The sequence below is a fragment of the Juglans microcarpa x Juglans regia genome, chromosome 3D, assembly GCF_004785595.1.
Source record: "Juglans microcarpa x Juglans regia isolate MS1-56 chromosome 3D, Jm3101_v1.0, whole genome shotgun sequence".
Lineage (NCBI taxonomy): Eukaryota > Viridiplantae > Streptophyta > Magnoliopsida > Fagales > Juglandaceae > Juglans > Juglans microcarpa x Juglans regia.
In genome coordinates, this window is record NC_054598.1 from 34,186,373 (window position 1) to 34,288,605 (window position 102,233).

The window sequence follows — 102,233 nt, forward strand, 5'->3', positions numbered from 1 at the left end:
ATTATTCTAACATTATGTATTATTCAAACGAAGTTAGGTTAAGAAGTTGGGTGAAAACTCTTAGTATGCATTTAATCAAGGCCGTTGTGGAAGTCTACACTTTGAATTAGATTGCACACTAGTGTAAAATAATCGATATAATGTGCGCGAGCGTGTATGTCTAGGGGAAATTATTATTAGGCTTGTAATTCCATTGTTGAGGTTTATATTTTAGGCTTGAACTGGATCCTGAGATATAAAAAGATCAATACTAGGTACGTGTGTGTATGCCAAGAGGATTAGGAGGTATTTAATGCACCGGACCAACAAATATTGGAAAGTTAGGATTTTGGAATATTAGATTTAATATAATAATCGAGGATTAAAATAAGCAAAGACTATGAGGGATAAGTATTTTAGATTTTGCTTTAGGTGTAACAAATTTCGAGAACAAAACTTTTTAAGTGAGGAAGGATGCAACATCCGGGTCTAGCACCAAACTCACATCTAAACTTTTTTTTAGATTAATATGTATGAAAAATCCGGTTGCAATTTAGAGAATAATTTTAGAGTGGGGTACGGGCCAAAACCTTTCTAAAATGAATCTACCCGATTACCCCCAAGACCCATACTCGTTTCCCTCTAAACTTGGGGACGCAGAGTCCAGATTTATTTTTTAAAAGAACTCCCCACCATGCACGTCTCCACCCCACTAGGGTTCACGGCAGTGCGTATATATATTCACTCACATAATTTTGGACGTTCATGCAATCCTTATTTTCCCAATGTAGGGTTGCCGCTCTGCACCTCTACCAAACTACCTATTAGTTTCCTTTGCTACAAGTCACAACAGTTTCTCCTTAAGCCGTCAGCCATGTAGCAAGTCCACTAGTTTTCAGTTTTTCTTTTCCTCCCACCACAGTGAAAAGTCACGTTAACCCCCCAAGTCTCACAAACCACCATGACCGAGGCCCTGATTCCGCAAGTCGAGACACAGCAAACGCACGCACGTTGCACCATCGTGGAGACAGCTGCCAACCATTGTTCGTCGCCGTCCCTGCACCACCCAACCAGTGTATGTCCACCCACTGCCACCCTACACCACTAGTCAACCACGCAGGAGAACCACCCGTCGCTACTGGGAATCCCGCCGTGAGCCTCTGTTTCACCGCATGAAAAACAGAGCACGGCGGCCCACTCCCACGTACGCCGTCCGTGATTCTTCCATCGCCACGCCGGTGGGAGCTAGCTTCAAACCGGATGCTTCACCATCCCCGTCCGCTAGCACCTCCAAAAATCCAACCACCGAGAGCCACTACCTTACACAGCCACCTGCACCAAGAACTCAACAAGGCTCTGCTTTAAGCAACCTTAACAGAGAAAGCGGAACACCACAGACCAGAACCTGCCACCATATCTAGTGTTACACCACACCCACATGACCGTAACCCACCAAAATTAACCCCCACGTCTCACGGCTTCACACCAACTCTCACGGCAGCCACCACTGTCGAGACTACACGGTAAGCCTCTCGCTCTTCACGTTAACTTTCTCTCTAAGTATCGGTTTTGCCCTCAGAGCACTCTCTCTCTCTCTCTCTCTCTCTCTCTCTCTCTCTCTCTCATTTTCATATCCTGCTGCTTTGGACAGCCGTCGTCGCTCACCCACGCCGGAAGTTGATGGGAAAACCCACGACCAAGTCGCATGATTCCTCTGCCGTAAGCTCCTCTCCTCCACTTCACTGGTTAAAACACATCTTTTGTCAAATCCTTTAGAAATTTAAATTTACATATATGCCCCTGGTCAGTGATCTAGTATTTATTAGTTATATGATTGTGATAAAAACTAAGAGAAATCATATGTTTGCAAGTTGGAGATATTTTTCGAGTTTAATCACATGACCATTTGGAGAAATTTTTATGATAATCAAAGCATTTTGGGGAGTTATGATATTTTAAGATTACGAAGATTAGAGATGTTTTTAGGAGAAATAGGATATTTTTATATTTCAGGCTTAAATATTAAAATACATGTTTAAGTGGATATTTAAGCAAGTCACACATTTATTTTATAGGTTACGATTGATATTCATTCAGCACTGTTGTGAAAAAATTGAAAAAAATTAAAAAGTTCAGGTAAGCGGGGTTCTTATACTAGTTTTTGCATCAAAGAAAATAACTGAGATTGATTTGAAAATATATGCATGTTTGTTTTAAAAGAAACCTGAAGACAACCTTAGATAAGTGTTTTGTATACGCATGAAATCTGTATAAGAATGAAGTATTTTTTGTCATAACTGATGTAGACATGAATTTATTTCTAGCATTTTGTTTTCTGAACTACGCAAAAAGAGTGAATATGAAATTTATGAAAATATGTGCATGTGATGCAATGATGTTCTGAATTGGTTTTTGAATATGTGAAAGTATCTAAATCTATTCAGTACTTTGTTTTGATATGTTGTAGCATCTAAAAACCTAGGCATGAATTTTAATTCTGTATTTGATTATAATTTGGTTTCGATGTTGCCTTTGTTCTATCTTTTTTAAGGCCTTGTCACCGATATAATAGTGATATACGGCCCCGCCACAGGTATAATAGTAGTTTTTAACCCTACCACGGGATTAAACATAGTATACAATCCTGCCATGAGTATAATGGTGGTTCATAACCCTATTACGGGGGTCAAACATGGTATTTGTCCCGATGTGATACTCTGATGTGATATGATATGAAGGCCCAAACCAAATGGTCTATATTTCAAAATGATTAGTACTGATACAATTAGAGTCCCATTGGAACCTTATAAAAAGCAAAAACTTCCCCTTCCCAAGTAATGTGGGATCTCATACACCACCTACCCTTATCGTTATCATGTGGGGTATTACTTTCACTGTGCTATGTCAGTATAAAATGAAGTTGAACCCGGAATAGTGCGCTTAGGAAAATTCCTAGGCTTCATAGTGTTTGAAAAGGGGATAGAGTCTAACGTAGAAAAGATTAGGGCAATCGTGGAGATGAGGCACCCTCGAAACATCAACGAAACCCAGAGATTGATAAGCAGAGTGGTAGGATTAAACAGATACGTGTCTAGGTCCACCAACAAATGTTTGCCATTTTTTAGGGTCATGCACACAGTACATCCATGGGATGAAGATTGTGACAAGGCATTCCAAGCGCTGAAGGAATGCCTATCCAACTAGTCATTGCTAAGCCAGCCTGGAAAAGGAGACACGCTCTACGTATACTTGGTAGTCTCTCCCCATGTTGTGTCAACGACACTCGTCAAAGAAGAAGGGTGGGTTCAAAACCTAGTGTACTACACAAACCGTGCCCTAAGGAGAGCAAAGTCAAGGTACCCGCAAATGGAGATGCCATTCGCACTAGTAATGGCAGAAAGGCAGTTGCGACCCTATTTCCAAGCTCACCCCATTAAGGTCTTAACGAAAGCCCCCCTAAAAAAGATACTACAAAAACCTGATGCCTCGGGACGCCTAGTGAGCTAGTTGATTGAGTTAAGCAAATTCGACATCGATTACCTCCCGAGACAAGCAATAAAGGGGCAAGCCTTGGTAAAGGGGCAAGCCTTCATCTCCCATCCTAACCAACCAAAATTACCATTGGTATAGGAAGAAAAGAAATCTCCGCATGAGGTAATACGAGAAGAAACTGTTGTATCAATTACCCAAGTAAAATCCTGACAAACAACATTAGCATGAACACCATCACAAACAATGAACACATCACCATTAGATGCAACTACTACATTTTCTTTTTCTTCTTTCTGTTGACCTTTTTCTTTTAGTTGTTCCTTTTTAAACTTTCTACATTCTTTCTTCACATGCCAAAGCTTACCACAATGAAAACATTTTACCCTTTTCTTGAAGTGGACTTTCCTCTTTAACTTTTCATGATTGTTATCACCATTAGGTTCTTTGCTTTTACTCCTCCCTCACTTTTTTGTAACAAGTGCCTCTGAATGAAAAGAAATTTCATGCTCTTCTTTCTTTACTCTTAATTGAACATGTTGTCTTTGATCATACCCATAGTCATCACACCATTAGGAGCTGAATTACAGAGATACACAACCAAAGTTTCCTAATTGTCTGGCAAGGAACACAACAAAAGTAAAGCTTGAACATCATCATTTAAAACAAATTTTGTGCTAGACAACTCATTCAACAATTCTTGAAAATTATTTAGAAGCTTTGTAACACTTTATTCATCACAATACTTTAAATTGACAAGTCTTCTTATCATAAAGGCTTTGTTTTATTCAGTCTTTCGCTCACAAAGACTTTCTAATTTCATATAGAGACTGTAAGCATATACTTCTTTGACTACATGATGGAAGAGACTTTGATCAACCCATTGCCTAATATGATTATGATTCAGGTTTCCTATTCAATTTCTTACATTCGTTATTGGTATTCTTTTCTGGTTTAACAATAACCAAATCAATAGGCTCAAACAACTCTTTGTAATATGTAACATCCTCCATCATTATCTTCCAAATTGAGTAATTGGAAGAAACACTACAAGAAAATCGGTTTTTCCCAACATTTAATTTCGCCGCAATAGGTGCCTAAAATTGCCACAAATAACTATTCGCAGTGATTTATATATCGCTGCACATATGTTGCATTTGTTTGTTCACTTTTGTTTTAACCCAGCGAATACCAAAAATCGCCGCAAATAATTACTTTTTCCAGCATTTTTTTTTCATCGCAAATACCAAATAAAACGTTGGAAATGGCCATTCAATTTACCTCTTAAATCATTGGAAAAACCTATTTGCCGTGAATTATAGGTGCCACAAATATTGGATAAATCGCCGCTAATAAGGAGATCTATTCCAACGGTGAAATGAATTCACTGGGAAAACTTACACCCAACGAGTAATTGTCGCCGAAATAGAGTTTTTGCAGCAATTAAGTATAATGGAGGAAAAAAAATATTTCCGACATTCTCGGCGAATTTTACTCTCCGAAAAAGGTTTTTCACAAAATAAAAAAATGCTAAAATACATAACACATAAATTACTTGAGAATATCTATAACAAACTGAATAAGAAATTTACCATTACTATATACTACTAGTACTTACCCAACACCCTGCATGGACATATATTAACTTAGAAACTAGAAACATAAAGAAAAAAGATGGAACTTGGATTATCTACTCTGGTGAACAACTAATATTCCCATCAACAAATCTATGGGGCACCATTTTCTACATAAGTCAATGAATTAAGGGCATTCATTCATCCAACCTCAGTTGGGAATACACATTGATATAGTTATATATACACTAGGGTGGTGCATTAATGGACATGGACCTGATACTTTCTGTGACCACATTCCCATTGCATATTTATTAGTACTACTATTCCATGTGTGGGATTCCCATTGCAAACTGGTAACATATATATAGGAATTTGATGACTTATCTATTTTGATGAACATGCATCTAGGATCCACATCAACAAAACTATGTGCAATCATCTTTTTTTTTTTCAACTTAATAAAGGACATTCATTCATCCAAATGTTGAAGATTCACATAATATGTAGTTATATATACACTTTTGCATTAATGGAGAGCAAGTACAGACTATGGTATATCAAGTTTTTTTGCAACAGAATATCCCAACAGATTTTTGCACTCCTCATAGAGTCAAATAACAATACCGCTATTGGAGTAGACAGATGCTAGGCAGTTATAATTCGAACACAAGCTGGCAGGGGTGGGTGGTCAACCATGTCCTTATATACAAGTGGGATATTTTCAAGAAGTCATTGGCATGCAAACATCAATCTGCCAATAGTAGATAAAGTGCATCAGCATACAAAATATGTTATAGATAAATCGCATTATCCTACCATTCAAACCCATAATAACAAATATCACTTAATTGTAAGTGATGTTCACTTATTAAGGAGAATATAATGCATATATTCTCCTTATCCATTGAATATAAATAAACTAATATATGGTAATTGACACATGCAGTTTCAAATTGATGCAACAAGTTTACATGACTACAGCAGAGCTATTATTCCAGTTTATACATTAATAATTTTGGGGAGGTTCCATGCTATTTAACATCTGTATTTATTTACTTCTCTATTGGGGTTACTTGAATTGTTTCTAAATCCGACCTTTTGGTTATGATCATTATTTCCTATATGCTTGTCTGAAGGGAGCACAAAAACCCAACCAGGTTACTCTGGGCCTTCATTAACTTTGATTTTGTAATTTGATCTATATATATATATATGTATGTATATATATTGTTGCCCAACTTTTTAATACTTACCTATGAGTGGCCATTACGGCCAAGCACCAAAATTAAAGCAGTCACCCAATTCAACTCCACATTGTTATAATATAAAGGCTGCATGGTTTTGGTTTTTGACTACTTTAGAGAGGCTGAAAAGACCCACTTGGAGATTCATGCCATCAAACAACCATATATATTTTCAGATATACTATATATCTTTCTAGAAGTAAGTATCTAAATGTGGTGAAGCTATGCATTACTTTTGGCAAATGAGGGTGTGCTTGCGATCATAATGACAGTGAGCTATATTACTATGTATGTATATATGTAAGTATATAAAATATAAAATATAAAATATATTTGTGCATGCTCAAACAGTCATCTTGTTGAAAATATCTGAGTAATGAGAAAATTGTTGTCCACTATCCCCAATGTCTATCATCCTAAACTAACATATGATCTTTCCATACCTGACAGAATCCAATGGAGCATAATTGCTTTTCCTTCTGCTCTATCCTGCCAAATTGATTGGTCCAGTCCACTTCACAAAAAAGACTCACTATAATCACAATAATGACCATTTACATGGCTTGAGAAAACGGAAAATCAAAAGAAGAGGACATCAGTCTGTCGATTTTTAATACTCTTGTATCCTTTTTACTCTATGACATTCATGGAGGAATTTTGCAGTACAATTTATGTTCCCTTGAAAAACACAAAAAAAAAAAATGGAAATACATTATAAATGAACTGGTTCGTATGCATAGAATGTACATTCTTTATATATATATATATATATATAATCTTTGCACCCGACAATTCATTCCAAGACTTCATTAGTACTGATCATAGAATGGACATGACTACTAACAAATGTTCTCTACTATATTTATGAATTCAATATGTCTAGTGGAATACAATTGTTAACTTTCCACCCTTAGATACATATATCATCTTCCAACCAGCCAATTGACATTCAATCTGCTCAATCATCCCATGCATCCAAAATAGAACAAGAGGAATCAAAAAATCATCTCACCTCTTCAAGTAGTAGATTGCATGAATTATGCATGTTTCTACCTTCCCTCCACTTGGTTACACACCCAACTAAACAAGTATTATGGGAAACAAGTAAGGACAGATGAAGTTGGAAGACACCATGACAAAATCTGTTGTAGAAAATTTCAGAACTTGGAAGTGTGTTGCAGCTATCTTTTTAGGTGTTAAACATGCTAAGAGAGGGAAAAATGATGGAGTTTTAAACTAAACTGAACTTAGTCTTCTTACAAGTGAAATTTAAGCCAAAGTTCCAGCCTTGTAAAGTGAAGATATAAGTAAAAAATGAAGGGGAAACTGCTGCAGCACAAATAGAAAACATCACAAATTTCCTGATGTACTTTGAGCTCTAATAGGTGGGTTTAATCCTATTTACAGATCCTATTTTCCTTCCTTAGATTATCCACTCAAATACACAAGATATAGAAGAAAGATGTGAGAAAAGGAAGGTGAAACTCACAACATAAATTCTGGACAGCAGCAGATATTCAAAGAAAAGCTAAACATGGTTACTGTTTGTGTGTATTGTGCAAGCTGCTGCTCTTGCTTATTACTTGAATTTTCACAAAACAGAATACATAAATTACTTGAACTTCCCAACTTACACCCTAAAAGCTAATCGCTCACAATTTCTAACTCTACCATACCACTAACTCAAGCTTTTGAATTAGTGCTGTATAAAAATGTTTGTCAAGCCCCACAAATAAAGCCCCACAAATAAAGCCCACAAGTGTTAGCATACGTTCTTACCCAAATGTCCCAATAATTTCAAATTTATGGTAGCCACATTGCATTTCATGACTTCCAGACCAACAAATTTGCTACTTTTATTGACCACAAATGAGGGATGAAATGGATAGCAGACAGACATGACAACACAGTAATATAAAGTTAGAAATCAACATCATAATCTGCATTCACTCACAACCACAGAACAAATCAATGAGAGCATAGGAAAAAGATATATAGGCACTCTTATTCACAATGAACATGAATGGAAGAAATATTTTCAGAAAAAAAATATTTACCTCAGACTATAGCAGATGAGATTAATAAATTTTCTGTAGGTCTCCAATGCACCAAATGGAACAGAATAGAAGAGGCACTCCTACTAGTTGATAAATAGATCAGAAGCTACAAGATACATCACTCAAACTCAACACATCCAAGCTTGCATCATATCCAAGTACTAAAGGATGAAACAGCTAAAACTTAAGTAGTTTACATGCCTTTTAAAGGCAGTTAAAAGGATCAGGTCTATATTATTGGAACAAGAAATTAAAAACTACATGTCTCAAGAAATTGAAAGCTACATGTTATTGTGACACAACCTACACTGAACAATTATTAAGGCTTTTAGTAGTTTAAAAGTAAAGTGGTCTTCAATGGCCATCAAACATAGTTTTGTTTGGTTACATGAAAGAGGACCAAACATGAGAGATTGGCCTTTAATGCCAAGCATACACTTCCAATGAAGCTCCTTTCACATGATTCCAAGTGTAAATCCCCAAATATTGTTGCATTCCAAGCTTATATTATCAAAGCCTAGCTGATGCTGCCTGTTGTTCTACCCAACTCGATCTAGCTCATGGCCAACTAAAAAGTAGAACATTTTGACATTGCAACAATATTCTCATCTGCTACATTATACTATAGCCAAAACATTTCCCTAGTTTAGCTTATAAAGTTCTTGATCATTTATAGCATATGTACCTCGCTCCTAAATCGATTGATAGATATATTCATAGAATCCCATGCCATGTCCCCCATCGCATTAAACAAGACATGTTGATATATATATATATATATATATATAAAACAGTATATCGGTTACTTAATGTTGACAAGACCTGCATGCACCTCTTTCACTTTGAATCATGCATAAAAAGAAACAAATACATAGATAATAAATTATAAATAACTAAATAGAAAGTTGTTCTTGGTGCAGCAATGGAGAGACATCTCAACAATCATACAATATTCCTTTGTTATAAGCTTTTTGGATTTGTAACAGAGAAAAGTGAGTAAAAAATATAATATATATCTTTTTTTGATAGGGAATATAATATATATCTGAAAACCTAGCTAGGCTCTTTTTTCATGCATCTGGTTTGAAGAGGTCATAATGAGTACTTAATTGAAGTGCTATTCATAAAGGAAAAATGGATTGGATGTGTAACATGGGGATGGGGTTGCCCGGCTGGGTTTGGATAGTGAGAATACCTGAGAAATGTTGAGAATGTTTGTAAATAATAGTGAAAAAGTAATGAAAAACTAATAATAAAATATTGAATAATAGTAAAAAGTATGTGAAGAGTAATGAATAGTAGAAAAGTAGGTGAAAATTAATAATAAAGTAAAGAATAGTAGTGAGAGTACTTGAGATACTCTCACTTGCCAAACAACTTTGCTTTACCTCTTGTACATATTTTTTTTAAAGGGAATATTGACTGCTTAAGAAAGATGATTAGCCATTCTTTACCTGCTAATTAAAGAACAAATTTTGGATGACTGCCTTATTGATCACTTGGTGTGTAAGGAACCTAATTTCTTTGTGATTAGCACAATGAAAAGATAAGCTGTGGTCCATAGATATTATTGAAAACAAGTTGGAACAATAAAAACCAATTTTTATTTATTTTTTCTTGTGATGATCAGAGATAGAGACAAGCTGACAGATAATACAAAACAATTCAGTACTTAGCACATTAAAAAAGATGCACAGGTAATTAATTGACCACCTTATGGCAATCACTATCAATATTAGGAAGATCAGCTTTAATAAAAGACCAGTCATGAGATGGAGAAATGAACATTCTATAATTAATTGAAACAACTTATATTGTATTCTTTTTCTTTTGCTCCATATTCAACACAAACTTTTTATAAACAGGTTGATCAGTACCATCACCTCTCTTTTTTTTCACCAGCCTGCACTATATAATATGATCTCTATAGTCAATTAAAACATCACTACTGACTCTGAAACGAAAATGCATATTTCGACCCATGATCAAAAGCTAGAGTTGATCAGAAGCTACAAAATATACAAAAATCAAAGTATATATAGGACAATATTTTCATAAGTCTTGTGGCCATAACTTACATAGATGAGAGAAACAGAGAGATGAGGGAGAGATCAAGGGGTATCGGGGTTGGAAGAGGGAGAAACTCAAAGGGTGGACGTGAGAGATCTTCTCGCGTGGCTGAGAGGAAATCAACGCCGATGGCTGGGCTTGCGACGGCGCACGACGACAAGGAGGGAGAGAAAACATAGAAATAAAGAGGGAGTAGAGTAAGGGTTGGGGCGCAACGGTGGACCGAGAGAAAGGAGGGGGAGAGGGAGGAGGGGTTCGACAGCGGTGATGGCATTGTGGTGTTGTCAACGGCGGCAGCGCGGGCTGGCTGGGAGGCTTACTGGGGGGTCACAGGAGGTGATGACACAGGTTGGGGGGTGGTTTTGGCGCCCAAGTAAAAATTGACAAGTTTTGACTTTTTAATTGTGGTGAATTTTTTCCTTCGCCAAAAAGTTAAAAAAATCAATGCAAAAGGCTAGTTTGGCAATTCCATCGAATTTATTTCCGTCGTAACAAGTTTTTTAATATTGCATCGAATTTTTTCATTGCAAGAAGTGAAAAAATCGCTATAAAAGACCAGTTTCAAAACTTGATGTAAAAAAGTATTGGCGACGTAAAACTCATTACAATTAAAGGCTTTTTACGGTGATTTTATTTCCAACAAACACAAAATCACCGCAAAAGGCCTTATTTTTGTGTAGTGTAGTGAGTTTAATCATGGTACAAGATCAATCCTCCATTTAATCCACATAGATAATTAGAAAAAAATAATCAATAAGCTCTAGTGCCGCTTTTCTACCATTCTTTGTGTAAATTAAATTGGTAATCTAGTAAAAAATAAATTCATAAACAAGATAAAGAAAACTAAGCAACCCACAAGCAAATCACCAAAATTTTTAAGGGGAAACTCCTTCAATGCAGAAGGAAAAAATCATGGGATCTAATCTAGTTAAAACTTCTACTATCAATAATAATGGGTTTACAAATTGACTTATCTATAACAATTTCTAGAGACTACCAACACATCAAGAGTATCTAAATTCTTGGTTCAACACATAATCAATACCATACAAGTGTATATCAAGGGCGACAAGAAATATCTCACTAATTGGGTATTTGCAATAACAATAGGAGATGAATTTCAATGATTAGCACAAGTCAAAACAAAGCTCTCACAATCAGTAATAACATACAGAAATTTTGTCAAAATCGAACCATAGATGATCCCTCAAAACTCTAATGGAAATGTGATAAAAAGATAAATTCCCACTCTTTTGTACGTGCACTCCCTGTCTTTCTTTTTTTTCTTTTCTCTTACCCACCAACACACACCACACACTTTTATAAGAAAAAAACTACCTATTTAAAAATTACCAAATTGTCACTACATGGCTAATATGGATTTCCCTCACATGGAGGGCCACCCAACAACTTCGATTGTTGTTTTTGATCTAATGTTAGCAATCTTCGAGCCATTTTACATTAAAGAGAATGCATTATTTCATCCAAACTTCTTAAGCCCAAGCCACTCTCAGTTCCTAACTATGGCTAGGCACTTATCCCTAGAAGAAACAAGAAAGAAATTGATGCAATTTAACGACAATGGCCTTTGAAAAATTTGTGCAAGAGAAGAAGATCAATTCATTAGTATTTGTATTTGAGAACTTGAGCAAATGATTAGATGATCCTTTTTTTTTTCTTTTTAAGAAGAGGACAATACTTCAAGTTTATTAATTGCCCTCACTTGTGGCGGAAGAAAATCATGGTTACAAAAACTCGACACCTGAGAGTTACAAATAATAAAAAAACTCAAACCCATGCATCAAAAGAACTAATAACCATAAAATCACAATACAATATATTCCAAAATGACCGCTACAAAGCAACACAAAATATAAATAACTTGCAAAACAAAGTTAGTTCACACAAAATAATAAAACGAAAATCAAAAGACCAATAAAATAAACGAAGCTAAAATCAAAAATGTAGTAAACCCAGTTTATCAATCCAAACAATACCCTTCAATAGACATGGCAAATCCTGATCATCCTCATAACAAACATCTTGCCCATTCTCTCCCTAACAGGCCATAAAATCTGCAACTTCATTTCCTTCACGAAATTGATGTAAAACCAAAACATTAAGCCCCTCAAGCTCCTTTTGCAGCTCCACTCAAAAATCTCATAAATACCAAATAGTACACTTACCACCTCTGAGCCAATCCACCACCAAGTTGGAATCACTCTCAATAATAATGTTTACACAATTAAGCTTTTTGCAAAGAGCAGTATCTTCCCTAACAGCCCTCAATTCAGCTTCATTATTAGTAGTAATCCCAAAATAAGTCGAAAAAGCCCCCTTAACTCTCCCCAACTCATCCCGGATCACACCACCTCTACCACTACTCCCCGAATTACCACGACAACTATCATCACAATTTAATTTAAACCACTCCGCAAGTGGTTTCCACCAAGCCACCAGTCTATGACGCGTAACAAAAACCTGCTCCACCTGAATGTCTAGAGATGAAAGAAATTGCTCCTCAACGAGGGACAACTTCCCTGCCTTTTTAATGCCACCCGTCAATCTCCAAAGCCAGAATTTAATGGCAAACTAAATACTCTAAGCATTTTGAAATTTTCCCTCAATTCTAGCCTTACACCCACCATGCCAAAGTTTCCAAGTAATCAGACATGGCACCATACCCACTAAAATCCCTTTAAGAGATGACTTTTTAGCACAAGCAAATCAAGACGAAACACGTGCCCACCAAGTGGAAGTCTGCATCCATGAAACACCAAAAGCTATACTAGCAAGTTCCCAAACTTGTATAGCCAGATCCCCTGAACAGAGCACATGATCTAAAGTTTCACACTATTTCCTCTTGCAACAGTCGCAACTAGATGCTAGAGAAATCCCTCTATGTTGCACTTGATCATCAACGACAAGGCATTTAAATCTAGCTTTCCAAGTACAAATAGAAATCTTTTTAGGGATATTGTAATTCCATATCCAATCCATCCAATGAGCCGACTCACCCTTAACACGAATGATCTCCCAAGCACTAGAAGAAGAGAAAATACCATCAGTATTGGGCTTCGAAATAAAAGTATCCTCCCCCTCCTTACCAGTCGCAACATTGGAAGCAATATAAGCTGTCGTATCCTCCCCAACCATATCTACCAATATGTCAAAATCGCAATTGTTATTCAGCCAACAATCCCGAATTTTAAGAGCATAATTATGGACAGTATCCACCATATCTGAAAGAGGCCTTGAAGCTAAGCAGCGATCATACTAGAAAGAAGAATTCCCACCTCGAACCAACACTTTAGCATTATCACAAACCTTTGGTAAAACAGAAATCATAGACCTCCAGAAATTTGAGCCCACCAGAATTGTAGTAGACACATTTATCCTCTTTAAATATTTAGCACGAAAAAAAGAAGTCCATAAATTATTACCGAAAGGAGTCGCCAAGCCATTTTCATATGAAGAGCACGTTGGACCTCTTTTAAATCTCTTATGCCCAAACCTCCCTCACTAGTGGGTTTACAAATCTTACTCCAAGCTCTCCATTTAGTTCTAGGCGAATCATCAACGTTTTCTCAAAAGAAATTCAACAATATGGATTAATTTTCTGAATAATAACCATAGGGACATTCATCACAGCAAGAGTGTGGATCGCCATAGAAGATAACACATGCCGCAATAAAATAAGACGCCCCTTGCGAGAGTAAATTGAACTTCCAACCAGCCACCTTTTTCCGAACTTTTTCCACAAGTGGTTCAAGAATTCTAGCCGTCATTCTACCTAAAACTAAAGGCACCCCCAAATAAGTAAAAGGAAACTGGCCAACCTTAAAACCCGTAATTCTCACTAGCCAACGCACTCTAGATACATTAATCAGCTTTGTGAAGGAAAGAAAGTTGATTTTTCCTTACTCATTAATTGACCAGACACATTCTCATAAATCCCTAGCGTCTCCATAAGCCTTTTCACCGAGCTCATACTACCATTGACAAAAATAAAAAAATCATCAACATATAATAAGTGAGAAATAAGAAGAGCTCCCACAGGACGATAAAACCCTTTAATATGCCCCTCATCAAAATTTTTTCACAAAAGCCTAGTCAAAACCTCATCCATGAAAATAAAGAAATAAGGAGACAAAAGATCTCCCTGACGCAACCCACGAGAAGGTTTAAAAAAACCTTTGCAAGTCCCATGCATCATCACTAAAAACCAAGGAGATTGAATACATTCCCTCACCAACCTACAAAATGTTCTGAGAAACCAAAACCATCCAGAACCCTAAAAAGAAAGCCCCAATCCACCCGATCATATGCCTTAGCCATATCAATTTTCACCATAATGTTCCCCCCACTAGTTTTCCTGTGAAGAGAGTGAACAATTCTTAAGCTAGGGTAATATTTTCAAAAATATTCCTCCTAGGCACAAAAGCTCATTGTTCCATAGATATCAAATTAGGTAGAATCCTTATTAATTATTTAACAATGATCTTAGAGAATCTTATAAGCCACCGAACAAAGACTAATAGGACGAGATTTCTCAAAACTGGTAGGGTCCTACACCTTAGGAATTAAAACTATAGAGAAGAAGAAAAATACTTGGGCAAAAGAGCACCATGAAAGAAGTTTGTCTCCGCCTTAACAACGTCAGCTTTAACAAAATCCCAACATTCAATGAAAAAAGCAAAGCTGAAACCATTCGGACTAGGACTGATGTGCCGAGGAATAGAGATGAGAGCTTTTTGACCTCATCCTCAGATGGATCCTTACAAAGAGCAATATTCTCTTCACTCGAAACACTACATCTCAGCAATGGTGTAAGATCCGCCTGCTCCAAGACTTGACTATCAGTACGAAACTCCCTTAAATACTCAGCAGCATCCAGGTGAACCTCTTCTAGACTCTCAATATACGTCCATCAGGTAGCTTCATCTGAGAAATCACACTTTTAGATCTTTTTTGATTAACAATTGCATGGAAGAACTTGCTATTTTGGTCACCCTCAAGCAACTATTTTTTCTTTGCATTTTAGGCCAATCGAGTTTCCTCTCTATCCTCCCAGACTTCAAGTTCAATTTTGGACACAAGATAATCAGCTTCCACCTCTTGAGAGTAACCCACTTGAAGTTGATGTTCCAGAGTTTCCACACGCTTTTCCAATTCCCGAATATGTGTATCCACCCGATCGAAAACAGACTTATTCCAAGTCCTCAAAGCCAATTTAGTATTCTTTAATTTTTCAGCAAGCTTCCAAAGACCACTCGAACGAACTGGAGACATCCTAACCTCCTTGACGAAGGACAAAAAATTTTCATGAGAACACCACATATTCTAAAACCTAAATGGACAAGGACCATACAGTTCCTCTATTCTTGCAAAATGAATCACCATGGGACAATGGTCCGATGTTTTCCTCACCAAATACTTAAAATAAGCTGAAGGAAACTGGGAAGAAAACTCAATGTTTATCAAAGCCCTATCCAACCTCGCCCAGCTACGAGACTGACCCTCCTGCCCATTGCACCAAGACATTCTTTGTCTGCTACTAGAAAGCTTGACAATGCCACACTGATCTAAGCACTTATTAAAATCTTCCATAGAGGCCAAGGGTTTGGGGTTCCCACCAATCTATTCCTCATCCATACGAATAGCATTAAAATCCCCCACAACTAGCTAAGGAAAATCCACTACCTGCGTATCCTCCAAATCTCTCCAAAGGTCCCGACGTTCAAGTTGCGTACATTTAGCATAAACGAAAGATAAAAATATTTTTCTATTATCCATCACTACATAACCAGATAACATTTGAGATGAGCTACATACCTCCTCAAAGGCAACTGATTCCCTCCAAAATAACCAAAGTTTACCACCATTAGCCTCATTACAACAAAACTTTAGAAAACCCAAGTAACTCCCCAGACTATGGATTTTGTCTGCCGGCGCAAAAAGCTTAGAGATGGCAACCATAGTAGCCTTATGTTTCCTAACCAGATTCTTAAGCCGTCTCTTAGAACTCCCTAACCCTTTTATGGTCCACACTAGAATGGTGTCTATCATAGATTAATGTTTTAAGGACGGGTGGACACCTGCAAAGACTTTCTCATAGAAACATTTGGATTATTACCCAACGTACCTTGGACCTCCCTATCAGACTCATAAGCATTTTCTTTAGCCAACTCCGATATCCTTTCACGTTCATCTTTGTCCGAGAAATAGCCCGTTGGAACAGCATGCTTGTCATTTGCCAAAACCGAACTCACAGAACTGACATGCATACTGTGTCGAGCCAAACCACTCTTTTGAGTCACGGATTTCATTTACAATTGCACACGGTCCCAAAGCTTCAATTTCAACATACTGCTACAGTTGTTTAAATTGAAAGTGAAAATTTTCTAAAACAAAAAAATATTAGTTTAGCATCTTTAAACGTCTTTTTCTAATTTGATTTTGGTTAGGTAAAATTATTTTCTAAAAGAAAAGATTATAATCCTCAAATGATACCACATTGTTACAATTAAAGACAAAATTAACCAAGTTTATGAAACTCTAAAAGATTATAATTCATTATAACTTATTTAAATAGTGAGATGAGATAAGTTGGTTTGTAAATACTGGTGTGTTTAGATGTAGAGATGAGATGAGATGGTTTTAACTTTTTTTGAGATTTGATAAAATGGTGGCTCCAACAATTTATTGGAAAGTGTTTGTAATGATTGAGTATTATTTAGAAATAAATTTCCTATTAAGTATTAACTAATATCTATTAATATATTAAATACCCATAAACATTATTAAATCACTAAGTTAATACAGTTATTTTTTTTAAGGAATTTAGATGATTCAATAATTCCCAAAAATCTCATTTTTTATTATAATATTACATCATTCTAATTGTCAATTAGAGATTACAAAATTCCGCACGTTATTTTTTCCCGGCTTTATTTCATTCAAATATTATAAATTTTGATTGGGGTCCAACCAATAATTCAAGCATTCTCTTTGTATTACAACAACGAAAAGTTATCAATTACTTTTTTCCTTTGTCGTTGTTTATATTGGAAAAATTACATACATGTCCAAGCTCAGTAATATAAAATATTACAATTCTGATTGGGAATATTAGATGTTAAAATTCTCAACTATAGTTTATTCCAAATTTATTTCCTTCGAATTACGCAAAATCTACGAATTACCAATATTCAAAGCACCACTCCAATTTGAAATTAAATATTGGAAAATATTTATATATTTCAACAAAAATATCAGTATTACAGCTATAAAAAAAATTAGATAGATACCTAGTTAGAAAAGATAACAGAGGTAGGTAGATGGGAAGAAAAAAAGACACGATTGAATTCTGGTTGGGGTGTTTTTCCCCTTCTATGAGAGAAAGGGTCTGAGAGATGTCAAATTCATGTGATATGTTCACATGTGAGATTGGTTGAATTAATAACATGGAAACAATTTACTGCCCGTTTGGATACGCAAATACTCACTCTGTACGAGACTATGTGAGATGCTTTTAATCTCATCTCCAAAACCAAATTAGGCCCAATTCTCAAAATTGTCTTCTTTACAAGCTCAACATTTGTTTAACATTTGCTTGAGTTGATGTCTTTTAGAAACATCATTTTAATTGTGCTTGACTATGCTTCATTTGCTTGAGTTGATGTCTTTCAAGAACATCATTTTGTGCTGCACTCATCTCAAGCTCGCAAGAGTTTGTGAAAAAATAAAAAATACACTAGATGCGTGTACAATTCTTGCTCAAGCGAGATTGTAGTTACCATTCTAATCCATGTATGTCATCAAAACCCTAATCTATATAAAATAACTTGGGATTTTTATAAGAGAGAGGTCATGGAATAAATCCTAATTGCTTTTCTTTGAGAGAAAATATCAGCTATATGCGTGTAAGTTATTCGGTCTGGACAAAAAAACCTGACTAGATCGAATGGTTTGATCCGGTCCGGTCTGGTGCATATATACCTTAGAATTTCAATTTTTGATCCGGTGTAGGAGTGTATTTTTTTTGGATCGGACCGAACTGGAATGACCAAAGTATATATATAGTTTTTTAAAATATTATATATATTATTTTAAATAATAATTATATAAGTTAATTACATAATTTTCATCTAACTTACCCCAATTGATTGTATATATTTGGAGTTTGGATAATATTGCATTTTTTAATTTTATTTTCTCTATTTTTTATTTTTAACTTTTATTATGATGGTTGCTAATTCTCATGGATGGATATGGATAATTTTGATAATTTTTCTAACTTTTTAAGGCTATTTTTAAGTACAAAATATGCAAATAAAGATAAATAGTTGATATTTAAAAGGGTAAACATTGTGGGCTTTTTTTTGTATTGATGGGCCGAAAATAGTCAAAATACACATTAGAATTGATTTTGAGCTTTTTGTATGCTTGACCCATTTTATACTAGTTCAGACCGAATAGATCGATTTGATCGATAGCTAACGATTCGGTTTATAGGGGTAATCAATCTGATCTTGGTCTGGAAAAAAGGTGAATCGAAATTTTTGGTCCATAACCCCTTGAACTGGACCGGACTGATTACACCCCTAATTATCTACATAGATTGAGCCTTACAATCTTAATCTCTCTTTTTCTATTGTTAAACCGCCCCAATCACAAGTTATTGATCTTCTTATGGTTGAAGATTGTTAATGAGTTCATATGCTGGTAGAATTCCATTGAAATAGAGGAGCTCATTCATGTATATATGTTGTTGAAGGAATCCAGAGAACTTGATTTTTTTTGTGTAGTAATTGAGCGAGTCATTTGCAAGGCTTAATGACTAGTTTGGACACTGAGGTATTCTTAAGTATTTTCGGATATTTTCTTTCCAAATATCATTCAAATACAAAACATTTTTCAATTTCAAATATTTAGCTCTTAATCTAATCATTATTCAAATACAAAACTTAATACAATTTTTCCAAACTTCCAAGCAAAATACAAAAAACAATACAACTTTTTTTAATTTTAAAGCAAAAATAATATTAAAAATAATATTCAAACAAGTTTTTAACTTTATAATATTTTTTGCGGCAAAACAAGAACTTTATCACGAAATGAGATGGCTTCGGAAATAGCGGAAATAGTCTCCTCTCAATTCTCTCTACGTGTTCTTTGAGGTGGAAGTTTGTACCTTCACTTTCGGGTGGAAGGATTGTTGTGGATTGTTAGTTGAACCTTTCTGTTTTCTGTTTGTATTGATTGGAGTATGAAATGACAGATGAAATCAACAAGATGTGGAAGGATCTATGTCTTACTGATGCGGAGAAGGGTGGTGTGATAGGGGTTGAAGATGATGTTGAGCCTACACTATCTAAAGGAAAATTCTATCTCGTGGGGAAGATTATGGTGGATAAAAGGATTAATAAAGAGGTTTTCAAAGTGACTATGCTTAAAGTCTGGAAATTTGCACAAGACATTAATATCTTTGAAGTGGGGGCAAATTTATTCCTCTTTGAATTCAGTTTTGAACATGATTTGCAATGTGTATGGGGGGGGGGGGGTGGTCAACCTTGGCTCTTTGATCAACAATTAATCTGCCTACAATACTTTGATGGTTTTACTACTCCTACTAATATGGTATTCAGTCATGCATTTTTATGGGTGCAATTCACTTGATTGTATGAACTATGTTGTTGGTGCTTAGGTTGGCAAGACAATAGGCACTGTGATTGATGTGGATGTGGATGATAGTGGACATGGCTAGGGAAGTATTTACAGATTCTTGTGTAGAGTAATTTATGTAAACCACTAGCACGTGGGACTATGGTTTTCTTGAAGGGGCATCAAGTTTTTGTGTCCTTCCAATATGAGATATTACCACGGTTCTGTTTCACATGTGGAATCATCATGCATGGAGCTTCTGGGTGTATGGCACCATCTATTTCTTCTTCATCTTCTTCCACTACTAATAAGCAATATGGATCATGGCTAAAGGCCACTACTTCTCGTGGTGGAGTGGGAAAATTCATTCCTAGAAGGCCAGGACAGTCTCCTAGTGGGCAACATGAACAACAATTATCTTCTTCCAAATTTTCAGGGAACTATAATGACAGTTATGTGGCAGTTGACGAGGAAAAAGTGATGTGGTAGCAGTTTATTTCTCAACCAGTGACTGGGATTGGCTGTTCATTAGAAACCATAACTGCTCTAACTGCAAAGAAAGTTACTACCATGCCCTCCAAATCCATCTATTCTAGCAGATGGTCCTCCAATTGGTTCTGATCCCATTACTGATGATGGCAGGTGGCTTGTTGAAGACCTCAGTGGATAAATGCAAACATGTTGGATCTTCTTCCCTGAAGAAATTGAAGAATAAGGTCAGAGTGTCTGTTAAACTTAATGAGAAACACCCTTCTGATTTTAATACTGCCACATGAAAATGGAAGTTCTTGCTTATGGGTAAACCCAACTAGTAATCACAAGATGAAGTTGACTAGGCAACATAAATCTTTGATTTTATCTGCGGAGGCTAGAAAATAGCCCCGCCGGGAAAAATGAGGTTTTTAAGTTGGAACTGTTAAGGGCTTGGCAACCCTCGAATAGTTCATGATCTTAACCTTATGGTGTGCATAGTATTTTATTTCTTATGGAAACTAGAATTCATAAAACAAAGTTGGGAAAGTTGAAGTATGATTTGGATTTTCAAAATTTATTTACCATGGATGGCTTTGGATGTGGGGGTGGTCTTGCTATTTTATGGAAAGATGGCATAGAGTTAGAAGTTCATAGCTTCTCACATAGACACATCAACTGCTGGATTGCTAATAATCCCAACCCTCCTTGGATGCTCACTTGTTTTTATGGTCATCCTGTTACTAAAAAAAGAATGGAAGGTTATAGTATCATAAGGCATCTTCATTCCTTAAATCCTGGAAAGTGGCTTTGCATTGGTGATTTTAATGAAATATTATTTCATAGTGAAAATGAGGGTGGTGCTCGAAGGAATGACAGGCAGATTAATTTGTTCAGTGATGTTTTAAATGACTGTGGACTTCATGACTTGGGTTTCTCTTATGGGAACTTTACTTGGTTTAATAATAGGACAGATGATTGTTTTACTAGAGTAAGGCTAGACAGAGCAGTAGCCTCTACCAACTGGTGTGGTGAGTTTGGAGAGGGTGATATAAGGGTATTGCCTGTTGTTGCTTCTGATCACTGTCCTATTTTACTATCTGTGGTACAACAACATAGTCACTCAGCCCTTACCAAGAAGTTGTGCAGATTTGAAGCTAGTTGGTCTTCTTATGAGGATTGTGGTGAGATTATTGAAAATTCCTGGAGGCAAGCAAATGACTCTTATGATTGTTTTAACTCCCTTTCACAGAAGCTTGGCTCCTGCATGAGAACCTTAAAAAGATGGGCATGAGGCAAAGGTCCAATTTCAAATAAAGCATTGCAAGAGAAGACTCAAAGATTACAGGTTCTGCAGAATAATTTGACAGCATCATCTGTTGAGGAGGTACAACAACTACAAAAGGACATAAGCAAGATTCAGGAGAGCCTTCATCTGAAGTGGAAACAGAGGGCTAAAGTCCATTGGTTACAACATGGAGATAGAAACACAAAATTTTTTGGTCTATGTGCAAGTCAAAGAAAAAAGAGAAACAAGATTTTGCAAGTGGAAGATGAACATGGACTATTGCATAATACCTCAGCTAAGATAGGCAATGTCTTTACACAGTTCTTTAAGTCCCTTTTTCAGTCTATACAACCTAATCAGATTGGTGTTTGTTTACAAGATTTGAGTCCAAGGGTGACTCCAGAAATGAATGCAGCCTTGTTATAACAATTTATTGAGGAGGAAGTCAGAGTTGTTGTTTTCCAGATGGGACCTTACAAAGCACCTAGTCCAAATGGATATGGAGCATGTTTTTATCAAGATCACTGGTCAGTAGTTGGTAGTGAGGTTTGTCATGCTGTTTTATCCTTTTTAAATTCCAATGCTAATATTGAATATATCAATTTCACTTATCTGGTTCTGATTCCAAAGTCCAATAACCCAAAACGTGTTTAAGAATATAGACCAATTAGTCTTTGTAATATTTTATACAAAATCATTACAAAGATGATCACTAACATATTCAAACCCATCTTGTCTACACTAATTTCATAAAATCAGTGTGCATTTGTGCCTGGTAGACTTATTATAGATAATATTTTGGCTGCTTATGAGACTTTTCACACCATGCATACCCAACTCCATGGTAGGCAAAGTTATATGACTTTAAAGTTGGATATGAGCAAAGTCTAGGTTGGAATGCCATTTATAAGGGTTGTGATGTCCAAGATGGGGTTTGCATCACAATGAGTTGAACTAATTATGAACTGTATCACTACCAATTCCCTTTCTGTTTTGGTTAATGGATCTCCTCAACAAAAGTTTAAGCCACAAAGGGGTTTGAGGCAAAGTTGTCCTTTGTCACCATATCTCTTTATTATATGTGCTAAAGTTTTAAGTTCCCAATTACTTGCACTAGAACAAAAGAAGATCCTAACTGGGGTACCAATTGCTAGAGAAAGAATCAAAATGAACCACCTTTTCTTTGCTGATGATAGCCTCATTTGTTGTAAAGCAAACATGCAGGAATGGGCTAGTTTGAATCAGATCCTTAGCATTTATGAAGCTGTTTCTGGACAACAACTTAACAGAGACAAGACCTCTTTGTTTTTAGTAGACATACAAGAGTAGCAACTAAGAAGTATCTTATGGAGGTGGCAGGCTTACAAGCTTCATCTAATCTAGATAAATATCTAGGTCTTCCATCACTTATTGGCAAATCTAGAACAAATGCTTTTAGAGGGATAAAGGAAAGGGTGGGTAAAAGGATTAGAAATTGGAGAAACAAGTTCCTCTCTCAAGCTGGAAAGGAGATATTTATTAAAGCTGTTCTGCAAGCAATGCCAACATACAATATGAGTGTTTTTATGCAGCCAAAGTCCATTTGTAAACAACTTCAGTCACTTCTTGCCAAATTCTGGTGGGGGAATCAAGCAATCAATCAAGAATTCATTAGAGGAATTGGAAGTCAATGAGTGTCAGTAAAATGAAGGGTTGAATAGGCTTTCGTGAATTAAACAGTTTTAATCTTGCTCTTCTTGCCAAGCAAGTATGGAGACTCATTATGTATCCTGATTCCTTATCCAGCAAGATTTTTAAAGCCAAATATTTCCCACATCAGAATTTATTTCAAGCTAACTTAGGCCTTATACCCTCATACATATGGAGGAGCATCTTCCAGTCTATTCCTTTGTTCAGTAAAGGCATTATGTGGAAAGTTGGGGATGGCTCACAGATTAGAATTTGGAAGGACATATGGATTAATAGGGACTTTTCTTGCAAAATTCAGTCTCATGTTTCTGTACTCAATGAGGATTCTATGGTTGCTAAATTAATTGACTCTAACACATGGTGGTGGAACTTGGAACTAGTTCATACTATTTTTAATGAGAGTGATATTAAATAAATATTGAAAATACCCATTGGTATCATGCCTATTGCAGATAAACTGATATGGAGGGGGATTACAACTGGGCATTTTTCTATTAAGAGTGCTTACCATCTGCATAGACAACTGTTATCATGGTCAGTTGGTGCATCTTCTACTCAAGGGGTACATGAGAAGATCTAGAAGAGGTTGTGGTCTCTACAAGCATCAAATGGAGTGAAGATGTTCATGTGGCGTGCATGCATTGATGTTCTGCCTATTAGAGTGAACTTACAGAAAAGAAAAGTCATCTCTGAATCTATATGCTCTGTTTGCTTAAATGAAGATGAGACACCAGGCCATATCTTATGGACATGCCCTTCAGCAAGGGATGTGTGGTTGCTAGGTTTCAGATCAATACAAAAGGCCTTAATTACAACAACTGTCATTTTTACTATTTTTGAGCAACTATCAGATCAACTATCAGGACAGGATTTGGTGTTCTTTGCTATATTGGCCAGGTTCATTTGATTTAGAAGAAATACTGTCATACATGATGGTTCTCTCTAGACACTAGCCATGGTTTACAAGCAAGCTGTCACAACTTTTGAGAATTTTCAAACTGCAATGCAGCAACAATCAGTGATCGGAATTCCTCATCGACATATTGTTCATTGGGAAACTCCCCCACCACATTGGATTAAAATTAATTGGGATGTGGCAATCAGAAATGAATGTAATAAGATTGGCATTGGTGTCATCATTAGACATGATGAGGGTTCTATTCTTGCCAGTTTAATGCAACCCAAGTTCTATTGTGTTGATCCAGCATGAATCAATTGATGTTGAATATGGAGCATGAATTAATTGATGTTGAATGTGTAGCTAATTGTATTAAGACAATTGTAATGGCTGAAGGCCATATTATATGATTAATGCAAATGTTGGTTTTGATGTAAAAAAAAAAAAAAACTTTATAATATTTTTATTTAATTTTTTCTTTCTTATTCCTCAAAACTCAATAAAACATCATAATTCAAACTATTTCACTACTATTCACGAACCATTTTGTTATTATTTACAAATATTATGAGATATTCAAGTGTCTAAACGAGATACTTGGCTTGGCCTCCAGTTACATTTTTGACTGGATATCTCCTGTTAAAATTTAATGGTCAGTGATCAATGTAATTTTATATATTGTGCAATAGTAACAACTAGAATAGGAATAACAAATATTTTTCCTTCCAAATTTCCAACTCTCACTTCCATCTCTCCCAGATTTTTTTTTTTTTTTTTTTTGTCCTCTTCTCTTTTGCACATGCAATAGCAATAACAACTAAAATTGTAACAAGAAGAAGCAAGCAGTGCAGCTACCAGTAAGAAGGATTATGTCCCAGCAAAATGTTGAGACTAGCTAGGTTATAAAATCAAAAGCATCGAAGCTGATCAGATACTCTCGAGAAAACCCATTAGAGAACATTACAACCGAAAGTGCTAAATGTTGAAGAAGCAGCGTAGCTATGAGTTCCCAATAAGAGATAAGAATTTAAGAAAATATTACAATATTTTCATGATGTGTTTGTAATATGGTGTTCTTTATGACATAACTTGTTATGGTTGTCAATTTAGTTGAAATTGTATGATATGTATTTTGCAAAAAGTCCTCTTAAAATGTGAAGTGAGATCATGTCTTGTTCTGGTTTGTAATATAATGTTAGTGGATGTTGTGTTACTCTCAAAGGTGTAATTAATAGTTATATTTATCAAGTTTGCCTTTCGATAATTCACTTCTAAACAATGCATATATAAAACTTACTTCAAACAAGAGTGATGCAAATGAGTTTAGAGGACGCATAAGAAAAACATGAGGTTCCCTTTCTTATTTTTTCTTATTTTACTTATTTTGATATTTATTGATAAGTGGTTCTTAAAATAGATTAATCCGTAAGAAGTTTCAATTACTTACCCTCTTTAAATCATTGGATTGATATTAGGGTAATTTTAAGCTAGGCTTATATTATGTGAAAATGTTATATATTGGATATGACCGATTAAAAATGAACAAATCATTCCCAATATTTGATCTTGCGCGCTGGTTTATTTGGTCACATCCATCGATTTTTATTTATTTTTTACCAGGCATAAATCAAACTCATTCTTCACATTATATGCCAAATGTTGAAAGTGAAATAGTTTAGCACAGTTACCAATAATTCTTTTCTGTTAATAAGTCATCTCTGTTATTCAGTTCTTAACACAATTACCAATAATTCAATATTAAGATTTAGGAGTGATTTGGATTTAGAGATGAGTTGAGATGGTTTGTGAATAGTAGAATTAAAGTTGAATTATTTATTATATTTTGTGTGGAAACTTGAGAAAGTTATTTTGAGATTTGAAAAAGTTGAATTGTTTATTATATTTTGTTTGAGAATTTGAGAAAGTTGTAATGATGAGATGAGTTGATATGGGTTTTGAATACAAACGAGGCCTTATAATCATTACCAAAAGAAGAAAACTCATAGGAAAAATAATTTTTTATGAAAATGAGAATGAGATACACAAACAAGGTGGAATGCACAAGCAAAATCACAATCAGTATAACTAACAAAGAGATACAAATACATGTATCATCTAATAGAGTGATCGAGAATATCTTCACTCACAAATCTTTGAACTTTTCCAAAACAGAAATAGATGATGGTATGGGTCCTTTAGGTCCACTAGCAAGCATTTCACTCGCAAATCCACCTGCAGTTCAACAAAAGAGAAACAAAAACAAACACAACTTTTATATGATTAGCAGAAAGGCTTAAAAAGTTATAATCATAGAGTCTAAAAAAACTGCTAAAATATTAAAAAGTAAAAAGATTTAAAGGTTTAAAAGAAAAAAACTTAAAAAATCGTGAACTCACTTTCAAATAAAAAAAGAAGCAAAAAAGTATTCCTATGCATGTTACCCAATTAAGAAATGGAAATGGAAATGATTTGAGTTTGGCTAAACTTCGATCATCACGATTACAGTCCACACAAGGGATGATTGTCATTGTTACCCAATTTATTCCCACACATGTAAAGATGTGTTAAGCGTGACATCTGAGTTTGGTTTTCAATAGCTATAAGCACATAAGGTATTAATGTTGATTGTTAAAGCTCTCATGGGCAGAATAAATGTTCATTCTTCGATGCAAAAGCCACAAAGTATAATACTTTTGCACTTTATTTTTTCCAAAAGAAGATTGATCGTCTAAACACATCACAGGTCAGGAGGCCCTTTCTTTCTCTTTCTTTTCTTCTATTTTCTTTGCAAGTAGCGCATGACAGCTTAAAATAAACAACTCCTATAACAACTGAGACAAGATATCCAAAAAAAGAGTCTAAAGTTCATAACTTTCTAACTAAATAAACCCAAACTCAAAGGAACCAATTTGTTAGCCATTTTATTTACTCGAAATTTGAAAAATACCTATCAACGGTGGAGGAAGAGAAAAGAAAAAATATTTGATATAGCCGAGGAATATCTTCACCATAGTTTGCCCATTTTGCAATCAAATTTTAATAAGACTATTAAACAAAAACCGGACATACCTCTTTGATGGAAGAGAAAAGGGAACGACAAAACAGAGAAAAAATAGAAAATCCAAAGATCTACCCATATTTACATTCATTGTTCACCGAATCACCAGATCTATCCATATTTACATTCGTTCTTTGATGGAAGAGAAAATGGAATGGCAAAATAGAGCAAAAATTCGATTCGACAAGTTCCAAGCACAAAGAAGTGACGCAGTTCATTGAATCACCAGATCTACCCATATTTACATTGATTGTTCATAGATCGGAAGAGAGACTTACCGAAAGGTCACCGACGAGACAGACACAACATCGAGAGAGAGATCAACCTCAGCCACCACTTGACCTGAACCTGCCCATGGCTCTGCTGAAATCTGAAATGGGTGAAGCATTAATAATGGAAGTGGAAGACATCAATGGTAAAAAAGCTGATAGTTCATGCTTTCTATCTAAGACAATGGAGCTGGTTCTTGACACATTGAGAACTTCTATGGATCTCAATAATGTAGAACAAAAGCCTCAGAAACTCGAAGAGGGGAGAGAGAGAGAGAGAGAGAGAGAGATGGAGAGAGAGCGTTAGAGATATGTAGTTGTGGCTTTTGAGATGTGACAGAGAGCCATGGAATGAGAGACGACTTGCTCAATGGTGATAGACATTTTTCATTCCTTTAGAGAAACCAATCACGTTGCAGACAGATTAGCCAAATTGGGCATTAGAGGTACAAAATTTTTATTCAACACAAGAGACAATCTTCTAAAAGGTATTATGGGAGCAATTTGAATGGATCAAGCAGATTTACTAGTTATACGATATCGATAACACTTTGCTTTCAGGTTTGTTATTACTTTTGTCTTGCAGGTTTGGGTAGCATGCACTCGTCTTTTTTTTTTGACGTGTTTTCTTTGTGTAGTATGGTTAGTGGTTCTTGTTATTTGTGTTTTTGCAGTTCATTTTGGATACTTGGTTATGGACCTTCGGATTGTATGTAACTCAGGTATCCTGTTGTAACCATAGTTTTTTTCTGTTATAAGTGAAGACAGTTAATAAAATTAGGATATCATCTTTTTTTTTTTTTTTTTTTTTTTTTTTTTTTTTTATTTAAAACAAGGAGATAGAAGAGTGGGCAGAAACCCTAGCCTTTGAAAAGAGATAGAAGAGTATCACTAGTGGAAAATGAAGATTTTTTTTTTTAAATATATATAATTCCGGGTATCGTATTTTCAATCCAAAACTGATTTAATACACGAACCTGGATCGAATAAGCCTGGATTTTGTAATGCTGGTTATGGCCCGAATTTGATCCCAACAAAAAATTAAAACTAAAATCCGAGTATCCAGATTCTGGATTGGCGCAAAAAAAATCCAATCTGAATAAACAGTCGAAATAACTCAGCTATACATGGAAGATTGCCATCGAAACAACATGCGGTGGTTGTACGGCGATGTCACGTGACTTTGGGTGAGTGCGGACATGATCGTACGTTGGAGGTTGACTAAAATTTGAAAAACTTGGCTCGTTGATGAAGTAGACTCATCCAACGGCTCGAATCCATAAGAAGCACACAGAATTATATGTCAGTAGATACACATTAATAATCCCTCTCTTCTCCCCTTTCCTTCGTTCCAAGGTTTTAAGCACAGAGACCTGTTGTAGTTCGAACTTCGAAACACTAGCTGACTCCATAGTCAGTCTTATCTACACAGAGAGAATGGCGGAGGCGGCACAAGATATCGAGACCCCTACGAAAGAAGCCAAGGGCTTGGCACACGATATCGAGTCCCAGATCAAAGACGCTATGGGCTCACGCGTTGCACACTTCAAAGAACAATCCGAGTACTCTCTCTCTCTCCATCCTTCTATATGTCGTTCTCGTGTCGTAATCAATTGTACTAGACAGGCTAATTTCTCGGCTGTGAGATGCTCGAAACGCTGTAGTTTGGCAATGAAGAAACAGTGTTTTTCGTTCTAATTTTGTGGTGTTTTGTTTTAATTGATAGTAAGAGTCTTGTGGTCAATAGGAGGTCTCTGTATGTGTGCGCGTGCGGTAGTAGCAATAGTTATTTTGCAGAATATTGATTAGGAGTTCTATGCGTACATTTGATTTCAGGGTTTTGAAGGATTTCCGTGTTCTGGGCTCTATTAGGGAATATAGAGGCATATAGGATCAGAATTAACATAGAAGTATGTTCATGTGAAATATAACTCTGCGGGGTTTTGAAGATTGTATAATAGTTTAAATTTCTTATCGGAGCGTACCTTTCTATTGCTGTTTGATTAGATGTCTATTTCTTGTACTTGTTTGGGAGTGCCATAAGCTTTTTGCAGAAGCACACAAAATTCTTGTTTGCTTGCTTATATTTATTTAGCTCCCTTGTTGTTTCCCGATGCCTTTTCCATAATAACAAGATACACACATACACGCTCACATACAAACATATATTAGATGCATATGTATGTATGTATGTATATTATCAATGGTTAGATTTTGTTTTTTGTGAAAAAGAAATGTAGGTAACTTTTATTTATAAGCAAGGTAAGTTGATCCGAAACACAAAGGGAAACAACCCAAGTACACAGGAATTATGACACTGCTGATAATAAACGACTCACAAACAGAATTACTGACTACTGTAGGTCAGTAATATTGCCCAATTTTTGGTGTATTTCATATGCCCCAAATTTAGATTGAAGAATTTTGTTGTAAGTCAATTTTTTATGCATATGATTCTTTGCCATATATGAAGAATTTACTGATTGTGTTGATGGTAATGAATTCAATTATTGGCTTATATCACTCATTGATTAACTTTTTAACTATCTTTTTTTTGCATGATAGTGGAAGCAATCTATTTGCTTTATATTGTTTCATTAGTATATTAGTGAGAATTTTGTGACTCGAGCGTGTCATGGGTTATTCAAAAGCTGAGTTACTTGTGAAATTGTTTTTGAAATGCAGTTCTTTGACATTTGAGGGGGTACGGAGATTGTTAGAGAAAGACTTGGGGTTGGAGCCGTATGCTTTGGATGTGCATAAGAGACTTGTAAAGCAATGCTTACTGGAGGTACCTCTTTGGATTTAGGAAATTTTCATTCTCTTATAATTGAAATACATTAATTTTGGGTAGAAAATTTTACAATTGGTATGCTTTCCATTCAGCTTTGAATTATGTCCGAATGTAGGCGAGTTGTTTCATGGTATTGTATCTTATTTTGTGTCATTTTCAAGAATGCAAATTAATGTAAAGGGAAATAAAACCATGATAGTAACACCAGAAAAAGAATTGGAGTTGGTTGACAAAGCTGATTAGATGATGAGAGGTTGACCTTAGGAACATGAACCTGAATGTGCACCATGATATCTTTGACTTGCTTTTGTATCTTTACAAATGATGTCTTGGTCTTTCTCTAGGAGCTTCTTTTAAGGCTTAATCATGGGATGACATTCTTGAAAAGATGGAGTGGTATTTGACTGGCCAGAAGAGACTTTACTTGTCTAAAAGTGGCTTGGGTACATTGATTTAAGTTTCCTTATCTAATTTTCCTAGAGTTGGTAATCCCTGAGAGGAAGTACAAAGGGATTTTCTTTGGGGTGGTATGGGGAGAGACCTAAATCTCACTGGGTTAATTGGTCAACCATGTATTCTTCAATCTCTGATTGAGGTTTGGATATCCGAAAGGTAGTTTGATGGAGGTTTGTTGGGAAAATGGCTGTGACAGTATGGGGTGGATGCCAAATATGGTAGCTCTTGGGGCAGATAGAGTTCAATGAGGTTAATTGGACATATGAGGTTGGTCTATGAAAGAATATCCACCAAGGATAGGTGGGGTTTTCTCGGTGAATTAAATATGGGTGGGAGACGTTTCTAGGATAAGGTTTTGGAATGATATATGGCATGGAGTTCAATCTCTCAAGGTAACCATCTCATAGTTAATACAATATTGTGCGTGCCAGATATGCTTTTGTGGTAGGTCACCTTTAGTATGTTAATGATTCATACCAGTGGGATGTAGATTTTATTAGATTGCCTCACAATGGGGCAGTGGAAATTTTTGTTTTTATTAATCAATTTTATGCCGTTTGTTTGAGAAAAGGCGGTGAAGACAAGCTATGACAAGTCCCTTCCAAGAGAAGGGTGTTTAAAAGGGAGATTCAATAGCCATCATACCAATACATTGTGGAAAATAATTCCAATATGTTTAATGTTGTGCATTTGGAGAGTCATCAATAAAATTCCTATTTACTGATTAAAAAATATGTGGTGCATTTAGAGAGAGAAATTATGTTTGATCAGTAAATAAGAGTTTTATTGACAAGAACTAGGCATAACCCAGATACACGGGACATATACAAGAGCAACAACTAGGCATGATTAACTAGGGATACAAGGAATTCATGGATATTCAAACCATTGAAGTCTAATACAATCGACCAATGGAGTAAAGTGTTAAGAAAGAAAGCTCTATTCTTGTCCATTGACCGTTAGCGATCTTCAAAACTTCTACCGTTCCTCTCCCTACAAAGATACCACCAGAGGCAAGAAGTGACCGTTGCTTCCATGAGTAAGCTTAATCCTTTCAGAACTTTGCACCACTGAATGGCTGCACATTTCATACTTTCTTGTTCTAGTTCCTAGAACCTTCCGGATCTCTTTACTTTTTTCTCTTGTATGCTCCATGTGGACTATTTACCCTTTTTCCTGAAAAATTTACCCTTTTTTCATATCAATAGTCTCTAACTTATGAAAAATTATTATTTTTTTTGTAAGTAATAAGTAGCTGTATTGATAAAGATAGGCATAGCCCAAGTGCACCGGAGGTATACATATGAGTACACCAAATTAAGAACTAGAAACTCTTACAAGAAAGTTATGGAAGCCGAGACCATTTAACTCTAGAGCAATGGCCTACATAAATGAAGTCTTCCAAAAAACTCTCCTAAAATCCTCCGAGGAAAGTTCATGATCCTCAAAAAGTCTATCATTCCGTTCTCTCCAAATACACCAAAAAATACAAATAGGAACCATCTTCCATATTGCTACAATCTGTGGTGTCCCTGCAATCCCTCTCCAGCTAGCTAGTAGTTTCACCATCCTTCCCGGCACTACCCAAGCTTGTCCCATACTGCTAAAGAAATAATTCCATATGTCCCTTGCAAAATTACAGTGTAGTAGTAAATGGTCTACCAATTCCCCACTATTTCTGCTCATACAATACCAGTCCATAATAATAATTCCCCTCCTCCTTAGATTATCAATGGTTAGGATCTTCCCTAGAGCTGCTGTCCAAACAAAGAATGCAGCCTTGGGAGGTCCTTTACTCCTCCATATGTTCTTCCACGGGAAATTAGGCCTAGTTTGAGCTGAAAGTATATCGTAAAAGGAGTGAACCGAGAATTTCCTTTTCTTAGAAGGTATCCATTCCATCGTGTCTTCAGCTGGACCCCAATAGTGATGTTGTACAGCAAGTTGAAGAACTCCTCCAGCACACTCACTTCCCAATCTTGTACCTCCCTAGTGAGGTTGATATTCCACACCTGTGAACCTTGACTAATTGCCCTCACATCTGCCACCATAACTTCCTTATCTCGTGCAATTTTGAAAATATTAGGATAAGCATCCTTAAGAGCCAAATCTCCCACCCACACATCCTCCCAAAAACTAATTTTGTTGCCATCCCCAAACACAGCCGAGTGTTACTCAAGTAATCCCCCACCCTTGCCTTAGATATTTCCACAACCCTACCCCGTAAGCCCCCCTCCCCTCATTAGAACACCAACCCCCTCTTGCACACCCATACTTTGCATCAATCACCCATTTCCATAAGGCTTCTCTCTCATGATTATAACACCACAACCATTTCCCTAATAGAGCCTTATTGAAGAACCTCACATTACGGACCTCCAACCCACCATCTCTCAAAGGAGTACACACTTTATCCCAACCAACTAGATGAAATTTAAACTCATCACCCATACCACTCCACATAAAATCGTGCTGGTGTTTCTCAATCCTAGTTGCAATGCTCGCCGGAAGGGGTAATAAAGACAATAAATATGTGGGAAGGTTGGAAAGAGTGCTCTTTATAAGTGTGATTCGCCCCCCTTTCGATAAGAATAACCTTTTCCACCCGGCTAACCTACGCTCTAATTTCTCTAACACCTACTCCCAAATTGTCTTGGCTTTGAAAGTTGCTCCCAACGGCAGACCAAGATACTTCAATGGCAGCGAAGAAACCACACACCCCAATATGTTGGCCAATCCTCTAATATTTCTTACCTCACCCACCACAACCATATCTGTTTTAGCAAGGTTTATCTTTAATCTGAATGCCGCTTCAAAACATAGCTAGATGGCCTTCAAAGATTGAATATGTCCTGCCTCATCATTACAAAACAACAACGTATCTTCTACAAATAATAAATGAGAAATAATGGTGGGAGTCATGGTTAGCAGCTCCCGTTGAGAATCCTAAACCCCCCCCCCCCTCTACCGTCGCTGACTCCATTCTACTAAGAGCCTCCATCACAAGCACAAATAATAGTGGTGATAGTGGATCATTTTGTCATAACCCCCGCAAACTATTAAAGAAACCCACAGGATCACCATTTACCAAAATCGAGAACCAAGCCATTGTCACACAATGCTTCATCCACCCCTGCCATCTTTCCCCAAAACCATATCTACTTAGCAAATAGAACAGAAAATTCGAGTTGACGTGGTCATAGACCTTCTCCATGTCTAGTTTACATAAGATATCCAATTCTCTCGACTTAAGCCTGCTGTCCAAGCATTCATTAGCTATAAGAACCAAGTCAAAAATTTGTCTACCTCTCACAAATGCATTTTGGGACTTCGAAATAATCTTATCCATAACAATGCTCATCCTGTTGGCAAGAACCTTGGCAATTATTTTATACATACTGCCCACAAGGCTAATAGGCCTGAAATCTTGCACCTCTATTCGACCTACCTTTTTAAGAACAAGTGCAATAAAAGTAGCATTTAAACTTCTCTCAAATTTTCCAAACGAAAAGAATTCCTGAAAAACTTGCATACTCTCCCCTTCCACCACCTCCCAACAAGTTTGGAAAAATGCCATAGTGAAACCATCCAGACCCGGCGCTTTATCCTTATTCATTTTTTTGATTACTATTTGTACCTCTTCCTCTTCAAATGGTCTCTCTAACCAGACCATACTGTTATGATCAATGGCCTCAAAAGCTAGACCATCTACCTTTGGTCTCCACGCATACGGTTCCGTCAACAATTGTTTAAAGTGTCCAACAACATGCTCTCTAATTGCTGCTTGATCTGATGATAAACCTCCATCAATAGTCATGGATTCAATGGCATTAAACCTCCTATGTGAGTTTGCAACTCGATGAAAAAACTTTGAACATTTACCCCCCTCCCTAAGCCACATTGCCATTGACTTTTGTCTCCACGAGATCTCCTCCATCAATATCAACCTTTATATCTCTGAGACAACTTGGCCTTTGTGTTCATTCTCTTCTTCCACACCCTCCAGGCTTTGCAATTCCTGAAGGAGATTCTTCTTTTGTAATGTTACATTACCAAATACCTGTTCATTCCATATCTTCAAATCCACCTTCAAAGCTTTTAATTTTCCAGCCAAGACCTTGCTCGGGGTGCCCTCTGGTTGATATGAATTCCACCATTGTCTAACCTATTCCACAAATCCCTCCGTTTTCAACCACATATTCTCAAATTTGAACAGTCTTCTACCCCCTGAAATTCCTCCACAATCTAACACTATAGGAAAGTGATCAGAGCATACCCAAGGAAGTTTTTTCTGACATAACTCTGAAAATTGTATTTCCCATAAAGGAGAAATGAGGAATTTGTCCAACCTTGACCAGACTTGGTTGTTAGACCAAGTTTAGTCACCTCCCATGAGTGATAAGTCCATGAGTTCTAGTTCGAAAATAAAATTTGAGAAGTCCACTATAGCTTGAATTTGTCGCCCCTCCCTCGATCTTTCATTGGGAAATCTTGTCACATTGAAATCCCCACCAATACACCACGAAACATCCCACCAAGTACATAGGCCTGCCAGCTCATCCCAAAGCAACCGTCGTTCACTATCTAATTTTGGCCCATAAACCCCAGCAAAGGCCCATTCAAAGCCATCTACAAAATTATTAAAGGAAACTCTCACTGAGTAATCTCTCACAAATTCATCAATGTTCTCCACTACCCTCTTGTCCCACATGACCAAAATTCCACCCGAAGCTCCCTTAGAAGGTAAGTATGTCCATCCTACATATTGGTAGCTCCAACTACTCCGAATAGTTCTTCTTGTAATGATCTTTAACTTCATTTCCTGCAAACAAATAATGTCCATCTTCCATTGTCATAACAATGATCTTATTCGGAGGCATTTATTGTTCTTATTCAACCCCCTAACATTCCGAATCAGAATTTTGGGCTTCATTTAACAACAAATCCAGCCCTCCCTTTATTCCTACCACGACTTGCACTCCCCTTTTTCCATCATAGTTAATGGACCAATCGAGCCGCTTCAACTCCCTGCTTCCTTTTGGCCCTTTTCCCTGTTGTAGATGACCTGCCTCTATGGCTATTAACAACGCCCTAAACTGGTCAGCATATCCTTCACACGAAATGGGTTGAAAAGAACCAGTGCATCGTCCCCTTCCACCTCCCCCATCTCCACCTCCACCTCCACCTCCTTCCCCCTCTCCAGAACCTTCAAGTCTTCCTCAAACAGTGGCTCCCCTCCCTCCATCGGCAGGTTCTGTGACAACCTACCACCCAACAACACACTCTGTTGCAACCCAGAACACTCCGGCATGTCTAGAACCAGTGGCACCTTTCCCTCAACAGCGTGGCTCCCAAAACCCCTTCAACTCCTTCGTCATTTCCCACAATTTCTCCCTCCTTGAAATCAGCCGCCTCAAGCACAACACGACCATCAGCATTATAGGCCCTATCGAGGACTCCCTTCTCCCTCTCTGGTGACAGCACAGGCACTGTCGCACCACCAGAAGACTCGCCAAGGACCAGCGACATTTTCTGTGCCAGTGGTGGCGCTGTCGGCACAGGCTCTCGCGCCGTTGTGCTAGCCCCTTTCGTGTCCCCCGAAACGTCGATTCACAGATTTCAGCTCACATGCCACCATACCTGTAGTGGGCCTTTCCCCAAGCCCAGCCCTCCCGTAGGCCCAGCCTCCAACCCAGCCTTCAGCAAGCCCATGGCCCAAGCCCACATCCCCCTCGTTTACACCCTCTACACATCGTTTCGATCCCTTCTGAAAATCTTTCAACACGCACCGTATCACCTCTTCCACTTTATCTTCCTCTACCACTTGTATCAAGCCAACTAGATTAGTTTGCATCTCGTTCAACTGATTTTGCATCACTGACGGAGCCCTCAGTAAGTTTTCCTTATTAAGGCCAACATCATCCCTACCACTGCCACCACCCCCCTTACACTTCTCTGCATATATGGCAACAACACATCTCATGCCAAGACTAGCAGGACCTCAAGTACAGGGTTTCTGCAGCACCTCCATGTACGATTTCGAGGGTTGAGCTGCCGACGTCACTACCACCATTGGAGGTGCCTGCCCAGCTACACGGACTTCTCTTCCTGCCTCCCTCAAGACCTCTACCAGATTTCTCCACCCCCTCCTATCTCTCCCTTCAGGAATAAAAATGCTGTTTCTCCTACCCCCTTGTTTGAATTCCACCAACGACATGAAGGCCCCTTGGGAGTTTGAGCATCTCTGGGCTATGAAGCCCTTGTCTCCTTCTCTATGTGCTGAATAAAACTCCCTTCCTCCCATCTTCAAGCAGTCCTCCAGAGCTTTAGTGAACCACCATGCCGAGGCTAGCTCCAAGTGAAGACTCCTCACCAACTTCCGCCCCCTTTCTGTAATGTTCACCCATCGCACAGTTCTAACTACCTCAAAGAATTTACGATCAATAATGACAGCATTCAACATGCTTGTATTCCTACTCATACTTGCAATCATCCCTCACTCAACCTCCCATGAACAGCATCACCAACCAAAACAGACGAAAAAAACAGAAAAAGTGTACGGAGAGAAAATAAGGAGGGGAAAAATCAAGTAGGTATCACTCAGTACATTGCATATAACAGTTTTTTAAATAAAAAAATCAACCCTTTTACTTGTTGGGAAAACTGAATACAATTTAACAATGCTGGAGAAATGAGGAAGTTGGATCAGCCAGTCTTATGAAAAATTATGAAAAGGAAAAAGATTTAACACACTCAAAAGACTTTTTTTTAGTATAAAATGTACAATATATACAAGTATAGATCAAGTTGATTGACTGAAGTTAAAGCTCTTGAGGCTTCCCATTTGGTTATGAATTCTGTAAACCAGTCAGTGCACCTAGGGGATTGACAGAGAAAAGCACAGAAGTTTGGGAAAGGGTTGACCGTCCTTGTGGTACATCATTTGAGGTTGGAAAATGCCTTTTCACATTTGGTTACATTAGCCTAAGAAACTCCATAAAGACTTTGTAGAGACCACTGATGATTGATATACAAGGCTTGCCAAAGAAGGTCAATGATTTTGCCTGTGTGGAGTGAGGGGAGGAGATCTAGGCTTACGGTAATTCTCATTGTAGATGTGTTCATGCTTGTTTAGCTTAGGTATATTTGAGTCTACTAGATATTGTCATCACAATTTCCATGTCTTATACATTTTTTATTGTAACATTCCAAATGCATTCAATGGTCGGAACCCAGTATTTTACCATCTTTGATTATAATTAGTATTATTAATACTATTAATATAATTTTTTAATTCTTAGTTATGTATCTGTTGTCGTGTATGGCTTGGAAAGATTCTGCAAGGGTTCTAATGAACCTAATATTTTATACTCCACCCTAATAAGCTGCATAAGCAGAGTAGTCAAATAGTGGCAAATTCTAGTGGACTGGTAGGCCTTTGGTTTTTATGTTGCTTGTTGGCTAACCCGTTGCTTGTTGGCTAACCCTGTGGTGAACTGGAGAGTTGCCTTGTCAGCATGATAGATAGTTCACTGCATTAGGATTTATATGTTTTCAAACAATTTTGTCTCAATTCTAATCATTGATACAAATATTGTGTATGGATTTTAATTGTTGGGAGGGGTGTATAAAAATGTCATTGCTTTATGATTGGCTAAATGTTTTGTTCTATTCTAAATGCTAGTGCTTAGATGGTGCTGATTCTGACAATGCCTCTAAGACGTCTGGGGAGATGGGGGAAAAACACGTGAATAGAGAAGTGGCAGATTCATCAGAGGGTCTTCATTCCAAGAAAGATGTAAAGGACTCAGAAGACTCTCCAGTTATGGGTCTTTTGACAGGACATAAAACAACCAAATTTGAACACGAGGAAGCTAAAGGCAGTGAAAATAAAGAGGTTCCAAGTGAGAGCACAATAAAGAAAGCTATTAGAAAAAGATCTTCTTATATCAAAGCTAATTCTGAGTATGTTGCTTGATCCTGCAGATTTGTTACCAAATTCAGCTATTGCATCAATTTACTTTGACATTCATCATAGCCTAGGCCACTTTATTTGATACATTTTGGTACTCATTTACATTGTTTCTTCACTTTCCATTTTCATTTGGTCCCCCCCCCCACACACAAAAAAAAAAAATCTGTTTTTGTCTTCAGGAAGGTTACGATGGCCGGACTTCGTCGACTTCTGGAGGAAGATCTTGAACTTGAGAAATATACTCTCGACTCCTATAAAAAGTTCATTAGTCAGCAATTAGATGACGTGGGTAAATATGTTGGATCATTAACTTCTAAAAGCACCTCAGACAGTCTAACGTTGCGTTCACCTTCTTTATCATATATCAGGTATTGAAATCTTGTGAACCTTCTGAAGAAAAACTTGCAAGTATTGTCAAGAAAAATGTTAAGAAAAATTCCGAGAGGAAAGCATCCAAAACGGTCGGCAGTGATGAGAGTTCTGATTCATCAGACAGCAAGGATGATGGGGAAGAAGAAGAAGATGAAGAAGTGAAACCTAGAAAGAAAAGCATCCCAAAAGGAAAGGTGCGGAACACTGATGTTAAAAAACGTGGAAGACCTGTAAAGGAGACCAACATATCTAGCAGGAAGCGGAGGAAGGCTGCAGAAACAATACCAGAGGAAAATAGTGATGCAGAAGATGGTGGAAATGTCTCTGAAAATGGTCACTCTGAATCATCTGAAGAGAAACCTGTGAAGGTTATCTTTCTTATTTTTCCAGCTCCTAAAAGTGATCAAATAAAATACTCTTTGTTGAAGCACATTTGTTCCCCAAAAAATGCAGAAGAAAGAAGTTTCAAATCCTGCATATGGGAAACGTGTGGAGCATCTGAAATCAGTAATCAAATCGTGTGGAATGAGGTTTTTCTTATTTGACTCGCATGTTATTGCTGTAGAACTTTGTCCAGATTGATGGCTTAACATTTTGATCTCTTTCACAGTGTTCCCCCATCAATTTACAAGAAAGTAAAGCAGGCGCCTGAGAACAAACGTGAGGCCCACTTGATAAAGGAGTTGGAGGAAATATTATCCAAAGAAGGGTTATCCGCAAATCCTTCGGAAAAGGGTATGATGTTATTTAGCTTATCTCTGGTGTGATCCTTGATCTTTGACTGTGAATTAGTATGCTTACTAAGTTGATATGATTTATTCCTGAACAATGTTTTTGAAACCTAGTAAAAGGACAAAGATGTTCTAGAAGACTATGGAAATCATTTCTTGTCAGCAGTAGCCTAATCCAAATGATGAAGAAAAAGTAATTTTATTTGTTGTTACTGTAGTTCATTTTGTTCCAGAGAAGTAGTTCGAAATTATTCTCTTCAAATACCATTAAAAATGCTTTAGTTTGGGCATTATTCTTCCTTTCATTTGGTTATGAGTCCGCCCGTTTAGGCTAAGGTCTTTATGAGTGTGGAGGTGTATACCCTTGCATGCTGAAAGGTGCCAAGCTGCATGCACTTGTATACAAGGATTGACACGATATGTTATCTTATGCTCAGAAATCAAGGAAGTTAGAAAGAGAAAGGAAAGAGCAAAAGAACTTGAAGGCATTGACATGAGCAATATTGTACAGAGTTCTCGTAGAAGGTCTACATCCAGTTTTGTAGCTCCTCCAAAGCCCAAAATTCCAGTTGAAAGCAAGGGTGACAATGCTGAAGATACTGATAAAGATAATGATGAAGATGATGAGGAGGAGGAAGTAGAAGATGATAATAATGATGATGAAGAAGATGATGATAATGGTGGTGATGATGACAGTCAGAGTGAAGAGTTTGACGAGGGTAAGTTAGATTTATGCTAAAGCTAATTTGCGTCCAGAATTTTTGTCCTTATGTAAACCAATACAGTAGCTTGACTTAATCTTTCTGAGCTAATTATATGTGTCTCTTTTGGTAAGTTCTTAGAATACCATTAATATTGAGAACAATATGGGAAATATGATATAGAGTTCGTAATCAAACAAATACAGGAAGGATACCTTGTTTCTTAGTCTGAGAAAAGCTGCTAAATGTGGTGTGAGATGTTCTTTATTGTAATTAGTTTTCTTGCTGTTCTGGATGTGATGCAGAATTTGGAAATTTAATTTGCTATCACATCCAAGAAAGTATTGAAGTAAACCTTTCCAAGTCGCTTGTTTAATGGTTGCTGTAGTCTTTTAATTGCACTCTTCTAAAGCTACTACTCCGTTGCCTTACTAAACATCCAACCATTTTATGCAGATGCTGATGAGGACAGTGATTAAATTCTTTATAAGCAAGACTTGCAAGATTACTGCTCATAACAGAAGCCTGAACCGATAGCGTAAGAATGTATATTGTAATTTGATTTGCTATTCCCAATCTTGTTTTGTGTGTGGCAGTGGTAGTCATTGATGGAGAATTTGCCAAGTAGGACTTTCAACTTCAGCTGTATCAGTGACTCTCATAAGGCGTATATCCTTGGCAGGAGAAAGTAGTACAGTCATCAATCATTTAGGATTAGTAAGAAGTTGGTGTCGTTTGCAATGACAAGTGACAAAGGCATGAGGTGGGACTCTCTTGATTAGTTTTACCACCCAAAGAAGCTCCCAACCTCTCTCTCTCTCTCTCTCTCTCTCTCTCTCTCTCAGTAGTGTTGATTAGGCAAACATTTTTCTGTTTTTGAGTCTGGTAACTAGAATTGGACAACCCATGATAAGATTCTTACCTTTGGTTGTAATTTACTTTCAATATTGGGAAATTCAAAAGATCTCATCCACAGTCATGCTTAAAACAATCTGTTACATTGATACCAATTAATGGAACATGCATGCATGATTGAAAACCCTATCGAGACTCCACCTGATACAAAACATTATGTCACGACTCTCCCTCCCATTGTGATACAAGTTTTGAGATGCCTTAATTGGGAGCATACAAGAAGAAGAAAAGGTCCTTCGGAGAAGGCAGATTTGGTGATCAGTAAGCGTGAATCGAGATAGATTATTAAACGGATTAAAAAATAATAATAATAAAAAAAATAAAGAAAGAAGAAAGAAGCCTTAAGACTGTAAACAAACAAGGCTACCAGACACTGAGATTGAATTTGACTTGGTTAAGTTTGAATTTGGCTCGATTATATCATCGATTAGGCCATTTCCAAATATAAATTAGGTTTAATTATTAAACGGTACAAACTTATACAGGAGACTTGTTAGACTTGATAATGTGTATAAGCTAATTTGTATAAAGTTTGACTGGTTTTGTTAGCTCATTTGTGTGTGTGTATATGTTATATGTAATAAGCGTCAATAAGCAGCTGTCATCCATCATTTCTCTCGAATTTGCCCCTGCATTTCAGTTCATTTCACCCCTACATCTCTGCTTTTCGTCGATTGTTTTTCCCAATTTTATCCCTGAATTTCAATTCATTTCAGTGATGTCTGCTGTCCTATGTTAGTTTTATTTCTTCCTTTTTTGTCCTTCGCTTTCTATCTATTTTCCACATCCGTCCTTGGATTCTGCAGTGATGTATTTTAATTTTTATCTTGCTTTGACATTTGACTTCTTTGACTTTTATATTTTACAGTTGGGCCCTTGAATTAGTGAGCCTATTTGCCAATTTTGGTGCTGCTGTTCTTATTAAATTACTGTTTAGTTCGGCTCCCCTTTGACAACCGTCTGCACCGAATAGGCTTTTGTGTAAAATCACCTTTTTTATACGGAAATAACCCTGCAGAGTGGTGTCGGTTTTACAATATATTTTAATCTTATTTTCTTTTTCACTTCTTACAGACTTCTTGTAAGTTCTACTATTTTTCTCTAATTAATTTTTTAATCTGTTTTCTTTATTTACTGGATATACTTTCTTTAAATTTTGGATATGCTTTTCTCGCATCCCTGACGAAGCGGTGACCGCTTGGATCGTTGGCATTTGTTAATCTCGAATTTGTAGAAATTGGATAGTCCTTCACGTCCTCTCCACGTCTACCACCTTTTCGACCGTTTGCAGTATGGTATTATCAAAATAGTAAAAATTGTATAATTTTTACTTTTGTTCTTATCCTTTTGTTCTTCCGGTTTCACCCCTTCTCGATTCATATAAAATCAAAACTCATTCTTACTTTCTACTCCATTTCCTCTTACGTTCAGCACTTTTAAAATCAAAATCCTCTCACTCACATCGTACAAACTTTCAGTGGCTCAGTGTTGATAGATTAGTTTCTCGCTTTGAAGTTTCAAAAATAACTAGGTATGTAATTCTTTTTCTTCTCTAGTAAATTTTCCCTCTATTTTTAAGTATAATTATATGGGTCTGTTTGTTTTTCTTTCAATTATGCCATATACCATATCTGCTCTTATGGCATGTTTATTGACGTAATTAAAAAAAAAAAATTCCAGACTGTAGACCATTTATCACATAGTTGGTACACACAAGTTCACAAACTGAAGACTAAATTGAGAACAAAATTACCATCTGAACAGATATGATATATGGTTTTTACTTTCAAAAAATATTGTATGTAATTGTTTGGCTTTTCTTATCAGCTAAATAAAAGGTGCAAAATAAAATTTTGATATAAACAAATGTGCTAAAATGCAAACTACAAACTACATATCAAATGGTTGTTACATATGCAAGTTAAAAAATTAGAAACTATAAACTGAAAAATTAAAACTATATATGCACATCGTTAAAAGCTGTAAAATAAGATTCTAACTTACACAAATTACACAAATACGCTTGATATTTTACAACTCCACACTTTCAGGCTTAATAATCACATATAGAAAAAATAAAAAATAAACACAATCACAAACATGTCATCTGCAAACATTTCTTACCTCCTCTGGAAGAGACAAATTGGAGAAGGAGAACTGCTCCACCAATAAGGAAAAAAAAATCAGATAAGAAGATAGACAAACTAAAAAAAAAAAGAAATGTGTTACCCAACAAATTTGCATTAGAAATCAGATTTAGAGTTACAGGTACAAATCTGTTGAGAATTATAAAGATAAAAACAGAAAATTATTGGAGGGAATCTGAGTTTAGACTTCTCGGATCTGGATTTTAATGTCAACATAAGTCCAGATTCTAAAAATAAGAACAAGATTATAGATTCTAAAAAAATATATTTGAAAAAGATCAAACTTTGTAGAATAATATATCTTGGTCAGAGTTTACGAGATGTACAACAAATGTCTACATCTGGTGAGTTCAGGATATAAACAAAAGAGGCCATGTGAAAAATAAAAGCAAATATTTAGTGCAATAAAACTTAAAACTTTTAAAATAAAGTTCTCATCTAAACATGTGTTAAAATCCAAACCATAAACTTCTAAATTAAAAAGTTACAAGCTGCAAACTACATAAAATACAAACCGTAAAATAAGCTTATCATCTAAACATATATGCTAAAATACAAACCATGAAACGTTTATCAGACAGTTGCTATGCGTGCAAGTTAAAAAATTATAGCCTAGAAACTAGAAGAATAAAACTACATATGGTGATCCCTAAAGGTTGTACAAGGACCAAATCCAATAAAGAGTTTCAACTCGACAAATAAAAAAAAAAAACAAAAAAATCAAAAGATGTGTTATATGTGTATTTACAGATTTGTTAAACTCAGAATGAAAAAACTCATAGTAACAAAAAAGAGGAACAATATAGGTCGAAAAGAAATAAACTTTTCAAAACCTACAAATTATAAATGTGTTAAGATCACATCCAAACAAATATTATCCATACCGACTAAGAAAAAGAGTAGAAGAAAAGACATTTCCAAACAAGAAAAAGAAAAAAATTATTGCACAGATAGCAAAACATTTCCTCAAGATCTGAGAAATAAACTTTCAGATTTTTTAGAAAAAAATGATAATAGTAAAAAAAAAAAAGATAGAAAACGAAAAAAAAAGAAAGGAAACAAAAATTCAGATCTGAGAAAAAATCTCAGATCTGTGTGAGTTCAGAATAGAAAATGCTAAGAAATAAAGAAACCGATACAAAAAAAATTTATGGAAACAAAATAAGGAAATATTAACATTTCCAAAGCAGCAGAACAGATCTACAGATCTGTAGGAATATGAAATAAAAAGTTCCTTCAACGAAACAAATCACCACTGCAACCCAAAAAAAAAAAATTGCAAAAAAAAAAAAAAATGAAATCAATAAATTCTTATATCTATTGAGAAGAGAAATACCTGCCAGGGAAAAAAACAATCGCAAGAGAAGATCCAAAGAAAAGATCTAGAGATCTATATGCATTTGAGGAGAAATAAACCTGCAACCAAAATTAAAAACAAAAAAAAAATAGAAAGAAAAAACAAAATTTGAGAAAAAAAATCTCATATATGAGTTCACAAAAAATTATTTATGCGAAATAAACAAGTGAGCAGAGAAAAAAGTAAAACACAGATCAATAAGAACAAACCAACAGATATCAGCCGAAGGAACGAAAAAAATAAAAAAAAAACTTAGATCTGAAACATGGAGCTTCAGATTCGTAGCATTTGGAAAACAAAAACTTGTAAAATATCGTAAAATACAAATAAAGATAGAGCTGCTGTTTTTTATTTCTCTGTTGAAAGAAGAGGCAGTGAGCGACAAGAACAAGAAAGGATTTGTGAGACAAAGATGGGACGCAAATGGAAGAGACGAGGGAAGGAGAAGAAGAAAGCTCAGAAAAAGAAGGAAAAAGAGAGGGCGAGACGGGAAGCTCAATGTCGAGTGGACGAAATGGAGGCGCATGCGGATAATGATGTATTTATAGTGGTGGGTGTAAAATTAGGTTTCTCTCTTGATGGAAACGGCGCCGTTTCTCCATTGGGTGTAATAGTTTGCGTCTTTTATGATGGTGTGCAATGCTGGCGTTTTGAATGACTATGGGTTTAACAATAATAGTTTTATTAATATAATTACAAACTTTCATAACGTAAAAATATATATTTTATTAATATAGATCTAATATTTTTTAATGTATTTTTTTTTTCAGGTTTGCTGCTTTAGTTCTTACTTCACTGTTCCTTGTTGCGGTTGTTGTCAATTTCTTCTATTTCCATTGTACTTTCTGGTATGTTCCCTTCTACATCATTTAATCAAATGTTATTCAAAATTTTTTTTTAAATTTATATAAATGTACCTGTAGTCAAAATAAACTGTTCACATTGTATTTTTGTTGTATGAATATTTGTTTTTGTGATCATATTAATATCTTCTAATATATTTGTTCTATTTTAAAATATACTGTGTCATTTGATTCATTTAATATAATATGTATAAAATTATTTGTATATAATTAAATTAGTTAACAGTAGCCAATGTGGATGATTATTTGTATAAAATCATTCGTACATAGAGAACATTACAAATAGGATTCAAGATAAAAAGTGGATGATTGTTTTGGGTGTATCTATGAATGAATTTGAGAAACTGCGCCAAAACAAACTTAACGTATTATCTGTCAATGACATACCTAGGACAGCAGAATAGCCATTTCAAAAATTTTCTTCTAGACTTCCAGTTATTATAATGTATAGCTATAAGAAATTCATATGTAATTATGAGATAACTCTTGCTTTTTATTTATAATTATGATGACAACGCATTTGTTTCAATAGTTACTTTTTTTATCTACAATAGAACATTGTATAATTATAAATATGTTCGTGTAAATTCTTATGTTATAATCATAAATATTCTACAAATTATATATATGATTATTTTTATAATCAATGAGAATCTTAAAATATAAACAAAACTATTACATTTTATAATTATATATATTAACCTTTTTTTTATTATTACATATTTTTAGATTTCATAAATATTATTTTTTTAAATATTTTTTATATTTTTACAATTGGGCACACGTGCAATGCACGTGTTTGCCCTTTACTAGTGTATATATATATATATATATTAAGACTGTATAATATATAACATATAACTAATAATTAATATATATAATATTTTAAACTCTAGGGGTTGGCTCAAGTAGTAAGGGCCTTGGTCGTGATGGTGTTCTGAATAAGGTTTGATCTTGTACTGTGCAAACAATTTCTAATGGCAATCATACTTGGAGAACTTTCCCTTCATGAATTACCCAAGGTGCATTCGTTGATAATTTGTGCACTCTTGGGATTAGTCGAGACTTTATTCTTGGACACTCGGTGTCAATAAAAAAAATGTATTTAAATTTTGAAGTTTGTATGATTAATTGTATATTTCTAGTAACTAATAAAAAGTATTTTTTATATATAGTTTTTTAAACTTGATTTTAGATTTTTGTTCCTTACAATTATAAAATTTATAAAATGTTAAATGTCTCGAATTGAGTACTCTTGTTTTAGTTGAGTCTTGAGCCGAGTTTAAACATAGGAATATCCTAGTATTCGAGTAGCTTTAGCAATCCAAAAAGCTCAAGACGGATTTCAAGTCACATGAAGTCGAACTTGATTTCAATATAATCGAGTCGAGATTGACAAGCATGTGTTAGAACTCCCCTGTAAACACTATTGTAGTAATGAAGATGGTGAAAATGGAAGATTACGGATGTAATATAAATTCTATTGAGATGTTGTAATGAGGAAGGTGATGGAAATGAGATGTTGTAATGAGGAAGGTAATGGAAATGAGATGTTGTGGTCTAATGCAATAGGAAATATGCCCACAAGGTGTTTGGATAAATTGTTAGAAGAAATAGATTGCTACGGAAGTAACTTCGAGGCTCCCAAACCTCCTTACAAAAACCACTTCTTACAATATCCCATAGAGAAATCCTGCAGACCGGTTGGGTTTATATTACCCAAATAACAGCCCACCAATAATATACTAACACGTAGACTTTTCATTTAAATTACAATAGAACCACACCCCAGGAAATCACACTCTCCTCTGACGCTCAGATCTCCCTCTCTTACCCTCAGATCTCTCCGTCCCCAATTAGCCCTAGATTAACTTCCCATCTGTCATCAAACTATGCAACTTTTTTGGAAGCCATGGAGGCCAAACTTTCTAGTTTCGAGTCGATGACTAGGAGAAATGTAAACAAAAGATTTTTGGCATCTTATAAATTAAAGCAATTAAAGTAAATTCTAATAATGAGTAAAAGAAGGAGAAGAATATGACTTTTTTTTCCCGCTTAACGATGGCCCCATTTCACAGAAGGCAATCACTTTGTTATTGTTGAAGTTGTTCAGTACCACAAGAATAAAATCTCCTCCTTTCATATGATTAATCAGTCTCCTCATCGACTTATAAGCACCTTTAAATTATCTTGACATCTATGGTAGCCAAAACAAGAAAGAAAGAGGAAAAATAAATATTTTTGTTTGATGGGGCAAATTTAAAGCAAAACAAAATTACAAAAAGATTGGTATTTTGAGGGGAAAAAAAAACTGAGCAAAATATTTTCTTGTTCAGTACAACTAATTGCACAAGAGAAGAGATATGCCCAGGTGTTCAACAGGAAGAAGAGATCTGGGGAGGGAGAGATCTAATCCCCAACTTGTTTCTTCGTCCACCCACAAATGATTGGTTTGGCCCAATTCACTGCATCTTTGTTCTCTAGTTGATTCTGCAAATGGATTCTAGACGCCACCAACTTCTGATGGTGGTGGGGTTATAGTGAGCTCTAGGTCAATGTTATTAGTTAGGTCACAATCATTAGCAGCACATGATTCTCTGAGATTGGTATCTGGCAATGAATCATTTCTGGTTGTGTAGATTTTTAATCGTTTGTATTTTTTTTTTCTGAGGGGCTCTCCAATTGATATGGAGTAATAAACTTTATTATGTTTTGGATAGATTTGTTAATGTAGCATATTCTCATTAAAGGCTATTAAGGGCAAAAAAGCAGCCGAATCGCTCCAAAGCTACTCTCTGTTCCATATGATCATCTTTCTTTTCTCTCTGATTCCCTTTATTCCCAATGAGACTGCTAAGGGAAAAAAAGCAGCTGAATTGCTCCAAAGCTACTCTCTATTCCATATGATCATCTTTCTTTTCTCTCTGATTCCCCTTATTCCCACATTTTCCTTACATGTAACTAACTCTTACAATTGTTAAACTAACCATGACAGAATTGCAAAATAAACTAACATACACAATACTTGAAATAACTAACAGACGAAAAACACAATGTTTGGCTCTAAACCCAAACGTTGTATCCAACACAGGTTTCAATCCAAGTGATTCATTCCCAAACGACATCGTTACAATCAGACTCATAACAACATGACTCACTCGAATTCAATTCCATTACAATCCTAACCTTACATTTTCTCTAACGCAAACAATGTGGAAACATTGAGAAACAATACTTTGTGATTACAACAAAACAAACATAAAACTAAAAAATGTTTCCAACAAAATCATTTAAAGAAGACATAAAAGCATGCCATAGGCTGTATTTGGAGACTACTTCACTACTATTCATTTCTATTTACAAATATTTCACTATTATTCACTTCTTTTTTACTATTATTCACATATTATCTGAGATCACTTTAGCATCCAAACTTAGCATGAAACTATGGCTCTAATTTCTAGCGAATAAGATACGCGATAACGTAACTAATGATCTCAAACTTAAAATAGTTTATTCATGCTTGGTCTTTGTTGTCTGTTCAGCCTATTATATGATTGTGAGTTTGCTTTTGTGAGAACTCTTTGTAACTAAAACATTATTTTTTACAAAATAGTAGATAGCTAGTCATGAAGTACTTATTTTTCAATTTTAAATTGAATATGTTAGAGAACATAGCATAATACCTCAAGCACAACTTATTGAGTTGCTCCACAAGTTTATCTAGGTTGAACAAATAATCCAGCAAGTCTCAAGTGTCTCCTCTTGGTGATGAAGTCTACTACATAGAATAATTTAGAGTAACACTCAACACATCTACAGCCTAGATACTTTCTCAAGAGAGAACAAAAGGAGAGAGATTCACTACTTTTTCATTACTATTCACAGATTATTTAAGATCACATCAGCATCCAAACGCAATCTAAAACTATGGCTCTAATTTCTAGCAAATAAGATACGCGATAATGTTCCTAATGATCTCAAACTTAAAACTGTTTATTCATGCTTGATCTTAGTTGTTTATTCAATCTCAGCCTATTATATGATTGTGAGTTTATTTTTGTGAGAACTCTTTATAATTAAACTATTTATATTTAGGAAATAGTACTAGATAGTTAGCCATGAAGTATTCCTTATTTTTGAATTTTTAATTGAATACGAGTCAAACTCGAATGTATTATCCAGTTTTATTTTACATTTATGAACAACTCATTTATTTTTCAAGCGAGTTTGATCTTGTTTTCGAAATATTTGATTTTCCTAAATAAGCCTTTTATATAGTATAATAAAAGAATATATAACAAAGAACACAAAGGATCGAGAATGAGAGGCGAACATGCAAAAGCTTGTTAGGAGCTAGGCACGATGATAACCTTGATGAAGCCAGCGATCGAGGTGCTGATCATGAAAGCAATCTTTCGAAATAAGAGAAACATATCCAAATGTACATACACATCACCAAAGAATCTAATGGGTTCGGACGTGCAAAGGTACTACTGATGAGTAGTATTGCCACAAATGCAATTGACAGCATGAAATATGGATCAGATTAAGTACTGGAATTAATTTCATGCAGTAGAAGTTGGAATTTTCCCTTTTCCTTTTGAATAGTTGTTCATACATTGGTTGTATTAGATTTGGTATTAGCAGGCAAAAAATGCACAAGTTGAGTCTACGAATAGAACTAAAACAAAGCGTAGCAGATCAAGTACTAGAAGAAAAAAAGATAATGGATCGTGTGTGTATGTATGTATGTATGTATGTATGTATATAGATATAGATATTCAAACCCATGCAGCTAGTACAGTACGTACTACCTATGTACGTACTTGATCATATGTGATATATATCGACATAATTGGTGATAATTTATTTATATTGTCTGACATTGTAATCGATCTCTATGAAGAAACATCAAAACATGATACATGATATTTACACTACAAGAAAAATAAACATTTGTGATTAATTATTTGGGACAAAAACAGACTACTTTCAGCAAGAAATAGGTATTCTTGCAGGAAATAACTGATCACAAATAAACAGTTTTCTTATAGTGTTAGAGCTAGCAGTTCCACTTTGGAAAAAAAGGGGGAGAGATTATATATAAATCGTGTACAATCTTTCCAAACCCTAGTACTGATGGAGTGGCGCTGTTCATGCATGAGGAATCTTTGACACCTTGGAATTAGCTGCATCGTTGTTGCTATCAGCAGCAGTAGTAGTAGTGGTGGTTATAATTGATGATGATCTAATGGTGTCTGTGATTGGCAATTCTCGGGTTCCTTTCTCATTGGCCACTATACCTTTTGAGTTTGGAGCATCTTTGCTTTTACCCCACACGACTGTGTAAAGGCCGAAGACTATGATAATGGCTCCAATTACACTGATCATCAAGTCACAGCAAAACAATTAAACATGTATATATATATATATATATAATCAACACATCATGAAGGTTAAGACATTGCTCTAAATACTGATCGATCAAGCCGCGCACCATGTGCATTCTAGCTGCACTACAAGAAAAATAAACATTTGTGACAGATTATCTGTGATGATAATGTATTTACCACGAAAACAAACTTATTTTGACAAAAAATAATCATTTTTGTTGAAAATAATTAGTGGTAATTTTCTTGTAGTGCTAGCTAGCACATTACGATCGAGATATGTTCATGTACACGGAGTTGAAATAAATTGAGGATTGGGTAGACTATATATATAAATACCTTCCAAGATGGACTTGCTCAGCTAGAACAATGAAGCCGAGAACGGCAGTGATGATCATGCACAGAGGGCTAAAAGACGTTACGAACACAGGGCCCCGTTCCTTGCTTACAAATCCTTGTAGATAATATGCGATTCCAGAGCAAACTATCCCCTATTAATTAATTACAGATCAGGTTTTAGTAGTAGCATACATCTTTTGGTGTACTGATCATGATGTACAATATATGAATAGGTTTGGAAAGTAAAGCAAGAAGATTGTAATAAAAATGGCTTAATTAATTGCAATCTGCTTACAGTGTAAACAGAAGCAAGGAGCCTTGAATCCCAGCCAATAGCCCAGACACTGAGGTCGCGTTCCATGATAAGCGATACGATTGAACCTTCCACCATCCCCATTAAGCATATCCAAGCTGTGAGAGATAGCTCTACCGGGTACATCTTCAACGTAAATGACTGATCTCCACAAGGATGCATGCCATATTTCAGATTATAATTTCATAATATATATATATATATATATATATATATATATATATCATCCAAAACAGTAAATTAAAACTTGTATATATATTTATAATATTACGCACTTGCAATATAAAGAAACTGGCCCAGCCACAGATACTGCCTAGGAGCATTAAAGTCCCGGTGACCCAATGCTGATCTGCAGACTCTGTGCTGGCTTTGTGGTGGCTTTGCTCTCTCCCCCCAATGAAATCGACGATGGGGCCTTTGTACAAAGTCATCACCATGGCTCCCATCACCGTCACTACTGTGCCCACCACCTTGGCTGTACTATGTAACTTCTTAAAATTCACTGTCTCTAACCTGATTAATTAATGAGACAATCATTGATTAATTAATTTCGTTATTATGCACTCACAAGCAGTAAAAACTCACATATATATATATATATAGATGTTTTTCAGGCTCATATCCCGCCCATGCAATCATCCATGGAACTATTTTTGCTATTTTTTTCCCCAAGAAATTTTCTTGCCCCCTTATAATTTTGCAAACTTAGGAATCATGCATACTACTAACGTCACATTAAATTAATTCGGCTTGAATATTCCAGGCCAGAAAGGTGAAACACCTGCTAGCGCTCGCACTCGCACTTCTTTTGGTTTTTCCAAAGTTTTCAAAAAAGTATTATTTTTTTAGACCATTGCTTAATGCGAAATGATGATGATTAACGCACCTTCTAGGCCGGTACCAGAAATGACTAACCTTTTATGCGGCCCCAGTCATGTCACCCGGCTGCTGGCTCCTAACGCTACATGTAACTTTTTCATTTGTACTAGTAAATGATGACGGGAAATTATAGGATTATTAATTTTCTATTACTCATTTATTATTTTTTTATATTTAATTATTTTTAAAATTTTTATTTTATTTAATGATTAAGAAAGTGATTATTAGTAAAATTATATATTATTTTAATTATTTTTAATGATTACAAATGTTAAAAAAATATTTAAAAAGTTAATAAAAAAAATTTTAAATATAATATAAATAGTAAATGAGTAATGAACCGGCTGCAAGAATATCATTACCTAATGATGACATAACTAGGTCAAACTCATACCTGAAGATGATTGCCATGACGAAGGTTATCGCGGGGAGCATATTGACAGTGGCAGATGCAAAAGTTGCTGAGGTGTACTTCATTCCCAGAAAATAGAGGTTCTGATCAAGCACTGGCCTGCCATGCATATATAGTACCAGCAATATTAATATTTATTAGGCCTTAAAGTTTTAGTAGTTAGTAGTACTATTAAATATTTCATGACTTTCATTGGAAAAAAAAAAACAAGCTCTCCGTTTCTTGTATCAAAGAGATGGTAAATAAAATTAGTTTAGGCCGGGGCTATGCATCAGTTCATGCAGAACGTCCGAAATTATAGAAATATCGATCCCGATCTAAATAAAAGAATATGTAGATACAGAAAAAAACAGAAGAACCGAAAAAAAGAAAAGAAAACCATAACAAGCTAGATCATGTATATCCAGTACGCTTCCCTCTCATGATCGATATATTCCCCCTTGGCCCTCCCTCCAGAAAGTTAATTTAAAGTACTATATATATATATATATATTATATTCGGTCGCCAAAGTGAAGATAAAACAGTTTTAAGGTTCTCTGATCTCCATCATTTCAATTGGTGATGCCAAACTCCAAACCTAGCTAGTTTTTTATGCATCATGCCTAGGAATAATATTAAAACGTTATTTCGATCACTTGGTAAATTATTACAAAAACATATACCCACAAATACAACCAGACAAGGCTAACGCATATATGTGTGCGCTGCATGCACGTGGAAGCATATATATATATATATATATACACACACACGTAAACAAGATCATATTGTAAGAGCATTACTCCAGGAAACCGAGCAACACAATTCTCAGGAAGATCGGCCAAGTCATCTTGGGTCGTATTTTCCTGTAAAAAAAACAAGCAAACGATATTGCTTAAATATTTTGGTATATATAGAAAGTTGAAAGGTATCTTGTTCAATCAGAATAGCATGCAACATATTACAGAAGATTAAGATGACGACGCAACTCAGGTATATATATACATGTAGTGAAAGATCAGATCAGAGAGAAACCTTTCAAGAACAATAGCAAAGGGAGCGATCACAATCGTGGCAACTACATGACGGTAAGTTGCAAGTATGTAGTGACTCATGCCTCTCTTCAAAGAGACCATAGAGATTATGTACATTCCTGCATAACCAAACTGCAAGGAGACCATAGCCAAGAAGGGTTTTGCCTTCTTAAGCGATTGGCAAGACATCCCACCTACCCTTTGGTCTCCCATCTCTATGTCAGATTCCCAAATTACTCTCTCACGCTCAAATTGCTAATTTCTCTATGGCTGCCAACACCAAAATGAGAAATGGCCTTCTTATACACAAGAAAAGTAACCAACCCATTATGCGCAGGGCTCCAATAGTACATGCCAAAGGCGTTAATTTCCTGTCTGGTCCTAAGATTCCCTTATCCAATATTAACTAAATAAATCGCTATTTTTCCTCTTCTTTCCGAAATAGAAGCATCATAAATAAAATAGAAATATTAATCAGCTTAAGGAGAAGTTTATGTACGTCCATCTGTATGATGATAATAATGCTTTTATTTATTTATTATTATTATTTTTTTTTATGGGAAGTTGGGATTCGATTCATTGACCACCAATGTAAATTATGTTTAGTGCTCTGTCGTGTGATGCATGTGGGGTACTTATGTGATGTTTTTCTAGTGTAGGTGCTACGAAGACTGGACACCAATATTTCTAAAAAGATGGTTTGAGTGAGCTCAGTACTCATTATGCAGGGATTTACTCTAATTAACTGTAAATATGTTGACCTCGATTGCGAGCAAAGTTAGTGCAAATGATGTGGCGGCACGTGTAGGTTCCAAACTCAATCACCGAAAAGGAAAACATGAACACACACACAAAAAAGAAAAAAAAAAAAAAACGAGAAGAAGAAGAACATATATATGTTCAACTTCAAGTACTTCATTATATATTGTGTCTAGCTACTAGGCCATTTAGAAACATGATCAGATTAACTGTCTAATCCGTCACTCTTTTTTTTTGACTTATTTCAATTGGCTAAAAGCCTACAATAAAGGGAAAATAAATAACCCCACGAATTAGAAATCCAAGCATTTTTTACTTACATCATGTATGAACAAATGTAAACTAGTACTACTCCTGCTTAATTATTAATTATCAGTTAGTCCGAATAGTACGACTAGTTTTGGAATGATATATCGATGATCATGATCTATATGTCCATGCACGTTTCTGATCTTTTCATAGATTTCGTTCTCTTGGTGTAACTATATATATATATATATATATATATATATATATATATATATATAATATAGCCGTATATAGATATTATATATAACATCTCTTCTATGGCTGTGAATTTAATTAATTAATTAAGTAATTATACCTCGTTGTGATCATCATTATCATTATAACAATTCCTATTATTTTTCTTGAGTATTAATTTAAAAGTAGAGTTGAAAGTCTTTCACATTTTAAATATGTTTTACGGAAGAGAGGATATAGATCCTCAATAATACTTAATTGAGGATATAATTTTCACCATTAGTGTTTCCGGCCCAAATTTACAAGAACAGTACAATGGGAGACAAATTTGATCAGGAGGATCAAAGTTGGTGCTTTCATGTTTGGATTCCAACGAGAGAGATAAATCAAGTTGGTGGGAATCCCACCTTACAGAATAGAATGCACTAGAGAGAGAGAGAGCTAGAGAGAGAGAGAGATGTCAAACTGCGCTACGTAGGCGTGTGGAGGCCAGCATAAAGAAACCATTAATTTTGGTTCACTGTATCTAATGGATTGATGCTGTGGTGATGAATTATCACTCAGCTTAAAATAAGAAAAAAAGGTCAGACTTATTTTCTTATGATCGTAATTGCATGCCAACACATAAAGTAATTTGGGTTTGTTACGTTTGTATTTGGCATATATATCGTACCCACAGTAGAATTCTGCAAGGATTTTCCTTTAGCAGCCATGCATGCATATGAAACCTTCATACGTCCTTGCTTGTATGGAAGAACTACCTTGATAGATAAGGTGGGTGGATGGAAGAAGGAGCAAAATGAGAGAGAGGAGGAGGAGGAAGCCTCCTCCGGCAAAAATTAGATCTGGAGCCATTGATTTGTTTTTTTTTTTAGCAGAATGTGCATTTCCAAACTTGGCCCCACCTAGGTTTCACCCGTCTGTCCAACTCATATATATTATATATATTTAAAAAAACACATTTTTTTAATAAAAGGACATTGCTTTATTTTAGGTTAGAATTTAGTATCTCTGCTGCAAATTAGTCTTCCATCTCTCTCTCTCTCTCTCTCTCTCTCTCTCTCTCTCTCTCTCTCTCCCCTTCCCCTCTTATGATCTCATCCTCTCGTCATCATCGATCTCAAATAGTCTCACCATCACCGTCACCCCAGGCATCTCTCTCTCTTTGTGCATCAAAATTTGATTTGGACTGGGCCTCGGGGCCAATTTGCCCTTTCGACATCCAGCGGGGGCACTCACCCAAGTAGGACTGGGCCTCGGGGTCCAAATTGCCCCCTGCCCATGAGGAGTTAGGGGGCAAGGACCCTGGCTGCTTACCCACCCGCTAGGAACAGTAGCACCCCTAAAAGGGGTTTTTACAGCTCATTTTATTTCTGGCGAATAAGATTTCGTCGGAAATTGGCCATTTCTATTGTTCTGGTGAAAAGTTTACAGCAGCAATTAAAAATCGCTGTTAAAGATAGTTTTGTGACGAATTTTATCGCCACAATAAGATTATATTGCGGCGGATTCTTGCAAAATTGCAACGTAAGTCCAAAGTTGCCACAGAATCTATTTATTGCGGCGACATTTTAATGCCGCAAAAGACTTCACTAGACTATTTTACTTTAAAAGACTTATTACGGTGACAAATGAATCGCCGCAATTAGTCTTTTAATGACATAAATAAGGGGGAAAACCCCTAATTTGTTGTCCGCATTTTATTTTTCCCTCCTTCTTCGTCGATACCCTCTCTTCTCCATTGTCCCTTTTCCATTTTCCATTGCGTACACCGTCGGTTCAGCTGCTGTGCCTTCTCGCCTCCTCTCGATGCTAGTTAGTCTCTCTGAATCTTTTACTCTGTTAATCTCTCATTGTTTCTCTCTAGGGCTTGGGGTTGGTTGGTTTGTTTCTCTCATTGTAAACTTGTAATTTTTTCATGTCTAGATTGTGATTTAACAAAATCTAACCGATCTGTCCCAATAGATTTCTCTCCCTCCGTGATTGGGCTACCCTATGTGAGCCACAGTAACCCAAGGTATTCTGCCAACTCCTCCTACCAATCTCCATTTCAGTAAGCTCTCTCCCTCTATCCATCCATTGATCTCACTAATTTGCCTCTTTATTTTATAACTTTGTTTTGGTCTTTTTCTATTCAGGTTTTTTGTGTTCTGCCTTTTCCTTGAACCTTAGGAAAAGAATTGTATAACGTTTATTAGAGTGGTATTGATCGAATGATCTTCACTATAACTTGATTGGTGATGTCCCTCTTTAGGTGTCTGATGAAAGTCAAGGATGGCAAAATGTGTCAAATGTTTTTGTTTGCCTTCCACTTATTCCATTAGGGGTACTGATTTGTCCTTAGGCATGGCCATACATAACATTCTTATATGAAAATGGTAGACAATTAGCTAGAGCAGCAGGTACTATAGTGAAATTGGTTACAAAAGATGGCAACTCGGCCTTCTACCATATGGATTTCTAGCAGCTGGGAGTGTTTTAAGAATCAAGTTTGAAATACTCTTTGTGCTTTTGGGTGTTCCTCTTGTATACTTCTAGTACAATAGGAGGGTGTTCCTTTTTGCATTTTTACTGCAATTCATTACTTACAAAAAAGTGTTTGAAAAGAACCACTGTATTTTTTTTTATATAGGATTTCAATTCCATATTTTAGACCCAATTTCAACATGACACTCAGACTTGGATCTTAGAGACCACAGTTCACTGTCTATGTTTCAAGTTTAAGATGCACATACTTTTGTGATTTTAAATTGGCAATCTGAAGTTGATAGGAGATGCTGGGACTTCAAGTTGAAATTTAACTTTCTTATTCTTCTCTTTTTCAATTTATATGTTTTTGTCAATTTCTTTCTCTTGCAATTCATTATTATTTAAGAAATCTTGAGATAAAAGTACTATGCAATTTAATGCTAGTTTCATTGTGATTTGTTTCACATGCCTTTATTATTTAAGAAATATTGAGATAATAGTACCATGTAGTTCAATGCTAGTTTCATTGTATTGTATGGGAACAATTTTCCCTAGGTATCTTTTAATTGACTCGAATGATAATGTTAAAGGTTTACGGGGGTTTCCCCTAATCAAGAGGTCTTTGGTGAGGAGTGCCTTGGCGGAATTGGTGGAAATTCTTGTCGAGTATCTAAGGGACTTGGTTGATATGAAGTGCAACTTTTCCTTTGTTGTGAGTTTAACCCAGTCCATTTTGTTTTTTGTCAAGGCTTTGATTAGGTGCTTTGCCCTTATCTGTTTGTGAGAACTGACTTGTAGATTTCACAACCATCTAGTTATACTTTGTTGTCACTTGTCTCAAGCGTTTTCATGCTTCTCATCATCATCCTCTTTCTTTGGGCCAAAAGATTAATAAGTTTTTAATAAGTTTTTCTTCTTTGTAAAACTCCAAAAGATTAATGACGAACAGAAGACCAGAATTCATAAAATTGAACAGGCTCTTAAAGTTGCTGAGGTACCTAACTTGGTGCTGATAGAGCTCCTACTATGTCAGATTGTACATGATGGATGTAATGTGTTGGGTTTCTTTTTGGAATTTTTTAGGAAGAAATGATCAAGGCAAAGTCTGAGACCACTTCAAAAACTAAAATGTTAAAGGAGGTAAAATTAACATGATCAAGGAAAAGTCTTGTGACTATTTAGCTGCACATTACTTGACACGGACCATGTGACTTACTAGTGAGCTAAATGGTGCAGGAATATAGATATGATTATTTTTGTGGAATTATTTTTGTGCATTCTTAACTGGTTGCGAGAGAGGAAAGTAGAAGACATACATATATTTATTCTACTTGCACTTGTTCACACGTTTGTAGATTTTTATGAAACTCTAGGACAAGGTAGAGAAGTGGAGATATGCAACTGAGGAGGAGAAATGGCTTGAAGAATACGAAAGGGTAAAATGCAGAAATTCAATCATTCTATTAAATGCCAATCCATTTTCTGTGGACTAATAGAACCTTATAGAACCTGCTTCTTCCTCTTATATAGTTTGCTATTTTTTTCCTTCTAGTTTCATAATATAGTTGGGGTCTTTGTATGTACAGATTCTTTGTCAAGTGCTTTTTTTGACATTTCTTATGTTATGTTCTTTTGATTCTTTTAAAATTGCAACCCCTTAAGTGAAAGTGTTAAGAGTAGTTGGGGCTGGTTTTGTTGTTCCCGCAACTCAAACTGGATGTAAGCCAATGACTGAGGTCTTTAAATCTATTGCGCTATTTTACATGAATGGGTTATATACTTTACAGTTTATGAACCTTATTTTATAGCATCTATTTTGTTCAAGTACAAAGTTTTTTTTTTTTTAAAAAAAATTGTTAAAAAAAATTGTAGAATAGTATATCTTGTAGTGCAAATGCATGCATACGGACCCAAATCCTGGTTGAAGATTTATGAATGATCTTGTGAACAACATAGAAAGCCTATAATATTAATGTGTATTGTATTTTTCGTGCATCCTGCTTAGTGTAATTTTTTTTAATTTTTTAAGGGACTATTTCCGGTGACATTGAATCGCTGGAAATATTTTAGAATTTGGTGACTATATCCAGAGAAAGTATATTTGCTGCCAAAATAATCATTGAGAAAGGTTATCCCAGCAATGGTTAACCATGATTTAATGCATTTTTGCGGCGAAATTTAGGCCTTTTGCTACAACACAATATTGCCAGAAAACTCAATATTTTTCGACTGACCAGCAAAACGTTGGAAATTCGTATTCCTCTCTCAACATCTGTGACGACGTTCCGGCGGTGGAAAAATGGCCATAAATCTCTATTTGCGGCAAATATAGGGCTTTCCGACAACTTCTTGTGGTTAAAAAAAGCCATTTTTCTTGTAGTGAAAGGAGATACCAACAAAAGCTTTAATACCAATTCATTGAAGTTTGTGAATCATATCAACATTCAATCATGGGACTCGCAACCAATTTGATGCCAAAGTCTGATTTGGAAATGTTGTGGAAAGATATCATGACACACTCACGTACAATATACAATATTTGAATGGAAAATGCTAAGCGTCCCGCTCCCAGCTCCCGCTGGGTGCTATTGTTGGCATTTTTTTTGGTTTTTTTGGTTTTTTTATTTTTTTTTTTACTTCTTAATTGAGGAAGTATTTTTTAATGATGTTGAAATTTTTAAATATATATATATATAAGTGTTAAAAAAATATATGTAAAAAAAGCCAAAAAAAAAAAATCAAAATAACTAGTAGAAATCAGGAAAATGATACTCTCACTACTGATTCTTATAATTCAGTATTACTGTTGAAATTTTTTATTTTATTGTTTTATTTTTCTTTTTACTTAGTGATTAAGGAAATATTTTTTTAATAATATTGTGATTATTTTATTTTTTTAAAATATTTAAAAGTACAAAAAAATACATGTAAAAAAAAATTAAAAAAAAAAAGAAGAATAATTATATCTAACGGTAACTCACAGCGGGCAGATTATTATCGAGGACAATTGTAACCAAACCACATAAAAAAAAAAAAAAAAAAAAAAAAAAAAAAAAAAAAAAAAAAATATGTGGTCGATCCATGACTAAATATATATGTGGCAGAGAAAATGTTTGGGTTACTCATGATGTTTTCATTGAACTTTTAGATAGTGACATTAATGTACAGAATTCACTGATCAGATCTAGAATCGACACGAACAATATCTTTTGGCTAATTATTTATGATCAAGATCAGTGTATGTATATATATATATAAAGCACTAAAGTGGTGAAAGATACATGTGGGATTGCAGCGCAATTAAGGCCATGAATTCATGTACTCGATATTCCAGCAGCACTACACATGATGATGCCCATTAATATTTAGATCATATTTATAATTTATTAGCTTTATATATATATATATATATATATATATATATATATATATATATATATATATACACACACAGCTCAACACTGTACAACGTCTATCCAAAATAGTTCATCGTCCCCACTTATATAGACGTTTCACCATTTATTTCTTTGCTCGGTGCATGACACCACTTTCCGTACGTTACCACGATGCATGCTCGTCATGTGCATGATTTTAACTATTTTGCGCAGCAGTTTCAGCTTCCAAAATAGTGAAAAGCGGACCTTAATTAATTATATTACATATGAAATATTTGATAGGTTAAAAAGAAGAATCAAGAGTAGTACTATTGCTTAAAGACTGAAGTTGTTTCCTTTTCTTGATCACTTCTTGGCTTGCTGATGGCCATGAGTTTTATTCCCTGATATGACCGATTTAGCATGATCAGTTTCAGTTGCAGTAACTGGGAGCTCCTGCTCCTCACAGTCCTTGACTGTACTATAATCTTTGCTTTTGCCCCAGACGACAGAATAAAGGCCAACTGCGATTATAATGCCTCCAATGATACTGATCATCATCATCAGGTAGGAATATTAGAATTAGGAGGTATATTTATATATATAATTATAAGAAAGTTACTTATTTATAATTAGTTATTTTTTTTTATAAAAATAACTATTTTCTATTAAAATGAATATATTTTTATCATAAATAGTCATTCTCGTCACAAATAATTCGTTACAAATACTTATTTTTCTTATAGAGATTATAAACAAATAAATCAATTATTAAACAATAAGTTAAAAAATAAAAGGAATATATATACTTCGAGTAATTAATTTATCTCATATATATATATATATATATATTATTTAAGGTGGCCTATGGATCATCAGCTAGCTCCTTTTGATCAATCTTAATCAATATGGATGGAAAATTCCACCTTATACGGCATCTTTCATTACTTTTATTCTAAAAGTAATAATGCTTAAATTTTAATGATTTCTAGCTAATATAAATTAAGCATCCTTTTTGACCATTGAACTGACTCATCGGAAACAGGAAAATGACACAAATCTCTAAGTACTTGACCACTTATAATCTTCTCTGTTTTTTTAATTTTATCTTCCTTTGATCTTCTCTTTTGGCCAAAGCATTTCTTATATTTGCTCCAAGGACCAACCAATGTATATATTATCGGGTATGGGGCAAAAAGCGATCAGAAAGGAGGAGAAAGAAGAAGATCAACAAGAAGAAGAAGTCTAATAAATATAATATACCTTCCAAGGTGGAGTTTCTCAGCTAGAATTACAGACCCCAGAGCAGCGACGATGATCATGCAAAGAGGGTTGAAGGCAGTAACGAAGACTGGGCCTCTATCTTTCATAACCAGGCCTTGCACATAATATGTAATTCCGGAGCTAACTATTCCCTGAGATATTTAGAAATTCTTCACTTTTTTCAAATATTGCAATTGAATTGATGTAGATTCTATGCAAGACACAGCTTGTTCTCGAGTCATGCTAAGGATCGACAGGTTATGAAAATTAAAAGATTTGAAACGAATAGATCTAAGGAAATTGTTGATGACTGTCTTATAATATGGTTATCAAAAATTAATGTAGAGTTTGACTCTGCCAACTGACCATACACAGATCAAATTAATCATGATCGACTGCACGTACGTACGTACAGCCCAACTAATTACCGTATAGAGAGGACCAAGGAGCCTGGAGTCCCAACATATAGACCATGCACTTGGGTGGTGACGCTCAGCCACAAGAGCCACTGCTGCACTTTGCACTGTGCCCATAAAACATATCAACGAGGACAGAGACAGCTCCGCTGGGTATTTCTTCACTGTTATGGACTGCATATAAATATATTAGTTGATTAAATGCCCTAGCTTTTCTTCTAGATAGCTAGCTAGCTAGCAAATCACAATCTCCGCGGTGAGGTAAGATTAATGTTCTAGCTATATCGATGGGATAATTAATTTAGTCAAACAGCTTACTTGCAATATGTAGAAAGCAGACCAGGCCACACAACCAATGAGGATAAAAAATGTCCCGATTAACCATTTATGGTCTGAGCTCGTGGAGGAGGAGTTGCTACCAAAGTAATGCATTTTCCTTGACCAAATTAGCTCAATCACAGGGCCTTTGTAAAGTGTCATGAGCAAAGCGCCTGCTAAGGTTAATACTGTTCCAATGACCTTGGCTTGACCTTGTACCTCCTTTATCTTCACAAGCTCTAACCTGGAATATATAATCAAATAATCATTAATATTTATGTGTTTGTGATATAATATTCCTTAGCTTGAAATTACCCATGTTCACGAAATAGAATAACCTAGAGATGCATGCAAAACGAGCAAGCCAAGCATCTTGTTTCAAAATATATGTGTATATATATATAGTGGCTAAAATTATGATAAAAATAATTATTGATATATATATATATATATATTGGATATTCATACGTACGTACCGAAGAATAACTGCAATAATGAAGGTAACAGAAGGGACGGCGTTCATAATGGCAGATGCAAATGATGCCGATGTATAGTTCATGCCCAAGTAAGTGAAGCCTTGATCAAGGACTGGCCTGCAGATGATCAAAATCTCGTATACGGATCATATGTATCAAAAGATATATATTCAATCTCGATCCCTTGAAATTAATTCTAATAAATGAATTAATATTGTATAATCTTCTTAATTAATATATAAATCATGCATATATTAATTAATTATCACTCACAATTATTAGTATATTCGACCTTATATAACTTTCCATATATGTTTTTTTTTATGGTTATGTATCATTGTATATGCATGTGTAGACATGTGTAGATATATAGATATTATATCATACTCTAAAAATCCCAGCACTGCTATCTGCATCAAGACAGGGGATGTCATCTTTGGCCTAGTTTTCCTGTAAAACGTATTAAGGCGAAAAAAGGGTTAGTACGACCTTTTTTTTCTCCTTTTTTGCTGAATTAGTCCGACCTCGATCGATCAATGATAGGATCGACTAAAATATAAAGAGATTCCTTTAAGATTAGAAAAATAAAGCTTTATTTGGATTTTATAAAAAAAGGATTAAAAAAAATTGTGCATTTTTCATATTCTCCGATGCTGATCATGAAAAATGTATACGTGCAGTAGTACTAGTGTCGACGACATTGACTAACGTCGACTCATGATGTAGGAATTAAAGACCTTTCGAAAAAAAGCGCAAAAGGAGCAAGGACGAGTGCAGCAATGGCATTGCGGTAGACAATGAACACGTAGCGACTCATGCCATGGTTGAGAGAAACCATGCTGAAAATGTACGTCCCTGCCATACCGAATCGGATGGCCACCATCAGTAGATAAGGTTTCATCTTATTCAAAACCATTACACCACCTGATTTCCTGCAAAATGTTTCATCAATATCTGCCTGCATCTCTCTCTCTCTCTCTCTCTCTCTCTCTCTCTGGTAGGAAGCACCAGCTTCAAGAAGCAGCTTGTGATCAATGGGTATAGTGAAGAGCGCTCGATCAGATGCATGGCCTTCTTATAAACAGTAAAAGCAAGAAACAAGATAAACAGTACTCTCACAGCCTACGCATCTCCAGACTGGGAAGAATAATAATGCTTGCTTCGGTCATTTCTAATTATTTTAGCATGAGTTTTGCTATATACAAACAAGTTTGCGTATCAATCTGTATATTAATATTGTTGCCTTCATATTTTAAATTCAAATTAGCACTGTTTTTAATAAAATTTATTTTTTGACCAATCATATTAAATAGGTGGACATATTAGTGCACAGAATAGCTTACAATTAGATTTTTCCTTTTAGCATTCCCTAGCTATTACTGCATGCGCTTACTTTTTAGTGCTTTTTCCTTTTTATTTTTCAGGTGTTAAGTAGGGATTTAAAATCATATCCTCATGCAATGAGCTCAACATGAGATGAAACTATCTTATATCTAACTTGCATCAACAAATATAATATAAGAACCTAATTATATATATATATATATATATATATATATATATATATACCTCTCGAATTTAGTTAGCATGTTAATTTCTTTCATAACTCATAAACTTAAATGGTTTTTAAGGCATCGATTAACGCCACAACCTAAGACAAGAGTACTACATATCCATGAAATATTTGTGGTCGTTACTGATAAACCCCTGACAATGTCCCATATTGTAGTACATATATACTCAATTGCTGGACTTGTAGTACTAATATATATGACTGTAACATGCATGAAGCAATCGGAAGATTCCCATGAATGTGATATACATTAATCTAATTCGATCTTAAAGTGATCTGACTCAGATTATCACCTGGAATATAATATCCTAATCAATGATTTGAGATCATCATCTATATATATATATATATATATATATATATACACACACACACACACACACACACACACACATACTCGAACTGCATAGTGCAGGCAAGCAAGCTGCCACCTTGGCGCTCTTAAGGTTTATCTTTCCATTTTTTTTTTTAGTGTTGATTAAATTATGATTTTAACTGATTATTCAAATAGATATTGAAATTTAGTACAGTTATGAAATTTAATTAAAAACAGGCACTTTTTTTTTTTCCTTTTTCACCTATAAAATCTGAGTTTTTAATTTTTACAAAATTAAGACTACTTGTTCTCTTCAAGTAATTAATTAACATGCTAATTAAATTCGAGATCCCATGACTAGTCTTCCTTCAAATAAGTGAAGGAAAACGTTAACTTGTACTGATAGTGCTTTGACATGTATATATGGCATTTAGCTAAGTTAAAAGATAAACAGAATAAAATAAGCAAAAAGGATATGAGAAAGAAAACAACTAAAGGTGGCCCAGGTAGATCGAGTCTTCAGGCACTCTCACCGCTCATAGCCAAATGGTATTTTATGCTTTATGTTTTCTTTCTTCTTTCTATTTTTGAGGCTAGCTCCAATGGTATTTTGAGACCCCTGCAGTGAGAAAACAGGCTGTCCCTCATTCAAAATGAGCCAAGAATCAGTATGATAGGCATAGGCAGAGCGAGCAGAGCAAGCATAGGATACTACTGTGGTAAACATTCCCGGCCCGACCATGTCGAGAAATCATTAGAATTTAGACTTTGACTTTAGTTTTATACCCCAAAAAGTATAGGATTGCTCAGCAGAACACACCCGAAGTTCACACGGCCTGCAAAGAAAATATGAAATAATCAGATGAGAGTGGATACAAGCTTCATCAGGGTCCAGAAGGTAATCAAAAGGCAGTATTTTAGTACTGAAGTACTTGGTCAAAGAAATATCAACATTAATCACTTTTGTTTGTTCAGGTGGTTTGCTTTATAACTTAATTAGTAATCGATCGATGATCTTCTCCCACGTGCATGTTTGATGAGACAGATCAAGAACTTTACATGAAAATGTTTCCTTCCGTTTTCTTTTTGTTGGAAGCGCTTCATGTAGAAGGTAAATCAATCACATTTATATATACATATATATATATATATATAATCCCGTATTTTTTTTTTTTTTATATGTAATGTTACATGCATACATCCACACACCGATTATACCATAAAGCAAGCTTGAGATGCGTGACGAAGAGGTGCAGTAGCTAGCTTTAGAACACTTTAGTTATAGTGCATGATTTCAAAAGTATTTTTGAAAGTATAAATATTCCAACTATTTATAACAATCTCTTTTCATGATTTGACACAAAAATATCAGTACTGATACATATGTTGCAGTCAGAAGCATCCATACACTACTACACTAGAAAGGATCCAATTAATATATACTTACCACTGAAATTTTGAGAGATATTAAAAAAGATGAAACTTTATATATATATATGTCTTCTTCCTCTAAAGCAAGATCAGAGATTAATCAAAAGTAGGAAAAACTTTATTTATATCTTTAGGAGTACTGATTGCAATAATTCGAAGTGAGAAGCTACTTTTCCACCTTCATGATAAAAAACTGGTAAGGATAAGGCCAGGAATCGAGCCACCAGTACTGGTACGTAATTGTATTGCATGTAGTAGTAGTCTATCAGATTTAAAGTGAATATCCTCAACACATTAATTAATTACACGCACATATATATATATATTATATATATATATATATATGACTAAGAAATATTTAGGAAAGTAAAAAATGACTTTGCACAAAGTATGAAATTATTGTAGTCGGGTTTCCATTATAATTAGTTCTTTGGAGACATGCAACTTTTTGTTTTTAAGATTCAAAACAAGTACTGAGCAATAACGTCTACCATCGTCACGGCCGGCGTGTGTAGTCAAAATTCACGGCTAGCTTGTTATGGACGCGCGATCGATGTGTATATACATGATGTTGCAATTATATACAGATAGGATTGGAGTATTTGGAATATCAAAGAGTGAGTGAGCTTGCGTAATATTTGCATGTGATGAATATATATCATAATGCTTGTACTTTTCTTGCTAGCTGCATGCATTGCAGAGCAACAAGAAATTAGAAAGAGGCGGCGAAAATTAAAGGAAAATAAGGAAATTAGAAGAAGACTAAAAGAGGTAACTGATTAGTGGCGTGCGTTCATACCCACACATAGCTCTTTCTTTTTTCTTTTTCTTTTTTCTTTTTCTTTTTCCATTTTGAGATAGTAACATGAATGCATGAAAGCTGCATGCAACAGGTACGATACCAATCAAGAGAGGGATCACACTATTTGGTGCAATTGTAAAGGAACTCTAAAGTTTAGGACTACTATCATCATTTTCAGATATTGGATCACGGAATTCAAAGAAAAACAAATTTATAATGATCATCTTTATGTTCCCATGCATGGGGACCCTTTGCCCACGATAATGACACATACGGGTCAAGTTAGAATTCATGCGAAACCGGTCAAGGAATTATAAATAAGTTGTTCTAATTAATTTTCATTAATGTCACACGTACATATGATTCTTCAGTTGCGAGTCATGTACGTACAGGTTAAATTAGAACAACTTAAATCTTTTCAGAATTAAATTAGAAAGTTTAATTAGAGTAGTAATTAATTAGAACGCATTAGGTGGTAGTGCAGCCTAGCTAATCCAACTAGCTAGCTAGGTAATTAAGCTTGTAATCGGGCCAAATCGATTTGAATATCGAGTATTCAATCTTTTGTTAATTAAACACGACTAGTCGAACTTTAGAATAATATCATGATCTCACCATGTCATTAATGTTGATCCCCATCATTAATTCAATTATTTTATGAATTAATGACATATAGATCATCATATTAATCCAAGATCCCAGTTTTGCATCTCAGATATTGCTGTTGGTTTCACACTCTTATCTAGACATCATTCCACTTGCAAATGTCACCTGCATGGCCTCCTCCTGGCATTTTATGTCCTTAATGGTTGGTAAGCCTAGTGTGCAACTTGCAGTATATAGGAAACTAAAACGTCTTCGATGCTAATATTTAGTTTTATGCCATTGTTTCACGCTGCCATATGTGTTGATCTGTCATGGCATAATAAATATGGAGGAAACTTTTAATAATTTAATAATTTTTCAAATCTGTAATGCATAAATTAAAGAACAGTCAAAGCACAAATTAGGGATCGCCTTCTTGTCTTTTGCAATCATGCTTGGACTAATCATGCACATCAGTAAAAACATATGAAAACGACATTCCATATATATATATATATATATATATATATATAATATATGTATACCAATCATCTTTTGAATGAGCTCCACTGATTGTGGAGAAATAAATAAAGGTCGGGTTTCCTGAAAGATATTGATGTTTGGGTGAGATGTCATCGTCAAAAAGTGATGTATATATGCAAATGCATTAATCACTACTGAATTATTTTCACGCCTAAAGCTAGCAGGGGGATGTTGATCCAGTTCATGACTCGAAACCTTTCTTGCAAGGAAAAGGTTTAGTCTTCGTATTATTGTTTACTAGCTTTTGGCAATATTATTGGCTAATCAATTGATGTTTTAGTGCTTTCTTTCATAAAGTTGATCGTGATTTGATAGTCAGCTGAGATTCTCACCATTTGAAGTAAATTATCTTGGATGAAAAGAATCTAGCTTTCCAGATTCAATGAAAAAACTTATTCAACCTGGCCTAGATCAAACATAATCCTGCAATCAAGTTACCAAAAAGATAGAGCAGAGTTGAGAGAATCCAAAAAGATCAGTAAAAGAAAGAAAAATTGGAATTGACAGTGATACTTCAAAAAAAAAAAAAAAAAACAGATGAAAAACCTTGATCTATTATTCCAATGTATATGGATAAACAACATCCATGTTGGTAAAGGTTGTGTTTTACCAACATGGATTGGGACTAACATTGATAGTTTTCCAAAGCAAAACACAGCCTTTACCAACATGGATAAACCTAGCCAAGGTTAAGTACTTCATGGGGGCAATTAAAACAGGCAAAATGCTGCACATTTATAAGTTGATTGGTGGGAACTCACATGAGGAGGATTATCATGTGTGCAAGCTAAACAGTTAGTCAATCATCCCTGGCATGCAAGAGAAACACAATCAAAAGCAAAACTCATGATTTTCTACAGAAATCACCTTGTAGGATGTGTAAAACTTCCACAGGCATGCATGAACCAGCTTCAGATTTCTATGGCCTATATTCTAGAAAATCTTCCTCTAATTTCACCCTTCCGAGTTTCCTGATAAATGTAGAACAGTTTTGCCTCCATTTTTATACATATCCAACTAATTAACAGTCTATTGTCTAGTACATGATTAACAATCATCAGAATCCATGTGAACCAAACTAACCGCGATAGTTGGGAAACTAACATCTAGATCTCTTGCAACCATGCAGTAGATTTCTTTTTTGTGTCTATACTTCCTTTACAAAAACTTCATTCCCAGTCCAATATTTATTGGACGTGCATGGGAGACATCATTTCAAGAGGCTTCTCTATGATCATGGTCCAAAACAACCTTGTGCTGGCCCAAATACTATGGGCTGGTGCAGACCAGTACTTGTTCGAACAACATGCCCCAACACTATGGGCTGGTGCTAAACCATCAGACCAGTACTTTTTCAAACAACATGCCCCAAGGCCCAACATTAATAGTTAGGATATATATATATATATATATGTTATATGTAATAAATGCAAAATAAGCAGTTGTCGTCCACTATTTGTTCTAATTTTATCCCTAGTTTTCAATTCATTTTCCTGTTTGACGTGCTGCGTTCTTCTTTCTTTATTTTTTTTTCCTTTTTGCCCATTCTTTTACATTTTTTTCCCTTTGTGTCCCACCTCTTGGTTTATTTTTTTTCATTTTTATCCTTACTTTTTATATTTATTCCCGTATGTCTTTTCTTTTATTTTTTTACCCTTTTTACCCCTACTTTTCTATTCATTTTCCGCTGATGTCCTCCTCTTTTCGTGCAATATTTTGTGTAGCTTCTGTAAGATTCTGGATTTTTTGCCTTCCATCTTCTCATCGTTTCTTTTTTTCTCTTATCTTGCCGCCGCTTCCATCTAGATTTTTTTCTTCTAGATTGTTCTTCTCTATCTTTTCCCACCGCTCGTATGAGAATAATTTTTTCCTCTTAATTTTAAGAGTTTTTTTTTTTTTTTTTTTTTTTTTTTTGCAGATTGTGATTTTTGCTTTTAGTTTTTTCCACTGCTTCCACCGCTTTCTGCTACGAATAAAAATAATTTTTGCTTTCATCGTTTGCCGCTTGGTTATTTATTATAAATAGACTCCTCGCATTACAACGTTGCTCACAAAAATATCTCTCCGCTCTGGGTTTTAAATTTGCCTCTCAGTTTTTCGGTTTCACAAGTAAGTCTTCTTATGTTGATTATTCCCTTCTTCTATGTTCATTATTCTGAACTAAATATTTCTGACTATTTATTCAGTTATTTATTTATATGTAATAATTAATTGTTATAAATAAATAAAAAAAAATAGTCAAAACGAAAGAACAACAATAAAATGTTACATTAATATTTGGAATAACAAATCTAAATTTAGTTGTGAATTTCAAAATCAACTAGGTATCTTTCAGTTTGTATTTGTGCTCGGATGACTATAAACTTTTCTATGCTTTAATGAAATAGTACACATGTAATTAAATTTCAAACTAAAAAACAAAAAACAAAAAATTAGCTTGGATTATTTTAGACCAAATACTTACAATCTAAAATTATAACTTAAATTCATAACATAGTAAGCATTTACGTGACAAAGAAAGCAGAAATTGGAAGTAAAAAAAAATCTAGGTACGACTAATAATGTAAGAACTAGAAATTACAGCTACAAAAAACAAAAACAACACCTGTAAACAGAGTGAGTCATTTTTCATATGCAATATATAGATGAAATGTTATATAATATATATATATATATAGACGCACTCACTCTGTTTATATATAGCACTCAATATTTAAAAATAGATGAATAATTACCTAAAACGTATAAAATAAAGTTATCATATAAACAGATGTGTTAAAATCCAAACCGCAAACTTTCAAATTAAAAAGTTACAAGCTGCAAACTATCTAAGATACAAACCGTATAGTGTTTATCAGATAGTTGCTACACATGCACATTAAAAACTTACAGACTACAAACTAGAAGAATAAAACTTCATATGGTCATCTCTAATACTTATAAAATAAAATTCTCTTATAGACATATGCTAAAATGCAAACCATGAAGTGTTTATGAGATAGTTGCTACACATGCAACTTAAAAAACTATAGACTACAAACTAAAAGAATAAAACTACATATGGCTATCCCTAAAATGAAAACTACAAACCATTTATCAAATAATTGCTACATATGCAAGTTAAAGAAATATTAAGGAAATATTAACGACAAAAGGGCCTTCAACGAAAGAAATCATCACTGCAACCCAAAATAAGGTCAAAACAATAGTTGTTAAAAAAACAGCTATTAAAAAATATATAAAAAACAAAATAAGGAAATATTAACATTTTTAAATGAGTAGAACAAATCTACAAATCTACAAATTTGTAGGAATTTGGAAAAAAAAGCTCTTCAACGAAAAAAAAAACATTGCAACCCAAAGCACAAAAATAAAACAAAATAGCAAATAAAAAAAAGAAAATCAAAGGAATACATTATTATGTGTGTTGAGAAAAAAAAATACCTGCCAACAAAAAAACGATCGCAGCGATAGATCCGAAGAATAGATCTAGAGATCTTCATGCATTTAAAAAAAATAGACCTGCAACCAAAATAAAAATTAGAAGATAGAATCTAAAATTTGTGTCGGTTGAGAAAAAATTATTTACACGAAGTGAATTAACAATCACAGGAAAAGAGAGAAAACAGACCAAGAAGAACAAACCAGCACACATCAAGTGAAAGAACAAAATTATTAAAAAAAAAAAAAACCCAATCTGAAAGATGGAGCTTCAAATTCGTAGAGTTTCAGAAACTTGGAAAAAATCAAAAAATAAAAGGGAAGACAGAGATGGTAACTTTTACAGATCTAGAGATCTATATAAGCATCGTAAAAAAAAAATGCTTCTACACAAAATATTCGCCACAGCAACCCATGGGACAAAAAAAAAAAAGAAAAAAAATCAAAATGTGAGAAAAAAAATCTCAGATCTGTTCGTTCACATAAAAAAAATTATGCGAATTAAATAAACCACCACAGAGAAAGGAAAAACAGATCAAACCAACACACATCAAAGAAAAGAAACAAGAAAAAAATTCCTTAGATCTGAAAGATGGAGCTTCAGACTCCTAAGATTTTGGAAAACAAATGTGGTGATTTTTGTTTCTCTGTTGAGAGAAGATGTAGAGATCGACAGGAACAAGAGAGAGGAGCTGTGAGAGAGAGATTAGACTGAGAGGGAAGAGGCGAGAGAAGGAAAAGAAAAAGATGAGAAATAAAAGGAACGGAGAGAGAGAGATGCAAGAAGAAGAGAGACGAGTTGCGAGAGAGAGAATAGACGGAGAGGAAAAGAAGAAAGATGAGAAAAAGAAAGAAAGGTAGAGAAGTGGACAGGAAGAAGACTCTAGAATGGACGAAATGGAGGCAGAGTTGAGTAAAGATGTAGAATTAGGGTTTGCTCTTAATGAAAACAGTACCGTTTTTGAACTGGGATGGAATGAGTTGGGCAGTTTTTGCTCATAACGGTACCATTTTCAATGAATCTTTGAGTTTAATAATAATATTTTTATTAATATAATTATAAATTTTCATAAAGTAAAAATATATATTTTATTAATATAAATCTAATATTGTCTAATGTCTTTTTTTTTTTTTTACAAATTTGCTGCTTTTGTTCTTAGTTAACTGTTCTTTGTTCCAGTTGTTGTCAATTTGCTCTATTTCCACTGTTCTTTTACTCCTTGTCTACTTTTTGGTTTGTTATCTTCTACATCATTTAAGAAAATGTTATTCAATTTTTTATTTATTTATATAAATGTATCTATAGTCAAAATAAATTGTTCACATTGTATTTTTGTTGTATGAATATTTCTCTTTCTGATCATATTAATTTCTTTTAATATATTTGTTTTATTTTAAGATATACTATCTCATTTAATTCATTTAATATAATCTGTATAAAATTATTTGTGTATAATTAAATTAGTTAGCACTTAGCAATGTACTTTTGTTTGTCCTCTACTTTACTTTCTGGTACTCTTGTTTTTTTTTATAACTTTTATTTAAAGTATATTTTTTATATTTATTACGTAATATTTATTTGATTTATTCATATGCCATATTTATATGTCTAATACATTATTGTTTAATTCTTAGATTTGTCTGTTAAATTCATGCAATGTCAGTAATTTGCTATAACAAATGACAAATGATGAAACGATATGGAGATTAGAGGTTTGTTGGGATGAAATGAAGTTGAAGGATATGAACTTCTGAGTTGTGTTGGGACTTTAGAACAGTGCATTTTGTTAAATTTAAAATGTTGATTGTTTATTACGGTTCAGTTTTGATTTTTTTGGAACAATTTTAATTTTTTTTGTGTTTTTTAAATCTGTAGATCTGTTATTTTACTCATTACATTTGTTATTATTTCAAAACATCTAAGATTTCAGGTTTAAGACAATAAACATATATGTCACAAACAAATAAATCTTCACATCTCACAAAAAAATAATATTAACATCTCATAATTCAACTTAGGATTCAGATTAGCTACTTAATAACCATAACATAAAAATTTTAACTATAAATTGACAAATTTATGCCTATATTTTTAAAATTTTTTTATTTTTTACAATACATATTACACATGATTTGTATAATATTTACAACTATAATACAATAACTTAAAAGAATTAAGTCACAACTTTGAGATGTATATGATCGACTTTTATAATGGTCAAGCATCCCAACCCAGGTATCAAAGCAGCTGAATGAGTTTTACTCTTGATTTTCACCATGCTTATTCACACCAAAGTTCCACAGGTTGACTGAATGAATAGCTATATAGTCATATCATACACTTCAAAATACACTTTAGATCTAAAATGTATATAGCTATTCATTCAACCAATATGTCGAACTCTGGTGTGAATAAGCACGGCAAAGATCAGGAACAAAATCCAATCAGCTACTTTGATAGCTAGGTTGGGATGCTTGACGATTATAAAAGTCAATCGCATACATATCAGAGTTGTGACTTGGTTTTTGTAAGTTGTTGTATTATAGTTATAAACATTATGCAAATCATGTATATAATATGTATTGTAAACAATAAAAAATTTAAAAAATATGGAGATAAATCTATCCATTTATAGTTGCAAAAAGAAAAATAGAAGAAAAAAAAGTGATTTAAAAATAAGATGATAAATATTATTTTTATAAGAAAAGATCATGCTGCATATACTCAAAGTTTTATGTCATGCATACATGTAAAGATAAGTTCATATTCTAAAAATAAGAATTTCTGAGATGTACAATAAATGTCTAAATCTGCCAAGATCAGAATATTAACAAAAAAGTCCCATGAGAAAAAAAAACCAAATATGTAGAACAATAGACTAGACTAAAACTAAAACGTCAAGATTTGTCTGTTTACAAAAGAGAAAAAAAAAACTCAAACATTTGATCTAAAAATTAAATACAAAAGTTCATAAGAGATATCTTTTCAAACGACTTCAGAAAAAAACAAATAAATATCAATCGATAAACCAAAAAAAAAAACCGTAGATCTGAACATGGCTTCTTCAATTGTGTCAAGATCTGGTCAGATTTTTAGAGAAACAAAAACAATAGTAACAAGAAATGTGAAAAATAAGTTAAAAATAATCGAAGTGTGTAGGCTAGCAAATCTGAGCCAAAACTTCTCAAATGTAGACTAGAATGACTAGATCTGTAAAGTTTATATTCATAAATAAAAATAAATTCCAACAATAGATCTAAAAAATAAATACATAACTTCATAAGAGAAATATTTTCAGATAATTTCAGAAACAAGAAATAAATATCAATCGACAAGTAAAAAAAAACTGCAAATCTAAACATTATCTCTTCAAGTGTATGAACGTTTGTTTGGATCTTTACGGAAAAATGTAGAAATTTTTCTACATATTTGAAAAATGTCAGATTCACGAGATTTGAAACTATGGTGCGAAGAAATAGAATATACAGAGAGCTTTGTGTTTTGTTGTTAAGAACAGAGTGGAAGAAGAGAAACGATGCAGACGGGAAGGAAGAAATGGGAGAAGTGGAAGAGAGAAAGAAGTAAAGAGAGAGAGAGAGAGAGAGAGAGAGAGAGCGAAGAAAACTCAGGAAGCAAAGGAAATGAAGCGCTGCGATTATAGCGCCCTATTTATAGTGCCCACTGAATTTAGGGTTTCCTTCCCCTTAAAACGCCACCGTTTTTACTCTATATATATATAAAAACAAAAGAAAAAGATTAGGATATTAAGTAAGTTTTATTTCCAATCTCACAAAATTTTCTTATTATATAGTTGTTTATATTTGTGAGAGTTAGATAATCACTTATTATAATTAAATTTAAATAAAAAAATATTAATAGATTATATTCTAATATGTTAATGCAGCTTTATTTAACAAAATACAGTGTATTATTAAAATAATTATGTGATCTTATATAATATATTTCTTTATAACAGGCACTTCGGTTTTGTCACTTTATGCTTGTCTCGCTGTTCGTTGTTTGGCTCTATTTCCACTGACTTTTTATTTGCCCCTATCTCCAGGTATGTATTAATATTGTTTCTACAAATAAATGTTATTTTTATATTTTATAATATTTAATACATTTATTTCTACAAAGAATATTGTACTATTTATTTTTTCGAATCTTCTTCATGTGCTTTTTATGTTTACATGTTTGATAAATTGTTATTGGTTTCTTATTAGTTCATAAGATTGCTACGATGTTCCTATCTTGTCATAAAAATGCCAACTGGTCGGTCGATCTTATTTAAAAAAAAAATTCAATTTCTATTAAGACTTTTTTAATTAATTTGTATCTAACATTCTTTAAAATTAAATTATGAAGAATATGGAGAAAATGTTCCAAAAAAATATTGGTACGGTGCTCAATCGGAGGAGAAGAAAGAAGAAATACGTCGAAAAGAAGAGAAAAATATATGCTGAGCTGAAAGAAAATCAAAATAAGAGAAATCAAATAGAAACAAGATCCCATCATAATTTATCTTATACTTCAAGGGATGATGAAATTGTTTCTATAAGAGAAATTGGATCTTCTTCAAACACTCATGGTTTTGACGATACTATGAATAGAAATGGATCTGCTCTAGAAAGACTAAGGACTTCTATTTCTAACAGTATTGTCAGTATTCCAACGGGGAATACTTATTTTAGACACGTATTGAAAACCATATTTTTGGAGCCAAATCATCTACCATAAGTTATTTCATGTCAATATTGTAGAGCAAGAAGATTTTATCATGAGCCAAATGGCTTCTGTTGTGCTGACGGGACAATAGCGTTGACTTGTAATCAAACTTTAGACGAGCTTTATCAATTCTTTACTTCTGATTCGACTGAGTCTGAAAATTTCCGTACATATGCACGTACATACAATAATAAATTTGCTTTCACGTCTTTTAGAGTTAAATTTGATACAGACTTATGTAAAAGAAACAGAGGAATTTACACATTTAGAGTTCAAGGACAAATATATCACTACATTAACAATTTAATCCCTGAAGATGGACATCTTTCGTATTTACAATTGTATTTCTATGACACTGAACATGAGCTAAACAACGGTATAGACAATGCAAAAAGATTGGATGCTTCTATCATTGCTAAGTTGATGACTATACTTAATATTAATCCATACTGTCACTTCTTCCGAATGCTCAACAACATTCCAAATCTTGAAAACCATACAATTCGTATAAGATCAAATGTTGATTTAGATCAGCGTGTTTATAATACTCTATCAGTATCACAAGTTGCAATTATATGGATAGAAACTGACACATCCACTGAACAAAAAGGCAGAGATATTATTGTCTTCAACCAAATAGGTAGTAGTCATATTGTTCAATATTATTTTGGTTGTTATGATCCGTTACAATATCCACTACTGTTTCCTTTCGGTGACTCGGGTTGGCATCAGGGAATCAAGAAAATCGAAAGAGGAACAATATCATTAAATACCCAAACATTAGAATCCCATCATATTGAACATTCAAATAGCGCAGAAAAATTTTTTCGGAATGAACAAATAGTCATGGAAAAAAGGAAGAAATTGCCTACAGTTTCTTGTCGGGAATACTACTATTTTAAACTACAAATGAGAGATACATATAGATCAATTTTATTATTATCTGATCGTTTGTTACAACAATTTATTGTTGACATGTACATTAAGATAGAAACATCGAGATTAGATTATTTCCATTCAAAACAACATGAAATTAGATCAGATGTATATCAAGGCATTGTAGATAGTATTTCGATTGGAGAAACTAATGCATCCAAAATTAGAAAATGCATTATCTTACCTTCGTCTTTTATTGGAGGTCCAAGAGATATGCGTAAAAGAAATATAGAAGCAACGACTTTAGTTCAACATTTCGGCAAACCTGACATTTTCTTAACTATGATATGCAATCCAAACTGGAATGAAATTTTAGAACAACTAAATCCACATGAAGATGTTCAAAATCGTCCTGATTTAATCGCAAGAATCTTTAGAGCAAAATTAGAAGACTTAAAAATTGATCTGTTCAAACAACAAATTTTTGACAAAATTGCAATATATGTTTACACTATTGAACATCAAAAAAGAGATTTACCACACGTTCATTTCCTAATTATACTTCAGAGAGATTGGAGAATTTATACCCCTGAAACTTTTGATGAAATTGTTTCAGCAGAAATACCTGATAGAACAAGTAATTTACACTTGTATAAGGCTGTAGTTAAACATATGATGCATGATCCTTGTGGAATATTGAATCCAACCAATGTATACATGAAAAAAAAATGGTATTTGTAAAAATCAAAACCCTAAAGAATTTGCACCTACAAGAACTGTTGGAATAGATTGTTTTCCATTGTATAGGCGTCGTAACAACGGAATCACTGGTAAAATTAGAGGATAAAATTTAGACAATCGATGGGTCGTTCTGTACAATCCATACCTTCTTTCCAAATACAACTGTCATATTAACGTTGAAATCTGTTCTACAATTAAAGCTGTTAAATATTTATATAAATATATCTATAAAGGACATGATCGCATTGCTTTCAATGTTACGAATGAAGAAAATAACGAACAAATTGATAAAATTAAACAATTTCAAACAGGCAGATGGATTACTCCACTGGAGGCAATGTGGAGGATATATGGTTTCACACTTAATAAAATGTATCCATCAGTTTATAGTTTATATTTATACCTTGAGAATCAACATTTAGTATTTTTTCATGCACATCAAAATCTAAACACTCTCTTAAACTCAAGTCTGTCGAATAGATCAATGTTGACACAATTTTTTTATAGGAATCAAATCGACAAAAATGCACGAAATTTGTTATATAGAGAATTTTCAAAAAAATTTGTTTGGAATCCAGAATATAAAATTTGGACTCCAAAAAAGAAGAAAACTGTTATAGGTCGAATTATTACAGCTAATATATTTGAAGGCGAAAGATATTATTTGCGAATACTATTAAATCATATAAGAAGACCAACATCGTTTGAAAAACTAAGAACAGTTAATGACGTTGTCCTACCAACATATCACGAAGCATCTACTTCACATGGTTTGTTAGATAAAGATAGCAGTCTAGAAGATTGTTTAGAAGAAGCCTGTCTATATCAAATACCAAATAATTTAAGACGTCTTTTCTCAACAATTTTAGCATATTGCAATCCTACAAATCCAAAACAACTCTGGGAACGATTTGAAAAAGAAATGTCTACAGATTTTCTTGCAACAAACATACCATTAGGAAATGTTAGAAGAATGGTTTTGCAAAATATTGCTTTCACACTTGAATCTATGGGAAAAAATATAAATATGTATCATTTTGCTCCTGTTGATACATTTTACAATGTCGAAGAATTTATCAATAGAGAAATTGATGACGAACGAACTGTCACAATTCCGAAAGAAGACTTACTTGCATCAAATTCCTTAAATTCCGAACAAAAGAATGCTTATGACTTGATACTACAAACCTTATTGTCAAATGAATCTACTACATTTTTTATTGACGGTCCTGCTGGTACTGTAAAACTTTTTTGTACAAAGCACTTCTAGCTACAATCATATCAAAAAATATGATAGCACTTGCAACTGTATCATCAGGTGTTGCTGCATCAATCTTACCTGGGGGACGAATAGAACACTTAAGATTTAAGATTCCATTAAATGCAGATAAAGATAGCACTTATAATGTTATTAAACAAGGAAGTCTTGCTAAATTGTTACGTCTTGCAAAGTTGATTATATGGGATGAAACACCTATGTCTACAAAATATTCCATAGAAACATTGGATAAAATTTTACGAGACATAAATGATATAGATCTCCCTTTTGGTGGCAAAGTTATTATTTTTGGTGGAGACTTTCGGTAGGTATTACCTGTAATTCGTAAGAGTACAAAAGAACAACAAATTGATGCAAGTTTGGCTTCTTCTTACATATGGTCTATCTTAAAAAAATCAAATTAACAGAAAATATAAGAGTTAGATTAGATCTTGATTTCTCACAATATCTAATCAAAGTTGGCAATGGCAATGGTCCAATAACAATCGATGAAAATATCAAGATTCCAGAACAAATGATTGTCCGTTATAACAACGAAATTGAATCTCTAAATTCTTTGTTAGACGCTGTTTATGGAAATATGTCAAACTATTCAAACAATTTAACAGAGATGACAAATCGGGCTGTGCTAACTCCAAAAAATCGATCAGTCGACGAAATAAATGCTATTCTTATTGACAGATTCCCTGGCGATATAGTACGCTACTATAGTTTTGACGAGACAGTTGATGTATCTGAACAGGGAATTATGGAAGATTTTTTAAATACATTAACACCGAACGGATTGCCACCGCATGAATTGTTATTTAAGAAAAATTGTCCTATTATGTTACTTAGAAATATTAATCCTTCAGAAGGTTTATGCAATGGAACACGGTTGACATGTTGTAATTTTAGTCGTAATATGATTGACGCACAGATTTCATCTGGCCACTACAGTGGTAAAATGGTTTTTATACCTAGAATTCCATTTTTACCAGAGACAAATGAAGCTAATGGCTTCCCATTTAAAAGAACACAATTTCCTACTAGATTGAGTTTTGCAATGACAATAAATAAATCACAAGGACAAACATTAAATTATGTTGGAATATATTTACCAGAACCTGTTTTCTCACATGGCCAATTGTATGTTGCACTATCGAGAGCTAGAACTTCTGATTCAGTAAAATTACTTATAAGACCAACATCAAGTATTGTTTGTGAAATAAATTATACAAAAAATATTGTATATAGAAATTTCTTGAAATTAACAAATTCATTGTGATATAATGTAAGTGTTTAGATCCTTTTAACGTCATTATTATTTATAAACTTGCTCATTTGTTTTATTAATATTATAGATTTTATGTTATGTATTAACATTTCTTAATTTTCTCAGTTTTATTTGCAGTAAACATGCGGACCATCTATAAATCTATTAAAGATATCACTCAAAACACCAGAAACTAGAAAATAGAAATGATTGTTATTGAGAAGTCACCAAAACGTGCAGCTCAAAATTTTCCTACAAGATATCAAAATTTGATACTCATGGATGTTGAGGTATGAAAAAAGTCCGTTTCATTACTTATCATTGTTTTATTTGTGATTTAGAATTAAACAAATAAATTTCATTTTTATATTTTTATAGGAAAATCGTGTGCAAGCAGTCATTTTTGAAAAATATATTGACTTACATGATGACAAGCTCAATGTATACCAATCCTACTACATTGTTAATGCCTTCGTCAAACCATTAGATATAAGACATAGAAGGGTGGCATATGAGCTTCAGTGGATAATTAATTCTCGAACCATTGTCGAAAATATTGAATACGACGAATCATCGCTTAAACCACCAGATTATAATATTGTTCCTTTAAATCAACTTGATATGTACAAGGATACAGATGCAGAAGTAGGTACGTATTATATAAATATATCAATATCTTTATATGTTTCTCTTATTACAAAATAATAATAATAAGAAGTTTATAAATTAGATATTCTGGCAATAGCAATTAACACAAATGCACCGAGAGAGGTTAACACAAGCCATAAAAAATCATTGGTGCAAGACATATATGTGGTCGATTCAAGGTATGAATATATATATTTTTATATTGATAAAATTTTTACTTTAATATCTTATAATACTCTTATTATTGTGAATCTAACATTGTTTTTATTTTTTGTAGTTTAAAGGTTCTACGTTTGGCAATATGAAACAAATTTGTTCATGATGAATGCCTTGAAATTTGTAATGTTATTATGCAAAAGCCAATTATTCTTGGGACAAAAATCAGAGTCTTTTCGTATAACGGTATTTTTTTCTTAATATCAACATTCTTATTAATTATTTATCTTACATTTATATATTTATTCATACATGTCTATAATGTAGGTTTATCGTTATCATCTCGACCTACAAGTGTTTTCACTATTCAACCATTTCTTGCATTTGCCGTTTGGTTACGTACATGATAAATTATATGCTTAAATTGATTTATTATATTTGTTATTTAAATACAATATAAATTTTTTATTAACCTTTATCAATATATTAATCTCTGTCGATATATTATCCTATATGTTTAATATATATTTCTTCTTATTTAAATGTTTTACTTTATCTATCAATTCAAATGTTCAGGGCAACAGAAAACAATTCGTTACTTGAAGAAATAATTACCAAAAATTTGAATAGGACAGGCGTGTCAACTTCAGGCGGTTCTACCAATCCATTAATAAAAATATCAGAAATTGCCGAAACCTTAAAGTCTATACCAGCAATGACGGTATACTTTTATTGCTTAAAATCATATCTTATTTGTTATAAACAATTATCTTTTTCACTTCTTTAGATTTCTTATATTTTTTTGAAATTTGGAGATTGGAGGTTGGTCGGGATGAAATGGAGATGCACGATGTGAACTTTTGATTTGTGTGTTGTGAATTTCAAACAGTACATGTTTCTAAATTATGTATTGAGGATTTGAAAAAATATGGAGATTGGAGGTTGGTTGGGATGAAATGGAGATGGAGGATGGAAATTTCTCAATTGTGTCTTATGAATTTGAAAAAATATGGAGATTGGAGGTTGGTTAGGATGAAATGGAGATGGAGGATGAAAATTTCTCAATTGTGTCTTATGGATTTGAAACAGTGCATGTTTCTATATTAGATATTGTGGATTTGAAAAAAATATGGAGATTGGAGGTTGGTCGGGATAAAATGGAGATGGAGGATAAGAACTTCTGAATTGTGTGTTGTGAATTTCAAACAGTGCATGTTTATAAATTAACTATTGTGAATTTGGAATATAAAGATTAGAAATTGTTCAGAATGAAATAGAGATAAGGGATAAAAACTTCTTAAATATATGTTGTGAATTTGAAAAAATGCATGTGGTTAAATTTAAAATATTAATTGTTTCTTATGATTCAATTAATATAATAATACTAAACTTTTATTGATACATTTAATACATACATGATCGAAGTCAGGTTTACGATGTGTGATTTACATTTGTAATTTTTGTGTTGTGAATTTGAAACATTTCATATGTTTAAACTTAGAATATTGATTATTTATTAGTTTCTATTAACGTGATAATATTATATTTTTTTGATATATTTAATTGCCAATTTTAATGCAGCGATCAACATTTCTGGTTAGAGGGAAATTTACAATATCTGATCTGCATCAACCATTTTTTTACTTATCATATGCAAACTGTAGTAAAATCACTCGATATGAGAAAGATGAAGAGTTTTTATGCTATAATTGTAAAGAACTAACAACTGCACAACCAAGGTAAATACTCATCATGATATTTTCAAGTTAACAAATTTTACATTATAATTATAAAATACTATTTGCTAATACCAAGAGATAATAACTTATTTATTATTCCTAGATCTCGTGTCTATTTAGAGGCATTTGATGACAGTAGCTCGATCGCAGTAGTAGCCTTTGAACCTACAGTGGAACGAATTCTTGATTGTACAACAACAGATATTGTACAACATGCAGAGCAGGTAAGATTTATAATTTTAGACACATTTAATAAATTTAACAAATTATTTTTTTATATGTTTTTGTCATTACAGGAGAATCATTCGTACATAGAGAACATTACAAATAAGATTCAAGATAAACAGTGGATAATTATTTTGGGTGCATCTATGAATGAATTTGGAAAACTGCGCCAAAACAAACTTAACGTATTATCTGTCAAACCTGAGACAGCAGAATAACTATTTCAAAGAGTTTCTTCTAGACTTCCAATTATTATAATATATAGCTATAAAAATTTCATATGTAATTATGAGATAACTTTTACTTTTTATTTGTAATTATAATGATAATGTTTTTGTTTCAATAATCACTTTTTTTTCTACAATAGAACATTGTATAATTATAAATATGTTCGTATAAATTTTTATGTTATAATCATGAATACTCTACAAATTATATATATGATTATTTTTATAATGAATGAGAATTATAAAATATAAACAAAACAATTACATTTTATAATTATATGTATTAACTTATTTTTTTATTATTTTTTTAGATTTCATAAATATTATTTTTTAAAAATATTTTTTATATTGTCACAACTGGGCACACGTGCAATGCACGTGTTTGCCCTTTACTAGTAAATATGTGTGTGTGTGTGGGGGGGGGGGGGTATTTATAGTCTTAAAGGATGCGTAAGCTCCGGGAGGGTATGATGAAAATTAAAAATGAAGTCAAGAAAACAAGAAAGGAGTTATAAAATGTGAGGAATCGAGATATGATGCAAGTTAGAATTTTTCCTGTTACAATAAATTGGTGATCACGATTCACACCGTGAGTACATGTAATAAAGCAGGACACGCCCCTGCTGCTTCCCTAGGTATAACAACTAGCATGGAGTTATGAGAGAGTTGATGAAGGCCGCTAGTTGGCCTTTAAGGCAAGCCGACTATCACCAATAGAAGATTGGATTTAAATCAGTCCTTTCATATATGGACAAGCATGCTAGTTTGAGGTATTTTCTTCTACTGGATTGAATGCTAGATTTAAATCAGTCCTCCTCCAATAAAGCATGAGGTTTGAATACTGGATTCACTTGTAGAACACCTACACAAATTAACTTTGAGGTATTTTCTTCTACTGTGAATATTTTCATGAACTCTAACATTGATATTAGAGCATATGATCGATTGTTCCCAATTATATGTATCTCTGTATTTGTTCATGTAATATCCATATTTTTTTTCTTGCATTTATGTGGGGGGGGGGGGGGGTTATTTATAGTCTTAAAGGATGCGTAAGCACCAGGAGGGTATGATGAAAATTAAAAATGAAGTCAAGAAAACAAGAAAGGAGTTATAAAATGCGAGGAATCGAGATATGATGCAAGTTAGAATTTTTCCTGTTACAATAAATTGGTGATCACGATTCACACCGTGAGTACATGTAATAAAGCAGGACACGCCCCTGCTGCTTCCCTAGGTATAACAACTAGCATGGAGTTATGGGAGAGTTGATGAAGGCCGCTAGTTGGCCTTTAAGGCAAGCCGACTATCACCAATAGAAGATTGGATTTAAATCAGTCCTTTCATATATGGACAAGCATGCTAGTTTGAGGTATTTTCTTCTACTGGATTGAATGCTGGATTTAAATCAATCCTCCTCCAATAAAGCATGAGGTTTGAATACTGGATTCACTTGTAGAACACCTACACAAATTAACTTTGAGGTATTTTCTTCTACTGTGAATATTTTCATGAACTCTAACATTGATATTAGAGCATATGATCGATTGTTCCCAATTATATGTATCTCTGTATTTGTTCATGTAATATCCATATTTTTTTTCTTGCATTTATGGTTCTGATCATGAATATTTTCGTTGAGTTTTTGTTTAAATAAACATGTTTGAGACTCTGTTTAATATACCATGATCTATTAAACGTTGTGCACTATATCTCTGTTTACATGAACCTCTGTTCTGCACCATTAAAAAATATTTATGTCTGAAGTGTGGCACACCAAGTGCTGCGCGCACCATGAGTGCAGCGCCCCCTGGTGGTGCTACACGTCTTGGTACTGCATGCACCAGTGAGTGCTCCTCCAGCCTAAAGCAATACCGAGATGCGGCAGCTATTTGGTTGCTGCTGTGTTATTTTTTGAAACAGTACTGTTCAAATGAACAATACCCTAATTCTGAGGAAGAAGACTTTTCAGTCATATGTTACAAACAGGCCTGGGCCCATTTGTTTTAAAAAAAAAAATTATGGGCTTATTTTTTTTCAACCTAGCTCAAGAAGTTTTGTTTATGGGCTTATTTCTTTAGCCCAACCCAAGATAGGTTCTAAAAGTCAAACGCAATGTAGGCGAATCAATAGAGAGGTATGAAGCTTCCCTCTTGGCGAAAGGTTATATCTAACAAGAGAGTGTAGACTATGAGTAAATTTTTTTTTCAGTAATATGGTTTGTCTTAATTCGTCTTATTCTAGCCATAGTAGTATATTTAGATTTGAAACTCTATCAGATAGACGTTATGATGGTTTTTGTCAATAGAGAACTAAATAAACAGATCTATATAGATCAATCCACGAGCTTTGTGGTCAAAGGTCAAGAGCGCAAAGTGTGCAAACTCAAGCGATCTATACATAACCTAAAGTAATCATCTAGACAGTGGTATCTCCAATTACATTGAGTCATTCTCTCAAATAAGCTTACGATGATCGCAGAAGACCATTGTGTCTATGTAAGATGGTCCAAAACGAGTTTCATATTGTTGTCATTATACGTTGATGACTTTCTCTTGGTTAGAAATGATAAGGGGATGATTGCTGCCACTAATGAGTGGTTGTCCCTCAACTTTGAGATGAAGGACATGGGTGAAGTAGAATATATTTTGGGAGTTAAGATGTATAAAATCATTCGAAGAGGCTCCTGTGTTTGTCTCAACATACTTACATAAGGAAGATTCTTGAGCTCTTCCAAATGAATGATTGTAAACCTATTGACACCCTTAAGATATGTGTCTCAAGACTCCAAGAGAAATAGAAAAGATGACCAGTTTTCTCTATGCTAGAGCTATTGGTAGTTTGATGTACGCAATGATGTGTACTCAGTAGACAAATGTTATGCAGTTGATTTGGTCAATAGATTCCAGTCTAACATTGGACTGACCCAATGGAAAGCAGACAAAAGGATTTTAAGATATCTCAAGGGAACTGTAAACTATGTGTTGTGCTATCAGAGTTCAAATTTGCAGCTGAAGAGTTACAACGATGCTGATTGAGATAGTGACCTAAACGAGCGCAAATCGACAACTGGATATGTTTTCTTGCTACACAAAGGCATCATTACATAGAGTAATAAGAAACAACTATGTATAGCCTTATCCACAATGTAGGCAGAGTACATAGAATGTTCAACACTGGTTTAAGAGGTTGTTTGGTTTAGAAGGTTTCTTCAGCACTTAAATATCAGTGCGGATAATTATGATCCAGTGGCAATTTTTTGTGATGGAATGATTGCTCACACATATGTTAAAAACCTAAAGTATCATAGAAGATCCAAACACATTGATAATCGATACTACTATATTAGAGACATGGTGGCACAAAAGAAAGTGGTCTTACAACATCTTTCCATAAGCTACATGGTTGCTGATCTCCTGACAAAACTTACATTGAAAAACGTTTTTATGGCTCATGTTAGGAGTTTAGGACTGTGTAGACTGATTATTTTTTAATTGACATAATAATGTAAACTTTCCTTTGACATGTTAATGCAGTGTGGTATTTCTCAGTTTGTCTTTATCATATTGCATGAATTGTACACACACAAGATTTTTTAATAGATTTAGATTGGCTCACTCACACGAGCGATAGCCTTTAGCGCTACAAAGAGGTAGCACGCAGAGATGAAATGTATCACTCAGTACTTATTTAAAGAGGGATAAGTTGTAAAACACAAAAGATATGTCACCTTAATAAGAGTTAAAATGAGGTCTATTATATTTAAGAGGACTGTGCATGGACACCCCAAAATCTATGTAGCCTGTAATTAGCCAGATACAAGAGCCTCTTTAGCGCATTAAAGGCGAATAAATGGAGAGACTCCGGTTAGACATATAAATGGTGTCTAGACTAAGATTTATATGGTGTTTGATATTGATATACGCTCTGTTTTTTAGAAAGAGAGATACACTGTAGTATGTATTTCATACTATATGTGCTTATACGACCAAATATGGAAGTGGATGAATGCTTCCATGTTTCTTCACTGTGTGAGTCCTATTCTTACTTTTGAGTGTCATTTTTTACCTTTGACAATGTCATAAGATGGAGGTTCTGATGTTTTCTACTCTAACAAACTATTGATGGCAATAATTGATATGGTCTAAAGAGGTATTGCTGGGAAAGTGGTTAGACTAAAATTAAGTAACATGAAGGCCAAGGGAAGGCTATTTTATAAAGCATCCTCGGTTGTATATGCTGACGTCAAAACTTGGCACTACAATGTGGTATTGACAAAATTTGTGAAGACATTGCGATAATTTAGAAGTGATCAAGCATAGTTCTAAATTTTCGTTGTAAACTCGAAAGGGATCGAATATGCTTGATTAGATGCGATTGAATGAGTCTAGAGCATATGAGACACTTATGTCCCTGTGTTGACCTTCTCTATGAGAGATTTGGTATAATGCTCCCACACATATTTTTTTCAAATATACTCGGTGGTTGTATAACATATTTGCTTGTATGAACGAGATAGAGAACACATTGAGAAATATATACCTGGGGCATGCCCACTATGTGCGAGTGAGAAATGCAATAAAGCATTGGCACCCTTAGTGGGCATGCCCCTACTGCTTCCCATATTAGGATGCCAGGTATAACGCTTGGCATTACTCCAGGCATTGCGTTATGCCTAGAATTATGGGAGAGTGATGAAGGTTAGCCTTAAAGGCCAGCCAACTGTTACAAATAGAAGATTGAATTTAAATTAGTCCTCCTTCCATTGATGGAAAGCATTCGAATTTCATAATACTCTCTCTCACAAGTATTTTCTCTGTGAAAAAGTTCTTAGCTTGTGGGCATCTTGAGTGTGTCTCTAATTAATTTACGTAACACACACATATCAGGCAGAGACGAACTCAAATTGAACGAAGGTTTGAACACCGGATTCACTCGCGGAACAACTACACAAATTAATTTTGAGATATTTCCTTCCGCTGTGAATATTTTCATGAACTCTAATAATACAGTTCCTATTTACTTATAGTGTCAATGATCATAGATGAAAGTTCCTAATGACAATGGGTTTGAGACTCATACACAACGCAGTTACTTAGTAGTACATGAAGTATAGAGAAAGAGAAGAAAAGCATATCACAAGAGTAATGCCCATAACTCAAAGGTTGAGTGGCATCTTGTTCTTGATGGATTGAAATTAGTAATGTGTCCAGTGCTTAAACATGTACTTGGGCAGTAGTGAATGGCACAATTTATATTCACTTAAGACTATTGAGTATCCTTGCACATCAGAGCTCGGATCACTTCCCACGATATCATCTCTCTTCTTTTAATAGGAAAATTATTTTAATTGTTAAAACTTAACCACGGTCTATACCTATTTAATTAGTATCAATATATTTTCTCTCTCTTAAAAAAAAAAACAAAAAACAAAAAAACTTAACGATTTGTTAACACTGAACCGCATTCGTACAGTAAGGTCAAGGCTACAGCCATGCCGAACTCCTGTCACTCCCTTCTCCAACTCGTACTCACAAACCTCGTACTCTTCCTTTTCGTTGCAGCCCAACAACCTCAAGACGCGCCCATCGCTCGCTTCCAGCGCTACCTCCGCATCAACACCGCCCACCCTCGCCCCGACTACTCCTCCGCCATTTCCTTTCTCGAATCCCAAGCCCTCTCCATCACTCTTCAAGTCAAGACCCTTGAATTCTCCCCCGGAAAGCCCGTCCTCCTCTTGACCTGGCCCGGCTCCAATCCCTCCCTCCCTTCCCTCCTCTTTAACTCCCACCTCGACTCCGTCCCCGCCGAGTCCTCCAAGTGGACCCACCCGCCATTCTCCGCCGTCCGATCCCCCGATGGCAAGATATTCGCCCGCGGCGCCCAGGACGATAAATGCATCGGCGTCCAGTACCTCGAGGCTATCCGGAACCTTAAAGAAAAGAACTTCGCGCCGGTCCGCACCGTCCACGTGTCCTACGTCCCCGATGAGGAGATTGGCGGGGTCGACGGGATCTTTAAGTTCGTTGCATCAGAGGAGTTCAGGAAATTGAACGTGGGGTTCGCGATGGACGAGGGTCAGGCCTCCCCAGGCGACGATTTCAGGGTTTTCTACGCGGACAGGTCGCCGTGGAACTTGATAATCAAGGCTAAGGGGATGCCCGGGCACGGTTCCAGAATGTACGATAATAGTGCAATGGAGAACTTGATGAAGAGCGTTGAGATTATCTCTAGGTTTAGGGAGAGTCAGTTCGATGTGGTTAAGGCCGGGGAAGCCCCCAATTCGGAAGTTATTTCGGTTAATCCTGTTTATGTGAAAGCTGGGATTCCTTCCCCCAGTGTGAGTGATTCAACGCGTATAGCTTGAATTTAGGTATACTAACGCCCGCATTTTTATGATGGGGACAATTAATTTGTTTGTGCAGGGATTCGTGATGAACATGCAGCCTTCGGAGGCGGAAGCGGGGTTCAATATCAGATTGCCGCCTACTGCGGACCCGGAGCTTGTGAGGAGAAGAATTGCTGAAGAATGGGCACCGGCTAGGCGGAATATGACTTACCAGGTGAATGACCTTAGTTGACACAGTTTCTTTAGCTTATCGAAACCTTGAAAAGAAAATTTGTTTGAGAACCGCAATATGCTTTGTTTCTTCAATGATATCAGTATGATTTGAAATTATCGACTTAATTCAAATGAGTGATGCTCTATTATGCAATACTATTCTATTTTCATCCCACGTATAAATATGGCCCTTTTCATCACTCTTGGATCATCCCTTATTATGTTTTAAAGAAAATTCAAAATTTGATAAGCAATGCCACTTATTGTAATGTGATAAGAGTGGGATGATGGTGCAGTATGCAGAATTTTCCTATTCAAGTTGAAGATAAATAATGTGTTGTGGATGTTTCTGCAAGCGTGCTTCTTTTTATCTAAGAATGTGTAAACGGTTCTCCTTTTGTACTGCTACTTCATAATTTCATACTATCCCACCTTTGAGATTCAATTTATATGCTATTAACAATAACAATAATTAACCATTTTTGGCTGTCTTAGGTTCTTGATAGATGTCTTTCTTTTATTATTAGGTGATGATTCTGTTGATACTTTAACACTAGCTTCTTACAAGTTAAATCGCTTTATATTTAAACAATTGATCAGTTCAATCCCCATGTGAAGTCAGGTTGCTCTAAATTGGATGGTGATGGACGTTGATATTGTAAGGTGATTGTCAATGTTTTCTAAAAATCTGGAAGAGATTGAGTTTGTGTGTGTGTGTGTGTGTATAAATCTCAATTCAAACTTATTTTGTAAAGATTGAATTAAGGATAGGTATGAATAAACATTTGAAATTGTGACAGATCTTCCAATTATCTGATGTTATTCTACTTGTTGATACAAGCTTCTGCAAATCATATTATACAAGGTCTTAGACTCCTAGTTGGTAAAAGTATGTACATTTATATTTTAATTTAGTTGATATTTTAGGTTACATGGAGAAGGATGACACTTTATGAGGACTGCACTACCATGGGGATTCAAGTGATTATTTCACCGGTATGTATTGTCAATTTGGGTGGAGGGTGTTTCTTAGGGAATTTGATTGTGCAATACTAGGAGGTTGTTTTGGCGTTACCAAAATGAGAGAGATGCATTGTGGAGATCAGTAGTATATTCAAAATAAGATGCATTGTGGGATTATGGAAGGAATATAAGGAAAGGTTGGCAGATATACTCTAACTATATTGAGGTGGGAATGGGAGTAAGGATCAAATTTTGGCACGATTGGCTGTATGGTGATAAGGCAGTCATGGAAGATTTCCTGGTATGGTGCTAAGATGCTTCAGTGTAGCAGAAAATTTGGAGATTTCTTTCTAGTGATTTTCTCAGTAGAATAAAAGTTATGTCAGAGTGGCTCAAGATTGGGAAGTGGATATTTTTAGTGAATTTTTTTACTAGTTATGACCCACTAGATTGAGACAAGGAGGGGAAGATAAGATTCTTTGGACCACATCCAAAAGATGGATTGTCGGTGTTGGTTCGTTTTAGAATATCCTTGTTCCTCATGATAATAATCTATCTCTAAAGAGTATTTCACGGACAAATGTACCCCTTGAGAGCTGTGTTCTCGGTTGGAAAGCCTATCTTGGGAAGATCCACACCATAGATAATATAAGGAAGGAGTAATTCTACATACAAGCTGGTGTGCCTTCCACGCCTTTGACATGACAAGATTTGATTTGCAAGAGATTTCATTTTAAATTTCTCTTACAAATCAAATCATACCATGTCAGCAATGTGAAGTGTTTGTTCTCCAACATCGGCGTGTAAATAGAAATTTTCATCAGAAAGAGACATTATTGTAATTGATTGGTGTTTCATATGTAAGGCGAGTGAGGGCTCTGTTGATCATCTCTTACTTCATTGTGAGATTGCAAGTTCACTATAGAGTGACTTCTTCAATTGAATTGGATTGGCTTGGATCATACCCGAAAGAGTTCTGGATCTTTATTATCCAACGGAAGGGTTAGGTGAAGCCTTCAAATCGTAGCAATGTGGAAGATGGATTCTTACTTGCCTCATTTGGTGCCTCTGGAAGGAAAGAAACAGAATCTTTGAGGACCATGAACAAATGCTGGAGAATTTCAAAACTTTTTTTATCAACCCTTTTGCTTTGGACTGTTTCTGTAGGCTTTAAAGAGTTAAATTTGCATGAATTTATTCTATCCTTTTTCCTTGTAGATGGGTGTCTCTATTGCATACTTCGCATGTACTCAAATTGTGCCTTTTATAAAGATTTAAAAGTCGTGGACTCGTTGCAATAGATTGGTGTTACATGTATAAGAACAGTGGCGAGTCTATGGATCATCTTTTACTTAACAGTGAGGTGGTAAGGATGTTATGGGCTGAGATCTTCAACAGGACCGGACTTGCATGGGTGATGCCCATGAGGGTGGTGGACTTGTTTGCTTGTTGGAAAGGGATTTGGGGCAAATCCCAATTGCTGATGTCTTGAGAATGATTCATTTATGTCTCATGTTGTGTATTTGGGTTGAAAGGAATGATTGAAGCTTTTAAGATGGGGAACGTTCGCTAGATGAGATTAGTAGTTTCCTTTTCCATACTTTGTCTTTGGGCTTCTGCCAGTGTTTTTAATGGAGCCAGCTTACATGACATTTTTTGTATCACTTTCTAGCTCCTAAGTTGTAACTAGGTGTTTTCTGATGTATACTTCATGTCTACTTGGGCTATGGCTATTTACTTGTTTCAATAAATTTTTATATTACTTATTAAAAAAAAGATTTATTACATATAAGAAATGTTATTTTGATTGCAAGTTAATGATCATTCATTTGGTTGTCTCTGCAATGTTAAAAACGTGTCTAACGATGTGAATGTGATTGTGGTTTAACAACCGAGCGACTAATATTTGTTGTCATTGTTGTTCACGTGAGTGGACCTTTAAACAACCTATGTTGCTAAGTGGCTCATCCGCTCTTTTCATGTGACTGAGTAAAAGTGCTTCATACTTGTTGATTTTGGGTTGGAGGGTGTTAGATCCCAGCTAAAGAATGCCATGATCTAGTGGTTATTGAGTTTTCTGCCCAGAGTTGACACATGGTTTGTCTATGTTAAATCAAGTTATGAGAAGACTTGGTAGGTAGCCAGTAAATTTTTATCTCAGTATCAAAAGAGGACTGGTAGACTCTGTGTAATGCACCTTTTCTGGATTGGTGATCTCTGTGATCTCAGTTATATACTCGATCAAGTTTTATTGGAAGGAAAATGACACTTCCCAATATTTTTGAAAGTGGGTATGCAAATTGAACGACCTCCAGTTTGGTATGTTTCATCTGTTCACATCGGTTTATGTTGCTACCAAAAAAAACAAGTATTGATTGATCAGGCGATTGTCCACTTTCTTGACTAAGACGTGCTGACACGAGCCAAAATTCCTATTTAATTTTTTCTTTTCAGTAATGTGAGATTATATATTTTCTGGTAGAACACCATTACAATGTCTAACTAGGTTCAGAACTTCAGATTTTCTTTTATTTGTTTTCTTAGCAACTAGATGGCTGATTTCTTTCTTTGTATTAGATAATTGAGCTGGGACCCCTAAGAGACTACATGGGGCGCCCTTTGATGACACCAACCAATGATTCCAATCCATGGTGGCCTATTTTCAAGCAAGCTATCACTGCAGTAGGAGGAAAACTTGCAAAGCCTGAAATCTTGGCCTCAACTACTGATGCACGATACATAAGACAGTTGGGAATTCCTGTACTTGGTTTCTCCCCTATGAAAAATACTCCCATCTTACTGCATGAACACAATGAGGTTTGACACGTTTGCAATCTCTCGTCTTACTCTCATATACATCTAGTGCTGCTTCTTTTTCTCACTCCCTTAACTCTGTCTTGCAGTTCCTGGAAGACACTGTATATTTGAAAGGAATAGAGGTATATGAATCGATAATCAGATCTTTGAGTTCCTTTGAAGAATCATCATCTTATTAGAGCACTCAGGGCGTGTTTAAAGGGGAGGATGGTGTTCATAATTCATACCTTTAACTTGACACGTGACAATGTTATGCTGGTACGAATTGTGATGTTGTTGTTGTAACTTTATCTTTGGCCGTACAGTGTTTATCCTTCAATAATATTTGCTCCCGAACCAATTTTTATGGGAATGCTCTGTTTCCATACGTAATCCTCATGCTTTTTTTGTATATAGTATTCTTGGGTTATAATTAAGGGTTTATTAATAAAATTGGGGTATCCTTCTCTTCTTAAAAAAAATAGAAAAAATTTGAGATATCGTTCTCTTCTTAAAAAAAAAAAAAAAAAATGGGAATGTAATGATCTTATGATCTGAATTTTGTAAGAGAGGGCGTGAAAGATTCCTAGCATTTGACGTTTTGGTGCAAATGAAATTGTATTTAATGGATGTTGCATGCATGTCCACACAAATATTTAAAGAAAGCCCATTTATGCAAGTAATTTTCTTTTTAATTTCACGCTTTGAAAAATATAATTTCGAAAATTGCACTTCGTATTGGTAGCATCTCATATCTTAATGAGTAATGATATATACAGTTATTAAGTGTGCAAATGTCATGTAATAGTTTTGAAAAAGAGTATAATTCACTATTAAAAAATTATATTTTTTTATGTAGATCCCGTATTTATTTACTTTTTTAAAATGATTACACGAAAGTTAAAATAAAGAGAGAGCATTTTCCTGAATATTCATGAACTATATATTAAGCTTGATGATTACACGAGCCATGCACTGCTTATATAGGCACAGGTGCCGTGAGTGCTTGATGAGCAAAAAGCAGAATAGAGAATATTAGTTTGTTACAACAGATTCAGTAAAATACAAAAAAGAGAGAATTCTGGAATCTTCTAGAGCTGCTGAAGTGGATTGTGCAGCTTGGTATTTTCTGGATGTGCAGCTTCTGTTAATAGGTTGATACACCCCCTCGAGTCAAATGGGGTGTCAATCACATTTAGGCTCGATCTGAGAGAGAAGAATCGATCAGCAACTAAAGGTTTTGTGAAGACATCAGCGAGTTGGTCTTTGCTACTGCAGAATTGAACTTGTAGAGTTTTGGCAGCTACTCTATCTCTGACAAAGTGAAAGTCTACATCCATATGTTTGGTGCAGGAGTGATAGACAGGATTTGAGCTCAAGTATGTAGCTCCCAAGTTGTCACACCATAGAACAGATGGTTGTGAGAGTGCGAAACTAAGGTCTTTGTTTAATGTTTGCAGCCATATGAGTTCAACAGTGGTATTGGCTAGAGACTTATACTCAGCTTCTGTACTAGAACGAGCAACAGTGTGTTGCTTCTTAGAACTCCAAGAAATTAGGTGATTGCCCAAAAAAATACAGAATCCTCCTGTAGATCTCCTATCAGCAGGGCACCCTGCCCAGTCAGCATTTGAGTATGCATGAAGAGTGAAGCCAGATTTTTTTGCTAAAAATAACCCATGATTAATAGTAGATTTTAGATATTGAAGTATTCTTTTGACTGTTGTCCAGTGGGTATTTTTAGGATCATGCATGAATTGATAGACCTTATTAACAGCAAATGACACATCAGGTCGAGTTAAGGAAAGATACTGTAAACTGCCAACTATGCTTCGAAATAAAATGGCATTTTCAAATGAGGGTGCATCAAATTTAGAAAGTTTGGTAGAAGCAGACATTGGGGAGGAAATTGGTTTAGAACCAAGCATAGTGGCTTTCTTCAATAAGTCAAAGATGTATTTTCTTTGTGATATAAAAAGACCATCTGAGAGATAATCAAGCTCAAATCCAAGAAAATATGATAAGGGTCCCAAATCAATCACAGGAAAAGCCTGTCCTAGAGAAACAATTAAACGTTCAACAGCACTTGAGGAAGATGATGTGATGATCATGTCATCAACATATACTAGAATAAAAATGCAGAGATCATTTTTGTGTAACACAAACAGAGAGGGATCCCCTTTGGAAGCTGAAAAACCATAGTCAATGAGCCAGGAACTTAACTCGGAGAACCAAGCTCTTGGAGCTTGTTTAAGGCCGTAAATGGCCTTATGTAATTTACGCACAAAATCAGGTTGCATAGGATCAATGAATTCTTGTGGTTGTTGCATAAAAACAGTCTCAGTGAGATTTCCATGAAGAAAAGAATTTTGTATATCAATTTGCCTAAGACACCAACCTCTATCAACGACAATAGACAAAACCAGTCTAATAGTTGAAGGTTTCGGTATAGTCAATACCGTGTTGCTGATGAAAACCCTTAGCCACGAGTCTGGCTTTCCGCCATTCAATGGATCCATCTGATCTTAGCTTAGTTCGAAATACCCACCTGCAACCAACAACATTAGAAACAGAGGAAGAAGGAACAAGGGTCCAAGTTTTTGTTTTGACTAAGGCTTTAAATTCTTTGTGGCATCCTGCCATTCGGGAAATTTGGATGCAATAGAGAAAGAGAAGGGTTCATCTGGTACCATGACAATGGTTAAGAAACATTGGCGAGTTGGGTATGGAACTGTGCCATTAGTAGAAACACGAGGTTTGGAAGAGTTAGTTTTTGACCTGGTGATGATGGGGGATCGAGGGGGAATTATCTATGTAGGATGAGAGGATGTTTGAGATTTGGATTCAATGGGAGAAGAGAGAATAGATGAGGAGTTAGGGTTTGCTGGAATTATCGAGGAAGAAGACGATGGGATTGGAGGAATAATAGGCGTGTGTTCGGGCTGGGTATAAGATTGAGTGGGCGAAGGGCTTTCTGAATGGGGAGTGGGCCGAGAGTGTTGAGAAGGCCCATGGAGATTAAAGGGTGGGGGTCCAAGAATAGAGTTAGGAAAGCAAGGTAAATGTGCAGTTTGTGAGACGGGGCTGGGAGCAGTGATGTGTTTTTTGTAGGGAAAATTGTTTTCATTAAAAATCACATCACGGGAAATATACAGTCTATTTATGTTTTGATCAAGACACTTGTACCCTTTGTGAGAGAGGCTATATCCTAAAAAAAGACACGATGTGGAATGAAAACTGAGTTTATGACGATTGTAAGGTCGTAGGTTGGGCCAACATTCACAACCAAAAGATTTTAAAAATGAATAATGAGGAGGTTTATGATACACCATGAAATAAGGGGAACGATTATGCAAGACAGGTGTGGGAAGCAAATTTATAAGATATGTGGCAGTTTCAAAAGCATCATCCCAAAAGGAAAGAGGAAGAGAGGCTTGAGCTAAGAGAGTGAGGCCAGTTTCAACAATATGACGATGTTTTCTTTCAATAAGACCATTTTGTTGATGTGTATGGGGACAAGAAAAACAGTGTGTGATACCGAGAGTGTTGCAAAGTTTTGTAAGTGGTCGAAATTCACCCCTGACGTCAGTTTGTATAGTGATGATTTTGGTATTGAAAAATCATTCAGCAAAAGTTATGAAAGAAGTAAAAACAGCAAGCACATCTAATTAATTTTTGATGGGAAAGAGCCATGTAAATCTGGTGAAATGATCCACAATAGAAAGATAATATTTTAATCCTCTTCTTGAAACAAAAGGGATCGGGCCCCATACATTAGCCCATAACATGTTTAAGGGTTTTACAGATTGAGTGGAGCTCGACGGAAAATGAAACTGATGAATTTTCGCTAAAGGACAGTGAGAACAAACAAAAGAAGTGTTTGGGAAATACGGCAAGCAGGTGGAGCGCAGAATGCTGGAGACAGTTTGGAGAGACGGATGTCCAAGCCTTTGATGCCAACAGTGCAGAGAGGCTTTTTCACCCAGATGTGCGGAAGGAGATGAAGGTTGCAAAGGCGGTGGAAAGTAGTAGAGACCATTATGCGTTGGACTGCTGATGAGGAGCTGCTTGGTCCGATTGTCTTTTACCAAAAAATGGGTTGCATGAAATTCAAAAAAAACAAGAGTTGTCAATACAAAATTGTAAAACTGAAACAAGATTTTTGGTTACTGAAGGTACATGGAGAAGATTATGTAATGCAAAATTAGAGGAGTTGAGTGAGAGTGAAGAGTCACCGATATTTTCAATTTGAAGGCCAGTTCCATTTCCAACTCACATTTGTTCAGTACCAGTATATCGTTCGGACGAGAGATTGAGATGGGATAAGTCATGTGTTATGTGGTGAGTGGCTACACTGTCTGGGTACCATGTAGAGTCGGGAATGGTCGAAGGAGAGGAGTAGTTGGCAAAGAAGGATCGGGGAGGGTCATATTGGTAAGCATGGTCGAACCTAAAATAACATTGGAGAGTAATATGACCTGGTTTACTGCAAACTTGGCAGATGGGATGGTTTGGTTGGTTGGATGAAGAAAACTGGGATTGGTTATGTGAATAAGATCTTCCTCTGTTGGAAGGGGACCTGCCTCGTTGGTTACTGGAGCTATAATTAGCTGTTGGTTCAAATGGAGATTGGGGACTAGAGCTGCGAGATGGATGGCTTAAACAACTTTCATGAATGAGCAGAAGATGGTAGAGTTGATGAGAGGTAATGGGATTTGTTCTGGTGGTGATGGAGGTCACAAAGCTATCATAGCTAGGACCCAACCCATTTAGGAGATACGTGACAAACTCTTTGTCTGAGATGGAAGTTCCTGTGGCAGCAAGAGTATCAACAAGTAATTTGACTTTACTGAAAAATTCAGAGATGGATTGATCACCACGATTCAGATTTGTAAGTTGAAAACGGATTTGAAATTCTTTTGCCTGTGAATGAGAGCTGAACATAGAGTACAGAGTAACCCACAATTCCCATGAGGTTTTTGGAGAAATAACTTGACTAATAAGAGAGTCTGTTAATGAAGAAAAAAGTATACTTAGAATGAATTGATCGGTTCTTTGCCAGGATTGAAAGGCTAGATTGGGCTTTGGTGTTGAATCTCCTTCAATAAAAAGTATCTTGGGTGGAGAATGGTGAGTACCATCAACATAAGAATAAAGATCTTGTCCTCAGAGATAAGTGGAAATTTGAACTTTCCACAGTAGGTAATTTTCAGAATTACGTTTGAGAGTGACAAGATGAGAAAAGGAAGAAGGAGGAGTAAGAGGAGGCGTTGAGCTCATAGCTGCCATGATAAAGGGTAGAGAGAACAAAAAAAAAGGGAAGGATCAGAGAGACTGCTAGTCTAGCAGCTCTGATACCATGTTAAAATAAAGAGAGAGAGCATTTTCCTGAATATTCATGAACTGTATATTAAGCTTGATGATTACAGGAGCCATGCACTGCCTATATAGGCACAGGTGCCGTAAGTGCTTGATGAGCAAAAAGCAGAATAGAGAATATTAGTTTGTTACAACAGATTCAGTAAAATACAAAAAAGAGAGAATTCTGGAATCTTCTAGAGCTGCTGATGTGGATTGTGCAACTTGGTATTTTCTGGATGTGCAGCTTCTATTATTAGGTTGATACTTGCGTACTCATGACAGCAACTATAATTGATGGTGTAAAGTGTCTTATAAATCACCATCGAAATATGCATTTTTGCAGCCTTGAAACTACAAGGGCTTGCATTAGATAAACTAATTTTGTTAGAATTTGTGACCAACTCAAGAGTGCTTCCTACATAATTTGTAAGAATCTCTCTTGGAAAGTGCAACTAGTTCTTCAAAGACATAACGCAAGATCTCAGTTTCAAACACCTTTTTAATTTCCCACAAAAAGCACTCTGTTTGCTTCAAAAGCTACATGCTAACACGACAGCCATTAAAGGTGAAGGATGTTGATAAAAAAAAAAAAAAAAATTGCAGAGCTGCAAAACTGTGACCCTGCCATTGAAAATCCCAATATAAGGCAGATGTGTGCATAATCTCAATGTCTTAATACGACATGCATACGGATGAGAGCAGTAGGCCTCAGGATCAGGCCACAGAAAGGGATAGGATAGCAAACCGACTGAGGAAGCACTCATGGAAAGCTCGCAAAGGCACTGCATTTTGCAGGCCTACTCTTTCTGCCAGAGAGGATGCATCTAAAACGCATTATTTCTATTAGATTTCCATTCCACCCCGAAATTTACACAAGCATAGAGTAATATCCTAACGTTAGAATATTGCTAATTAATATATATATATATATATTAATATATATATATCTTCATATTTTTCCTATGATTTTTTTCTGAAATTTAAAATAGCTACTTACCTTTTGGGTCAACAAGTTCGCCTTGAAATATACATTTATTATATGCTGAACAGCTCTCTCCCTATGGATATGGTTGTTGATACCGCCCATGAACTTTTTCCAGGAAGCTGCTCTCTCTCTCTCTCTCTCTCTCTCTCTCTCTCTCTCTATATATATATATATAGAGAGAGAGAGAGAGAGAGAGAGAGAGAGCAGCTTCCTGGAAAAAGTTCATGGGCGGTATCAACAACCATATCCATAGGGAGAGTATATATATATATTTGGATGGAAAAAAAAAAAAAAAGAATGGAATTTGATAATCTTGTAGCTTCTGAGAAGACCTTACCCACATGGATCTTGCCTCTCCATCATCCAACATCCTCCTGACCTCCAAGGCCTTCCCTGCACCTTCGCCCATTCTCGCCAACCCAATCTTCTTCCATTTCTATATCATTATAATTTTATTCAAATGAAAATGGTGTCATGTCATGTCATGATTTTTTCTCATCTTTTGGCTCTTCCCCCTCTCCCAACTCCTTGGCCCTACAATCTCTCTGGCTCTTCCCGATCCTTTTATGATACGGATTGCATTATTAGTTGTCTCTTTCATTAATATGAAAGGTACGGAAGGTCATGGGTACAGGGTACGGGCCAGATAAGAGAGAGGCTAGATGTTTTGAAGTACATGCATGCATGAGTTAGAATATAGTGGAGTGGAGCATGAATCTTCGTATTTGATCATCTAGTTTCAGATATATATGATCTGTTATATATCTTCAGACCTAACAAAATATATACATGTTGATTTTGATGTTTCGATTATCATTTATTCTTAGTTGGTAGGAGCTGATCGTGACTCGTGGGAATTGAGATAGATCACCCAAAAAAAAGAAAAAAAACATGTGGTGCGTAGAGCATTATATTCAGAGTGTAACTGTGTGCATGAAAACATACGAAATTTATACCAAGAGAGAGAAAAAAAAAAAAAAAAAAACATTAACTTTTAAAGATTATTCACCGCTATACTTTACTCGA

General features: G+C 34.9%; 4 protein-coding genes and 1 long non-coding RNA gene across 6 annotated transcripts; 3 read left to right on the forward strand and 2 right to left on the reverse strand.

Annotated features, from left to right (window-relative positions):
* Positions 1 to 29,085: 29,085 nt before the first annotated feature.
* On the forward strand, positions 29,086 to 41,772 carry LOC121254905 (glutamic acid-rich protein-like). The gene is made up of 9 exons (XM_041155131.1): positions 29,086 to 29,317; positions 30,441 to 30,546; positions 38,690 to 38,970; positions 39,160 to 39,265; positions 39,349 to 39,720; positions 39,806 to 39,882; positions 39,963 to 40,087; positions 40,521 to 40,802; positions 41,241 to 41,772. The coding sequence occupies exons 1-9, from the start codon at positions 29,193 to 29,195 to the stop codon at positions 41,261 to 41,263; spliced, it is 1,497 nt and encodes a 498-aa protein (XP_041011065.1). The 5' UTR covers positions 29,086 to 29,192; the 3' UTR covers positions 41,264 to 41,772.
* Positions 34,153 to 54,701, reverse strand: LOC121254906 (WAT1-related protein At4g08300-like). Of its 2 annotated transcripts, XM_041155134.1 has the most exons (8): positions 54,418 to 54,701; positions 54,186 to 54,248; positions 53,385 to 53,501; positions 52,387 to 52,624; positions 52,094 to 52,252; positions 51,799 to 51,950; positions 51,199 to 51,452; positions 34,153 to 34,163 (listed from the first exon to the last, which is right to left on the reverse strand). In XM_041155134.1, the coding sequence occupies exons 1-7, from the start codon at positions 54,627 to 54,629 to the stop codon at positions 51,224 to 51,226; spliced, it is 1,170 nt and encodes a 389-aa protein (XP_041011068.1). In that variant the 5' UTR covers positions 54,630 to 54,701; the 3' UTR covers positions 34,153 to 34,163; positions 51,199 to 51,223. The 2 variants fall into 2 exon arrangements, with proteins under 2 accessions (XP_041011068.1, XP_041011067.1); XM_041155133.1 differs by lacking the exon at positions 34,153 to 34,163 and having other exon boundaries at positions 51,126 to 51,452.
* LOC121254907 lies at positions 43,065 to 46,226 on the forward strand. The gene is made up of 2 exons (XR_005938741.1): positions 43,065 to 43,230; positions 45,974 to 46,226. It is a non-coding gene; the product is annotated as an uncharacterized LOC121254907 (long non-coding RNA).
* Positions 54,702 to 61,864: 7,163 nt separating the features above from the next.
* On the reverse strand, positions 61,865 to 65,140 carry LOC121255924 (WAT1-related protein At4g08290). Its single transcript, XM_041156482.1, has 7 exons — positions 64,712 to 65,140; positions 64,362 to 64,424; positions 63,975 to 64,091; positions 63,499 to 63,742; positions 63,193 to 63,354; positions 62,765 to 62,916; positions 61,865 to 62,051 (listed from the first exon to the last, which is right to left on the reverse strand). Exons 1-7 carry the CDS (start codon positions 64,936 to 64,938, stop codon positions 61,868 to 61,870), a joined length of 1,149 nt encoding a protein of 382 aa, XP_041012416.1. The 5' UTR covers positions 64,939 to 65,140; the 3' UTR covers positions 61,865 to 61,867.
* Positions 65,141 to 90,022: 24,882 nt separating this feature from the next.
* On the forward strand, positions 90,023 to 95,234 carry LOC121255893 (aminoacylase-1-like). Its single transcript, XM_041156443.1, has 4 exons — positions 90,023 to 90,880; positions 90,966 to 91,103; positions 94,643 to 94,882; positions 94,969 to 95,234. The coding sequence occupies exons 1-4, from the start codon at positions 90,035 to 90,037 to the stop codon at positions 95,059 to 95,061; spliced, it is 1,317 nt and encodes a 438-aa protein (XP_041012377.1). The 5' UTR covers positions 90,023 to 90,034; the 3' UTR covers positions 95,062 to 95,234.
* Positions 95,235 to 102,233: the final 6,999 nt, after the last annotated feature.

What these genes read in the sequence shown, in the direction of transcription:
- LOC121255893 (XM_041156443.1), top strand. Translation starts at nt 90,035, where the DNA reads ATGCCGAACTCCTGTCACTCCCTTCTCCAACTCGTACTCACAAACCTC. An exon ending in CTGGGATTCCTTCCCCCAGT is followed by an intron (nt 90,881 to 90,965) that starts GTGAGTGATTCA and finishes TTGTTTGTGCAG; the next exon opens with GGATTCGTGATGAACATGCA. An exon ending in GGCGGAATATGACTTACCAG is followed by an intron (nt 91,104 to 94,642) that starts GTGAATGACCTT and finishes TCTTTGTATTAG; the next exon opens with ATAATTGAGCTGGGACCCCT.
- LOC121255924 (XM_041156482.1), bottom strand. Translation starts at nt 64,938, where the DNA reads ATGCAGGCAGATATTGATGAAACATTTTGCAGGAAATCAGGTGGTGTA. An exon ending in ATTATTGCAGTTATTCTTCG is followed by an intron (nt 63,743 to 63,974) that starts GTACGTACGTAT and finishes TATATATTCCAG; the next exon opens with GTTAGAGCTTGTGAAGATAA. An exon ending in GAGAAACTCCACCTTGGAAG is followed by an intron (nt 62,052 to 62,764) that starts GTATATTATATT and finishes GATGATGATCAG; the next exon opens with TATCATTGGAGGCATTATAA.
- LOC121254905 (XM_041155131.1), top strand. Translation starts at nt 29,193, where the DNA reads ATGGCGGAGGCGGCACAAGATATCGAGACCCCTACGAAAGAAGCCAAG. An exon ending in CACTTCAAAGAACAATCCGA is followed by an intron (nt 29,318 to 30,440) that starts GTACTCTCTCTC and finishes TTTGAAATGCAG; the next exon opens with TTCTTTGACATTTGAGGGGG. An exon ending in GAGTGAAGAGTTTGACGAGG is followed by an intron (nt 40,803 to 41,240) that starts GTAAGTTAGATT and finishes CATTTTATGCAG; the next exon opens with ATGCTGATGAGGACAGTGAT.
- LOC121254906 (XM_041155134.1), bottom strand. Translation starts at nt 54,629, where the DNA reads ATGGGAGACCAAAGGGTAGGTGGGATGTCTTGCCAATCGCTTAAGAAG. An exon ending in CCAGTTTCTTTATATTGCAA is followed by an intron (nt 52,253 to 52,386) that starts GTGCGTAATATT and finishes TGTGGAGATCAG; the next exon opens with TCATTTACGTTGAAGATGTA. An exon ending in GAGCAAGTCCATCTTGGAAG is followed by an intron (nt 51,453 to 51,798) that starts GTATTTATATAT and finishes CTTGATGATCAG; the next exon opens with TGTAATTGGAGCCATTATCA.